This window comes from Rhamphochromis sp. 'chilingali', assembly GCF_963969265.1.
Source record: "Rhamphochromis sp. 'chilingali' genome assembly, chromosome: 5".
In the NCBI taxonomy this organism is placed as follows: Eukaryota; Metazoa; Chordata; class Actinopteri; order Cichliformes; family Cichlidae; genus Rhamphochromis; species Rhamphochromis sp. 'chilingali'.
The window spans coordinates 22410303-22554481 of NC_137932.1; the positions used below are offsets into that span (position 1 = coordinate 22410303).

At 39.6% G+C, this 144179-nt stretch overlaps 5 protein-coding genes across 9 annotated transcripts; 1 reads left to right on the forward strand and 4 right to left on the reverse strand.

The window, feature by feature from the left end:
- Positions 1-2319: 2319 nt before the first annotated feature.
- Positions 2320-4242, reverse strand: uts1 (urotensin 1). The gene is made up of 2 exons (XM_080883303.1): positions 4179-4242; positions 2320-3762 (listed from the first exon to the last, which is right to left on the reverse strand). The coding sequence occupies exon 2, from the start codon at positions 3757-3759 to the stop codon at positions 3313-3315; it is 447 nt and encodes a 148-aa protein (XP_080739429.1). The 5' UTR covers positions 3760-3762; positions 4179-4242; the 3' UTR covers positions 2320-3312.
- Positions 4243-7836: 3594 nt separating this feature from the next.
- mpv17 (mitochondrial inner membrane protein MPV17) lies at positions 7837-21772 on the reverse strand. 3 transcript variants are annotated; one of them, XM_080883302.1, is made up of 8 exons: positions 21643-21772; positions 20840-20920; positions 18415-18518; positions 15907-15999; positions 13900-13995; positions 10038-10070; positions 9904-9956; positions 7837-9524 (listed from the first exon to the last, which is right to left on the reverse strand). In XM_080883302.1, exons 2-8 carry the CDS (start codon positions 20910-20912, stop codon positions 9455-9457), a joined length of 522 nt encoding a protein of 173 aa, XP_080739428.1. In that variant the 5' UTR covers positions 20913-20920; positions 21643-21772; the 3' UTR covers positions 7837-9454. The 3 variants fall into 3 exon arrangements, with proteins under 3 accessions (XP_080739428.1, XP_080739427.1, XP_080739426.1); XM_080883301.1 differs by having other exon boundaries at positions 18415-18521; XM_080883300.1 differs by having other exon boundaries at positions 18415-18530.
- A 666-nt stretch (positions 21773-22438) lies between these two features.
- On the reverse strand, positions 22439-53500 carry LOC308396489 (uridine-cytidine kinase-like 1). Of its 2 annotated transcripts, none has more exons than XM_080881833.1 (15): positions 53359-53500; positions 50814-51022; positions 44766-44872; positions 44234-44404; positions 38888-38959; positions 34328-34517; positions 34175-34236; positions 32215-32231; positions 28621-28719; positions 28115-28208; positions 27352-27414; positions 27034-27156; positions 26679-26786; positions 26017-26173; positions 22439-25099 (listed from the first exon to the last, which is right to left on the reverse strand). In XM_080881833.1, the coding sequence occupies exons 1-15, from the start codon at positions 53445-53447 to the stop codon at positions 25023-25025; spliced, it is 1638 nt and encodes a 545-aa protein (XP_080737959.1). In that variant the 5' UTR covers positions 53448-53500; the 3' UTR covers positions 22439-25022. The 2 variants fall into 2 exon arrangements, with proteins under 2 accessions (XP_080737959.1, XP_080737960.1); XM_080881834.1 differs by having other exon boundaries at positions 53368-53491.
- A 2535-nt stretch (positions 53501-56035) lies between these two features.
- Positions 56036-78672, forward strand: slc30a2 (solute carrier family 30 member 2). Its single transcript, XM_080881855.1, has 8 exons — positions 56036-56477; positions 66431-66642; positions 67491-67637; positions 69123-69276; positions 69679-69898; positions 70201-70306; positions 73001-73135; positions 73372-78672. Exons 1-8 carry the CDS (start codon positions 56395-56397, stop codon positions 73515-73517), a joined length of 1203 nt encoding a protein of 400 aa, XP_080737981.1. The 5' UTR covers positions 56036-56394; the 3' UTR covers positions 73518-78672.
- Positions 78673-78745: 73 nt separating this feature from the next.
- gtf3c2 (general transcription factor IIIC, polypeptide 2, beta) lies at positions 78746-104353 on the reverse strand. 2 transcript variants are annotated; one of them, XM_080881854.1, is made up of 20 exons: positions 104061-104353; positions 103342-103451; positions 102424-102991; positions 101923-102029; positions 100542-100738; positions 100058-100143; positions 99636-99713; positions 98201-98302; positions 97697-97924; positions 97335-97446; positions 97118-97235; positions 88745-88776; positions 88482-88611; positions 88153-88297; positions 84708-84869; positions 83245-83323; positions 82256-82312; positions 81708-81965; positions 81410-81517; positions 78746-80596 (listed from the first exon to the last, which is right to left on the reverse strand). In XM_080881854.1, the coding sequence occupies exons 2-20, from the start codon at positions 103364-103366 to the stop codon at positions 80414-80416; spliced, it is 2775 nt and encodes a 924-aa protein (XP_080737980.1). In that variant the 5' UTR covers positions 103367-103451; positions 104061-104353; the 3' UTR covers positions 78746-80413. The 2 variants fall into 2 exon arrangements, with proteins under 2 accessions (XP_080737980.1, XP_080737979.1); XM_080881853.1 differs by having other exon boundaries at positions 82184-82312.
- Between the last annotated feature and the right edge of the window lie 39826 nt (positions 104354-144179).

The window sequence follows — 144179 nt, forward strand, 5'->3', positions numbered from 1 at the left end:
GGGGACAAAGCACTGTCACAAGAAGCTTCTACGTATAATAATGTTAATAATATTAACCTCAAGGATGCTTTACAGAAGAGTAAAAATTAACAAACATATATTAATAAATAAAACATCTTAGGTTTGCAAAGTAGCATCTAAACAAAACACAAAACGTCTGGAATGTCCTTTAGACAGGCCCGAGCAAAGTAGAAATATGCACAACAGCACAAATACAGCTGTCAGGCTGTCAGGAGGGGTGATGGTTTGGGCTTGTTTTGCAGCCATAAGGCTTCGGTACCTTGCAGTCATTTAACTAAAGATGGACTCCAAAGATCCAAAGCGTTTTAGGGTGAAATGTGAGCATGGTTGAAAATATGTTACACAACCATCCCAATGATCCCAATCTAATAGAACGGCTGAAAAAAAGAAAGAAAAAAATTGTTACGACGGCCCAGTCAAAGCCCAGACCTCATCCCAGTAGAAATGCTGTGATGTGTAAGTGAATCCTCACAAACCTCAATGAACTGAAGTGTAAACGAGAAAATTCCTCCAGAACAATGTGAGAGACAAATAATACAATGATACTGAATCATCAAATTATTCATTAGTGAATTCAGATGATGTCATTCTTGGAGAGAGATGAGTTGCCAAATATGCATAAGGGGTGGTTTTAACGTACGTGGGTACACCACCAAAGTAATGTCTATATGTGAGAAACACTGGCCATGTAGAACAGTGCCATCTGCATAAACATGTACATTACAATTTTTCTTGGCTGAGGTAATGGCTTTTTGTGTGTGGAGTTCAAAAGAGGTCCAAGAATGGATCCTTGTTGAACACCTGTTTGTCTGATTCCAGATAATCAATCAGTAACCATTTAATGGATTGTTCATCTAGTTTTTCCAGTATTATCTATTATCTGATGTATGCAAATGTATTTTTTTTAGAAAGGTCTTTGAAAAATTAGCCACATTTTTAACTATTGTCCAAGGCTTCAGTGATGTTAAGTACTGTTATACAGCTGCTTTTTTATACACACATAATCTACATCCTGACTACTCTGATTTCAGTTTATATGACCCCAGACACATGAGAATTTAAAAACTTTATGCATGTATAATTAAAAAAGACAGGAATTTTTCACCAGGCCCAATCCAAAAATATCTACTATATCATAAATAAAATAATACATGACTTAGCATTACCTCATAATTAAAATAAGTATAAGTAAAAAATAAGTAAAAATGCTTGTTGGCCTTATTTACTACTTGAACACATTAACAGAGTTTAAAGAAATACGATACGTTTGTCTTTCCTTTGATGCACAAAGTGAAGTGCGATGGCATTTGTGAGGCACAATGTACACACTCACGCAGACAGCTGGTGAAGAATCAGCCACACACCCACAATATGGACTGAGTCATAGAAACACAGGACCCAGAGGCCATTTTCACTTCTGCGTTTGTTTCTTCTCTGTCTTATCATGTTCAATAACTTGGACACAACTCCACTAACTGTCACTTCTATCAAGCCTGAGCCTAATCAGCTGCTGCTCCTATGATGAGATAACAAACTACTTAAAAATGATGACACATTCTTCGCGGATTTTCTTGATATATTTTACTGGTGTCCTTCAACAGCTGTTCTAATTCAGTACTTGAAACTTCACTTAATTTGCTTATTAGAATTTCTGCCTTGAACACAGTCCCAGGTTAAGACCTAATGAAAACAAGCTTCCCAAACAGAGCCTCCTTGTATTGGACCTAAACCAGAAAGTAAAAGCTGAATGCAAATGTAAGGCTTTTAGATTGGAGTGGCATCAGAGAAAAATCAATGGAGGTCATTTGAATTCAAACTAAGGCACCTTCATGACTGAAAAGTTTAGGGTGGGCCTATGCAATCTTTGGCGAAATGTTCCATTAAAAAAAAAAAAAAAAAAAAAAAAAAAAAAAGACTATGAAGAGATGCAAATCCATCAAAAATAATCATAAAGTCCTGCACAGTAATCACAAGGAGATGAAATATCAAGATAGGGAGGAGAATTGACTGCCACTTGTTTCATAATCATTCTATGGACCAATAAACCTGCCCATTTCTGCCCTTCGGCCAATGAAGACAGGAAATAACCCTAAACTACTGTAATGTAGACAGTGAATATGCTGAGGAAAATTCCAAAAATTGCTGTAATAAACACTTGATGACACTTCATCAGAGTATGAGGTTGTATTTTATGATCAATACACACACATAGATGGCAACAATAACAACATCAAAGGCATCCACTTTTACTTCAAACTTTTTTATTACAAAATATAAATGGCAAAAAGCTTTGTTTTTTTTTCATTTGCTAAAACAGAGAGACTGGTGTCAGACATGAATGTTACAGTAAAATTAAGCATTTTTTTTCCTTTTTCTTTTTCTTTTTTGTAGGTTACCATGCTACAGTAGATACAGTACAGGTGATAGTGCTCCCGCTCAAAGAAAAATGACAGAAAGGGGGGAAATTAATGTAAAAGGTAATAGCCATCTGTCTATTGAGCTTGATCAAGAGACAAAGTGATGATATACAAGCGAGTTGGGCCGACAGAAAAAAGTTTGAAAATTTGTCCTCTGGTTCTCAACAGTGACAGAAATTTAACTTTGGGCAAGCAGATACAATTTCTACAACTCTGTACAAACATGTAGTTTGCTTAAACTAATCTAAATGAATCTGAATGTGCATTTGTATTACTTTATACTTAACTAAATATTAATAAATACATATTTTTAACATTTGTGGCTGCTGGCAAACATAAACTCTTTCTTTTAATCTGTCACATCTACAGCATTCAAAGGTCAAACTAAAGCACTTCTCAGTGGGTTCATAGATTTCCAGGTCAGCTTAGTCTTTCTGAAAACATTAAGCTTACAACACATACACACAAACTGCTTAAACAACTTATTTTAGACATAAATTCATAAAGAAGTGTTGATTTCCAAGTCAAACCACATCCATTACTTCAAAGAGTGAAAACGACTTGATATCCAAGGGTTTTCCCTTTTTGCCACGAGTCCACCACAAGTCCAGAGATTAAGAGGATTGTGTGTGTTTGAGATGAGCGGGGTTCTGAGAGGTCCTTTTCCATATCTTCCAACAATGTCTTTAAATAACATTTAAAACATTTTACATTTTAATGACAGCTGCTGTGATGCGTAAAATGGCACCAAATGTGCGTAAAATGATGTGGAGAGGAAGGCAGGCGCACGAACAGAAACTAATGTCAGAGGTCTGGAATATTGATACAGCTTCTGGGCTCTGTTAAGGAGGCATTTTCAAAAAGAAGCAGAGATTTACTTCCCCACCTCGTCGAGCACTTTGCGGTTGAGCTGAGCCTGCTCTCTCTGGCTCTCCATCTTGGCCATTTGGATCATATTCCTCAGCAGGTGGAAGGTCAGGTCGATGGAGAGCGGCGGCTCTTCGCTGCGTTTCAGCAGCTGCGCCGCGGTCCTCATAGCCGCTTCCTCCGCCTCCTCGCTGTCTTCTTCTGGCGGGAGCAGGTGGAGACGATCCGGGTTCCTCCTCTGGAGAATCCTCATGATGTTTTCGCCCAGTAGATCGGAGGCGGCGTTGTCCCCGGCGGCAGCCGCTCTGAGGAGCACCTCGTCCAGTTGCTGCGTTTGAAGGCGACCGCTGCCATTCATCCAGCCAGGGAAGGTGCGCGGTCTGCCGGCGGCTGGACGGAGGTGTGATGACAGGAGGACCGAGGAGAGCAGCAGGAGAAGGGAGACTGGCTTCATGTCCTGCAAGAAAATGAAACATTTAAGATGACATTCAGGTTTAAAAGTACGTTTCATAGTGTATCTTGGAAATGTTGTGTTTTATTTACATTCTCTCTGAGCTAAGCGTGACATTCATACACTTTTAAAACTTTAAAGTTTGGTTTGGGTCGTGATTCGGCAGATGTAAAGTCTCATGTTCGCTCCAAAGGCAAAATAAATGTTATCTGTCAATCTGATGGAAAACCTAAATCTTCTAGAACATTTACTTGAACTGGAATTAAAATTACAAAAGAATATTTAATGGCAACATTTTCTTTTGTAGCAAAAGATTGTTCAAGCTAAAGCGCATAAGATGACGAGCACCTCACTGCGCGGTTATTAAAAAGTTTAAATGATGAACAAAACTTTAGACTGAATGAAAGAACTACTGTTCTTACTTTACTGTCTCCAGATGCTGCAGCTGGACTTTGCGGTCGGCCGGTGAGATTCAGCAGAGTCTGAAAAGTCCCTGTGAGCGGAGACTAGAGGGGACCGGAGGGTTTTATACGTCCTGCCCGCTCCTTTGACGTCAATGTGAGCACAGATAGCGCATTGGAAACCGGACAACTATCGAGACGCAAAGCACAGAAGTCCCGAGGGACAGCTGGGGAAGCTGTGATGGACGGCGAATAAAGGACGTGATATTTTTTTTTTACAGCTTCGTTTCTTTTTCATCCTTGGTGGGTCATCAAGTTTGATGAGGTAAACTCACAGGGGTACAGGAGGAAGGTGCCAATAGGTGTGGGATTTCTGGGGCGATTCAGGAACCTGCCCAACTTTTTATTCTTATATTATCAGAATTATTTTGTTGTGCGTGATTATGTTTTTTCTTTGCAACCCGCACTGCCTTAAATTCTCTCTTAAATATGAATAATCTGAATAATAATAATATGAATCAAAATCTGTGAAGAGCCTGTCTCCCTGCACTGCATTGCTAAAGGGCTATTTCACTTTCAGAAGTTCAAATGAAAGAATTAGAGGTGAATTAGAGGCAGAAACTAAGCGCTGAAGTGATGCAAGAAGATGTAAAAGACAATAAATCAGCATTAATTCAGCTCACATTCACCTGCCTGAAGTTAAAACTTTATTTTTCACCAGGCTGTGCTCTAAAGCAAAGTATTGCTTTGGCCAAATGAGACAAAGAAATGACTTTTAAAGATTAAATAGAAGCTGTGAACATGAAAAACGTCTTTAAACTGCAGGCATGTCATGTGCCTGCCTGCTTCAAGTCCTCCACCATAATCCCTGTCCCCAAGAAACCTAGGATCACTGGACTAAATGACTACAGACCCGTGGCTCTGACATCTGTGGTCATGAAGTCTTTTGAGCGCCTAGTTCTCTCCCATCTCAGGACCCTCACGGCCCCCCTCCTGGACCCCCTGCAGTTTGCATATAGAGCCAACAGGTCTGTAGACGACGCCATCAACATGGCCCTACACTTCATCCTGCAGCATCTGGACTCCCCAGGAACCTACGCCAGGATCCCGTTTGTGGACTTCAGCTCTGCCTTCAACACCATCCTTCCAGACCATCTCCGAGACAAGCTTTCCCAGATGAATGTGCCTGATCCCATCTGCCGGTGGATCACTGACTTCCTGACGGACAGGAAGCAGCATGTGAGGCTGGGAAAGAATGTCTCGGACTCCCGGACCATCAGCACCGGCTCCCCTCAGGGCTGTGTTCTTTCTCCTCTGCTCTTCTCCCTGTACACCAACTGCTGCACCTCCACCCACCAGTCTGTCAAGCTAATCAAGTTTGCAGATGACACCACTGTTATTGGACTCATCTCGGACGGGGACGAGTCTGCCTACAGGAGAGAGGTTGAACGTCTGGTGTCCTGGTGCAGCCACAACAACCTGGTGCTGAATGCCCAGAAGACAGTGGAGATTATTGTGGACTTCAGGAAGCACACAGCTCCACTCCCCCCCATCATCCTGACTGACACCCCCATCACCTCTGTGGACTCATTCCGCTTCCTGGGTACCACCATCACCCAGGACCTGAAGTGGGAGCCCACCATCACCTCCGTCATCAAGAAAGCCCAGCAGAGGATGTACTTCCTGAGGCAGCTGAAGAAATTCAACCTGCCAACACGGACGATGATGCAGTTCTACACTGCAATCATCGAGTCCATCCTCACCTCCTCCATCACCGTGTGGTACGCTGGAGCCACTATCAGGGACAAACAGAGACTGCAGCGTGTTGTGCGCTCTGCTGAGAAGGTGATTGGCTGCAGACTCCCATCTCTGCAGGACCTGTACACCTCCAGGACATTGCGGCGTGCAGCTCGGATCTCAGCTGACCCTTCTCACCCTGGACACAGTCTGTTTGACCTGCTCCCCTCAGGCAGGAGGCTCCGGTCCATTCGCACCAGAACCTCTCGCCATAAGAACAGTTTCTTCCCCTCTGCTGTTGGACACATGAACAATAACCATATGACTGTTCCCACCACTAACACATGACCCTACGCTGTGTTCACTGCATCATTTCATGTTTGGCACTGATCACCACCTGCACTCATGTATATATCTTTCAACGTAGCACTCTTAATTCTTATCCCTACTTTTATTTTTTCATGTCTATTTAAGTGCTATTTATGACACTATGTTTGCACTGAAGCACCGCAGCAATTTCCTAATGTTGTAAACCTGCTCAACATTTGGCAATAAAACCCATTCTGATTCTGATTCTGATTCTAAAGTCGGACTGAATGGGTGAGGGAGCTGTCTATGGTGCTGAACCTTCACGGGATTATTAGTAAAAGCTCACTTTTTATACCAGTCAAACCAGAATATAAAGAAATCCATAGTACATGTTATTTACTCTGAGTGAGTCACAGAGCTGCATAGTTAAATATTATGAATCACGTAAATAGGGGACAAAAGTAAATAAGGCCAAACACAAGTTTACATCCTCAAGTTCAACTTTTCCTTTTACAGACCTGAAACATTTCCCAGACTCACACTTAGCTATTCTTAATACACTGCACATTACATAAAGGTGGTCTGGCATAATCACAACAAAGTTTTCTTCTTTTAAAACACTTCAAATACTTGGGGTTGTTAGCTCTGTGTGCACTTGCTGTTCCCTTCTTTTTTAAAGAGGGAGATTATTTTTAAAGGAGCAGCAATTGTATTTCCTGTATTTGCATTTCCTCTGATTCATTAAACAACTCAGTTGTTTGACTCAATTCACTGTGAGCTAAACAAACCGACTTCTATGGTGTTAAATCATGATAGTAGATGAAATTAAAGAAGAAACTTAAAGAAGTCTAGTTTCTTTTCTTTCTAATCTCCTTAGATTACCTATAACATACACAGACAGAGATGAAATGTACTCCCTAAATGTTATCTTTGGGTTCTACAAATTTAGACAATAAGTTATAATATGGGAATCAAAAGAGCATTTTTGTGCTTTGACACACAACAATGCCTGCTAGCAACAGCCTGTAGAACAGTTTGATAAAGAAAATTTGTAAATATCATCTTTCATATGAAACTGTTGCTGTTTTCACTTTTTCTTCAGGACAAACATGAAAATGAGGAGAAAACGACTTCTTTCAAACACTTTGAGGTCACAAATTATGTAAATCCACACAAATTATGAGCCAACATCAGTAACTTCAAATTACAGATCAGAGCTCATTTTGATCACAGATGTCAGCCCCATCACACACTGTTTTCAGGTTGCGCTGCTAAAAAGCCTACACACTTCGTTTAATTACTGGGCCTTAATTCTCAAACACAGCGAGCCTGGGAGATGAATTAAAAAAATGAAATCCAGCTTTCTGGGGAGAGGCTCATTTCCCTCAGGCAGGCGGTGGGGATATTTGGCAGATTTTCAATCGATTCGTCAGACGTTTTCCGCTTGTTTTTCCCTGATATGGACCATGAGTGTGTGCGTTTGTGTGTGTGGGGGGGGGAACAAAAAAAAAGAAAATTTGTGCAGTTAATTTGGTTGGCAGCCCAGCTCAGCAGCCTCCACATCTCCCTCCAAACAAACAACCCCCACCCCATCCAAAGCAAAGTTAGCGAGGTCAAACACACCACAGACTCATAAACTCAACTCGTGTAAAACTTTATTAGCTCTTACACCAGACGTGACCTTTAATTATCAAAAATGTGCCCATTATGGATAAAGCGATTCTTCATATCCTGAAAAAGGGGAACGCAGCACTGACATGATCCTGGGTTATGTTGCGGATTAGTGGTGACTCTTCAGCAGCTACAGAACAAATGTGACGCTGACTGTTAAAGGAACAGTTTGACGTCTGAGTAAATATGACTGTCCTCGCACAGAGAAGACTGATCTCACTCGTGCTTTTATGACACGTTATGTTAGTGTTGCATTAATGTATTTGCACTTGCATAGCAGTTTTCTCTCCTTACTGAACACTCAGAATGCTTTAGACTAGAGGAAACAAACTCCCGTTTATACAATGGTTTATTCTGTTCACTTTATTTTAAATGCTTTCTTGGGGTGAGGCAGCAGCAGTGTGAACCACTGGACCACAGTGATAACCAACCCAATAAAAGACTGGAAACAGGAGTAAACAGCTGCCTTGCTAACAACCACGATTTTAAAGCAAGTATGTAAATCTGAGTATAAATGTCTGACAACAACTGTCCAGTTGACCGTTTTCTGTTTCCAGCCTTTAAAATAGGATAAGCTTGGTGGTTGCAGACACCAGAGACGTATTGAGCTTGTATCATTCAACTCTCTGCAAACTATTCCTTTACCATTATGTTAAATAAGATAAGGAACAAGGCTCTTTCTTTACATAGCCATGATGTTAGATTAGGTACTTTAACCACAGGAACCTCGACCAACAAAATAAACTCAAAGCAGATAAGAGTTGGTGTAATCTGAGTGAAGACAAACTGTGGCATCTTGTCCATTTATATCAGCTTTTTCCTGAGATCTGTCAAATGTAGAAGAAAAGTAGAGACAGCTGACACAACCTCACCTGCTTGCAAACTTCACAGAGGAAAGGAGACAGTCTGAAGATGTCAAATCTGCTGCAACACTTCTCGAATGTAGAAAAACGTCACTACTCTGATTTTTTTTTAAAAGAAAGAAAAAGGCCCCAAGCCAAATGAATTTAATCCAGTAATGCAGCTTTGTAAATGCTGCAGGAGGTTTGACCTCTTCGTCTGTCAAATTAGGGGGAAATGAAGTAAAAGATGAGGCAGGTTTAGACAAAGCAAAAAAACACAACTATGTAAACTAAAATCACATTATTAGAAACTCTGGAATGCACTTAAAATATCTGACTAGAAGTCCATTATAGAAAAAAACCAACACATTACAAAAACAATGATGTCAATACACTAAAGAGATTAGAAAAGTTTCCTTTGTGAGCAATAGGTGTTAATGTATGAGTGTGTATGTGTGGATACACTGCAGCACCACCGCCAAATCCCATTTCCATAAATAAGAAACTTTCACAGACATTTCTGCAAATGCAAGTTTGACTTTCAAGTGTGAATTTGTCACTCGGAGTAGACGAGCCGTTTCTCCCGACCTTTACGCGTGACTCAGTCACAGCTTTACACATTGGAAATACCAGCAGACTAAGTAGCCTAAAGTAAGTTACGCCCATGTCACACACACTACGAATGAGTGCAAAGTAATCATCAGCGAGAACGACACAGGCTGGACTTGTGAGCGTCCTTCACATCTTATTGGCCTTCCAGGTCAGGTAGGAGTTCCAAGCAACAGCAACGACCTGGACGACAGCCAGCCTGCAAGGAGGACGAAATCTGATGTGTCTGGTTTGGATGCAAGTCGGAGAGTTTCATAAAGACGGAAATAAAGGCTTTCTGAGACAATTAAAGTTGGTTTCATGTGACATTTTCACAAGTGAAACAAATGATGTCTTATTTAGACGCAGAAGTAGTAAAACTACAACTTCAAAACATGTTTTCAGGTTTAAAATAATCCACTAAGATCAGACAGAGTATGTATCCTAAAAGTGCAGAAATGACTGTGTTAAAGCAGTCGAAATGTAAAAATAAAACCCTTAAGATTTGACTCTGTACACAAGCTTCTTCTGCTCTCACTAACCTTCAAATATGATCAGAGCTCACTGCCTGCATGCTAATGAAGCCATCAAACTCTCACCTGTGGTGCAGAGGGATGAAGTAGAAGTTGGCAATCTGGACTGGAGGCCAAAACTGAAACAACCAGGAAACATTCAACTGATCAGCGAAACATATTCTGAAGAGATAAAAAGAGAGATTACACTGAACACTTACATAGTAATTAGAGATCAGGGCATCTGTGTAGTCCTGTGAACACAGAAAGAGAAATATTATCATGTCGGTACCATCTGAAATTACTTTAATGAAAAACATTCATGCTAAACTCAATTTATTACGAAAACAATAGAAAGGAAATGGTTATTTTGCTGCTTTCTTTTTCAGGTTCTCGTATCGTCTTCTGTTATAATCAGAGCATCACGCTCCTCTCCACTCCTCTAAAACCCCAAATAAACAAACATGGTCCTGACAAAAGTTCAACATGAGGTTTCAAATGTGAAGTTATTGTGTTAAATTAAGCAACTCTAAAACATAATTTACTATCCAAGAAAGAAGAACTATTTCTTTATTAGCTAGCTCTTCATGTGGAAATCAGAGGACGTCCAGAAGAAATGTGACACTGTCCCGTGAGCCTGTAAGAGAAACTCTGTTACAGATTCTAAACATACTTTCTTTTAATAAAAAGTAAACTGACTCAACATCAAAACAATCCCATTAAAGATGTGATTTGGTCCACAGTTAGCAGCACAGATTGTTTTACATAATTGAACAAAGATCTGTTTGTTTCTTTGTTCCTTCATCAAGCTCCTGTTCATGGATGAATATTTTATTTCACATTCACTGCCACAGATCCAAGCTTCTGGCCCCTGAGATCATCAGTTAGATCGTGGATGAACGAGTGTCAGAAGACTTCCTGTCCACCTACCACTGCAGACACAGAGTACATTAATTCATGAAAGCTGCACTCCTCTCCCTCAGCCTACTAAAAAAAAAAAGACAAAAATCTTAAGAGGAAACTTTTAGTTGTATTTAAAAGACAGAAGTAAAGTGTTTCTCCACTCAAACATGACGGACAAACTCGTGACCTCCTGCTTAGGTACGAGGTTCAGCCCTGCAGCGTTTTCCATCAGAACAGTTGAAGCTGCCGGTGGGGGAGGAAGTGAGGAATGCTGATGTGCTCAAACTACAGCTGGTGAGTAGTTTCTGTCCAAACGGAAGGTAAACTGTATGCATGAACACCTTCATCAGCCACACATAAACACACTTTATTTCACTCATTTTGTTAAAACAAGAAAAATGTATTTACATTGTTACAATAAGTAAATAAATATGACGTGTTAATATATTGCTATATTGAAACTTCAGAGTAAAGGTTATTTAACATAGTTTCCTTCTGCAGTGAAACAAAGAGCTTCACTTATTTATTTGACACAACATTTATCCACCTGTGTCCGCAAGTCGATTACAGGCTGTGCTGTCAGCACGCTGTCTGATCTATGAAATAAAGCATGCTGCCCTCCTCCACCATCGCCATTCATTGAAGTTAATCTGAAATTTATACAAGTTAAAGTTGGATTCTTAAAAGCTGCGTGCAAGCGTTCATGTAGCCACTGCAGCATATTTACAGGTAGGCCCACATTTTTTTGGACACTGACACAATTGGCTGTAACTCCTCTATATTTAATCAAATGTCTGCTTTTAAAGCCCTCATTCATCAGATAACCCTAAATTCAATATACTCTAAAACCCTGACAATACTTTTACAGACCTAACTGGATATTACAGACGATTTGTGTCTGAAGTCTGCGTGTATTGTCTTAAAGCCCTTTGAATCATTGCTCTGACGTTAATGTGACAAAAATGATGCTGACAATATACCTAAACTTGCACATACCATTTAAAGAAAAAAGAAAAGGCTTCTTTTATTTGTTCCCTTATTTGACGTGGTAGAGCTCAGCAAAAAGATTATGAATTATACTTAAAGAAATGTTTTGGCGTGAGTGCGTCGTGTAGTTTAATCATGTTGTTATGCTGGCGATGCAACCTGAAGGTAGAAATCAGGTGTTTGTTCTTAATAAGCAACTTTCTCTCTCAAACACACGATATTACAAAACACACACACCGAGAAAAAAACCCAACCTGTCTACTTAAAGGTCACCCTGACATCTCCTGGCATATAAAACCAACAAGCCAATGTTCCAGCTATAATATTTTTCTGCCTTTTTTCCAGGGTGAAAACAGTGTTTTAATTACGGTCAAACAAGCTAGTTTGCCACCTGGGGTGAAATTACGTCAATGTCTTTACCCATACATGACGGGACCTTTCTTACCTCTTCTAGGAGCTTTGTAGGATGCAATAAATATGAAGTTTTGTTGTAAAACTTTAGTGAAATACTAAACCCCAAATTCAGCTAAATTATTCATTAAAAATGATCTAATAAGATTGTCTAAACATTCAAGTTTTAGGATCCAGGTCTTCTCAGGGCAGCACGTGGAAGCTAGATTTGTGTTTGCACTTTGCACACTGTACTGTATATGCAACATCTAACACAGGTCACACTTTTCTGCTCTTCCTGTCTTTACACTGTGCAGAACATTATGAATGTTCAGACTCTGATCAGTTACACAGCACAGCATGTGGTCTGACCCTGACATCGTGGAGTTGATCTTGGAAGAGAATGACGGCAAACGGAACAACATGCTTCAAAACCCCAACCTGCCAAGTGCCTCGAAAAACTGTGCAGTGATAAAGTTGTGATGTTTGAAAAACAGAGCCTCACACTTCTCACCTGTTTTTCTCACTTTTTCTCCAGCGTACTGTGTTTTATTTTTGAGTAATGACCAAGACTCTGACCAAACAGTTGCAGGTAAAAAGCAGAACAGGTAAACAAGAGAGGCAAAGCTGCGACTGGAACTCTGTCCAGATTTATCAATCACAGCGGCTGTTTGGTCAGAGGCTCCATTCATTTTCATCTCACATTTCCTCAGTGCCAGACCCCGTTGTAACGAGCGCATTTGTCATTTATTTTCTGTCCTTTGTGACATTTACCGGGTTGGCCTTTCAGGTCTGCGCCTCTCCTTTTGTAAATAATTGATGGTGATCAGCAGCATGTTGGGAAAGCAAGGCGGCGACGGGCGTTTGAGCAGCTGGCACAAGATGACAGTTAGCTCTGACCTGGCATACAAACACACACTCGCACACGTATATATGAAGGTATGAGTCACACTGGTTATTTCCACACTCCCTCCCTCCCTCTCTCTCTCGCCTCTTCCTCCATCACAGGAAATAGTTTCCAATAATAATGAGAGGTGAGTGTTGGAGGTCAGATGAAAACCAAACTTCCTGTCTGTGTACTGTCGTTTACCTGAGCTGTGTGCGTGCAGGAAGCTTACTGCTCTCTGACCAGTTTGTTCGTCTCAGGTTTAGTTTTAGTGCTTAAAAAGGTCAAATTCATGCCACACAATGACGACTGTAAAACTCTACACACGAAGAACAAAGAAAGGAGGGTTTGACGAAGACTTTGCATCTGAAATCTGAATCATAGATTCTTTTTTCTATGTATTTAAATGCAATTTTAGGGTAACACAAAGTAATTTATCTGTGCAATTCAAACTGATACCTTTCAGGCTTTGGATAAACCTGTTTTTACGTGACGATGTAACATTTATAAATAAAAAATGAGCTGAAGACACATCAGGTCAAACTCTAACCTTTTACCTCAAGTGGAGTTTTTCAAATTGATCAACGTCACCTGGAAGATTTTCCACATCACTACAATACTGATGGACTCATTCAACACAGGGTTAAAGGTGACCATTAAAAATGGTCAGAAAAATGTCAAGCAACTGTACCAACCCCCAGTTTATTGCCCTAACTGCTACCAAGCTTCTTTTTGAGGCTCATTAACGCCCTTTTTCAGACTTACACTTCACAAGGGTCAAAGGGTGAGAGACACATGACACAGAGTTATTTCTAGTGTTTTGCATGTTATTTCCCATTTTACACTGGATTGTTTTTCCGCTGGGTAATGATGTTGGGAATGAATCACGACAAGGTACTGAAATAAAACTCACTCACCCTCCTGAGCTTGGTGACGTTCTCCTCGACTGTCAGTCCATTCAGCGCGCCAGAGATGCAGAGGAAGGCTCCCAGAAAGCACGGCGCAAAACACAGCTGTAAGGAAACAAACCAAAAAAACAAGAAGAAGAATCATAAGTTAATCATAAGTGTAACTGCTGTGGCCTAAATCAGCAGATTTCAGGTCAGTTTTATTTAAAAAGCTCCCCTCTGGCAGTGTGACATCAACCTAAACTGAGCAGTAAACGTGCAACCTAAAAACAGAACATGACTTTTGATTATGAGAAATTGGGTGATAAATATCTAATTAATCTACTTGTGACAAAACATTTTCCTGCAGCACATCCGGAAAAGGAAGTCTTTAAAGAAACATCATGGAGGATGAAATCTTTCCTTCGCTGTCATTCTTCTTTTTGTCTTACTTTCTTGATGTTTCATTTCCTTCGATTGGATTTTTTTTCCGAGGATCTTGGGATGCTTAGCTGCTACTCCATAGAAGCTGATGGAGTCCAGAAACAAAGTAACAAACTGAGTCTATAACTAAGTAATAAAATACATACCAGTGATAATCTAAGAAATCTGAAAGACTGAGGTTAAACTGTTCCTAGTATGAATCTTACATGAACAGTCACTCGACGCTACAGCTGCATCACCTTAAATCTTTCAAGTGCTGCTGTTTGTTATGCACACTGAGGTGAAGCGAGCAGCGCTGACAGTGCGACTGGATCACTATTCAAGCGTGCAAGTGAACCCTTTGCTCCAGTAAATATTTTATTCAGTAACAAGCAGATACTGCTTTTTTTTTTTTTTTTTTTTAACATTGTGCTCTGCTGCAGTTTCACTGAAACACAGCAGGGGGCAGCATGAAGCTACCAAAAATGACTCGTTTTTAGACATTTACAGAAAAGTTGCATTCCAAGTTTATGCTATATAATTTTATTGATATGTTTGTGTTCCTTAATCTAAAGTTAATGATTCATTCAGAAAGCATGAGGTACAGATTATAGTTATGTGCAACTAGTCGACTGAACATTTAAACGTTGCAGCTTTTGCTACTCAATGCCAAAAATGATAGTCAGTTATATTCAGCAATATTCTTATTTTATTAAATTACGACAGGAATTCCTGGTTCAAAGTTGTTCTACCACCATCGGCCACTCCCTGGGGCTGAACCCTGTTTCCTCTCTTTCTATGAATGAAGCAGTAAATAAACAGAGGCTTAAACTAAAAAGATGACAGCTGTTCTGCAGCACTTATAAATCAATCAATGCAAACTAACTGTATATCAAGCTTTGTCAGAATAAACTGGAATATAACTAAGCAACCGAAGTCAGATGTAGTCAAACTGCACCTGCAACTCTTAACTAATCTGACATCACATGTGTTTGAAACATTATACAAAGTAAACAACATTTCAAGTATGTTCTGCTTTAGATAGTTTCTTAGGTTTTTCTATCAATTAGGCTATTAAATCTTTTTTTTGGCTGTCTCATTTAAACAACTAAATGAGCAACTACAAAATACCAGTGCTACCACTCAGCACCCTAGTAGATACACCTAAGGTATTAATTTGAAAATCCTCTGTGACTTCCTTCTTGAGTTATCGCATTCACAAACGTGGGTGTCCGCACCGCCCGCTCACCCTGTAGATGACAATGATACCCCACCAACCTACAGCTGAGGGGCAAAAACTGGAGCTCTGTTGCATAACTCAGCCTCTCCACTCAAAAGCTTCACAAAAAGGGAAAACAGTCTGCTAACAAGAGTTTCCTCCCATCAGGACAACAAAGACTCATCTGTCAGTCAAAACGATCTCAGCAGTCAGGCTTCATCCACTCTGTTTGCCACAACTAACAAGCTCAGTGCGAGTGGCAAATACACACTTACACACAGAGAGCTGTTTTTATTACTGAGCTGGTGTTCGGTTTGCTTTGCTGAGAAGAAGAAGAGGAAGAAGAGGAAGAAGAAGAAGACGACCATTAAGGGTCCTTAAGATGCTCATCTCACCTGGTCGACCAGCATTTTCTTCATGGCAGCGCTTTTGGTTCCTCCAACAACCAGTCGGTCCAAAACCTTGTACCAGCTGCCGATGACAGGGCCCTTTATTGCAACAGAAATAAAATTACTCTTGAAATCCCCCACTTAATTCTCTTCTAATATCTTTAACTGCAATGGAAGCAGAAGACCGATGATGGATTTCATGAAAAATAAAAACATCAAATCTTTGCTTTTTGGTTTGTGCATTAAATACTCAGCCATTTATTCACAATGAACTCACAAAATGAACCAAAGTTAACAACTTGCTATGTGAACTATACAAACCTTTGTGTCTAATTGCAATTTTCTGTAAATGTGTGTCCTTCACAAATCAACACAGGTCCACAAGAGAGAAACTGACACTGACATGGAGTTTGTTCAAAATCAGTCAAAATTTAACAATATTTCTACAAGGTGCAATCACAAAGTTCTAAATTGCTGCTGATAAAATTAAAAAACATGACCTGGCTTAGATTTGGGTTCTCTCCTCAGACTGCTGACAGCTCAGCTGCTGTTTTCAGATCACTCCTCCTCAAAGTCACATTGTTGTGTCCATAAAACTACAGAGTACTTCTTGAAATCAAATTCTCCAGCTTTTATAACACCACTGTGGGCTGTGATCCTCGTTGGCCAGATCAAGGAAAGTATTTATTAACAAACCCATCATACTTGCTAGTTTTGGCCCACTGCAACTCCTTCCTGTTCCCAAAATAAAAGTTACAAAGATGGACTGACATAGTGGGGAACCAAGGAAAGTATAAGACTCCAGCTGAACACCAAACAAAAAACAGATGTCCAGAGGTGCAAAAAAAGATGATGTTGAAGATGAGACTGGCTAAAAATCAAGTATTTTTTGTTTGTTTGGGGGTTTTTTTATGTGCCGAGTCCTGTAACTCTGTGTTTGCATCTTGCAGAAGATGCACAAGTAACAACAGAACAGGGAATTCTTCTCCACTACCAAAAAATACAAAACTTAGGCCATAAAGGTACAAAAATAGTGTTTTATCAAATTTTTACATTAAAAGTTTTACATTTTAAATTAATGTCCAATTTTAAAAACATTTTCCAAAAGAACTCAGCAGCTTTCTGTCAACAGCTTCCCTCCTTAAATGGAAGCACGAGCAGGCTGGCTGAAGATAAACCGAATTCAACCAACAAATGGATGCATTATTTATGTGAAGGAGAACGATACATGATGCATGAATATAGGTGCCAATAAACATGTGTCTCAAGTCCTGTGTGTGCTGAATAGCCACCCTCCAGACAAGACTAAATATCTATACATCTTGCGTGTATATTTTTGTACGATGGAGGAGCTTCAGATAATTACGGAAACATAAATAAACTTTGCCTTCGTCACAGCGACGTCAGAAAGAAATGAGCTACTTGGAGGGCGAATTGTGCAGCTGTCACAGTTAGTGAAATACTGATGAATTAAACATACAAAGACATGAATGAGTGGTATACAACAAGTAACACAGATCAGACAAGTACATCATGAACACACACACTTAAAGTCATTAATTACAGATGCACAAACAAGCAGGAATCTTTTTTTTTTCCATGAACACAATAATTTTCCTTTATATTAACTTCCTCAATTTAAACAATTAACCAGACAGTAAAAACCTGTGGCAACATTTCTTCTTCCAGGGAGCCACACTGACATGGATCGAATCAACGAAAACACATCACGCAGTTTAAGTTAAACTCTAAATTTGCACAGCACAGTGTTGTACAGTGTGTTATCTGCACAGTAGAAGGCCTGCCTCTGTATGTTTAAAACTTTGTTTTAAAATGTTGACTTTGTTTTACAAAGGTGCTCATTTGGTGTCCTCTGAGGTGGCAAAATAAATCTTACAGAAAACCTTCCATATTATAAATCCCCTACTGCATTATATCATATATAACTAGTTAGCACTATGTAGCATAACACACAATTTCGGGACACAGCATTTGGGAATGACTGCTGTGAGTAACTGTGGTTGTCTATAATAAAGAAGCATGATTCAGTGGTTGAGTTTGGGAACGTTTCTGTATGAAATGACTTGGAAGTGTCAGCATAGCGACCACAATAACAAATGTATGAATTTTCCAAATCCTTTGTTTCCCTTTAGCAGAGGACACACTGAACCATCATTTATAAAAGAAAAGGAGATAATGCCTCCCATGATAACAAATTTTAAACACATTTGATTCTATGATGCCGTTTTTATGTCTTGGTGAGCACTAATTACTGTTTTAAATGCTTAACATAATGACCCTGGTATGCACCGACAGACATCACAAAAATGGCTGCTGAGAGGCTAGACTTGCTTTCATATGAACTAAAATATTATTCTATTTCACCATGATTCACACAGTTTCTCTAGATCTAAAAAAAAAATCAAGCATGTAACACCTTTTTAACAAAATAAAATCAAAGGTATTTAGAAAATTTTAAAAAGTAAATGAACTGAGAGTCAGAAGGATACTTACCACAAAGAAGAAACCAATACTCATCATCTTAGCCGTCCTCTGCACGTTGTGGTTAGCCAATCCTCTCCTCTCGATCAGCTGCTGGGAGATGACATCACCGACACCTACTAAAGACCCTGGAGGTCAAACAGAGTTGATACTGCATCTCAGTCCCCTGAGCACAATCTTCTACAGATATGATCCGTGCAGACATGTTACTGTTCCTGCAGTGAGAATCTGATTAGGCAGCACTCTTGTAATTACTACATAATAACCACAAATATGCCAAAAAATGTATTCAAAGAATCAACTTTACTGTTAATATTGAAAATAATGTGTTAAAATACTTTATAAGCCTTCCAAAATTAACAAAAGCTCCCAACCAAATGTGAACTACTAAAAAAATCTGCATTGTCTTAAAGAGAGATCAGCTGAAGTCAAACTCGACCTGGAAAAAAGGAAAAGTTTCTTGAGATCAAATTTTAACACAACTTGTGATAAAATGCTGCCACCCAGTGGTGAAAGTTTAAGTGACATTTTGCAGGGGGCGTTTACAAAAAGTATCTTTAAATGCAACAAAACAGTCCAAAAGTACAAACTCCCATCCGAGTTCAACTTGGCGATGGTCACGCAATGTGTCCCTCAAACAGACTCAGTTGTTTTTCTTCTCTGTAATTTATCTTATTTATACGAACAAATGAGATTTCATCACCGAGCTCTTGTCTTCATTTGTTTCACACTGTTTATTAGCAGGCATTAAAGGGTTGTCACCAACAAGCCACCATTAACTCATCATCATTGTGTTTTTACTTTGAACTTGGCACCATCCATGAATTTCCTGAGTCACTGCTAATTTTTTATTTATAAACCAATTTTAGACAAACAATCCTGCTTAACACTGCAGAGATTTCACAGAGGTCCTCTTCAAGTCTTCTGTTTGTTTCTAACAAAAATCCTTTAAAAAAAATAATAAATTGGTCCAGCAACTCATTTAAAGGCCTTAATATCTCCAGCTTGAGTCAGGACCTCAGTAAGCTCTGTGGTAAATTACTCCACTTATTAGCTTTTCACTTTATTATAGTGGGCAGCTAAAACTTCTTGGGTTTGGTACAGACGTGTCACCTCTCATCCATGAAGCTTCTTCAGTTCTAAAGAAAAATGGTGGAGAATCCTAAACATTTAAGTCCTAGTGAAAGTTGTGCCCCTTGGAGGCAGCCCCGACGGTCGTTGACCAACTACTGATTTATGCTTCAGCAGGAAATCTACACCACAGTTATGTAATCACAGTAAACCCCTCTGAACCCCTGTGCTGTAACCTGACGTGCACCTACCTGCAGATGTAACTACATGTTAGGTCGATGCTGGCTGTTCAGCTCCATTGATTAGGAATAATAATCATAGTATCAGTATAAATACAATTGTCAGCTGATTAGACGTCAGCTGGACATAATGGAATAATAATAAGATAAACTAAATTCATGTGTCATAACATGTAGTTATAATAAGAAATTCATGATGTGTCAACACTAACCTCAAATCTTTCAATAAATTTGGGTTGGTTTTTTTTCCCCTTTCTTTTTTTGTAGGAAACTGAATGCAAACTGAAATTAAAAACTTTGAAAATGCATGAAGACTGTCAATAGGGAAACTGATTTTTCTTTTTTTAAATTCCTCAGAGAGGCTCCTTTTAGCTGCTCTAGCTGCAAGGTCAAACCTCTGCCTCTATCTAGTGGCGACTAAATAGTACTGCAAACAGTACTTTAAAACTACAGCCTTCTGAAAAAAGTAAAGGGTTAATGCAACACTAACTGCTTAGGTTAGATCATTTACATCTGAAACTTGCTCCAATGTGTGAATCCACCAGAGCTCTAAAAGCCATTTTCAACGCTATGAAATCCAAAAGTGCTACACAACAGTTACAGAAATATTTTTGGTCTAATACCTGCATCATATTAAACTCATCAGCATGCTTTAGCTCTCTGTATCACGTTTTAGACATTTTGGGCAAACAGAGTTCAATTCAAATGTTTTTGTGTGTGTGTTAAATCAATATATTTATGGTTTCGTCTGGATGTTCTGATCACTTATCCTGTAAAAATATATGCAAACTTGATGTTCTCATGAGTATGTACGACTCTACAACCTTCTTGAATAGATGTACATATCATACACATATTATTGATTCTTTTTTCATTTGCTTTTATTCCTGATCACAGTACAATGACCTTTAGCCTGTGTCTATTTGTACACTAAACTGGAGCAAAGGTTTGTAAAGTCAACCAGAAGCTGAAACGGGACCCTTCATTTTATTTTAATCAACAAAGGTCAGTGTATGGTGTACCCAACTGCACCTTCTCATGTGACATCTGTCTGCAGCTTTTCTACATTTACGTTTGCGCATTCAGCGTGTAACTTATTTTTATGTGCAGTGACAAGGTTGTCCTACCCGCTGTCACTATCTGGACTGTCCAGGGGTATTTAGTCATCAAGACCTGGTAGCCTCTCCAAAGGCCTGCCATTCCTCGTCCTAGGAAGAAAGAAAAATAAAAGCTTGTTGCAAATGCAGACTTTTCTGCTCAATCACCCCGCCCGCCGGTTGTAACGTGATTCAAATCAAGTGATACCACTAACAAGTTCCGTTAAACTGTCCATTAGTGATTGCCCATTAGTGTAAACTTCGGGCTTTTTTAAAAATTATTTCAGGGTTTTAAAACACTTAAATGTATCCAAGACCTATATCGAAGAGGTTAGCTCACTCTTTCAAATTCAGTCAAACGGCTAGCTAATCCTCTCCATTCAGTTACATCACACTTATGGTCAACTGCTGACTCAAAGTTAACATGTTATTAAAGTATTCGTGTTTCGGTAAATTTTGTCAATGCCGAATTCTAACACTGGGTCTAACATTTTCTCTCAAGCTACCGAAGTTGTTAATAGATGTCTAGTTTTACGACAGCTTAGATTAACTGTAAAATCTATTTTTTTTTATGACGTTTGGCTTGAGGCTCGGTCTCGTGCTGGCTGGCGAAGCTAACGTTGCACGGAACCTACGACTTGCACAGTGCGTCATTAGCGTCTCTAAATCACAGCACTAACTTTTAATCACTCGTTTAGCTTACGAAACCAAACTAAACTGCACTCCTAACACACTGTAGCAACTCAGTTTAAATCAAGAATAACGAACTGCTGAGTCTTTCATCGTTTCTGTAACTTTCCGTTTAACATTATTGCAGCTGCTGTTTAACTCACCTTTACAGCTCACCGTAGTTAACTTAAAGGTCCGTAAACTAGCAAGCTGTGGATAATGTAAATAAAACTGTACACATGCCCGGCTTCCCTGAGGAAACAGGCGGAGATGCTTTCACGGCACGGAATCAGCTCCGACTTTGCAGTACTCCAACTGTACAGCACAGAAAAATATGAATACAAATTTATGTGGTATACTGTTGTTTCTATTTTAAATACACTTACTTCTTTAGGCTTAGCTCACATCAGTTATATTTTTATAGTTTAAAGAAGTTGTCAACCAAGTTGGGTCTTATTAGTCTCAAGTTTTGTATTTATTATATTGGTAATTCTTCCAGTGCAACAATTTAAAAAAAACCTGGTACACAATTAAAGGTCTTCTAAAAATTCCAATACAATAAAAAGGGGATCCAGGTAACACAGACATGTAGGCTTCCCAGTCTCAAAGATATTTCCTGAATTATTTTAGTATTTTAAGTACATGATGTTTTTATTAGTTTATATTAACTCTATATTATTGTCATTTCAGTTTAAGTGATTTTTACAGATTACTTTAGAGTTTACTTAACTTTGACTAACACAGTATTCATTACATCTGCGTAAATTGATTAGTAATCAACAATTTATTTAGCTTTGTTGCAACCGATAAGGGCAGAAGAAACCGTGATCTACTATGACCAGTGAAGACAGCATAGGAACTGTAGTCTGCGTCAGTTCCGCTGTACACAATAACATAGGCACACCCCTGCCCTCTAGAGGACAACTCCAGAATAACAACATGACAGGAAGCAAATTGCAATGATTTTTATTCTGTTCAAGTGAAGTGGCACTTACGATAAATGAAACAAAAAAGAAAGAAAAGTTATTACAATGGGACTTCTGGTTTACAAACAGGTGTAACTGGCATAAATATGACAATGGAATGGCTTACCAGGAAACCAAAATGTAAATCACTCAAGGAGAGGTCAATACTGTCCCCAGAACACATTTTTCAAGTAACGTGTTGTAATTTGCTCTAACGTGACCTTTTTTATTGACTCAGTTTGCATAAAGTCAGAAGAAATAGAGTTATTTGAGAGCACGGGGTGTCAAACATGCAGCCCGGGGGGACCAGAACCAGGTCCATTTTGGCTCATTTGATGACTTCACAAAGTGTAAAAACTGGGAGAGATCTCAGCTTCACTAGCAAGGAGTGACAACATCTGAAAAGTTAATAGTTTTAAATCTAGACAAGTTAACACTTTCGTCATTGGTAACTGAAATGACAACAGACTCTGTGAATGTGGAAAAGCTGAGGCATACTGTTGAGATTGCACTTTTGTAGGATGCAGAAAATGTAGTTTCAAAATGGATGACCAATTAGACAAGAAAATGTAAATAAATAACAAGTAACAAGGGAGTGGGGTAACTGGTGTGGTGTGCTAGGGACAGGGTGAGATAGGGGCCGATGTGGTGACCCTGAATTGGAGCAGCTGGAAGAAGAAGACAAAGACGACACATACATAATCTTACGGGCGTGGCTCACTTAAGATTATTTGTGGCCATTCGTGGGCTGTGAACTGATGTTTGACATCCCGGCTTTAGAGTTTTGCTCACAGTGGACATTTGGCACATGTGTAACAATATCCACACAGCTGCTGCTCCTGCTCCCCAAAGCCTCATCATCAACTTTACTCGCTTTTTGGTACCAGCTTCCCACTTCACCTCAACGTCGAGAAGAGCAGCCATCACAGCAAGGTGCAACATTACACGAAGCAAAACACATGAAGAGCAACGATGGCACGTATGTGGCTTTGGAAATGCAGAACTTCAGCATTTTCTTAGCTTGCTTAAAACACCAAAAATGGTGGTACCAAGAATCAGTCGCACTGTGTGGTGGAAATGAGGCCTTGTAAGGAGCAGGTACGCAGGTGAGGCTTTTAAGCATTGAAGCACCTGAAAGAGCTCAATTTAAACTGCTTTTAAATCTGTGTTTCTCAAATCAAACTGTCATTAAATAAAATGATACGGCACTGGATAAGAGCACAGAACTGAAAACATATAACATGCAAACAACATTTTCATGATGCAGTTTGAATAAACATCTGTTATGTGTTGAATGTGTGAAGAACCCTCATACAATACAATAAATAAATAAGAAAACATTTTTTAAAAATGTGTGTGGCATTTACACGTGAAATGCTACTAAGACTTAAAGCCAATCAAAATCTGGGAAATCTGAATGCAGCTCTGTTTTAAATCAAAACGTTATAGCAGCAAAGACCCCTGCTGTCATTTGGTTTAAGACGTTTTCTGTTGATGAGAATCAATAAAATCTCACAGTAACAGGGGCTTCAGGTCAAGAGCTGACAAGAAATACAGTACAAAGCATTCCCTAGTTGTGTGTTGATTCAATTAGCAGCTGAAGCTTGGCAGAAATGTTTAAAATCTCAAAATTTAAATTGCTTCAATAAAAAATAACTAACTGGGATATCCTGGCTCTCTTATTGCTGTACAAGAACCATAAAGTCAAAGACACTGAGAAAAAAAAACAATTTAACAGGAGAGTAACCGAATAAAAAGGAAGCTAAAACCTTTCACCTTTTCACTCGGTCAGTCTTCTTCAAGTATGAGTCGTTGCTGTCCCTTTCAGTGGAAGTCGCCTGAGATAAAAGTGTTTTACAGTACAGACAGCTGCAGCTTCAGCAGCAGAGCAAAGCTGGAATACACTGATTCTTACGAGAGCTTTAAGCTAGGAGAGAAAAACACCAAGCTACACCGCTAACTAGGCCAGACGCATCACCTCCACGCTCGCCTTTATGTATATGTGCAAAGCAAATGATAACATTATTATTGACTGACCCAGCACCAGGAAGTGACCATTTTCATAAACTGCTTATACATCATTATAACTGAGCGTCGCTGGAGCTGGATCTTCCAGTTAACTTAGCGGCTGGGTTTTAAAATCTGTCAATTAGTCATTTTATTTACATTATGCAGGTTATGAAGGTCAGCTTTTCCAGTAAACTGATGCAAATCTAAACATCACCCCTGAAGGCTCACGGGCTGCAGCTTCAGCAACAAAAACACATCACTGGCAAAATTATTAACACCAGAATTAGTTCTCTTTTTCAATAGGTAGCTTTAGGTTTCCCCTTTTTAAATTATAACTTAATGGTATATCATCTTTTTAGAAGCATCCCGCATCCTGCAGGACAGCTAACGCTTTCAACTTTGGCTCCTGACTTTTTTAATAACCAAATTGACCTTAAAGTATATCATTGTGAATGGGAAGCAGTTTGTAGAGCAACAGCTGACTGTTCAGGAGGACATCAATGGCACCAATCAGCTGTCTTCTTCTTCCAGTGACTAAGTGCTTTTGTAACAACCCTGCACCTCTCTCCTCAGAACTCCATCCCCTCGTCACTTTCACACCAGTCCGACGGAGCATCGGTGCCGAAGTAACGATCTCCGAAATTCCCTGAGAGGAGCAGGTGAAAGAAGACGGGACAGAAAAAGTTGGACTTTTCTTTATTGTGTTCTCTGTAGTGGGTGACATCCGTTGCGAATATGGAAGATTTTAAAGAACATAACTGCCTTTTTTTTTTACCTTTTTCCTAACTTAATAAGATTATAAGCTACACTGTGTACAGAGAGGCTCATTTATAATCACAGTGGGAAATTTCTAAGATCATTTTTGCACCTTTGCTGCCACTGATTTGGATGTGAGACTACAGTGTGTATAAAGAACAGAGCTCTTTCGAGCAAATGTTTACATTGTAAACCTTCCCAATAACTCCCTTTACCTTGCTATTCAAATATTTATAATCCTGGCTAATAATCTACTTTAAATAAACCTAAAACACACCACTGACTTTTCTGTGGCTTTCCCTAACTCGCAAACACCCTGCAGCCGCTCTGCTGGTGCTAGATTTTGTCTGCAAACGGTAGAGCTTTCATCCATGCAGCAGTGGTTTTGTACTTTGTGTAATTCACAGACGATTTACCTTTTAATGCCTCTTATTGATTTATAGGTGACCTTTTCTTATAGCCTTCCACTGTTTGTCAATAAAGGCTAAAAAATACATTTCAAGGCCAGAGTGCAAAAAACAAACTTGGTTGTTGATCTCTTCCAGCTCTGCAAAGTCCATTAATTTCTTCCATTAAGGCCTCTGACACAGTCCTTGTTTCTTATCAGGACACTTTACCCTAGATATGCTGTCAGTAAAGTTTCTTAACACACTGTTTTGTTTTGTTTTGTTTTGGGCAAAACCAGAAGATTTATGGGGCTAATTATGCTTAAAACTCTATAAATCATGTTAATCGTCTATTAAAAGTACAATGTTTTTCAAACAGATGATAAATGAACTTTGATAAAGCCAGAGTGCATGTACTCACCGATGCCTGGTATGATGTGGAACTGGTCGTTGACCTCCTTGTCTACGGCGGTGGTGATGATCCGAACTTTAGGGAAGGCGTAGGCCACCGAATGGACCCCCATCTCAGCCATAAGCAGGGACAACAGGAAGATCTTATCCTCAGCTACATCGTGGTCCTTCATGTGGAGAAACACAGAACTTATTTCTAGATGATGTCGGTGAAAGAACACATCCAAGCAGAATGAATAATTTCATATATTTACATAATAACTTCAGCTTCATTAACAGCATCACAGGGTAATAAATACTAATGACCTGAGCCTGCACAATGTTTGATAATGGATAAAATAAATCACCTGCAGCACTTTTATTAAACTGATGGTATCTTTTAAAAACAAGCATTTCATTGTTTGCCTACCCTGAAACAGACACTTCAGCCCTGAAGGGTTGGAGCTGGCCAAACAGCCTAATCCCTGCAGTAATCACACTAAGGTAGCTTAGAGAGAATTTAAAAACATCAGCACTTTTTAGGACACCAGTTTTCACCTTTATTTAACCAGGAAGTGAAAGTCTGTTAGCATAACAATGTCTTTTTGCTCTTGGGTCAAGAAATGCAATATTAACCTAGCACGTATTTTGAGGTACGAACAACTGAGCTGTGAAGACGTGGGGCCAACCTACCAGCAGAACTCTGACCGCCATGAGCGCAGCAGCTCCAGTGGACACGGTGCTGTCCATGAGGATGACGTAGTCTTCACTGATGTCTTTGGGCAGACGAAGGTAATGAAGCTGGAGGATGGAGAGAAAAAACAGTGAGAAAGCTTATTAAATCTATACAACATAAAAATCTAACTTGTACAATAATTAGCACTGTGGAAAAAAATAAATCAAACAAGCAACTTATTAAAGAGACAACCCTGTTTGAACAACAGAGTCGAACACGAAGAACCAGCTAGATCTGACATGTAAAATTGTGTTTTTAATGTTGCCACACTGATAAAACTTTTATAGTATTGCCTAAAACACACACACACACCTCTGGTTCTCCTGTGTCATGATTGGTCTGAATGAGGATCTTTCCAAGTCTGATGTCTTTACACACAGCCATCAGAGCCTGCTCCATGGTCTCTCCCGCCCTCAGGATAGAAACACCCGTTATCTGGAAAAACAGACATTTTTGTGAGGTTTATTAGAGCGATGCAGCTTATCTGGACCAGAAAACACTAAAAGGTTTAAAATTTATGTGCACTTAAACCTTCGGCTCCTCCAGATCTTTACATATGTGCAAAATTATCATCTTAAGTTAAATGTCCTCTTATTATAGTAACTGTTAATGTCATCTTAAAGGACTTACTCTGTTACCGCACAGCCTCTTCCCCTCATAGATGCTACCCTGTGGCGTTTCCACAGACACTGACTGCAGAGGAGGAGAAAGAGCCAAGAGGAACAAAAGGAAATTAAAGGCTGAAGTAAAACAATCTTAGCAAAATCCCAAAACGTTGAATCTGTTCATCTGGACGTAGCATTTTCAGTGGGAGAAACATTTCGTCAATCAGTCTGAAAACGCGACGTCCAGATGAATGGATTCAACCTAGCTGGATGACTGAGCAAGCATCAAGACAAATCTTGGCAAGAGTTGATGCTGCTACTATTGAAAATGTTATTAGTAGACTTCCTGTTCAGAACAGAAACGCCAACCTGCTACGGAGCATAAGCAACAGTAGAAAAAATGTGCTCTACAGCAGCGGTCCCCAACCTTTTTTGCGCCACGGACCGGTTTATGCCCGACAATATTTTCATGGACCGGCCTTTAAGGTGTCGCGGATAAATACAACAAAATAAAACCAGTACCGGTACTGAAAAAAAAGAAAATTTATTCATAACACACGTGAAAAGACCCAGGAAAACCGAGTAAACGATAAAAACGATAACAAAATAACGCTGAAAACCGATAAAAACCCTGAAAACCATACATTTCACACCTGAGCCTCAACTCTCGCGGCCTGGTACCAAACGACTCACGGACCGGTACCGGTCCGAGGCCCGGGGGTTGGGGACCGCTGCTCTACAGGAGTAAGAGCAGGAGTTCAGTTAAAAATCTTCATGCAAAAACTCACCTTGAGAGGCAGGAAGGAGAGGGCATGCTCTATCAGGAGCCTCATTAATCTCTTGGAGTAGAAGATAAACTCATCTCGGTTAGTTTCCCTGTTCCTACACAAACACAGACGGCAGATGCAAACAGGATGACCCTCTGCTTTTTTATATTTTTTAAAAAGAAAAGATTTTTTTATGGCCTAATAAAAAGTCAGCACCATTACACTAGCAAGCTCCTGTTTGATTATAATTTTTAAAGAAATAACTTTTAAATATTTTCTTCTCGTGATCCACATCCCAACTGCAGCGGCTCTATAGCTCAGAAAACTGTCACTATAGAAAGGTCCTGTCTCTTATTTTATTTTGAAGTGGTGCCCACAGTAGGCCTGTAAAAACGTGTAAAGTACAAGAGGTGGTTTGGTTGCAAATCTGCAGCTTCACAGGTAGGTGTCTCTAAATCCTACTCACTGGCCAATTTTAACAAGACTTTGCTTGTGAAATGAGCGTATGAAAGAGTGTTCGTTCTGACCTGATTATGGTGTGCATGCCACGGACTTGTGGCGTGCTCTCCATCACGCTGAGGGTTTTGGGTAATGGCTGACCCTGGTGAGCTGAGGCCAGAGCCGATCTGCGGCAAACAAAACACATTCATGCATCCAAAGTAAGAGACGTGTCTACATTCATTCAACTAAATACTTTTACTGGATTTGCAGGTTAACTAATCAGAACCAATCAGTTCATTTTTCATCTCTTTTTTTATTATTCTGAAAGAAAATATTGAAAACAAACTAGTATTGTAGGTTCTGTAACAAATATTTCAAAATGCCAGGTATTGTACAGCTGCTCAAATATGTACTAATACAAATGTAACCTAAAATCATTTCATTAATTCAGGAATTGATTTAATTTGTACTTATTTGTTTTTTTTATATTTAAGTGACATCTAATAATCATCCAGCATAGTGATGTAATCAGTCAGCTGACCGATGAGCCAGAGCTACCCTGATGTAAACAGAAAGGCTTCAATAGATGCACATCAGTTCTCATATCTGCTGTTTAAAAAAGGTTCAAGTGTCATTTTCATTAACTGCCTTGAAATATCAAATCTGTAATCAATGAGCAACTTTTTACACCAATAATCACAAAATCACACGACACAGAACGATGCTCAAAGAGGTTATATTAAGAAGCTGCAAACATCTTAAGTCCTACCACTACAGAGAGTGCACTGCTTACAAACACCAACGACCAAACGCTCTGCAAAGCAGACATTTTAAGGTTAACTGATGAGGGGCCGGTTTCACAAAGATAAGCAGAGTTTCCTTTTTTAAATAAATTAGCCAAGGCGTCCATCCATCTCACCAGTCTGTGTAGATATTAACTGCTATAATCAGGACTAATGTCAGTGGCACTGCTTCCTACACGAACGATAAACATGTAGAGCGGGCGGCTCTACGGGATTACAGCGTTTGGCCACCCCAGCATAAGCATGAGGCATCTTTGTGTAACTCGCCCCACATTACACGGTTTAACAAGCCTTTTTGATTTTAAAGCAAAAGTCGAGAAAGAAGCTGATTCTGTGTGTCAGCTGCCAGACTTTTAGAAACACAGCATTAAAAGCCTTGCTTTATTTAAATCAGTGTTCCCCCTCAGACACTTCAGGAATCGACAGCATCGCTCTGAGGGGCAAATTCAGAGTGCAAAAGTACATGTCAATAAATGAAGGACTTGATCCTGCCCTGGCTTTTCACCTGATGTAGAGTCTTTAGATTTAGAAACTGTGGACTCTTCAACTCTATTGCTCCATTGTTCGTGGCACTGGAAGCTTTCTTAAATCTAGCAAGGCTTTTGTTCTCAGAACGTTTTGATCATAATGCCAGATAAAAGTTTGCACTTAAATAAATCAATGCGTGCCATGACCTTGAGGCCACAAACAGAAAAACAATAAAAGCAATCATGAAAAAATTAAAAATTTGGCATATGTGGCGCATACCGTTTCAAACACATGCTACTTAGAATACTAAAGAGCAATGAAACTATTCTGCTTCATGCACACTCTGCTGTTGATAAATACAGCATGCTTTGTTTTAATTGTGCACAGCTTAGATTAATGGAACTGTGACATTTGTGGAATCAAACCCAGCAAACGTGTCGGTTTAACTACAGTCAGAATATGTAGTGCATAGTTTAACAAGTTAAAAAGGCTTGAGTGCATTAAATCTAAGACTACAAATCTGTATCTTTAAAGACTACAACAGTGAAAAAAGGTGCACGAGGTGAGGCTCACATATCCCAGCGCATCTTCCTCTGAAGAAGGTGACAGATATTTGTTTGGTGAGATTAAGTGTTTAAAGGTGAAGGCAGGAGGAAACACAGGGAGGAAAAAAAAAACAAAAAAAAACAAAAAAAAAAAACACACACACACAAAGGGACAAGAGGAGGAAAAAAACAAAACAGAGAAAGGAAGAGAGAGAAGAGTATTAGCAGTGAAACAGCTTCACCACATTGCTGCTGTACAACACCGAAAAAACACATTCCAGCTCTGCACTGAGGAGCACGCTCACTTCAATTTATCTCATGAGTGGGGTTCGCTTAAGGTGACTCAACTTCAGAAACTGGGATTAGTTTCAGTAAAAGCTGTGAGGGCAGCCGGAATTTCTCCACATTCAACAAATCCATCTAAGAGCTGACCTTAGATTTGCTGAACCATTTAACCCACTGAAACTTCAGCTGAAGTAGGCTTGCAAATTCATCTTCGTTCAAGGGTGAACTGAAGCTAAGAACTTCTACTTCTCAGCAGGTTTCATCTCACACATACAGGAGCACATGACCATCTGTGATCACACATAATTTAGGTCTCCACTCCAGCTTTTCTGCAAGTTTACAGCATCCTGTGGACATCAAAAACTGATCTTTCTCCTCTATCCTGCACCATAAAGTCTATTCTGTGCCTCTGGACCAAAACATGTCCCATTTCTTTTTTTTAAATGATGTGAACTGGCACAGGCTTCGCCGAGCTGGCTGCATGTTGTTGTGGTTAGGTGTGAACATGACCTGAGGAACTTCAGCAAACTAGCCAATCTATGTCTGAGAGAACCAAATCAGAATTTGCCTAAGTTCATAACCATGAAAAACAGGTTGTTGGTCCAGAATAGAAGACAGGACATAACGACTTGTCTTCTTCTGACCAATCACATTTGTGCTGGATGTGTTTGCATACAATTCATGTGGAGAGTAGAGACACATTTCTCAGTGATTTTGCTTTTCTCCTTTCTTTCTATTTTAAAATCTAAATATTTAAGCAGCTTAAATAAACAGTTCACAGAACAGGAAGTCTTGGCTCAGATAGATCCTGTTTCAATATTGTTTTATTTTCCAGACAGTATTACATAGTGGATAGCACCTGGCTCTACAAAAACACTCAAATATTGCCTGTTGTCCTGCATTAGCAGACTAGATGATAGTTTTCCAGATTGCTTCTGATCCTATTCACTACCAGGACAAAATGAAGGGAATTTCATTTTCTTTTTCAATTCTGGGATCTCTATGAGACTTTTACCTGAATAAATAAAAGATAACAAGTGTGAATAACTCATTCATTAACTTGTTATCACAATTTCTAAACTCAAACTATGATCAATGGTTTCCAGTGACTTACAGGAAACTATTAAACTCACTATTCAGGTCATATACCGTAGTTATATGACAGTACAAGAAATATTACACACAAAATGTGCCACTGGTCATGACGCTTTAAATGATGTTTAATGACATGTTTTTATTTTAATCCATGACTTGAAAAGTATAGGCTGATTAGGTGTTTTCACAATGAATACATTCAAATATTTCTGCTGAGTAAAACAAATAAAAGATTAAACAGAGACAGAGATGATAAAATCATTATAACCCTCTGACCATTATGAAAGGAAATCGGGATAAAACAGAATTAAGTGAAAAGGCAGGTGAAGCACTGACATGTGTATGAGTTTGTAGTAAAAACAAAACAGTTTAGTCTTTGCAAATAAAAGAGTGAGGCATTCTTGAAAATGTAGTGGCATAAAAGAGCAGAAAAAAGATGACTCTGAGGATGTGGTAATAAAAAAAAAAGCACCAACAATCGTACCTCACAGTGATCTCACGCTGGAATGGTTACACAGCATTCAGCCAGGAGAGGAGGGGTCGTGCACGTACAAGGAGACACACACACACAGACACGTGTGTGCAAACAGCGAGAAACATAAGAAAAAAACAAAAAATGAGACAAGCGGCTTGTCAGAAAAAAAGGATCATTCACAACATAAACCTCTTCCCAAAAGAGAAACAAAAAATTCACAATATGCCTGTGGAGAGTCGTACATTTGAACAGACAAACACTTCAAGTGTGAACTTTAATTTCATGTTTGGCTGGACAAGAGTTTAACTGTCATATATCAGCTTTTTATGACCACTTCATTTTACTGTAGAAACAACAAGTGAAAACAAGCGAATTATTTCATGAGCTGTCAATTTTATATGACCAAGTGCGAAATAATGTAGTTTAAAACCACAGTCGTGTCAGAAGTACTGATTTAAAAATCTGCAACTTTCTGGATACACAGCACTATGCAAAGGTCTTGAGCCACCCCGTCCTTTATATATCAGTGATTTAAAACACAAGCAAAGAATAGTGGTAATACAGTTCAGAAGGCAAAGAAGAGTTGGTATTCTTTCCTTGGCCAACAAAGGAAAGCGCATAATGCCAACGTTTGTACTTTCCATATAAATATAACCATGAATGTGTTTTTTAATTTAAAAAAGGCATATTTTAGTCATTTTAGTAAAGGCAAAGAGAAAAATATACATGCTGACCTGTGTGTGCCCGTCTATTTCTCATTATTACATACTGCACACACGCCTGTGAATGTGACAGATGCTGTGGGTGTTCCGGCAGCGACCATGACTGAATGTGCTGAATGTGGAGCAGATCATTATTAGCGGTAGATCAAAAGGTGAGTGGATGACAGAACAATGAGGTGAGCTAAGATGAAGGACACGATCTTTCCTTAAAGGGTCATTAATTTAAGGTACCTACTTAAGACCTCTAACCACGAGGTGTAAAAGGAAAAAAAAGCATAAAAAGACGTCACAAATCTTCCTCCATCACTTCAAATGGCAAAAGGGAAAAGTGTCCAGGAATTTTACTTTCCTGATTTTTAGTACCCTTAATTACTTTTAGTACTATTTTATCATAAAGGCCACTGTCGCTTAACTTCATCCAAACTACTAAAGCAGAGGAGAAAAATATGACATCAGCTAATGTGCTCTACCATCAGACGGGAAAAATAGCAGCATGTGACATCGTGTTATTGTCCACAGCCCATCCTGTTCACCAGGTTTAAATTCCTGCAACTTCTTCCAATTTTTCAAAAGTTCAAGTCAAAAGTCTGCTGTGTTCGCACAACAGAGGCAATCCAGCACAGGACAAATGCACACCTGCAAGTGGTCAAGTGGTGTGTGTCACTACCATGAAGGTGCCAGCGTTCAAATTAAATTGAAGTGTGTTTTTCATTTTCTTTTTTATAATAGGTGCAGTCTCTGACTTAAAAAAAATAAATAAAAAATCAAACTTCACCTTATTGTTTGTCCCAACTATGGACCTGACATGTCTGATGAATCTTAGATGTTGGGATGTTTTGGTAAATTTGCCTCCGTCTTTTATTTCTGTATCATTTCCCCCAAAATAAAAATAAATAAAGAAGAATCTTTTGCAGTCAACGCCCCATAGGCCATGTTCACACTATTCCACACCAGCCAGCACCACACTTACTTTGAAAGGTTAAAAAAAGATTGTGCTGAAGTAATCATAAAGGCATTCCCACCTTAGAGTTTTTAGAAGAATATGTACCTACAGTGAAAGCCGGTCAGCAAAATATAAGAAGCTCTATCTAAACATGTAGGAATAGTTAATGCCAGCTTTAATACATTCCACCTGTCTGCAGAAACTACAGATCATAGTATCCTTTATAAGCCCATGCAATTAAAGCTGCAATTTTCCAAAGTAATCCCTCACATCCTCAAATGACAAAATCATAAACATTCCTTACCTTCTCCAGCTGACTGTGTACGTGCTGAACAATCAAATCCAAAGCTACAAAGTTCTCTCCACCTGCACATAAAAAACAAGCAACGTGTAAAGTGCTGATAGAGAAGAGCGCTCCTGTGCTTTTCTATGGTGAACTAAAAATACTGCCACTGACCTCTGGGAACCACGATGTCAGCAACCTGCACAGTGGGCTCAATGTACTGCTCAAAGGCTGGCTTTACAAATTTATTGTACTGTTTGATGATGCCGCTGATGTCCCGTCCACGTTGTGATATGTCCCTCTTCAGCCTCCGTATGAGGCGGATGTCTGAATCTGTATCTACGAACACCTTCATGTCCAGAAGCTGGCAGACAAAAGCCAAAAGGAGGAATCACTCATCGACCTGTAACATTTTTATATGCGCAGTTTTTTGCTTTTGCTGCATTTATTTGATCATTTTATAGTGATTTCATGTTTCTGTATATGTATATACATATTACACACAATGACTATCATTATTGATATTAGGATATTTTTGTAACTCTTTATGGGGTCAATACATTTAAGGTGCTGGCCCCATAAAGGCACCACCAGTTCAGGTTTTATATCAATACTAGTAGCAGGCTTTTCCTGCAAAGTTTTTGGGTATCCTTAAAGTTTAAGCACCTGTGCCCCATTTACTACAGTAAGCTGCAAGTTCTCCTTGATTTGCAAAAGTATCGATAACAGCATCACACACCCACATACATTAACAAGACGCTCCATCAATGGTCCAGTACTTTTTTTTTTAAATTGCTGGCAGCGGACATATTTATATCCTCTAATAGCATCTGTTAACATATGTCCGCCCCTAGGATTCTGTTATTGTGGCCATTTCCCTGTAAATAATGGTTAGTCAGGCTGAGTACATAAAACTTTGGAGTTTATGTGAACAGGCTGAATCCCATTCAAAGGCATCTCTTTTTGCGTTACACATACTTTACTTATGCAGAGTACTGTTGGATCCACTGAGGTCACTTCTCTAAGGTGAAATATGTTGCAACTTGACTCTATATCTGTATATCTTGACTGTATGTCAAGAAACTTTGACATATAGACTGAAGGAGCTAAGAATCATACCACAAACCTTCCTCATCATCAATGACCTCCTGATCCACAGTTGCCCCTGAAATGTAGCTCTGGTGTGTGTATGTGCTTTTAATTAGAAACTCTGGTGATAAACTAGTGGCTGTAGTGCAGGACACTGCAGTCATTTATGTTTGAAGAGTTCTCTGTAGGCCAAAACAAAGTTTCCGTTCATAGAATTTCTGAAGACGATGAATGAAAGATGTTTTATTCATTATTTTACTGATAGCCTTAGATTACTGTCTGAGCATTAGTAAAAATGACAGAAACAACTCCTGAGAGCTGCATATTTATTTTTTTAAAAGCCTGAACGCTTCTAACAAATGTCACTACCCATCAGTTAGGGAGTGTTTTATATTCCCAGCTCTCTGCAGTAAACACTTGATCTTGATATAGTCAGAATTTAAAGTGGGACATTAAATGTCCCATTTCCATTTTTTATCCTTATATGCGACTAAAATAACATAACACGACTCTCAGTGAAAAATATTATTAATAGTATTTTTTATCTTGCACAAGAAGGATAAATGTATTAAAGAAGAAGAGGAAGTAAAGAGCACAAATTGCACAGACTTCATTTTTCAGTCTCAATAAAGTCAGTGTCCGTGAAAAGGCACTTTGAGCTGCTTCAATGATTTGACATTTTTACATCGGAAGCTTGACGCTGGGGTCGGGACATGCTGAAGAATCTGAGGAAACACCAGTTATCATTGCAGCTTCAAAGAGAAAGTCAGCCCCGATGCACCAACTAAGCTCCACTAAACTGAACCTCAATTCAGCAAAGCCAGAAGACAGAAGACAAAAATCAATGGGGCAGCATCACAACAAAGGTGGGACAACAAGGAGGCAACACAAAGAACTATAGATGACTTGTGTGTGATTTAGAGGAGGACGGCAGTGGGAGCGCAGTTATAACTCAGTTGCACAAAAAGCCACTGGCTGGCAGTTCAGGCTGCTGTAAATCTGACAGACTGACCAACCAAAAAGGTGGCAGGTTGCTGGATAAGCAGTGCTGTCAGCTTGGAGCAGGTGAATGAAGAGTGGCCTGGTCCCAAAGGTTAGACAGCAAGGCTGTGGCTCTAGATCATTTCCTAACCTAGGAAAGCTCCCAGTTTTCTTTTGCCAAAGTGATGAGGCTGGAAAATTGGAAAGTTTTCCTTTGATGCAGCTACAAGCCTTGAATGTGCAATGAGCAATGAACACCAGGGAAATTTGTGGATTCGTTGATGACATTTATGATATAGTAAAGAAAAGGTGGAAATTTGTTGATTTTTTTGGTTTAAGTACAAGTGCAGGATTACACAACATATCATACAAACAATATTGCTGGTGGGTTCAGGACTGGGCATGAATACAACTGAAAAATGAAAAGCTATATCTGTATCAGGAACAATACACAAAATCTTTTGCTCTACACTTACTATTGTTCAATCCAAACAAAAAAATAATCTCAAACAATTTTTTTTTAATTAAATCTGCACATTTTTCTACTGGAAATATGCCTAAAAATGAAAAACCAAAGAAAAAACACCACTGGCTCGGTGTCCAACGCTGTCTATGCAGATGGTTTGTGCCAGCACTGCTTTGACTTCAGGAACTACTTCTTTTGTTTTTAGCACGGGCAGGTCAGATGTCATTTTAAAGACCATTTGATGTCCATTCTCACATAAGATGGTCTTAATGGTACCACGTGCACCTACTTTGTGTATTATGTATTGTAAGACGAAACCTTGAGCCAAAAACCAAAACAAGAACAGCTACAGAGCAGAATTTGGCACAACTGAAGTTTTATTTTGATTGGCTTCTAATTGTTTGAAAATAAAATTCTTTAAGATTTATTTTGTCTCATGTGACAAATGCATTACTGCAGCCACTGTTTGTGTTTGACAGGATAGAAAGATAAGGACTCCAAGTTAATTCAACTTGATTTTAAATAAAATATAAAATAATATGGAAGGCACGTGTGTATTATCCAAGAAAATCATTTGAATGAACCCTTCACTGATGTAGTGAATCAAATAATATTTTTCTGTGCTAGTAGTGTTTTATTAAGCCTAAATAAATGAACGGGGGAAGCGAGATGGAAAAGATCTATTATAAAACATATGCAAATTTAATCTGCAAAAACAGCAATTGACATTTAGAAAATACATATATCAATCATGATTCAAATTCAGATCAACAACATACAGACAAAAACATGACATCTTTAGAAAATCCAATGAATAAATTATCTGAAAAACAAGCTGCTTCATCACAATAACTGAAAATTCCTCCTACTATGAAGCAGTCTTCCATAATGATCTGCAACACTGACCACAATGGTTTGATAGCGTGAGAGAAGCACCAAATCCTATTATTAACCATGTCCTTTTGCAACCTCTTGGTTTCTTAAAGGAAACCTCTTTATTAGCATATCGGATCTGCAGCTGTAATTGAATTCAATTACAAGAATGGACAAAAAACACCATTGATCACATGAGACGCTGACTGTTATTAACTTAATCAGATGGTAATCAGCTACACAGCCGGGTCTCAGGAGAGGCTGCCTGTCTTATCATCACAGTCCAGCTCTCCTGCTCTCTCACACTCACTCATACACAATAGAAGAGGCTGGAGAGAGCGACTGCAGGACTGATTAGCAATGAAGAATGCCTCTTTTTATAAGTGTTTATTCCCTCTGACCCTCAAGAGCATTGCAATGATGGCAGTGTCTCCTTAGCCTCCTAGCACTAGTCTTCTCTACACATCCATAAAAATGGATGTAAATATCAGCTTTAGGAGCCTAAAAAGCAAACTTTTAAAATAAAGCTTAATTTGAGTCAATTTCTGCATCACATCTTATTTTTATAGTCCAGATAAATATACACACACCCTCCTACCAGCACATCACCCCTGTTCTTCAGGAACTTCACTGGCTCCCTGTGAAATTCTGGATAATATAAAAACTTCTTCTGCTCACCTTCAAGGCCATTCATAACCTCGCACCTCCTTAACCTTTCTGACTTGTTAAGCACCACCTTTTCTGCCCGCTCACTTCAATATTCTTCTATCCAGCTTGCTGTGCCTTCCTTCTGCCTCACCACCATGGGAAGCAGAGCTTTTAGCTGCTCTGCTCCCAGGCTGTGGAACGCTCGACCCCCAGATATAAGGAACACTGGCCCTTTCCCATAGTTTAAATCTCAACTCAAAACCCATCTGTTCAAATCTGCATATTCACTGTGAACCCACTGTTTGTTAATTTTATCTTGTGCTTTTGTTTTATTGTTCTTCATTTTGTCATTTTTCCATTATGTGTTTTATCCTATTGTAAAGTGTCCTTGGGTGTCTTGAAAGGTGCTTTATAAATAAAATTTATAACCATTATTATTATTATGACATAAATATGAATATACACTCAACTTCTTGTTAACACTAACCAGCCAATCACATCTCAACAACTCATTTTAGCATCAACAACGAGCTGAAGTTCAATCCAAGCATCACAGGTGATTTAAGTGATGTGGTATGTGGCTGTTGGTGCCTCAGACACGCACATTCGAAATATTCTAAGGAAGAAAAATGTAAAAGAAAAGTAAAACAGAGTGGAGGGGATACTGATATTCTTACCTTGAGCAGCTCCTTGTTGGCGAAGGCTAGGATTCCCTCAAAGATGACAACATTAGCACCATACACAGTTTTCTGTAAGAGGACAAATTTAAGGACAGGTTCACATTTTTCCCCCCACTTGAAGCTGCACTTGCAGTGTGTTCATGTTGATTGTACTGGTGAACACAATGTTTCTTAGGTTATTAGTTACAAAGGGATAGGGGTCAAAATCCTCCAACCCCGCACTGTGTGGACACCTTGAACTAAGTGGTTCAAGGTGTAAAATAATTTCAGTGTCATAAGTGTCATAAGTGAGGATATGAAAATTATTCACAATTAATGAGCTACAACGAGTGTGAAATTAAACATTTATGATACAATACGGATGCGTTTTAATTAAGAAAAAATACACTTGAAGGTCAGAAAAAAGTTGTTTCCTTTTTTTTTTACCCAAATATATTTTTAAAGTATTCATTCTTCATGCTGGTCATTTAATGTCCTTTTACTTTGAAACACAAAAATAAATCGAATGTTTTGTTTATACAGTTAAATTTAAGCTGTTAACTATGGATCGAATAGAATTAGAGATGTCTGTAAAATAGTCTTCTTCCACACAAATTGAAATAATCCACCTTTACTTTTTGTTTTGGTTATCCAATTCAGAGTCAGAGGGTGAGAGTCAGGGTACAAACAATAAAATAAAAAGAAATATATGAAGAATCTATGCGATATTTTACATTTCAAGGCACATGAGTTCTGGTTTAATCCAAGTTCAAAAACACAAACAGCACCACTGTAAGTTGCAAAATTGTCCTCCAAACTATTTGTGATATCACAAAAACCCAAACATCTGGCCACATCTTGGACTGTGACTTAAAAAAAACTAAAAAAAAAAAAAAAGCCTGCATCTACTTGATTCTGTCAAATTGTCCTGGTCACATACAGAACTGGGAACAATAAGTTTAAACTTGTGGGTTGTCTGTGTTTTCTTTGTGAAACTAGGACTTGCCAGATGCACAAGCCTGGACAGCACACTGCTGAAATCTGTGACATATGCAAATCTGGTCTCCTGCTCTCAGACATGAAACCCTCTGCTTTCAGATAAACATGATTCCTGCATTAACTCAACGTAAACCAAAGAAAACTATGAGACTTAAGCAGTTATTTTTTCTTTTTAAATTAAAGGAAACACAATATCCTTGGTAAGGTGCAATAAATGAGATAAAAGACACTGCCCAAGATAACACAAATCTACTGTATATAAGATGAAAGCATAAAACACATTTACAGATGATTTTTATTTGCCTTCAGACTTTTACAGATGTCAGTTAAACACTGTCACTTGCATGTGTGTGCATGACATACAGCCACTGACGCACAAACACAACCTCAACTAGAGCAGGGCGATATGGCCAAAAATATTTATCACGATATATATTTGAAAATTTGCGATAACGATATAACCGACGATATAATTGATGCGAGACAAAATACAACTCCACAACATTACTAGCGCAAAAAGACAACCTTCCATTTATTTTCACTTAAACAAGAAGCTGGTTTTTATGTACATTAAAGCTTTATAAAAATGTAACAGTGCAAATGCAAATTCCTTGCTGAAAGTTTAACCAAAAGGCATTTCCAGTAGAAATGGGCTGACATATCCTGAGCATAACCATGTATAATATCCACTGAAGTTAAAAAGAGGTGCTTTGCAACATTAAACTGCAGTGTGCAGTACGCATTTTTCGGACCATAAGGTGCACGGGATTATAAGGCACATTAAGCGAAACAAAGCAGTCAGATAAATCAAACTTTATTAAACTCATTCTTCTTGCTTCCTCCACTTCTGTACCATTGATTCATTAATGTTGAATTCTCTGGCAGCTGCTCTATTCCCATGTTGTTGCAGTATATTAATGACTAACCTCGTATTGTGGATGGATTATCTCAGTTGTTCTCCTGACTGAAGTTTGGTCCGTTTACAGTATCCTGCCATGCGATTGCATTTGTCTCTAACCATGAAGAACCTTCACGTTAACTTTTATAAGTGGAAAAGTGTTAGTGTTCGTCCTCCAGCTTCACTGTTTATGTTATGCTAACATAACTGTGTCGCTAGCGATTACGTAGCACATCATTATATACCAGCTAGCCCAACTTCAGTAACCCTACAAACGTCACTGCTGTTTAGTTTCCTGTCTTCATTTATGTTGGAAGTGATAGCAGAGCTGTACGTTTGATTTTTTTCAGAAATCTCTCCGTCAGAACATGCAATATCATGCTTAGGTAACTAGCGAAACTAGCGAGCTAACTTCCGCTAGCTTCCTGCTAACTTCTAACTCCGTTAAATGTAATAACTTTTGTTTTCATGGATGCCTGGAAGTTAAACTTTATAGTTACACCTGGTAAAGCAGCAATGCTGATCGTTTTATTAAAGATGAAAGAATTTAGACAGTTTTTAACTCTAAGTGATGCTGCAGTGTTGTTTGACCTGAAGCATACGGAGTTTAGGACCCAGATTACTCCCAGATTTAAGAGCATCTTAGTCCGACAAATATGACAATAACAACGGCCGCTTGCATGTTCTGCAAAAAAAATGTGCTTTGTTGTGTATCTGACGGACAAACACCAAACCAGTTCCACATCACTGAAGTTGCACCATTTTTACAAACCAATTCTGGTTCATCTGTTTCACTCAACAATCGGCCATGTGCGTATGAAAACAAAGGCACTGCGCATGCGCGTTTTACTCCCATTCTATCGCGATATTTCATTTTCCTATCGTTGCCTAACATTATACCGGTATTACCGTGAACGGTATAATATGGCCCAGCCCTAACCTCAACCCATGTTTGCTTTACTAACTTATCTGATGAAACTCACCCAGAACCAGTTTTACTACCAGGCGTTTGAGAAAGAGGTTAATAACCGATTCAATCGCAGACAAAATGGTGCAGAGTATGTCACAATCCTATTACCTTTCCACGACCAGCTTCATGCTGAAGTCAATAGGCTGAACACTTTGCTATTGATTTTGAGAAAGAGCGGCGAGAGAGGCAGAGGCAGTGTGCACAGTTTGAGAGAAAGTGAACTTTAAACAAACAGATGAGTGTTTATTGATTTATTCATTTCCTCCTTCTTTACTAAGAGATGATTTAGTGGCTCTTTAAAATACTTAAGTGCCAGTGCTTGAAAGAAAGAAAGAGAGAGAGAGAGAGAGAGAGAGAGAGTGAGAGAGAGAGAGAGAGAGAGAGAGAGAGGGAATGTGACCTAAAGTTTTACCAAAGAAGAAAAACTAAGTTGCTCGCTCTTGTCCATCTGTATTACTGCTTTATAAACACAGCCTGCAGCTTGATGGCCCTCGGCACCCTTGAGGCCTGAGTCTTAATTACATCCTCCCCGTTACAAAAGGCCCATAAAATGATCTCAGATCTGAGGCGATTTCCCATGTGGTGTTGTGGCTTTCAGCCATGAAATTACATCGCAGAAAAATAGACAGTGAGCTATGCCGCCTGATTGATTCCTCACAATGCCTCTGGGAGGAGATGCTGGGCTTAATGTACTGTACCCTAAAATCCTTAATAATTAGCAAATTAGCAAGCATCTGAATTTTCACCAGCTTAAATAACTGAAGCATCCCCGGAGGTGTTAGGTGATTTGTAGCTGTAATGTTCATTTTTCTCCTCTCAAGTGTTCAGTGCTTTTATTTCAATGAAGACAGACTACACTAAACTAACCGAACTCAAGTGAGTGGAAAACTGCTTCTCTTCTCACGACTTTGACACATTTGGGAATATTCTAATAATACACATTTTTATCAAGTCATCAGCTTCAGTAGCTGAAATAGCTCACAAGTTAGTTTAAAGCAACAACGCCACTGAAAACTACTCCTCTATGTGGAGTAAGGCAGGGACTAGTAGGTGGTTTATGGGAGCAGACCAAGTGTTTCTATGTCTTCCCACTGTAGAAACCTCGCTGGTGTCTCATGCTTAGGCATAACTGATGACTCTGTTCTGGTCAGAGTTTGCACCAATCACATGAAAGTCACAAATGAAGTTTTTTTTTTCTTCCTGTCAACATCGTGTTTTCACATTAAAGGAAGCATAGGAGGGTTCTTTTATGGAAAAACAACAGAAAGGTTCAGAATTCAATAGAAGTTCACTTGCATCTGAGACCTCTGGAAAAATAGTCACTGTCGAATATATTTAGGAGCACATTTGCAAATATCAAATATAACATATTCAGCCTAAACTGTTTTTTAAAAGGCTGAGTGAGGATGTCTATGACACACACAGGCTGCAAATACACGATGTCCCCACCCAGACAGTAAACCCACACTGGGAGGAAGAGAAGCTGAAAACAGCAGCGCCTTTTATTGTGATTGCCATGAAAACCTTTGCACCTAAAAAGCCAATAAGAGACAGTGGGGGGAAAAACATTAAACTGGACATTGCCTGCTGGCAGTGGGCATCCTAAAAACTGAGAGGGAACAACAACATTAAGAACCACTTTAAAAAAAAAAAAAAGCACAGCAGAAACAAGACCAAGAACAGCAGCGCAAAAATGAAAAGAGCTCAAAACTAAGTCAGAAATTGATCTATATGGTGGGCGGGCTTTTGGACTTTGAAGATTAAGTTCAAGGAGATTTTTTTTATTTGATTTTATTGATTAGCATTCAAATATCTCAGAGATCTAATGTCAAAGACTGTGAGTGAAGAGAGGAAGTGGTGCTGAGAACAAAGCAGTGAATGTGAATACTCTCTGTCTGTCTCACAGGTAGCTGAGATATCAGGTTTAACATTTATACAGTCCTGCATGTCAAAACAGCTGATCCTTCATCAGTAGACCAGCATCCCTAATCTTTGTGTAAACAAACAAACAGCAGCCTGAAGGACCTTTTAGTTCCTGGGAAAAATGTTCCTGAGACAAGCACTCCTGGGGGCTTTGGATAGGAGACGTCTGCAGATGACTAGCCAAGACCAACCAAGCAAAGTTATGGGAAAAACATCTTCTGTTATGCTTTACGAGTGTAATCATCAATTACACTTAATCTGTTTCATGAGGACTTTGTGGATGGGATTTGATCACATGACTGACTGAAATTTGCAAAGTGTTCACAACAAAAAGCAGATTATTCTCAACTGAACCCTCCCCACTTTAAACCAGAGTACAGAGCACAATGTGACGAATTAAAACACAGAGGTAAACCAACCAAAGCTGTAAAACCTCTGGAGGAAAGTTTGTGTTAAAAATGCAAATGACAGTAAAAATGGTGCTCCGATTGGGGGAAGGTTTCAGTTTCAATCACGAAACTGAAATTTTCAATCACGACCCAACACAGTGTTAAAGTTAATCAGAGGGTCTCACCCATTCTTTGCGTCTGGAGTGAGTGGTGAAGTCATAAACTGGCACTTTGATGCTTTTTCCCTTCTTCAGCTTTCTCAGGATGTTGACCAGCAGCTCAAAGTCGAAGGCATCGGGGTGATCGAAGTTGTACTCATTTTTAGCTGCCAGCTCCTGCTCTTCTTTATTCAACACCTGAATGACAAAGAGATATAAAGAAGAAAGGAAATTCACACACTGCAAACCAACTGAGCCCTTTGGTTTCAGGTATTTCAGGTGCCTGAGATGGATTTTACCGGCCAGTTTGCATTATCTGTTTTCTTGGGAAAAAAAATCTGAGAGATGACAGATATCCAGTCACAGAGGGCTAAGCAGTACAATTTATATTTTCAGCAAGACTCTTTTCAAATCAAAAAGCTCATTACTTATTGTGGCTTAAATACAGTATGTGAAATAATAGTGTGTCTTGACTGCAGCACTAAAGCTGCTAATGAGCTAAAATGCTATTAATCACAGTACTTATTTACACTTCAGTGCTTTCAGCTGCTTTTTGTACCTTGTAGAAAGAGTCCATTGAAAGCAGAACCACCCAGGGGACATCCAGCGCCTCAATTATCTTATTGGCTACTGTAGTTTTCCCAGAGGCACTTCCTCCACACAGACCTGAAAACGATGGAGAGAGAGAATCACAACACTATTACTGATGGATAATGACAATCTGCTCGACTAGTGCAGAAACGTTAGTCTGTTATATTAGAAGCAGACAGCAAAGCTTTCACTGGATACTTTTCTTTAAGTCAAAAGTCCAACACAATTCTTTTGATAATAATTTTACTTCTCATAATTTCTTCCACCACTTCTCTGAGGTGCATGAAAAGGAATAAATGAAATACTTGGGATTAACAATGACTGCAGCATGAAAGGCACCCAGGAAAACTCATGCAGAAACATTTTATTCAACATCTTGATATCAAGGACAGCAGGAGTAAAAACGCAGGACATCCCTCTAATAAATTAGCACCTCAGTCTATTATATGAATGTCAGTCACAGTTATGCAGTTTTATCTAAAAGGCAAAAAAGTCATGTCATTCATAATTAGGGAGACTTATCTCAGACACTACTGGGTCAGTTTGACTAATGGAAAGATGTGTTTTAAAATATCCTTCAATCCTTGAAGGCCACTGACAGTAACGCTGTGCAGAATAATTAGGAAGTCAGAATTTCACAGTTAAAATTACTTGCTTGATTTCCCACTTGGAAAGCCTCAGCAACCCCGTGTGCCCCACAATCCAAGTTGGCGGCACTGAACACAAACAGTAATACAACTGTAACACTTTTAATCTGCAGTGCCACTGTTATGTATTTGTGACTCACTAAATAAGCCACATCCTCCTGAGAACCGAGGAAAAACATTTTTCTGTTTAACTTTCTTGGTCCACTACAGACATAATGATTGGCTGGGACTCCGAGCACTGACCGAGCTCTATCCATGAATGCGCTGTGGTGGTGTTTTTAAGAACAAAACGAGTATAAAAACATTTATGTATATTGTTAGTGATACCTGAATGGATCTACCTTGCTAAGAACCAACACAAATCCTGTTTTCTGTGCTTTTTCTGGAAAACGGTAACACACTGGAGTGACATCACTCCTGTGTTCCAACATCCAAGTTTGGAGATAAATGTTACGACGTCAGCTAAAGATAATCCTAATCCAGTACTTTTTTTTAATTGTTATGGGACAACAGACTGCAATGTTCCTGACCTTACTGGTACACTGCTTCTGTTTCCGATTCATTTTCTGTTTTCCTGGCACATAAACAGAGCGTTCTCTTTACAACTTTGGACACACCGTGCAGATTATGACCCAGGTGATCATGTCTGACAATCATCCCAATCATCTATTTATCACTGCTTTCAAGTTAAAAATCGCCAGACCGATAGATTTTTGTTGCATTTAAAAAAAAGCAGAAAATACTATTTTGTTCATTAAACAGCTGAAAACCACAGGAAAATGCACAGATTTCTATTAAGCGACTATATGAAGACTAATCATTCTTATATGTAGTCACCACAGCATTCTGACCCAGAAAAAAACCACGAGACAACAAGTGTTTATGCAATAAGTTTAACTGTACGGTTGGTATTCTCAAGCTCTTTTCAAGCCTAACATATGTTGAATGAACTGATGAGTTTGTTTGACACAGATGTCCACATGCTCCATTATTAAAACTGTTACACTTCTGTTACACATGTTATCTTTTCTCTGACTGCTCTGATTGCTATCAGCAAATGTCCCCTGACCACATTATACAGTTCTATTCAAATTATCTGTGAAACGACACCAAAACATAAATGCAAAATCAAAATGTATTCAATATCAAGAATTAACCTGACTGCAGCTGCCTTAATAACTGCTGTCACTATTTATTTAATAGCTGATTGGTTTTTTCATTAATCACTGACACATTCAGCTGTCAGATGCCGACAGGTGGTGAGATAAAAGCATAAAATCAATTATCAAAATTAGAGCTCTTACTGACCCATTACAGTGGCGTAATAATGGCTTTACGTATTTGGGTATACAAATTGGTTAATCCGAGGATCAAATGTTCAAACTAAATTATATCAAACTGTTGGAGCAAACCAAACTTAACATTCAGAGATGGATAGATTTTCCATTATCTCTCATAGGGAGAATTAATGTTATTAAAATGAACACTTTGCCTAAGTTCATTTACTTATTTCAATGTCTCCCTACAAATGTTCCTAGAAGTTTCTTCAAAGAGCTTAATAAACTTATAACTTCTTTCATATGGCAAAAGAAAAATCCAAGAGTCAAACTCTCCTCCCTACAGGCCCCATAATCAAGGGGAGGACTTAGTTTACCAAACTTTAGGAACTATTATCTTGCCTCCCAGTATCGATCAATTTGGATCTGGCTACATGCAGAGAGGAGTGAGGTTCGATGGGTTCCAATAGAACAACATGAGGTGAACCCCATACTATTAAAAGATGTTCTATTTTTAGGTACAAAAAAATGTCTATCCAAGCTCACAAACAATTTGATAATATTAACCGCCTTCTGCGCCTGGCAGGAATCCCACTCACTTCTGAAAATAAATATCTCTTTTCTTAGAAGGACACCCCTATGTGGCAACCCTGATCTCTCTCATCATATTGCTGACCCAATATTGCAGGGATGGAAGGACAGAAATATTTGAACTGTTGCCGACTTATACAATAATGATACATTTATTGACTTTCAACAACTAAAGGAAAAATTCAAACTCCCAGGACAAAGTTTCTTCAAATTCCTACAAATAAGAGATTGGGTCAAAGAGAAATCCAAAGGGTTATTCCCCGAGATACCAAAAGAAACTCTTCTTGAAACGCATCTTTGCACCAAACCATGGAAGTCAATAAAAGGAATAGCATCTTCTATATATGCTATTATCAATGAAAAGTTACCTGACCATAACAAAGCGTCTATAAAAAGAAAATGGGAGACAGACCTGGGCCATGTCTATGAAGAGGTAGAATGGCACCATTTATTGGAACAGGCACAGACCATGTTAATTTCTACAAATCACAGGCAAATGCAATTTAATATATTTCATAGGATATATTACACCCCTTATAGGTTACATAAAATTGATAATAATTATTCCCCCAAATGTTTGAGATGTAAGGTAACAGATGGTGATCTCCTGCACATGCTGTGGAATTGCCCAGTGAAGAGGTCTGGAGACAGGCCATTGAAATAATCTCAAGGGTAATGGGGATCCAAATTGAACTGGACCCAAAACTATGGATTCTAGGTGACACAGGTTCTATCAATGTGAATTACCATAACAAATATTTTATTTTACTTGCGAGTACTGCAGTGAAAAAATGTATTCTGCTACATTGGAAATCTGAAAATTCTTCAACATTGAGACACTAGATTAATGAGCTAGCGTCCTACTGCACAGCTGAGAAGATATTGCATGGTGTAAAAGGGAAATATGGAACCTTTGAAAAAATTTGGGGGCCCTTCCTGGCAGTACTACCGTCTTTGGACCTAATAGATCATAGAGATGACGCAAATCCCCCTGGGTCTGCCTTGATTTGATCAAGGCCTTCCTGACTCGATTTCCTGAATGCTGCAGTTTTATCGTGGGGGATGTTGATTCCTGTGCATGAGAGTTTCTATAGATAGGTGTAAATATGGGCTGTCTGGATACACGAATGTGATGAGGTTGAGAGCCATACAGGGGTAAAGGGGTGGGGGGATGGTGGGAGGGGTTCACATGATGTGTTTTCTGTTTTCTGTTTTGCTCCCTTTTTCTCCTGAGTTCTTTTTTGTTTGTTTGTTTGTTTTTAAAATTATGTAATTATCAATGTTGTTATGTTATTATTATTATTATTATTATTATTATGCTTGTATTTTCTGTGTTTGGTTTTCAGATGTCTGAGGTTATCCTTGAAAGGCATAGATACAAGAGTGTGCACCTGGGAGTGCTTCTGTGGTCACAATGGCCTGCCATGTTGTGGTTATTTGTTGATACTTGCTCTGTCCCATAGTTGTGAGTTTTCTGTTTGTTTGTTTTTTGCTTTGTTTGTTTGTTTTTGTTTGTTTTCCAATTTAAAAATGAAAATAAAGCTTAGGGGGGAAAAAAACGTGTCCTTTCTGCTTCACATTTAGCCATCATCTGGATGTGAGGTTAAAAAATACTGAACGTGATGGCGATGAACAAAAATCATGCAACACGCTTTATGCTTAAGAGTGCAGAAAAATCTGTGAACGCAAACATATTTTGAGCTGAGAGACAAAAAAGAAAACATGAAACCAATGGGACAGATGTCTAAAATAAAAGTCAATCCCTGCCTCACCTCCCTCAACCTCCTGGGTTAAAGACCAAAACAGCAATCTTTCAGGAAAACAATCCTGGGAACGGGGCCAGAACACCCTGCTGGCTGGCAGGAGCGGGTGAAAAGCAGGATGAATTTGCTGTTGTGTCTTTGTTGGTGCATGTGTGTGTGTGTGTGCACACAGGAACAGAAATAGCCTACAGAGCTGCTTCAACGACATAAACAGCTCTTGGTGACGTGTTGAAATGGGTTTTTTTTTTTTTGCCCTGATAAGACTCATCGGGGTCGAAACTGCTGACTAGGAAACCGGTCAAAGAACACTGTGGGGCTGCTTATTTCCCGATTACAGCTCTGAAGATGTTCTAGAAATACTAGCTAATCCAAAGTATCACAAGCTCCTGCATAGACAAGAAATTCTCAGCACGTCACCCAGCAGCAAAGCCTAGCCACTGGAAAATCCTGTTAAAACAGATAAAACTGCTTTTTCTATAAGCAATAAACCCAGACTGTAGAGACAGCAGCCACCTTTGATACCTATGAGGCTTTACAATGTTTTTCTGCCATTCACTTTTGCTTCCATCCCTAAATCCATCTGTTCCTGCAACCCCAGTACTTTATATTCTCCATTGTTTCTTGGGACCAGATCAGCACAGTCCCCCTTATGTTACACAGACTGCTCCTTTAAATTGGGGGCCACGGTACAGTCGAGTGTGAAATTGTAACCAGTCATTGCGCGCCATTGACGGTAACAGATTGCCAACTAAAGATAATGTCCACCTCTCCCTCCACCTATCACCAGTCATGCCAGTCTGATGCGTTTAACCACGGTACGCTGGCTCTGCGGCTGTTAAACGTGCACAGGCACACACAGGTTTAGTGTCTCTGTCACGCTCATTTTACTGCTGCTGGGACTTGTCCCGATGCAGATATTTTACTGAGCTGATCAGCAAGATGGCAGCCTGCTGTAAATGCACACACAATGCACCCAGAGCCTCATGAAAATGTTAGATTTCAGTCTGAGAAAATGCAAAGCTGCTGCCCAAGATAACTGAAATGTCAGTTCATTTTGGTAAATAATTATTTGTTTTATCAAGTAACAAGACTAAGAACCAGCAGCCATGCAAACATCGCACTAGGGATGTATTTTGGCACAGCAGTGTTTAGACTTAAATGCCAACAAGATCTCACATATGCCTCGTTTCCACCAGCAGCGAGTGCTGAGCCAACTTTCCCTCAGTGGCTGTACAAAAAGAAAAGACGCCACATTATCGCGGGTCTGATAACCAAATACTTACACAGCATTACCTAGCATGAGTTAGGCAAATATTTCTGGGAATAAAACAAAGACTGACCAGAATCTGCTGACTGCATCTGTACAACACAGTTGCAAAAGCTTCTCCCAAATTCCAGTGACATCACTGGTTTTATTGATAGTGCGCCTGTTACAATTTTTTTTGGCAACTAAAACCAGTTTTTTCTTTTGTGTGTGTGGGTGGGGGGGGGGGCTCTACATTCAACAACAGCACCATGGTGGTCAAAAATAATAATATGATTCTGTCCCCAGGTATAATGTTCATTTTAATGCACTAGCTACAGGAAGCGGACGAAAGCACCTGAGATTTTTAATCTGGAAAAACTCAGATAGCTATATTATTGATAGACTCTGGCATTCACTTCCTCCTCATCAGAATGCCAGGAGAATGCTTGGCATAATTTTAAACAATTTAAATGAAATAAGATGTTCTCTCACCTATAACGAAGGCTTCTTTGAAGGTTGTCCCAGTGACATTATACCAAGGTGGTCTGCCAGCAGTGTAGATCGTCCTTTTACTAGTCCTCAGCAGAGGAGGCTCTGTCTTGGACTGGCTTGTAGTCCGTTTTCGTGGCGATAGCGAAGGGGTCAAAGGACAGCGGGGGACATGGTTTGAGAGGCCATCCAAGGAATCGTCACCACTTCCACTGGGGTAAAAGAAAGGAAGGTAAGCGAGCAACATTTAACCCTTTTAACAGGTTTTTAATTAACAGGTGACATTAATGGGAAACTAGGATTCACATGTAAATAAGTATATATCACGCAATGTGTCCCTTGAAGGCTACACTGGACCGGTCCCCAGGCTGTGATGGGGCAGGACTTATAAAGAGACATGACAACCATTCATATTCACACCTACATCCAATTTAGAGTCACTAATGAATCTAAATATGATCTGATATGGGTGAGATTTACGCCATGGAAAAAACTGGACAGGGGTGGGTCTGTCACATCATATCACAGCAGCAATGCAGTTATGCAGCTTCAAATAACACCAACAGAAGACACATGTTTGGGCACCGCAGGGCATCATATTTTGAACACTCCTCTACATTTCAGGTGTGCGGCTTGACTTTCACCAAAAAACAGATTGTTTGCGTATTTTTAGGCAAGCAAAGAAACACTTGTGGGATGTTTCCAAAGTGCCGTGAGATCATTTAAAGTAATTTTTAGACTCATACTAAGGCTAAGTCCTCATGTTTGCCTGCTTTTTGAACAGTTTGTGTTTGCAGTATGCCATCAGAGATGCCTTGTTCGCTCATAGTGGACCCCCGCTGCTGCTCCAATACAGGCATTTTCATTTTTACAACATATCTGCAGGTTTATGACCACCATTGTGTCAAAAGTAGCCTTTTTCTAACCAAAAGAAGCTCAAAGATGTGAAGCTATAAATGGGTATAAAAAGGGAAAACATTTAGCTAAATATATTCAAAATATTAACTCTTGGGAACCTGCAGATACACTGTTGTCCTGCAGAGAGAGAAGAGGGTCTCTGCTCACTCCGGAGACCCTCTATGAACTCTCCTCTTCACAGGGAAGCATCTACTGTCGGTGTGGTTGAGGGGGAGGAAGGGGGAACTTGCCGGCCCTCCCCAGGAAATCACACCGCTGCCCTGGACACAGCATGACACTGGGTGGGGAGCCACCATTCACATGAGTAAGGCTGTCATCATTTGGCTGGACTTTATGGTTTACAAGTCACTACAGTTTGAACATGCAGTCAGTTTCTCAGATCGTATTTAGAACACTAAGAAAGCAAGTGTGAAAGCTTCACCACAAGGTTTCACTTCACTAACCAGTGGATGACCACTTACTGGCTATGTCCGTTTTTTATTTATAGTCTAATGCTGTAGCTCAATGGCAGAGAAGGTAGGCCATTAAATATTAACTTGTAAGCCTAAAGAAATAGGCAATAGGTTGCTTTTTGCAGAAGCAAAATATTATGCAAATGTAACACTTTTTAGGCTGATTTATGATTTTATGGATTTCCTTTTGGGGTTTTTTCCCGCTTCTGTGCTTCATGCACATCTTTGTCCCTGTAAAGATAGACACCTAACGTAGATAACTCGCTGACCTAATGTAAATACAAACTAAATGCAACTTTGTATTTTATTTACAATCAGTGCAGCCAAGTTAAAAGAACACCTTCACAGTAACCATCAATTTTTTGAGTGGTTGATATGCATCAAAGTATGCAAGGATCCAAGGTTTTTCATTGGTGCAGTGACATTTCAATGATTCAAAAACTCATGCATTTGTGCATAGATTTAACACCCAGCTGCACTACAGCTACACAGCCAGGTCACCAAGCTGCCAGACAGACACCTGATCCCCAGCACATCCTCAGTGCTACGTGTTATGAATAAGGGGGCGTTAGCAACAAAGCAACACTAGCTTCCGTTGTGATACCATATGGTCAGTGAACATCTAGAAACTGGTGGTAATTAACAAAAACCGACCCTGGTTAACAGTAGCCATTCCTAAAAATAAACATTTGAAATACACAATTTGAAAGTGAATATTTTTTTTGAGATGTGATGGTTAATACGGCCGAATTTAATAGGCCGCACTGAAAAGCTGCCGAATACTTTTAAATGATGAATAAACGCTTTGTAAGTTGAAAACGTTCATAAAATCGTCATTTGTCGCATTAGTCTTGCATACAGAATGAGAGGATCTGTACAGATGCTTATGGAAAGAGACGAGGGAAGAAAGTGTTGATGTAACCACAGATAAAACCTCCATAGAATATTTTACGACCGGGCCCAGGTCTCTCTGTCCTCACTTAGGTGTTTTTTCGCTAATTCTCCCATGTTCTTTATTAAGCTTTTGTTCTCTGCACCCACGACAAAACACAATGCGTGGGTTACACCGAGTGTGGCAGCTAGCTGGACTAGCTAGCTGCCAAGAGCAGTTTCCACCGCGGGGCTCGACAACACCCCCGCGTGCCACAACAGCCATATTTTATTCCTTCCTTTTTTACCTGTCTGACCTCGACATGGATCTATCCCCTTCCGTCCCTCCATCTGTCTGCGGCTCATCCGGTTTGCTGTCGCTGCTGGTTGCTGCCATGTCTGCTCAGTCAGCTCAGCGCAGCGCGGCGCGGCGCGGAAACCAAACACTGGGAGCGTCGTGACGTCAGCGGGCGTAAACTAAGATTGTGTTCAAGGTAATAGAAAAAAAACCGAAACTTTTTTCCAAAATTATTTCGAGGATAGTATAAAAGAAATACTATCTCCTGGTTTAAATTTAACAACAACAAAAAACACTAATAATGTATTTAAAGACTTCTATTTATTTTAGCTACTTCTATTAAGGGTTGCCACAGTGGATCATCTCCATCGCACCCTATTCTTAGCATCCTCCTCTCATGCCAACTCGCACCCGTTAATCTCCTCTGAGGTTTTCTGTCCGGTGTATTCATTATACATCCACTGCACATGCCCAAACCATCTGACCCTTTCCTTAACCTTGTCTCCAAACTGCTCATCCTGAACTGTCCCTCTTTCTAATCTTGTCCATTGTGGTTGCCCCCAATGAAAATGTTAGTACCTTCAATCTGCTCTCTCTCTTTTTGTCAGGATCCCCATCTCCAAGCCATACATCATAGTAGGTTTCACTGCCATCTTGTAAACGTTCCCTTTCTCTCTTGCTACTATCATTCTGTCACAAATAGCCCCTGACACTTGTTTCCACCTGTCCTACCCTACCTGCACTTTCTTCTTAACCTCTCTTGTGCACTGTCCATTTCTTTACATGGTTGACCCCAGGTGCTTAAATTCATCTACCTCCCCTACTCCTGCTTCTTGAAGCTTTGCTGTTATAGCTGTCTCCATGTCATTTGGAGATGCATTCTATCTTTGTTCTACTCACTTTTCATTCCTCTTCTCTCCAGACCATACCTCTGCCTGCCTGGTCCCTGATCTCACTACAGATCACAATGTTGTCTGCAAACAGTCCACAAAGACTCCTGCCTGACCTCAACTGCCACTTATCGCACACCTCTATACTGTCTTGCTGTCTTCATAGTTTCATAAACTTTTTCCTCTGTAGTTACAACAGCTCCGCACATCATTCCTGTTCTTAATATAATTAATTTTAAAATAACTTTTAAAATAATTTTTTGGTTACCTTGTTCTTTTGTCTTAGTTCTAATGGTCAATTTTGTGATTAATTTAATTCGCTGGTTTGCCACTATGACAAAATAATGAATTGATTTGTGCTATTATTACAGTAAATTAAACATTAACTATTTTGTTTAGCTAACAGATTCTATCGTTAATGCTTACATAGTAAATAATCTTTTACGTGGTAAAAATACAGGTTTAGAACAAGAAATAATTGCTTATACAAAGATTTAAATAAATTGTTAAGTTCAAATAAAGTCTTGTCATTGTTTTGCCAAGGACTGTCATTGTAAACTGGCAGTTTAAGGCACGCTTGGAAGTCTTTGTTTTACGCTTGGAAAAAGATGCACACATGCCACTGACTGATTACAGGTAGTTTAAATTTACTTTAAAAGCATTTTGGGTGAATTTCTGTGTTTAAAACAGTTTGAAATCGTCCACATATTCCACATATTACATTAGAGTAATACTAGTTTGCACCACAAGATGCTGTGGTGAGTCAGAGTAATCTAAAATAGGCCATGAATAACTTAAAATTATTTTCAATTGGATTCAGATATGTGGAAAAGTTCTTGGGAAAACAAGGGTAAGGCTAGATATAAATATTCTAATAATTAGTGAAAGTTAAAATATGAAAAAGAAAATCCCACTTGCACTGCCAAATAGTAGTAAAAATTAGTTTTTGTTCCAGGTGGTGATTACAAAAAGACAGGTTTCTGCAAATCCAGAAAATTTACGTTTGTCCCATTGGAGCCTGAACGCAGCACTGGAGCGCTGTAGTGCTGAATTTGAGACGAATTACAAGAAAAGTCTCACAACTTAAAATAATTAGCGTATCATGCTGTGTAATGAATAAAACGCATTTCAAAAATAGAGGATTTTGCATGCTCATTAATTCAAATTCTTCTTTAGTTAGAGCCGCATTAACCTGCAGGTACAGAGAAGTATTATTTTAGAATTTTAGAAGCAAACAAATATTTTGCGAAAATGTTAATATGAAATCCTCCTGAGAACAGAGGGGGAAAGGATCTTTCAGTTTAACTTTTTAGGATTTGCGAGTTCACTACAGAGGACATGAATGAAAAGACTGGCGCCAAGACTAACTGAGATTTTATGTACAGGATATTAGTATATATGACTGTGTCCTTGTATTACTTTAGTCGTATGTTTTACTTATTTGTTTATCTATTTATTTATTTGTTCATCCATAGCTACATAATGATAATTTAGGTATAAGAGCTATTTTATTAATTGTTACCCATCTGTTTAGAGTTACGCCTAAAATGTCCTGTTTCCCTTTGTCTAACAACAAACACAGAAATTGCACAGAAATGTCCTTTGGCTTTCATATGTATAAATAAAGCTGTAATGAATGTAAAATGTGACGGTGGATCTGAAATATATATATATATACATATATTTGCGTGGGGTTTTTTTTAAGCTGACGTTTTCTGCTAATTGACTTTCTTTCACGCTCGTCCCATTAGCATTCACCAATGATGTGCACCGGGTGATCAGTCAGGCTCTGCGCTGCAGGTATCTCTGCTGTCCAGTCACAGCAGCTGCAGTGATCAGCGCGCTGTGTGCCTCGTTACTGCCGCTGCAGCTCCACGTTCGAACCTGCAACTCAGACCAAATTAAAACCTCCCTCAGAAAAAGCCGCATGTGGTTTCCTCCTCCTGCCTCTCAGCACTGCAATGAAGGAATTTCCTCGTTTGTACTGAAGTCTCTGCGCTCACAGAAATGAGGTCTCGGCCTGAGTTTTCCCCGCGCTAACTACACAACAGGAAGACCGGAGCGGTCGATTCTCACCTGCATCATCTTCACCTTAGAAAAAAAAGTCGTACTTTTTTGCCTCTCGGACAGGACACCAACTGACTGCTGGCTGCAAAATGGATAATAATGCTGGAAATTCGGAAAAATCTCACCTCATAGACGAGAAGAATGCCAAGACATATTCACTAAAACTGCAAAGGTGGGGAAATGCTTTGCTTCGTATCACTGCAGCCGCATGAAGAATAATACCACATGTAGGACGAAGTTATGTGAACACATTTAGTCATTTTGGGGCATAAACTGTGTATAAAATGTGTGTGTGTGTGGGGGGGGGGGCGCGACAACAATTCTTTGTTTGCTGACACTTAAAGAAAAATGCAAGTAAGCAGATTTTGTTAAGGACATCAACATTTTTAATAGAAAACTCAAAATATTATTTTTTAAATTATAATTTTAAGATAGATGCAGGAAGAATCCACTATTGTTGCACATTATCTTATAAACGTGCGTAATGAAGGCGCACCGAGAGTGGTTGTTATAGTGCACGTTGAGCAGGCTTTGGCTCTCACGGGTTGTTTTATGTGAATGAACAAATTCATTTCCATGCTTGGCTTGTTTCTGGACAGCCTGTGACAAATGGCCCCGGGGCCAGTTCACTGAGCAATGCTAAAAACTCATCATCTGTCATTAGCAGAGGCTCCAGCCTGCAATCACAGAGGGCACACACACACACACACACACACACACACACACACACACACACACACACACACACACACACACACACACACACACACACACACACACACACAATCCATAGGTGCTTAAACCTGCTGATACAAAAAATACACAGCAGAGAATATTACTAAAAAGCATACACAAAGCTGGTTCGAATTTTTAATTGTAGGATAGGATAATAAAAATATTAAAACATAGTTGGAATGCGCTCCTTTTCTGGCGTATTTAACAAATAGCTCCCACATTATAGAAATAAGTTGTATAGGATTTTAAAGAGGCCCACGTGTAAAAACACCACTTTTAATAATTTAATTTAAAAAACCACCGAGTTTAAAATATAGATGGCGGAGCAAATGAAAGAAAAAAAAGACGATTTTATGCGCACAGTCAAAGCTGATGCAAACATGTGCATCAGCTTTGTTTGCTCAACATCCAGCCGGCTGCTGCAGAAACACACCTGGTGATTTTTCAACGCGCTGCAGAAAAAAACAGGTGGAGACGCTCTCTCGCTTTAATATGAAATACGTGAGGAAAATCAAATGCAATCGCCCACTCAGCCATTAATCATAATCCTGCAGAATTATCTGTTATTTTCAGCCTTCAGAGGCCCTCATGATGCACGTTTCCACCTCTTTGATCAACTGTTTTTAAGTCAGTGAAGCTGGTGGAAGTGAATCGATGCCTTTGATTTCACGCTTTAAAACTGGCTGTTTTATTTATTTATTTTTTAAAAGATAATTTCCAGATACAACACGATTAAAAAGAGATAAGGTGGCAGAAACTTTACGCGTTATAAAGCAGGAGAAGAAAAAGGGAAGCTCCACCGGGTGGGAAACACGTGTTTTACAGGGTTAGTTACTTGCAAATATTAGTGCGAACTTGCAGGGCCTTTGTATTGTATTTATTTATGTATTTTGAATCAATCAAATAAAAAAGCACATTGCTCTAACATGATTTTGTAGAAATAAGTGAAATAGGCCTACTGATCATTTGGGATTAAAAGAAGTGTTCAGAAACACAGACAGATGTGCATATGGCGCTACATTTGGGATTTCATGCACCATTTGCGCCGTTCTTGTGCAAGTGCACGCATGTGTTTACAGTGTCACCTTTAGCATTTTCCTCCCCAGCTGGCAGTAAAGTGACCTTTATTGTTCACTAATGTTTCTACAGTATTTTTTGATGTATTTTAGAATCAGCAGAACTCGTAATCAAAAACACAGGAATAGATGTAAACATTAGCATTAAAGTTAATAAAATAAATACGAGCATCCAAGGATTCCAAAGTCAGACTTACTCAGTCTATCACTTAGAATTCATTTAATTTCCACCGCCAAATATCACCGGAGGGCTCAACCCGAAGTTCTGTTTTATCAGCTTGAATCTGCTGTTTTGTTTTTCAAGTATAGTAAAAACGAAAATGATAAGAAAAGAGCTTGCATAAGTTTGGAACAATGATTGCTAATCCATTTATAAAATGTCAGAAAATAGAGTAAAAGATCATTACAAATCAATTTAACATGGATGAGTAACAAATACAAAAGTGATTGGATGATTAATTAGTAAGTTGAGATAAAAAAAAAACTCAAAGTATTTGTTTGTAAGTGCCTGACTGTTTGAGGAGGAAAGAAGGGATGCGCCAACTGATCCTTACCCAGGTACCTCTAATGAGGTTAATCCGTCCATGTAATTCACTTTTAAAGTGTTTGCAACATCTAACTGATAGCTATGCTGATGATGTTTAAACTTTGCTTTGTGGACCACTTACAAGCTTTAGCCATGAGTCTGAGGTTACCAGGGTTAAAAAGAAATACAAAAAATCTTTCACTCCGTTTAGTGATCAGTAACTACTCTGATGACCAATTGATGGTGCTGTGGATTCAGTAAGGCTGTTTCCATCTTCCTGCAGATTTGTTAAATGTTTGTCATTAATCAGAGTAAATGTGCAAAATAAATTCTGACCATTAAAATACATTTTTAGTCAAAGCCAAAATCAGGAGATTAAAACCTTTGATATTAAAGGCACAGCAGTTCTTGTTCTTGTTCTTGTTTTTCAGTCAAATGTCAGTAAGTCATTCAGCACCAAGCAGGAGTAGTTATAGCTAAAAGGCATCTACAGTACTGCTTTAAATGTGCTGTATTCATTGGAGGCAGGCCTGTGATTCTTTGGTTTCCACGCACGAAACATAAGCAATAGGTGTATGTGTATTCTTTTTTAAATTAGGCATCTCTGGATACACCGAGTTCAGCTATTATGTCAAAATATGAGGTTGATTATCTCAAAGTTTGAACTAATTCAAATTTCTGAGAAAATCACTCAAAACTTAAAATTAAGTAAGTATTTATTTATTTATTTATTTATGTGGCAGGAACAAGCTGTCATACATATCTCAACAATTTTTCAATCTCCCAGAACTCAAAAGTCCCATTTTTGAAGAGTGAACCATTGACCACCAGAGGGAGATGCATTGAAACTGGGGTATTTAAGTATTTAATGTACACTAGTGGTTACTTAATGTTTTCTGGCATGCCCAGAAAACAAAAAAGAAGGCAAAAGGTCCACACCCCAGAAAACTTGAATTTGAAAAAAATAAATAATAGTCAGCACATTTAATTTCAGAAAAACCAGATCTATTTAACTTTAGTCCACTGCATATTTTCCTTGATTGGTCAGACTCCACCTGTATCAGCTCCCACAGTTTAAAAACCACTGATGTAAGCAAATAATTCCTATTCCTGGTATTTCAGTGGGAGGTCCCAAGGCTGAGGCACATCAAGTGGTTGTCATTTTAATGGATGCGACCATATTGGATTTTATTGAGAGTTTGAAAACAAATTCTGTTAATATACATTTTAATATACAACATAATAGGCGTGTCACTAGGGATTTAATCTAATCCATGAGAATAAATATTACAGATTGAAGACCAGTGATGAAAAGGAAATGTGACTTCGGTCTGCAATGTGATGTGAAATCATCGTAAACTGTAAACATGACTTATGGTGCACTGATGTGGACCTTTCTTCTCTCTGGGGAAAAACAAAGGCAAATCTCATGGGTCATTCACAAACATTTAAAAATAAATGTTTTTGTTTACATAAAAAAGCCGGATCATCTGGATAAAACCAGGGCCTTTTATTAAGGTTAAAAACATGGACTGTTGACCAAGATCTCACCAAGTGTAAAGCTTTCAAAACCTCTAATTAAAATATTAGAAACAAATGTAGCATCTGTATAAAACACAAATTTACAACACTGTAATGTGTGTGTTTGTGTGTGTGTATATATATACACACACACACACAAACATATATATAGACACTGCCTATTTACTAAAGCCTGCACATCACAAGTGATAAAACAAAAAGATGAGGATATAATAAGATGATAATCACTTTCATTCTGTACTCCACTGATTTGTCTGCTGAAATATTAATATGCATATCTGTAAAAATAAAACACTGCTCAGTAGTTTTTCGCTGCAGAGATTCTTCTGTCTGTTAACAAAAGTGCTGCGGGATGTTCTGATACAGCAGATTGCAGTTGTAATTAAATGCTTATGATTTTGTTTTTTTCCCCCGCTGGACTTCCAAGATCTCATTTCATTTCACAGATCACTGACTTTTCCCCGAGGAGTCTCTCTCTCTGTTTGTGCTGCCGGTGCTGGGCAACAATAAACGCTGCTTACCTGCCCTGTGGGGTATTGACAAAGACATGAAATCTACTTTGAAAAGAAAATCTAATGTTAATAATCTTAAGGAGACTCCTTGGGTCTGCCATATCGTCAATTTGTAAGGGTGGCAGTGAAAAAAGTACTTGAGGATGACTGCCAGAGGAATATGAGCCATGTATCATTAATAATTACTAGTTTTTTTTTTTTATTATATTTGGAGTGCAGAAGCAGGTTTTTTGGCAGTTTATAGTACCATCTCATTCTTGTGCTTATGTTAGTTGTATTTAAATGAAAAATAATCATTGATGCCAGACACCAAAAGTGAGGCGGGGTCAGCAGAGGGCTGTAAATCCCTAAATACAGACCACTGAGTGAATTATCCCACTCAGGGAACGTCTCAGTGACGACACTTTTGATTGTTTCGATGAATATTTTGGTCATTGTGTTATTTTCCCCCCCCTGCAGAGTCAACACGAGGAGCAATCTCTCCTACTGAAAACGCTCAGACACAGTTATGTTTGACCTGCGATCGTCTGACTTAAACCAAAGGACTTAAAAACATTAAGACTATTAGCACTAAACGCTGAAAGCAAAAACTAAAATGCACCAATAAATTTTTTTGTTGTTTGTACAACTTTTGTTCTTTTTAAGGTCTGTAGTGTTACACATAAAATGCATGAACAGGAAAATACACATTACAAACAAACATAAAAGCTTTTTCTTCAAATTTGTTTTTATTTCTTAAAAGAATTGAAGCCCAGTCACCACCAGGGTCAAAACATCGTCACCACTTTGAAATAAATAGACTGCAAAAAACACATAATTGTAAACTTGTATTTGCATTTCAAATATCATTTTAAACACACTTTTTTCAATTCTCTGGGGATGTTTTTTGCAGGTAATATTACAGTCACAATATGTCCACCTAATTAATGGATTTGACTATTTGACTTGACAAATTAGTGCTGAATGCTACTGAGCCAGTTTAAGGCACAGCTGCGGTATTACTGCGGTTGGCTGGGAGTGTTTTCAGTGTTTAAAGCCAAGGAGCCACTTGATTAAGGAGTGCTGACCAACAACCATATAGTTTCCAAAAGAACAGTGCAATTTACTACCAAGATCAAATAAAATAAGCAGTAACTTCATGAGGTATTCATTTGCACCAGGATTTTTGGATGAGAAAGTAAGAAAGTGCAAACAAAAACATTTCACCCGTAATAAATGTAAAACCACCATTAAGTCCACCTTTAGTCAAATCAGCTTTATTTGTATAGCATGTTTAAAAGACATCAGGTGTTGAACAAGTGCTGAACATAAGGATAATGTAGGCAAAATAAACAGAACAGATTAAAATAAATGGAGTAATAAGATGACAAGAAATCCATATACAGTGGGGCAAAAAAGTATTTAGTCAGCCACCGATTGTGCAAGTTCCCCCACCTAAAATGATGACAGAGGTCAGTAATTTGCACCAGAGGTACACTTCAACTGTGAGAGACAGAATGTGAAAAAAAAAATCCATGAATCCACATGGTAGGATTTGTAAAGAATTTATTCGTAAATCAGGGTGGAAAATAAGTATTTGGTCAATAACAAAAATACAACTCAATACTTTGTAACATAACCTTTGTTGGCAATAACAGAGGTCAAACGTTTACTATAGGTCTTTACCAGGTTTGCACACACAGTAGCTGGTATTTTGGCCCATTCCTCCATGCAGATCTTCTCGAGAGCAGTGATGTTTTGGGGCTGTCGCCGAGCAACACGGACTTTCAACTCCCGCCACAGATTTTCTATGGGGTTGAGGTCTGGAGACTGGCTAGGCCACTCCAGGACTTTCAAATGCTTCTTACGGAGCCACTCCTTTGTTGCCCGGGCGGTGTGTTTTGGATCATTGTCATGTTGGAAGACCCAGCCTCGTTTCATCTTCAAAGTTCTCACTGATGGAAGGAGGTTTTGGCTCAAAATCTCACGATACATGGCCCCATTCATTCTGTCCTTAACACGGATCAGTCGTCCTGTCCCCTTGGCAGAAAAACAGCCCCATAGCATGATGTTTCCACCCCCATGCTTCACAGTAGGTATGGTGTTCTTGGGATGCAACTCAGTATTCTTCATCCTCCAAACACGACGAGTTGAGTTTATACCAAAAAGTTCTACTTTGGTTTCATCTGACCACATGACATTCTCCCAATCCTCTGCTGTATCATCCATGTGCTCTCTGGCAAACTTCAGACGGGCCTGGACATGCACTGGCACTGCGGGATTTGATTCCCTGCCGTTGTAGTGTGTTACTGATGGTGACCTTTGTTACTTTGGTCCCAGCTCTCTGCAGGTCATTCACCAGGTCCCCCCGTGTGGTTCTGGGATCTTTGCTCACCGTTCTCATGATCATTTTGACCCCACGGGATGAGATCTTGCGTGGAGCCCCAGATCGAGGGAGATTATCAGTGGTCTTGTATGTCTTCCATTTTCTGATGATTGCTCCCACAGTTGATTTTTTCACACCAAGCTGCTTGCCTATTGTAGATTCACTCTTCCCAGTCTGGTGCAGGTCTACAATACTTTTCCTGGTGTCCTTCGAAAGCTCTTTGGTCTTGGCCATGGCGGAGTTTGGAGTCTGACTGTTTGAGGCTGTGGACAGGTGTCTTTTATACAGATGATGAGTTCAAACAGGTGCCATTCATACAGGTAACGAGTGGGGGACAGAAAAGCTTCTTACAGAAGACGTTACAGGTCTGTGAGAGCCAGAGATTTTCCATGTTTGAGGTGACCAAATACTTATTTTCCACCCTAATTTACGAATAAATTCTTTACAAATCCTACCATGTGAATTCATGGATTTTTTTTTCACATTCTGTCTCTCACAGTTGAAGTGTACCTCTGGTGCAAATTACTGACCTCTGTCATCATTTTAAGTGGGGGAACTTGCACAATCGGTGGCTGACTAAATACTTTTTTGCCCCACTGTATATGTACACACACCTATATACAAATGCATATACTAGCATATATGTACACATGTATACACCAACATTCACTGTTGTTCAGTTTACCTTCAGAAAGAGATTAAAAAAAATCTTGTTATGTTTGAATTTGGCAGAAGGGTTACAGATGTTAATGGCACAGATGTTTGCTTAACAGGCACCCCCCCCCCCCCCCCCCCCCCCCCCGACAATGTTGCGCTGCAGGCCACACAGTGTGTTTAATGTCTGAGGATATTTTGCATGAATCTTTTGAACAGGATATTTTTTTTCTGCACACTCTGGAATTTATCATCACCCCAAGGTTTCATTGTGTGTGTGTGTGTGTGTGTGTGTGTGTGTGTGTGTGTGTGTGTGTGTGGTTGGTTTTCTCTCGTGTCCCGGTGGTATAATTGAACAGAATCTGTTTTCCGCCTGGCTGCTTCTTTTGAGGTTGGACATCTTCGAAGACGAGTGTGTGTGTGATAATCGTACAGCGCTCGCAATCTCCTGTGTGAAGAGTGTGACATTAAAGTGTGTGTCTGGTTATCTCAAGTGAGGCCAAATTAGCTTTTTTCCACCTCATTAGTCACATCATCGAATCCTCCCCCACGCATGATAAGAACAGCAACCTGTGTGTGTGTGTGTGTGTAAGAGAGAGAGACAAAGATAGAAAATAAATGGAAAGGTCAGCATTTTCTTTTATTCTCAGCAGTAATCCAGTCGGGTCTGCATCTTGCTAGGGTTCAAGTATACATAGATCTGTAATGTCCCGATTGAACACTGAAAAATTGACTTTCAAATGAAAAGCATCTTATTGTAGATGGGCAAGATGGTGTTAAATGAAAAGATTCTGTATTTATGTGCAAAATGAACAGAATGGCAACTATTAAATGATTACAGTATTATTTATTTTACCACTGCTACTGTTTTAATTTACTAAATTACCAAATAAACAGGCCAGATTATTAGGTATTAGGTCAACTCAGCAACCTTTAGACCCAGAACCTTGTTCCATCTGTGCTATAAGAATTAAGGCAGTTCTGAAGACAAAAGATTGTCCAGTGTACACATGTTTTTGTATTCTAATCAACTTCCTTCAGATTCCTTTGGAATTACCTGGTACTGGGTTTGAATGGTTGTCTGTTGTCTCTGTGAATCTCTGTGGTTGATGGGTGACCAGTACTGGGTACATCCTTCTTCTTGCCAAACAACAGGTATAGTCTCCAAACCTTGGCAGTCCTAATAGGATTAATGGTAAATAAAATAGATGGATGGAGTATTAAAAAAAACATTTATCTATTTGTTGTTATATGTTTGATGTTTGGGCAGTGTCTGGCTTCAAGTTTACAGTCTGATTTATTATACACAAGAAGCACTAATTTTATAATTTGCTTGTCAAAGGATTGTTACACTTTCTTAAGGTTTTTGTTGTTGTTTGCTGTTTGTTTATTCGTTGTTGTTGTTGTTGTTTGCTGTTTGTTTATTCGTTGTTGTTGTTGTTGTTTGCTTGTTTTACAACATTTTGGATAGATATGACTTTCATTCACAAATTTGTTGTCAATTAAAACACTGCTGTAACCTGGATGAATAGAAAACAACACAACGCACAAGACCTAAGATGGAGCGCTTATGAGTTATTAAAACTCAGGAGCAGTCGTGACGTGAAGTTCTGGACTGTAAAACAGGGCAGTCTGTTCACCCTCCTTCACTGTCAACATGAATCGATTTTAATGGGTTCTTCATCGAACGAAACGGCACACCATTCTTTCACTTAAGTGAACACTGACTGCGATGCACTCTGTCAGGTTTCCACTTTGTAAACCATTGGGACTCTATCAAAAGATGATCTGCTGCGCTGTAACATCAGCTAAAAAACCCCACCTCAGCTGTGCTGCTGTTACAAGGATGGACAAAAAGCCGGCCTCCATGAGATCAGACAGGGGGTTTTACTAAGGCTGAAATTACATTGTTTTAACAGACATGTCGGTCAGAAGATACAAAAATAATTTTTTTTCTTAATAAGTAGATTTATCTTTAAATGCACCCATCACACTGCAGACTAGCTCACATCTTCAGATATAATGTTTTCTGTCTGAACAGCCCAGTATGATTTATAATATTTATACTGTATATAGTGCTTTTCTATTTGCACTGACCTCATTTAACAATGCATTAAAACTGAGCTTTGGAGCACATGTTATCTACCTCTCATTTATGATCAGTGTAGAATTACCAGTTAACCCAGCATGCTTGTCAGTTAGGGTTTGAACTGGGAACTGTCTCTGTGACAACACTCATATTTATTATTTTATATTTATTATTTATTTAATAGTCCAAGTAACTCACATCATTATGCAGAAAAAGGTGAGATGTAAACATGCCAAAATTGCTAATTTCCTTCTTTCCCAGGGAAGGTCACATAAAAGCTTTACAATAAACAAATGCGTAAAAATATATAACAAATGAAACATCAAAAACCACAGCGAACAACTCTGTTCATTCATTACCTGAAAAAAATCAAACATTACAGCTGATACAGGTGATGTAACCAAGTATGTTTAAATGTGGTACTGAAAGCTAGAGCAACAGCACAATACTGCAGGTGTAAGATTATAATGGCAGCCCTGTGCATCATAGGTAGGTTCTTCAGGAGGAACAGCTTGAGGGTCACATTGTTTGATCAGCAGCAGCTAAGTGATAATAGCATCCTTCATGGCAAGCTCACTCATTCAAGCTGTGAAAATATACTACTGTTTATTTTCTGCCCCCTGCAGCTCCTTTCCAGACTCCAAAGAACATTATTCAGACTTCCCTTTAAAGAATGGAGGCATGTCGGGCGCCATCGAGCTGAAACGACCCGTCGGCACTCACTGCCACGGCCCCAAAGCGTCGGCATGCGAGGAGAGCGTGGACAAGCTGCTGGCCAAGAAGAAACTCTACATCACTTCAGCAGTCTGCCTCGTCTTCATGATTGGCGAGGTCATAGGTGAGAAGCACCAAGAAAAGAAATGAATGAGAAAAGAAAGCAGCTTGAATGGTGACCTAATTTGTTATGTGCCTTCTCAACCATTTGGACATAAATAAACTTCCCTATATTCACACACCAGAAAGTGTGGAGATTTGTGTGGGACACAATACTTATGACAAGAAGATGGTTATAAGCACTTATTAAGCATAGGAAGCTATTACATTTGACCAAATGATCACTTTTGACAGGAGCAAAAAAATCATGCAGACAAGTGTTCATGCAGACGTTAGTATCATTATAAGCATCATAGCAAGAAATGCTTCAGTGGTGAACTATTGAGGAACTCCTTTATTTCCCTGTAAAAGTGTAGGTTCATTTTTCTTTTTATAGTGTAACTTTTTTACTGTTAAGAGAATAAAATGGTGGCTGACATTCACTGGCTGGTTGCACGGATATTTAAAATGATCTAAAAGAATAAAATCCCTCTTTTACCTGAGGCAACTGAGGCTTTAAATCACATGTTTAATATACCTCTGAGTGTCTAAGATGGGTGTATTTAAAAGCTATTAAAAGAGATGTTATTACCCAGCAGGTACTTTCACAGTTGGCGAGCTACGACACACTTTTTAATAAAAATCTTTTTTATTAGCTAAATGTGAATGAAAATAAACACAGCTTCACACTTTCTGTTTGCTCTGTTCTGTTTGGATATCGTATTCAACATGTATGTACATACCACAAAAAAAAGTGACATGAGTTGGATTATGTGTCTTTCCTTATCTTTAAGCAGACTATTATAAACGCAGTCTCCTGGCTCATATACATTATCATTTGTGCCCAGTGTCATTTTTCCTCCTGATTTACAGGAGGCTACCTGGCCCACAGCCTGGCCATCATGACTGATGCGGCCCACCTTCTGACAGACTTTGGCAGCATGATGGTGAGCCTGTTCTCCCTGTGGATCTCCTCCAGACCGCCCACCAAAACCATGAACTTTGGTTGGCACAGATCAGGTGAGAATAATAAGAATTCAGCTTCAGCTTCATGTCGACTGGATGCTGGAGACAAACATTTCGTATATGCATTATATTGCTGGTCATTTGTAGGAGTTCCTGGGCCTGAGTTATTTTGTGTAGATTTTCCTTTATTTTGTCCATGTAAACTGCACATGGGCAAAATAAACTCTACATGGCCTCAACTTGCTTGAGTCACTAGATGTATTGTGGCTATTCTGATTGCACACCCTGGTGTATCCCTGTGTAAAGGTTGGGGCAGGTAATGTCAGCCTGGATTGATGATCTCACTTTTTAAGAAAAGGAACTAGAGGCTGTTTTCTATCTTCAAGTGATCGCTCTCATCAGCCTGCCTGAAAACATCTACACCAAGATACAGGAGAGAATAATCTAAACAGTATAAACTTTGGATTCAGGAGAAATGATGTGGCCTTCCTTCAGTTTTGATGTGTTTTGTGAAGAAGGCATTTAAACATGTCCTTCTGGTTCTCCAAGAGTCCAGTGGTGCTGCAGTTTGGTAAAGGGTTGCTCTTTGTTACCAACTTTGTTCATAATTCTTATCAACGGGATTTCTAGTTGCAGTCAGTCTGCTGCTTCTCCTCCTTGAAAGGAGACAATTAAGGTGGTTTGGCTATCTGAGTAACACACCTACCACCTCCTAGCTGAAATGTTTCTGGCATAGTATGGGATGAGGACCTGGAGTAGACCCAGGATACGCTGCAGAAATCATGTCTCTCGGCTGGCTTGGGAACACTTTAGTGTCACAAGAGCTGGAAGCTGTGGTTGTAGAGAGGGAGGCTTGATCATTTCTGTAAAGACTGCTAGTATCATGACACAGTCCTATGCAGGTGGCAGAAAATGGATAGATCGATTTTCTGCTAACCTTCTCCTGGGAGCATTTTTATACTAAGAAAAAATACTGTCTTCATCCTTTTTTTAATTTAAATGATTTGTCCTATATATCAGGTGCATGATGTTCACGTGGTGGCTTACACAAGGAGAAATTATATAGACAGATTCCAGATACAGATTATAGTGAGCGCAGTGTTTAGCCTCAACCCTTGGAAAAGCAAACACCTATTAAGACAGACTTGGCATCTATGAAATCATCCATTAGTTATGAATTCCTGTTTTAAAGCCTTGATCTGAACTCTTTTTGCTATTTTGAGACCACTTGTTTTGAGCAAGTAATGACTCTGACTGAAGTACAGCGGGAGGCTCATATGGTGTAGAGTTTAAGCGTAGCCTGCTATATTGACCATCATTTACAAGATGAACATTAACTTGCATTTACTAAGACAGGGAACTGGTGATTGAGGCCATCAACGTATTAGTAAAGTCAGTTTAGTTTAAGCTCAGAAGAAGCAGTTTAATTTTAAAAGTATATGGTCAGCAGCATACAGTAGATGTGCCTCCTTATTATCTGTGATGAACTGCATGACTACAATAAAGTAATAAAGGTTCATGATTTTCTTCTTCTTCCAGAGATCCTCGGGGCATTCATCTCCGTCATGTCCATCTGGATCGTCACTGGAGCTCTGGTCTACTTGGCCATTGAGAGGATCATACGTAACGACTATGAGATTGATGGACACGTCATGCTGGTCACCTCTGGCTGTGCTGTCATCGTCAATATTGTGTGAGTGCTTCACACCTTTAAAAGTATATTAACGCTTGTAAAAACTTTGCTCTCAATGTATGCTGCTGCTATTGACACCATTACATAATATTACCATTACTTTTACTAATAATAAAAAAAATTACAAATATTTTACTAACAAAAACCATAGACAGTATTTAAAAGATGGCTGTAACCATGGCGACCTCACTCACATTTCCTCTACTGACATCTCGGTCTAATGAGACCAGATGCAAGAAGCAAAAGGGAGGATCTGATTGAGAAAAATGATGGACAGATGTGCTCTTCTAAGATATGACGGAATACCGTCATATCTTAGAAGAGCACATCTGTTTCCTGAGTGCCATGAAGCAAGGCATGCGAATACAACTGATGACCCTTTGTCTCGTTTCCTTTCTCTAGCATGGCGTACATCCTCCACCATTCGACCACCTTCCACGCTCACGGCAGCGGTTACCACCAGATCGACGAGGATGGTCAGAGCCCCGTGGTTCATGGCCACTCGCACGCCCTCCTCGGCAGTCATGGTAACACAAGCGTCCGTGCTGCCTTCATCCACGTGGTGGGAGACCTGCTGCAGAGTGTCGGCGTCATGGTGGCGGCGACCATCATCTACTTCCGGGTCAGATAAACAGATATATTACATGATATAAAACAGAGTCATGTTAAAAGCACAAAGATGTGCTTACAGGTACAAGCATATTTGTATTCTGAGCATTAGAGAATTATATTTGAATGTGTACAAAGAAACCATGTATGGTTTCTTATGTATTATGGATGAAAGATTCAAGCATTTCTGTTGTGTTGCAAGATGTTCTTGTTTTTGTGCCTGGAGCACTTTAGTGCCTCATGACTGTGGAAATCACCATCTGACGCCCTTTTCTTGCTCTTTAAAGTGTCCTTAACCTCTTTTCTCTCTTTCAGCCCGAGTATAAAGTCGCGGACCCCATCTGCACGTTCCTATTTTCTGTCTTTGTTCTCTGCACCACTGTCACCATCCTCAGAGACGTCTTTAGGATACTCATGGAAGGTATTAAACAATCAACAGCTTCTTATGTTCGAAATACTTTTTCATATTTTAATAGTGGAATCATATACTGTACCTGATAGTTCCCATGAAGTATAAAGTATTTTTGTTATTATGCAAAAGGGGTACTTCACACCAGATTTACATATGTGTTTTTCCTCTTGCTTGTTGCGCCACTGATCTATCTACATACTGGGTTCTCCAGATAGAAATGCCTGTCTTTGAGTGCAGGAGGGAACTGACTTTGTGGGCTCAAAATGGAAAAACATGTATTTGAAAAACTCACAAACTCTTGTCAGAAATTATAATGCAGTTACTCAAAAAAACAAAACAAAAACCCATGTAATGATAACAAACCCTGTTGTAAGTCAATAAATTTGATATTTATTTATTTATTATAATTTAATTAAACACATTGAAGTTCAAAAATTTGATTCAAAGCATAAAATGTACAATTGCAACATAATATCTCCAGAAGTTCTTAAAATGGAATTATAACAAATCCAATCCAATAAGTCCAGTATGAAGTCAGGCCAGTTTTTGTGTCCTAAGGTTGTTGTCCTGAAAGAAAAACCTGCATCACACTGAAACTTCTTAAAAAGATCGTCCAGAAAAATACATTTTTCAATACTGTGATAAATGTTTAATGTGAAGATGCTTTCGATACAACGGGTTCATCTGTAGCTGGATTTGACATGAATGATTATTATTTCTTTTTCTTCTTTTATTGTGTTAAATCTGAGGTTTAAAATCTAGTTCACAATTTTCCTTACATGATTGTGGCATCAAGGGCAGATGTTATATAAGCTGTAGCTTCTGTCACACCCTTTCAGTTTGAAATCTAAATAAAGATAAAATAAGATGAAATAAAAATATAACTGTTATAGCGTCTCCTCCTCTAGGCTTGGCTTAGAGTGACTTAAATTTCTTCTTCATGTCTGTGCAGATGTTTGCATGCCTGCTTCATTTTTCTGCGAGTGAAGACTCAGCTGCAGAGACTTTGCATTACAATGCACCAAACATGGATGCCGTGGTTTCTCCAGCTGTTTGTGTTTGAAGCAGAGTATAATCGAGGCCTTACTGTGCAGAAGAAACTGTGCAACTGCCCGTAACAAGAAGCTCAGGCTAACAGCAGAATGTAATGATTAATGGCAGCTCCCTTGCTGTAATTTCAATTACATGCTTCTTTTGGTTAGCAATAGTTTAGTATGAAAAAAACAACAACACAGTTCCCGGTGAAACTGCTTAAAACTAAATTGGTGGATTTGATTTCATTTGTACATTTTTTTTTGGTAAATCTATCACAGTTGGTGGAAAAATACATTGTGCAGTTTTTCTAATTATATTTTTGTTGCCTTAAACACCACAAACTACCTTTGCTATATTCATGGGTGCCCGATATCGCGAAAAGTAGATAAACAGGAATACGAGCCAAAGAAAAAAACACAAAAAAATCCAACAAACATAAATCTGATTTTTATTTCCTGACTCTTCAAGCTATAAATTCAGTGTCTCAGCTTGATATGAGATTGGAAAAGGGAGAAACCGCCAGCCTACCAATACCTATAAAGTTCAGTAACACTGCTGTTAAAGCCAGCAGCTTGTTTTAGGTCAACGCTCAGAAACAAGCATGCAGCTACCCTGCATCAGTTTATGCTGTTTATTAGAAAAAACTCTTTTGAGAAAGGTTGAATATTGCTTTAAATTAAGCTTATGTGATATTTCTGACCATGATGCCTGCAGCTAGGATCCAGCTGTCAGGCTTTGACCTGGTATGAAAAAGGTTAACATCATATGTTGCAAAGTCACGTAGAAGTGCAAAAAACAACATATTTGGAGCCTAACTGAAGTATTCATGGCTTCAGATATGTATGTCTCCAAGCTCCACATGGCATGTTTGTGTAAAACAGCAGAGAAACGCGTCTGTGGTTTTCCTAGCACAGAACAAAGAGGACAGATGGTCACATCCTGGGGATGCCCTGAGATATTAGATCACCCAAGTCTCTGCACGTCACTGAACTTTCACACGATGACCCAAAGTAGCTTTTGGGCATCTTTGAAACAGTTTGGTGTCAATGAGCAAAATGATAACGTGCATGAGAGCCATGTATCTGATGTAATACTGTATACATACATCAGAGTTTTAATACTTGTATTTATGATTAGTTTGCATTTATATTTCTTTTTGGGTTGAATTTACTTTTTTGTTTCCCTTTTAGGTTTGTCTGTTTATATAGTTTGAAATGTCCAATTTTAGCCTATTTTTATTACTTTCACTGTTAGTTTTAGTGTTTTTATAATCTTAACGTAGAAATATTTCCCAGATTTAAGATCTTCAGAATAGATATTGTAGTACACAAAACAAATTTTGAAGGCAGTCATGCAACTACCTTAGTCTCATGTGCAGGAATGCCTCCTACACATTGTCTCTATAGTTGTAGTGACTAGTTTTAATTAACTACTGTATAACTAGTCATGATTTTAGTCAAATTTGACTTCTTTTCAACCTGTAGATCAGTAAAATAAAATATATCACTGTGTGCTTATCAAGGAATAATATTGTTCTGTATACCAGGCCAAAATCAGCTCTACAAAGTCTCTGTGTATCTGAAGCAGACTGTTTGCATGTGAGCCACACATTCACAGACGTACTGTTAACTTGGTGTGTCTTAATTTTGATGGCCCGTTGTTTTTCAGGGTCCCCTAAAGGAATCGAGTTTAACTCGGTGAAGGAGGTGCTGCTGTCTGTGAAAGCTGTGAAGTCCATGCACTGCCTGCACCTCTGGGCTCTGACTCTGGGCCAGGCGCTGGTTTCTGTTCACCTGGCTGTAGGTAAAGTAACACACTGATCTACAGTGCATAGTACAGTGAGAGGCACAGGGAATTAAGGCTACTTTAACCCGACATTAAAAGCTCCACATGGCTGATGAGCATTAGCCGGCATATTCCGATATGGGAAGAGAAAACTGTGATACAAAATGTGGATTTCTGAGTTACACCCCTCACAGACCACAGTAGAGTAAACCACACTCACTCTGTTCATTTTTACCTTCTTGTTTCACCACCAGAGGAGGGCACTGACCAGCAGTCTGTGCTGCAGGAGGCCACTGACCTACTCCACACCAAGTTTGGTTTCTACAGCATCACCATCCAGGTAGAGCTCTACTCTGAAGACATGAGCTACTGCTCCCACTGCCAGGACCCCAGTGACTGATAAACAACCAGAGTGGACTGGACCCAGCAGGACATGGATGACTAAGACAGATTGTCATTCTCTCCTGGTGGTCTGGAGTCGTGAGGGATGTATTCACAGAGCAGCTTCCCTTCAAGGAAAGAATTTTTGGGTTGTTTTTGCCATTAAGTTTTAAAAGATTTGACAGTGAAATCATCCTTGTGCTGATAGTAGAGTCCTGATACCAAAGCTCCATGCTAACATGGAATATGCCAGTTCATTCAAAGTCCTTCAAAAAGGGGTGGCATGCTTTATTTCCATCACAAACTGAGACAATTTCACAAGAATCATCAGGGTGAAGCTGTCCTTGGGGTTGCTGGTGCTAGCTTGTAAGGAAGTTTTCAAGAATAAAGGAAAGTAGGGCCCTGAAAAAAAAAACACATTTTACCAAAAATCTGACCTCTTCTAATTAATTTCCTCAACAAAACAAAGATCACATCACAATACTATTTATTTAAGGACCACTAATATCTTATTTTCAGTAATATGGTGCCAGTTCTGCTCTGTTCTACCTTGGTGCCTTTTAAGAATCAGCCCACTGGTTATCTGTAAAGTTACTGGCAGAAACTCGAGTACTTATCATGGAAATAACTTTATGTGGTAGTTCCTTCATAATGACAGATGTCCATCTTTGGGATAAGACATTTTGTGGTGTAGAGATGGTGCCCACTTTTGGTCACAAGTACCACTTTTTTGGTGGAAATGCCTGTGCACAAGCTCAAGGTTGAAAATAGATATAAGTGATGCATAGAAATGATCAATAATAGTAATTGTTCTCCATCAGACACCCTATTTTAAATTAAGAACAGTCATACCAGCTAAAATTCAGAAGTTATGAGTTATACTTTACCATAAATTCTGTATTAAAACACCCTAAAGACACAGTGACATTATTTATTGATGTCACTGTGTATTAAGTTTTTATTTGTTTCTTTTTAAAAAAATAACAGTTCTGTTTTACTTGCGCCTCAGCATGTTTCATTTCAGGCTTAATGTAAGTAAACAGAAAACACTGCCAAATAAATGAGCACATACAGTGATTAGGCTTATAGCTATTCCTACAGTAAGGTAAATCCTTCCTTTGTGAATCTAATAATTAGCACAGTTTACAAAGTTAATATTATGTTGCATTACATAAGAAGTGTTACTCGATAATGAGACAATAGACGTTCAAAGAAAGTGTTTATTGGGGTCCTGACTTAAGAGAGGTGACGCTTCTTTGTTCCACTGAGTTCTGTACAACCAGAAGCCTCATTGAAACTCAAGGAGTCGCCCTCTGCTGGTCAGAAGGAAGGATGCCCATGTCAGACATTTGAACAACAAAGAAATAAATAAATCTGAGGAATTTTCTGAAAATATTTTTTTCAGCCACTTCTTGATTAATTCAATCAACTGTGAAATTAGTGTAAGTTAAGTTCCACAAAACAGGAACAGTCTCCTCAAAGTCTTCTTCAAATTGCTAAAAAAAAAATAATTAAAAACACTTTTAAAGCACCACAGGAGATTGATTTTGCTGACGTGATTAAAGGCATCTGTGCAGATGTTTGTCCAAAGTAATTTTCAGTTTATCTTCTGGGCTGTTAATTAAATGTTTCCAATTAATTTATGAACATCAGCTTTACTCTGTAACAAGAACATAAGGTAATAAATAAGAGGCATAAGCTATATCATCTGCTGCAGATGTTAATATGGAGCACCTGATGAAACTCTACTACAGACACATTTGTTGTATCAGCTCTACCAGACCCACTATAGTGTAGTCATCTCTATGCAAGGCTTGCAAGCATAACATATTTTTAGTGCTAAAGTGTTAAAAAGCTCACTGATGATTGATTTCTGACATTTCTTTGTGCATGTTTCAAGTACCTGTAACATGCTGTCTTATGAGTAAGAATAAGAATGACTCTTTAAAAATCTTTTAATTTTGTCTGTACTCTTGGTCACCAAAGACCACATTGTGCTGTTACTAAAGACCACAGGGACGTCATGAGACACAAACAGGAAAGGACATGACAATTAAATTGTTAAAGAACAATGTTCATCCTTAAAAGGAAATGTTGGAGGCATGTGGCACTAAATGTGTCACATGCAAAATGTGTGCAGCTCTTCAGTAATAAACTCACATATAAGTTCACACTTTTGTTTTCACTTTAGAAAATACATAAAGACGTATTCATGTTTCTACCAAACAAAGGGAAACGTGTTCCTTCTCATGATTGATAAGCACTTTGACAACAAAGAGTTTCAGAATCACGATTAGCTTTCCAAAGCGACCTTTAAAAACAGACACGATCAAATCTGTGTTGCATGTGTAGCTCAGAGCTGTTTATATAATGGTGGGCAGAGTATCGATATGGATTGAGCAGAAGGAAAATGAACGGAAAGTGTCAGACTGAAAAAGCATTCACCTACCTCCACTGTCAGATCTGAGTAGACATTTGGGTCTGAGGGCAAAAATGATTTAGTTCTGGAGCCGGACGATTAGTTTCAGCTGCTGTCATCTATCTCTCTCTCATTCTTCCTGCAGACATCCATCTACTGTATGTTTCTCCATTTCCTGGGCTTTCATCAATCCATCTGCTCTCCATCCATTCATGTTTTGCAAGTCATGAAGCATCAGCTTCCTCTTACCTTTTTATAGACTGGGGCTGGGCTATGACTTTATGCATATCTGACACAAATCTGTTATATTTTTGTTTTGCTTTGTTTTTGACCACAGAAGAAGGCAATGCTTATTTTTTGTACTGGGATCCAACCAATCCCAAAGAGCTAGGAGAAATTCAAAAGGCATTCCAAATAAGAGACTGGGCCTAGAGACCTAAACATTTTGTTAACTTTCCCCAGAATTGTAGACAGATTACTGAACATAGACCAAGAAGCCCAAGAGATTAGTCCAGGGTCCAGTTTGTTTAAAGTGACTGTCAGTCAGTCTACTACAGAGAAACACATAAATATGAAGACAAGAAAAACTATATGAACACAAGTAATGGGACACCTACACACCACACCTACAGGAGCTGCGCCACTTGCAGCTGATCATATAATTTCTAGGAGGGAGAAATTTCATGAAATACCTTGTTGCTGTGGATCCTATCACTGTACTGTGTTCAGATTCATTGGGCTCTTTAAAGTGACCCATTCTTTCACAAATGTTTACAAAGGCAGGTCGCATGGCTAGATGCTTAATGTGATAAGCTTATGGCAATAGGACTGAAAACACCTCTATTTAAAGATTAAGAGGTGTGGTCCAGTACATTTACTCATATAGTGTAGTGTTCATATACTGTACTTTAACTAAAAACAATCACAGAATGAATGCAGAGGACCCCCCCTCCACCCCACCCCCACTAAATTTACATCAATCTGGCCAACAGTTTGTTTTGTTTGTGTTCAAAATCATGATGTAGCTGTTGGGGTGCTTAGAGGACAAGAACAAGCTAGCAAGCAGAAAGTTTGGGCTGATGATAGTTTTAAGAATGGGCTGTAATCACATTGTCCACTGGGGACCATGAATATCCACAGGAAGTTTCACACCAATCTTTTCAAAAGTTATAATTTGGCCTAAAGGGTCACAAAAAGACAAACTGGATAATTTATAAAGAAAAATGTAAAGATACCTCCTCTGGGGAGCAGGAATGGGGACATTTTCATAGCAAGCTCTCCATTAAATTGGTTTGTACTAGTTCATTTTGCACAGTGCAGAAAATCTGAGCTGGTGATGGCACTGGGAGAAGGGGTAATGCAATCATCACAATCAAAGTTTAACTGAGACATCCTCTGGGGACCATGAATATCCACAGCACGCTTCACAGAGAGGTCATTAGTTACACTGAAGATGGCACTTAGAACCGAGCACTTAGACTTACAATTACATATATTTACATAAAAAATACACAGCATTTTAATGGAAAATGTCCACTATTTTAATGTATCCATTGCTTTTGGTGTGATTTACGTGTAAATTCACGATAATTTTTCTTTTTTTCTATTAGATCTAATCCTCTGGGGACAATGAATATGTAAATTAAGTCTTAGAGCAACATGATTATGGTGATTATCTATTAAGTGCCTCCCTCCTTTGGCATGAGAGGTTAAGCTATTTTATGACCAAACCGGAAATTTTAGAGGGCATCACCTTGGGACTTGCTCTCTGGTTGTTTCATTCTAAAACATTTTGAGGTGATGGTGGAGCTGGGTATCTTCAACATTATAAAAATTCACTGTCTTAGATCCGCAAACACCCACAGCATGTTTTATGGAGATTTCAGATTTAGTTTGTATTTTCTTTCAGGTTGAGAAAATATAATAATAAAAAAAAAGCTATTTTACACCCATAAAAAAGCCAATGAGTCCGCCAACATGCCTGTAATGCTTCCCAGCTGCTATCAAGTGTTACTGTTGACTGTTGCTTTAAATTAAAGGACAATTATGCATTGAAATTGCCGAATTCACGTCCATTCTGATCCAAGAGCTTGCATGGTTGTTAGCTGTTATTCAATATCATGTACTGTAAGTAGCTTCTTGTTCAACTGCCAGTCAGAATATGTAGACGCACCATGTGGAGGTTCAATCAAAGAATAAAATCTTCTTTAAAATTCTATATTTTCACCAATTTTTAGAGATCCTATATATTTTTTTCCTTTTAGAAATTATAAAATGAGAATATATAAAGGACCCAACACCTACAGATTTTAGGTTAAAACCAAGTAAATATAATAAAGACCAATGCATTTTACTGCACTGGTTTTGATATACATGCAGTTCTCCTATACGGGCTCTACTGTTACAATTGAAGCTTTATAAAGTTTATTTCATTCCAAGAAAAAATAAAATAAAGGAAAAACATTTCCTGTTTGTTCACTCTGAACATCTAATGTCTGAGAATGCTCTGTTATTGTGCCGTTGCCATTTGTGACAATTAGAATTTGTGTAACTGTTGTAAATATGTCAAATAATGTGATTTTGTGTGTACATGTGTAAATACATCTATCTTCCATGTACAAAAAGTGGTTCCCAAAAAGTCCTATTTGTCTGTGTTGTGATGTCACATACGATCCACTTGTCACATGTGTGATGTTTGATATTTCATTTTTATGTGTGGCAACAGTTTTTGTAAAGTGAAATAAAAGACTGCTGATGATGGAAAGAAGCTGGATTATTTTAGTTTAAAAGTTTAACAGGAAATAAAGACTGGAGCCACGGTCTTGCTTTATTATAAAATTTATTATATGTAACATTTCAAAAAAAGCAAAAGCGAGCAGGGAGAAGAACATTTCGATGCTTTTATGAATAAGTTAAAGATAATGTTGTCAGTAATGAAATATGGCCACGGCTGACAACACTATAATGAAATATTATTGTGAAACTGTCACTAAAATTTATAATTAATCAAAAAATGAAGCACACTTTAAAACCCCTAATTTAACTCAGAGGGAAATGTGTCTTTAAAAAAAAGTGATGCCAGTAATTAATTACACCTCACTATTATTTTCTTGTAGACAGTTAAAAATAAATAAAGTTGGAGAAAAACAACAACGGGAAAATGTACACCAGGTAAGAAAAAGATTTAACATTTCTAAGTGTTATATCCTGTAGATACAAAAAATTCAAGTATTTTCCCTAATTAGAGCCTGAGTTGTTTGAACAAGCAAACGCAGCCAAAATTAGCTCCCAGCCTGCTACCGATAACGTGAGAGGCTGATAACAAAATGAGGGAATGCACAAAAAAAACCCCTCTCTAAAAACAAAGTCACAAATTAAACAACGCGTGAGAAAGTCTGGAAATATTACAAACACCAGTGGGTTTAACTAATGAAATTACTTATGACGTTCCAGAACACTCTTGCTAGCAAGCCTAAGAAATATTGGCATGACGCACCAATTCTTTGGAAAACAACGCCATCCTCACTTTAAAAAAAATAACGTTTTAAACGTCTTTCAGCTCTCCGTCGCACTGAGAACATGTGCCTTCAAAGAAAAGGTTGCGCTTTCCTGCTGTAACTAACAGGTCCAACTTTTACTTTGAAGGTGAGCATTCTCCACGTGTCGCGCTTTTCAGTTTCAATGTTGCTTGGAGAACATTTTGAAAGTGTTTGCAGACAATCTGGCGTCTTCCATGTAAACTATGGGCAACTGTTGTAATGTAATCAAAACGACCAAATCAATCACCAGAAGGTTTTTGTTGCAGCACCGTGTTCCTCTTTGCAACCAAATTCATGTGCAAACAACCACTCTCCAACCAGGTGGCGGACACACATTTCATCACTGAAATGGTCTCTAGGCCTGTGTGAGTGAGGGTTATGAAAGGCACTTAACTGTCAACTGCTGCAGTTTTTCTGATGTAGAGAACAGAACTGTCATTATTAGGACTTTTATTATAATTTGATAAGAAGAAAATGGAAAACATGGAAACATTTAATTGCCAGGAAAAATTAAATGGCTTTGAATTCAACAGATTCTGGTTGGGTTTGGTTTACAGAGAGAAAGTCTTGCTTCAGTTTCTCAGGGTCAACGATGACCAAAGATCAAAAGAAAAGCCCCTAAACTGGTCATGAGAGAGTTTTACTTTTGTTAGCTTGCATACTGTAATTATGTCAATTTAAAGTTGAACTTCATTATATACGGAGTGACATTCAGACAATTTGGATATATCTAGCCATGTCTAGATGCTTCAAAACCTGGACCAATTAAACCTGTAGTACCTTCATGGCTTGATGTCATTAGTTTTCGTTGACTGATTTTCAACATATACAAATGTATAAGAATAAAAACGTAATATTCATACATATTTTCATTATTCACAGCTGCGTGTTTCAGAGGTCACTTTTTTGACTGTCTCTTGAGGGAGTACAACCCACCGTAGCAAAGTTAAACTCCTGCTATAGCTGCTCTGTCACCGCTTGGCCCGGCGAGTACAGAGCGTTGAACTGGGCCTGACTCTCACCAATCATCTTCTTCAGATGAGAGTTCATCAGAGCCCTTACACAGTTAAATCTAACCAGTCCAGTCTGACCCCCGGATGCAACCCAGTCGTGGCAGCTCATGTTTGGGTTGAAACGAACCTGAAGAAATGAGAAAAGACAGCTGAGAATATTTCTCGTCTGTGCTCTTCAACCAACAACTGAACATCAGAGGTCAATTTACAGAAGAGCAGATACTGGCATTATTTACAGGCAGAAAAGCAGAGGACCAAGTGTGGATCCCTGAGGGACTCCACATTTAATACAAACAGCTTTCTTTGTGTTCTACTAAGGCGACAGTGGTTTTTATTTATAGGCTAATTTCTTGTTTTCTCTGTCCACAGTGAATGACGCAGCTGTAGCTCTGAGTCAATATCATCACTTCCCCCTGATTTCTTTACAGACGCTTATCCACCCCACTCACCACTATAAATCCTCCTGGTGCACGCCTCCCTATATTTTTTCACTTCTCCTTCCCAAGTTGCCATCCTCCTCTTTCTAATCCATTTATCCCTCTCAGACAAAGAGCCAGTCAAAAACCTTTCCCGTTTTGTTTTGGAGCCTGTCCCAAGAAGTCTCCGTCCATCATTTCATCCCAGAGGGCACAGCGACACCCTCCACTCTGCCTCTCTTAAAATTAAACACATCAAATCCTCAAATGGCTGCTTTCCATCTCCCCCTCCCTCCTTCCACTGAGGGTGACATTTTTCTCATTTAACACATCATTACATTCAGCCCCTTTATAGCTGCCCATCAGAGGAGGAGGCAGAAGAGGGAGGAGGAAGAGGCTATTCTTACAGATCTCACCTCCATTTCCTCTCATTGCACTGTTTATCTTTTCCTGCTTTTTCTCTTTGTGTTGCACTACAGCTGGAGTCTGATGATACCCGCCCTGTGTGTGTGTGTTTCAGATACCTTATATAGAGCAGACAAAGGCATGTCATCCAGGATGATCTTTGCCTTCACTTCTGTGTCTTTCATGCGTTTCCACACAGCTCGCCTCTCGCTTCCTGCAGTGGTCCGCTGAAAGTCAGAGTGTATGATTATTACAGTGTCAGTGTGGTCTTCCTCTTATTTCGTTCTCTATTCTACTATAGCCTTTTTCTCCAGTTTGTCTTTGGCCTACGTATATTACTTGAACATTCCTTACTTTTTAATAAATATCTGTTTAATAAAAAACAATGAAACCAAATGAAGATAAAAATTAACCCACAAAATCAAAATCTGTATAATGGAGGCAGTATTTCTTTGTAGCCTCTTTGTAGGTCTGGAATTTCAGCGGAGGACATTTTCGTCCAACTCTTCCTCCTTCACTGTCGTTCTCATTTCCTGCTTCCTGTGTAGCATCTGGTTCTTCTGTCTCTTCTCCCTGCTGCTCTTCAACTGCGTTTACTTCCTCTTCCTCTCCTCCCATTTCTTGTTTTTCTCTCTCCGTTGCATCATAAGGCACCATAGATGTGAAGTAGATGGGCTGAAGGGAACAGGTTAATAAAATGGACCGTTAGCTTGTCTCTAAATCTGAACAATTCTTTCACTGCAACTGGCCACATGTTCAATTCATGTTCTTTGTCTTATTTTCTATGAACACTACCAAGTTTATATGACATCTGATATAATGTAAAATGATATTTTTGAAGTAAACATAGGGAAAAATAAAGAGCGATAAAAGTAAAGGAAAAGTAAACTTACAAATCGTCTCTCTATTGTGCGTTTGATGTAAGGAGCAACGTAGCTGATCTGAGGTAACAGAGAGAAAATCACCTCTCCGAAGCTGTCTGCGGTCACCAGACTGTTAATCCACTCGGTGTATGACAGAGACTGCAGGGACGCATAGAAAATGAAATATTAAATCACACAGCACTGCTAAGGAAAAAAAGTTTCTCTCAGTAACTTAGAGCAAATTTCAGACACTCAGGGATAGTTTGAGTAATGAGACTAATTACAGAAGCACAACTAGCCTCGAATGTATCAGTTCCAGTAGTTTTTTTCAACTCACACACAATTAAACCCAAAACACTGCAGCAAAAGGAGGTTTTCAATGATTACAAAGGGTAAAAGAAGGTAGCAGTCTTTATTTTCCTCATCATCAACAAAACGATAAAATACTGTTTTGAATCCATAACTGACACATCCTATACCTTTCCTATTGCTCAATGCCACCTCGCTCTACGCCTGGCCTAAACTATTTAACACCACACTGTTGTGATGGGGGACGTGTTCATTAATCACAATAAAACACGGACTGTAGTTTATTTTAAATCAATTTAATACTAGAGGGCAGCTTTTCTCCCATAAATACTCACTTAAGAAAAAAACGTGGACTAATCCACTGCTGGAGACGGTTCCAAACGAAGGCAAAATGTCCTGACGCTTGGAAAAAAAAAAACTCTGAAACCTACCAGAAAAACTTCTAAAGATTCACATCCTCAGGAGGAAAAAACTGGCTGCAGTGTCAGCAAAGACGAGTGAAATGCAAGACTTGGATTTGACCTTTGAGAGGAATTTCTGACAGTAACAAAACTATGGAATACCTTTATACTCCAGAAGTCTGTGTTGGCCTTAACTACCTTTTATCCATATATATTGAGTAATATTAACATCCTCAAACTTTCTTCATCGTCTCGAAAATGACCGTCGTGCCCCTGATTTAAAGGTTTCCTGAAGTTCAAAGCTATTTTATTTTGTGCTCTGTGACTGAATTATGGGCTGCTGATGACTGAAGAATGGAAGATTACAACAGCTACACTCACCCACACAGTGCCGGACCGGGGAAGTGCAAAGAGCGAGCGCATGTGATGGTCGATGTAATGGACTCCTTGTGAACCTTTCCTAAATTAAAAAAAAGAGAGAAAGAACGAGTCATAATGACTTTTTTTATTCTTACTTCAAGACTGCATATGTTGACAGATCGCAGAGGAGAAGTGGGGATGTGGAGCTTGTTAGGAGGCAGGAAGGTCACACTATGGCTAGTGTAAGCTCCACTACCTTTGGAGTTTGAATCACTCTGTAAGCATGAACTACGATATTATCTTTGATGCTGAATTTTTGTTTTCAATGCTAAATGCAGCCACTCTGTTCATCTTCCAGACTGTTTCTACTACAGAATTTACAAAGCTGTAACCTGAAGTTCATAATCTTTGGAAGGTGCTGGCCGTTTTCCACACTTTAACTTTTTGGGACACAAAAATCACAAGTGAGTATGCCAAATGAAACTCAGTTAGGACACTGATACAGTGGAAAGACTTCTGTAAATAGGAGTTTCATGTGGTGACTTTTAGGTTAGGGCTGACACAGTTAGTCCCATGAGCTAAAAGAGCGTACATGAACCCAGCACCAAACCAGCTCCCACACTCTCACCTCTGTCAGTGCGCCACAGGGCAGCTGTGGCTACAATGTAGCTTGCCATCACCAGTGTGTGAATGTGTGTGTGAATGGGTGGATGACTGAATGTAGTGTAAAGCGCTTTGGGGTCCTTAGGGACTAAGTAAAGCGCTATACAAATACAGGCCATTTACCATTTGCTGACCAGGTGAAAATCTCAGGAGAGGCTGAGTACCTGAGGGATGTGCCAGCAGCTGTGGATCCTACTCTTCAGATTCCTTCTGAATTTGAAGAAGCGATTGTGAAGAAGCTCAAGGGAAAAAATGAACTCTGATATTTTCATTCAAGAGAAAGAATTGCTATTAATTTCATTATCAGTGATTGTTTTGGTTCTTATTGTGACAATTTTCGTTTCCATTAGCTGTCAAAGAATTCCTTTCCCAGTACTTTTGTAGTCTTTTTATTTTAAAGTGCACCTTAGGAATCTAGAATCCAAGTGAACAGTGACTGAGACAAATTTTGATTTGATTTCTCAAATCCTTTCCCAAAAAGCTCTGGGGTCTGATCGTGGATGTTCTCTAGTGTAAATGCTAATGTGTCCCTAACAAAGACAGAGGTCAGGGATTTGGCTTTGGTTCACCCTGGAGTCCACTGCTTCAACATACTGTCTCTTTTCTGAGCATGATTAAATACATATAGCACTGTATTGATAGACTTGTGGCTAGACTGCCTCCATGCTTTAATGTTGGACTCACTAACTCTCTAGTATTTGTTCATTTTGGTTTACAACTGTCCAACATATCTTTCAAACCTTAGAGGCAAATACCAGAGATACAATGTAAGTGAGTCAGATGTAAAGTTGTAACAAAGAAACAGAGACAAGCTTTCTTACACCACGGTGCCATTGTCCTGGGCCATCAAAACCCCCGGTGCATTCAGTGGCCAGTTGATTTCATTGGCCAGACAGCGTTTCTGAACCGTGATGGGATCGTAGAGCCTCCTCAGATCCCATGTCTTCACGAAGCGGTCGTCACCTGTCGTCACCAACAGGTATCTAGAAGACAAAAAACAAATGAAAAGTTAAAGACATGTTGACGATGGGAAAACAGACCAGGATGTTCTGTTGGTGGAAAATATAAATAGGCTGAACACAGGGATTTAAATGTGATGCAGTGCTTGAAGTGAAAGTCATTATTCTCTTTACATTGATCAAATCTGACAGCGGCGTCTGCCATAAAACAAATGAAGGCAGAACAATCGATATAGTCGGATTTCTTTTGTAAGACAAAAAATGCTTTATGAATGCGATGACAAAGGAGAAAAAAGACTTTGCAGTGAGAGAAAAAGAAAATACAAAGGTGTTAAAAACCAGAGCAAAGACAAAGAGAGGGGAGATTTGATCTTTTTCAGCATGACTGTGTAATTAAAAAGCAGTGATCCAGACAAGATACGCGTCCTCAGAGTCTCTCTGCTGCCAGCCAGGAGCTTTTTCTCTCTCTGTGGGATTAATCTTGATCATTTATCCACCTTTAATCCAACTTTAGTTTTATCTTTAGAGAAAACTAAAGTCTGTGGTTCAGAAATGAAGAAAATAGTTTAAAAAGTGGAGGAAAACTGGCTGCTATCAAATTAGGTTCACATCTGCTCAAATGAAGGCTGCAGTTGTAGTTTTAATGGAAATACTAATTACCTCAATCATTACATCTGACTACTTGTATTTGCCAGCTGTTTTAAAGCAGTGTTGACTAAAATGGGTCATTAGTTTGTTTTAAGAGGTCACAGCCCCACAAAATGGGCTTTAGCAGGACCATGTGTTTGAAACTATTGTTACCATTATCTCAAATTCTGATCTGAGGTTAAATACACATTTACAAAATGTTATTTGGCAGTTCTTCAAAAAAGCAAAATTCATGACAAGGCAGAAAATCTTCTGTGAAAGCTTTTACATCACGCCACAATATAAGCCATATTAATCATGCTTTAGGTGAGTCGGCAGGGCTGGATGGGTTTAGAAGGAGATGACGCTGATGACCTCACACTGACCTGTTAGTGGGAAAAATGACATTCTGGACAGTTTTTAATGAAAAACCAATTCTGCTTCATCCCCGATACTGACTTGCAGTGTATATCTGTGAATACTCGTATTAGACACAGGTGATTTCAATAACCTCTCCAGCTCACTCCTATCTGTACATACATCAGCTGACTAACAGAGCACAGAAAAATGATTTCAGGAGACACAGTCCGTAATGGGGCTAAAGTCAAATCCTTAGCTATGACATTTTATTATTTTTTAAATTGGCCATCCCGTTTTCACTTCTGTATCGAGCATTTAAAAAGTTTACTCACATCAAGAAAGTTGCGAGCAGTTCATCTGAATTATTTCCACCTGTGCTTTAGTTAATTTGGTTAAGTGATTATGTTGGTATACATACTATAAGAAGATCCAGCTTACACAGTGCAGTCCCTCAGATATCACGGGATAAAGATAAATAAAAGTCAGAAACTAAGAAACCAAACAAAACTAATTCTTAAAATCCACATGAACGATTCTCACATAAGCCCATTATCATCTAGAACCTGTAAACATTCAAGCGTCAGGTTTATGTAACTTTACATACCTTTCAGAGAGCCAGTTGCATACCTGCAGCTTGCCTATTTCTGGGTGTTTATTTGTTATAAGATATGAAGAATAAATATTGGTGACATGAAAAAACAGCACAAAATGTCCTCCATAAACACTTGAAGTTTTTGAGTCAGTTAACTATTCCAAGCGGGGAGAGTGAACTTTAGATATGAATGGAAAATCACACCAGGCAGTGAGACCTCAGCAAGGCTGCAGCCTGAAGGTCAGCGCATGTTGACTTGCATAGAGCTAATTCAGGTTGCCTTGTCTGAGTGGTGATAAGGACGTGGCTGCTTGCCCGGCCTTGTACCCTACATTCTGAATTAGTGCCTGAATACAATAGAGGGAGGGCTCTACTGCAACTCTGTGCGTTCAAAATTTATCGTCTCGCCTTTAGCTCCGAGTACCAGAGGCGCCAACAAATCGCCTGCGAATAACAACTACCAGAGTAAAGTAGATGAAGGAAAAACTGATGAAATAAAGACACAAAGATGGGATCACTGGGTGACTGCAGTATTTTCTTTAAGTTTTACTGAGCTTTGAAATTCTATTGTACTGTTACACAAGCAGTGACCTTTAAAGCTGAAAATAAGGCCAATGTGAAGGTGCTAAAACACTGCAGTCCCTTGTGACGCTGCCTCAAAAAGTGAGTCAGTTCCCACAGACTCCCGTTAACAGCATTCAAATTTACAGCCCAGTCTAAAATAATGTATTTATTTCCTTCAGATATAATTTCTCCTTTTACAGTAAAAGTACAGCTTTTCTGAATAACTTGTCTAACTGGATACAGGCAAGACTTAAAGTTAGACGTGTGTTTACTTTGACTGACAGCTGTAGCTGGCATCTTGACATCTACTGGATTTGTCTGCCATGTTTGTGCTGCTGGAGCCTTTGCATTATGCAATATGTATATTTGGTGTGGAAGCTGGTCACCTCATAGCATGAAGGTCCTAGGTTCAAATCCAGTGGCCAGCTGGACCCTTTCTGTGTGGAGTCTGCATGTGTGCACACCTGTGTGGATCAGCACACTTGTATTCAAAAGGTTTCTCCATGTAACGATCTGCTAGGGAGTGTGGAGAGTCATAGCTCCGCCCCCCAGGGCATGAAGCAGGTATGGCGGAGTTACAGGCCCCAGACATTCAGAGGCCCCAGAATACGAGGACCCAAGGAGGACCACCACAGGGGCAACCGTGCCACCCTCCTGGGAAGAGCTGAGGAGAGCCCCAAACGAGAGGTCACCCAGCAGCCATGGAGCAGAGGCCAGAGGGGGTTGCAGTGACGTGCCCGCGGGTCTGCCGGCAGCCAGCTGTGCCAGAGAGGCCTGAGGGCACCACACCCCCTGGAAGGGGCCCAGCTGGGCGCCAGGCCCCACCAATCAGCCACCAGGAGTGAGTCGGTACATACATGATGATTGTAAATTTACTGTAGGTGTGAACAGCTGTCTGTCTCTATGAACTAACTCTGTGATAGACTGGTAGCCTGTCCAGGGTCTAGCTTGTAACCTCAACAGTTTATTCTTGGATATAGTTTTTAAGCAAGCATGTCACCTGACAACTTAGTACTCCACCCTCTCGTCCTCATAAGCATGAACTGTTCAGCTATCAAAATTCAATAAAATGCATACGGCATAGAGGCATGACAGATTAAAATCTTGATTTTGAAGTCACAGTGTTTTATTTTGATCCAGAGAGAGTTTTGATATTACGCTCACCTGGAGGCAGGACAGAAGGCCAGGGACCGGACTCCATTGTTGTGAGCAAGGATGCATCTGTAGGGCAGCAGACTCAGCGACCTGTCTGACTCTCGCACACGCAACAGCGCAGACTTCGCTGTCAGATCCCAAAGACCTACTACACCTGGAGAGAGAGTTGAGGAGAGAACAAGAACAAGCGGAAAAGTGAAACTACTGGCATAAAACAGTTCTTTAATCCATAATCTTGACTCATAGTTGAATCAGATCAGCTCAGGACTGCTCCTTTGTTTATTCTCTCAAACAGACAACTAGTTAATCAAGAACATCTGCAAGAAATCAATTCATACCATCATAGAATCCAATAGCCATTATATTGTGTGGTTTGTCAGGAAGCCAATCCATAGACAGGACGAGCCCGCTCATTTCATGGTGAGGGGCTTTGAAGGCGCCCAGCTTCAATGTCACCACTCCTTTAACCTGCAGAAAACAAAGGTCATTTTCATTTATGTCCTGTCTCAACCTAATGGTAGATACACAACATCAACAGGGCTGTGACATTATGAGCATCAATGAAAAAAGACAGTGTAAATGTATTTTAACAGGTTCCTACCTTGTATACTTGAGGTGTTTCAATGCCTTTACCTGTGAAAACACATAAAAATCAATTTCTTTAATACCCAGAGATTTTTTGCTAACTGTTTTTAAAAAGTTTCATTTTTTTAAACAAATGATTCACTTTGATGCACAGGTAGCATGTACCTTTACTGTACATGGACCCATCATATTTCTGTCATGTAACCCAACTCAAAGTTCCACTCTGCTATCTGAAATGAACCCTGACAGCTACAGTAATGGTTTACTGATGACAATAACATGAAAACTACAGAAATTCACACAGTGAGCATGAATGTAGTGCTGGATGTCCCTTGAAGATTTTTCTGTAAGCAGTGAGAATAACAGGCTCAGCTAAACATCGACGGCCCTGACTCGGCTGTCTTCAATCTGAGACGCGTTCACTTAGTGTCAGATGTAATTAAAGCTCAGCTGCAGAGCTGTGATGTTACATGTCAAGAAGCCCATTTCTAACGTGTTAATATTCTGACATTTTGGGACAGATTTTCTAACAAGCTATGCCAGAATAAAACCCTCTTTAGGTATTAAAAACGTCTCTGTCAGGATTTACCAAAGAGTCGTAGTATTAACTGTGCGACTGAAAGGTGTAGGCGTGGTTACTGCCGTTTGGCTCTCATTATTGCACTGTGCATTTGCAGGACTTTCCCTTTCAGAGGGTTAAAAATATTTAAATTAATTGTAAGCTTTTTCTTTCCTTTTTTTTATTTTGTGCACAATGCTGCTGTTACAGTTGCTGCTAGGAGCTTTAATTTATTTGGACTGACTGAGAGAGATGTTAACAGACTGAGTGCATTACTAGTGGAAGCCCACTCTTGGCAGATTGTGTTGGCCATTATTGAAATGATGCGTTTCAGTTTATAAATTAGCACATTGACGGTACATCACCTGCAGAACTTTCCCATCACTGCATGTTGCAATTTTTTCCCACATAGTAAATATGGCCCTTTGAATGCAAATCTCACCATTATCATAGAGCAATGCCAAATGATATTTTACATGCATAAAAGGCTACAGGCTATATACAGTATGAGCAAAAGGAATTGACTCTGTTATAAAGAGTTCACTGAGAGGTGTAGCAGGAGTACAAAAGCAGCACATTTTTACCCTCACCATGTTTTTGCTATACTACGTGCCAGCATATTTAGTGTTGGTAATGTACCTTTAGCTTGTTAGCTAGCTTTTCATACAGATTAACAGGAATCCTGACATAACTAGAAGTACAGACAGAAGGTCTTGTATTCAATTCAAGGATGTAAGAGGGCTGATGAAGCCTTTCACTGCTATCATAGGGCGAGAGGCAAGGTAGGCTCAGTCACAGGACTAATGCAGAAAGATGCTACGGCCATCACCTATTAACACCACATAGGTGTTTTTTTTAACTATGGTAGAACATACAAACTTCAGCCACAGACTCAACTCGAACCCAGGACCTTGTTACTGTGAGACTATACTGCTAACCATCACACCACCCTTAAATAACCTTAAAGGTGGAAAAAATATATCTTAGAGTCAAGAGGATTTGCACATTTATAAGACCCAAACAGATAACGGATAAACTTTACGAAATGACTGGATATTTAGTTTGGCAGAAACTCTCCTATCTGTGTTTAGGCAGTCGCTGTGTTTAAAAGCGAAAAACAGAAACACGGTGTCAGACTTTTCCAGATCATTAATTTTCTCTCCTCCTCCAGTTTAGATTACTGAGAGTTTAGATTAATAGTGTCTTCTTCGCTGTTCCACTCCCTCCATCACCTCACCTCTGCCTCAGAAAAATACACAATAATATTTTATATAAACCTTGTTGTAAATCAACTCTTGTTCTTTTGGCCCTCCAGATCATCAGTGAGTGATTATTCAATATGATGTCATATGTCTGACTAGGGTGTAGCAGAAGTTTGAGAAGGCTGGTCTGACAGCGTGAGGGTGATAAGTTTTAACCTTCAGGGACATAATTGGCTCTCTATAATTGTGAAAATCACATCAGTCACATTAAAACAACCTCACATTGTGCAGCCTTCTACCAGCTCGGCATGCAGCAGTGTTTACTCACTTTTCTTGTGAACAGTTTTAATGTTGTGAATAATTCATTCCTTCATTTTCTGCAATTTAAAGTCTGGATCGCAGGAGTAGCTATACCACCAGAAATGTCCTGACCTCCCTCTAACTAACTAACTATAGATTTTCCTTCTATAATTCCAAGGCTACCGTGACCTGGGGGTACCTCCGGGGTGTCCTTTTTGTTAAACATGCCCAAAACACCAAAGCAGGTATCCTAGTCAGCTGCTCAGACTGACCAGCAGCCCCTTACTTTATCTCTAAGGCTCAGATCTTTTGAATCCCAGTCAGTTCTACACAGTTAAATAGCTGCCGTCATTTGTTTTAACACAAACTTCAGAGTTACTAATGTTGCAAAAAGAGAAAGTATTATAATGAGCTGTGATGACAGATATTCCCATATGGTGAATGATTAGACTGTATCAGTTTTTTCCCTTTTCTTAATCAACATTTTCACATACTTAGCTTTATAATTATCACATAATTTCCTCCTCAAGATCCACTGCACAAAGCACTTAAGAGTTTGACTAACTCTGGTTTTGACTATGGTGCAATTAATAATGATTATCTTAAAAATTTTCACCTGATAAACAAAGAGATAAAGGCTGACTGAGTGACTGTGTCTAACCGGTCAGCTGTGTTAGCTGAGCAGAAACAGGAGCAGCCACAGACAGAGCTTAAAGACAGTAAAATATGCCGCTGAGGATAAATGGTGGTTAGTCTGTTGTAAGGAGATAAACAGTGTCGATGCTGACGAGAGTCAACTGAAAGGGGAAAAAGAAATGTGTGGTGGTGTCCATGTTTTCTGACATTGCCAACTCAGTGAATCTTATTTATATGAAATGTTCCAACTTGCTTTATATTAATTAAAGAACAATATTAAGACTGGACTCTTTAAAAATTTCTAACCTAGTTTTAGAAGCATTCATCTTTAATTTAAAAAAATTACAGTATTTTGCAATTTTGCACACTTTAACTTGGCCTCTGTGTGACCTCCTCCATCTTCTTCCCTGTCCAGTCTCAAGTAAGTCCTTGATGACTGACAGAGTAAGGATACAAGAAGTGTCATCTAGTAGGCCTAAAATTCATAGCTTCCAACACTAACAACTGGCTCGGTGATGCATCTTCTTTGTCATTTCAATTATAGATCCTTGTCTGATGGAGAATGGTGCTATAAATTATGTGCGTACACTACCCCCTCCTTCAAAACCTCCAGCCACCCCCCGCCCTCCAATTCTGGAGCTTTAACAGCCTCCTCCTCTCATTCACGCGCTCATTCATTCTGGTGACTGGATACACAAAAGCCATTTATAATTATCTGTTGCAAACAGCACTAAGGGGTCAGGATGAACACACACACACACACACACACACACACACACACACACACACACACACACACACACACACACACACACACACACACACACACACACACACACACACACACACACACACACACAGTTTTAACCCTGTCCAAAGATTATATTATATTATATCCACTTTTGGTCCCGTAAGCTAGGATAACTAATCTGCATTCAGTCGGTGCTCGACATGTCAGCCTCAAAGAAGCTATTAAGAAATTCTCTGGTATTTTTTCACTTGGTTAAATGTACCTCTCCATGTCGTTCCCGCCTCACTGCAGGCACAGCAGCATAAAAGTGACACTTTGCCTTTGAAAAACAGTCGCGCTGATGTTAGCCATTTTTCTACTTAAAATAAATTTAATGTCAGGGAAAAAAACGACCACATGTGACAGCAAAATTATTAGTGAAAAACCTGCAAGAAATGTTAGACTGCTGCTTACAATCACACGATTAAATGAATAATTGTCAATGCTTCAGGACTGTGGTGCTGCAGTTGCTGTTAGCAAAGGTGATGGTCACTGAGAAAAAACTGAACAGAGATAATATGACCAAATTATGCTTTTTATCTTTATGAAGGAAGTGCAGTATCAGAGAAAAACAGTATGTGCTTTTACGGCTTGAACAGGAGTTTACTTGTGAGACATATGGTGTGTGATTTTAATATTGACTCATCTTAGTCTGTTTAGCATTTAAGTTGGGGCAGATTTCGCAGCTTACAAAATAGCACTATTATAACCTTGTGAGTGCTGTTAAGAAAAGAAAAATGAAGGTACTGTCCCACTTGAATGTCTATTCTTTTTATTCTCAAGACCGAGGTAACATCACTTTCATATAAACATTCAGTTTGTTCTTTTGAAAATGTTGGCGCCAAGTGACAGGAACAAACAGTCTTTAAGCTGTCATATTCTACATGCACATCTCTGAACCTCACTTATGTCCAGTTCCACAAATCTATGACACTATGAGCATAGTGCATGTAACAGTCCAGAGTATTCACAGCATGCCACCCAATGGCTCCACTTATGGAGCACTTTTCCCAAAACTAAACATAAAATCAAATCTGAGATGAGATCTCCTCTTGTGTGCTTTATGTGAGAAAAATCAAATAAATGACAGTTACCTGATTCTGCTGACAACCTTTCAAACCAGGTTTACCTTCAGAAGGAACCTTTCTGGAGACCTACACTATAACACATGTGTACATTTATTAAAGATATATTTGATATTAATTGACAGGTATACAACTGCAGGTATGGCCATGCAGCTGTAAGGCCCAACTTTCCACAGAAATTAGTTCCAATTCCCTCTTCTGCATTTATGCTACTGCTTCTTCCAGATAAGAAAACACACTGAGGTTCTGTTATATCGCTCAAATAAGATATGCAGCCAGGCTGTGCTAGAGGCCTCCACAGATGCCACACAAAGTTCAATATTACATTGGCTTTACTAAACCAAATAGGTCACATGTCTATAGTTATCAGCTCCATGAACTCAGATTTTTCCAATCTAAGTATGCTAGAATAAAAAGGTTGATTTTGGCACTAGGTAGCCAATTGCAAACAAGTACAGATTACGTGTAGCATATTTCTCCTCAGGTCATCAAACTTCAGCAAAGCTATACAGGATTATAAAGATTCTGATCATCTCCTAGTCTTCCTTAATAGGGTTTGTGGCAACATTAAGACATTCATTACATTAAAAAATATTGAAGGAAAACAAATGTTACGATTGCTGTATTTATGAAAATTTCTCAGTGTAAGCTAAACAAGCTTTTGCAGTAGTAGTTTGTGTGTGCAGCCATCTTCAAATGTGGGTATTCAGTAACCTTTCAATCCAATAACTATAACCTCTGGTTGCAAGCAGGGGGCTGATGGAGTAGCCCTCTGGAAACTGAGCCCAATGATCCATGGCTACAAAACAGAATGGAAACTCGAGTCCACGAGGGAATGAGAAAAGATTAAGACCAGAAATGTCGGGTCTCATTTATCTTTTTATGTCCAAACTGAGGCATTTGAAATACTTCTTAATTTCAAAACCAAACCATGTGTAATACAGTGCACATAATGTTATAATGATCAGAGTACAGGCAGTTGTACGGTCACCTATGCAAGCCATTACTGGTGAGATGGAAAACTGAATTATAAAAAGGCCCAACTCCAGGAACCCTTTTGAAGAATTCTCAAGCTGTGGCCATGATGTAGGCTTCATACTTTTACCCAGTCATGGCTTCCAAGTCCAAAAATATGATGCAAAATTATTTTATTTAGTCCTTTTAATTAATGTTAATGTAGAAGAATTTAATGTGCATGTCTTTCAGTGGAGAGATCAGGTGATTTAAAGGGGACCTAATGTGCTTTATTTCATATATGGTGTTAATGTGGTGGATATTCATATCAAACATGGCAACATTTTCAGATAACGAAGTGAAAGTATCAAAGTAGCTGTCCCTATGAGCCCAAAGCTTCTGTTACACTGTGGAACTGGGAAGACATGCCCTACAAGATAAGCTTTAATGGGATCTAAAAAGGTTGCGTCCACTGAGATATAACACAAAAATGTGCGTATTTATATGTAAGGTGTATGCTATACTCATGATCTCACAATGGTGGTTTGTTCAATCAGATTAGCCTGAACCGCTTTGAGGATACTGACTGATAAACACACTCACATGCAGACATAACTGGGTTTCTCTCTATGATGGATGTGGCAGATAAGTTCGTCATTAATCTCGTTTGTATTGTCTTCTATCAGCAGAGCCCCAGAGGCGACTGACAGCGCAGTGATCTGAATAGACTGGACCACAGGCTCCTCCATCCATAATGTCATCATGTACTTACACTGTTGGACAGTGTTCTGTGTGTGTTCTGTGGCCATTGTGAAAGCTGCATGAGGCTGGTTTCTTGTGGATACTGTTGCTTTGTCAAACACAAGCTCTACCACGTTTAATGAGGGTTACGTCTGATATGATGGATAAGGTGCTATTTGATTGATTACATACTCGTGCTTGAGTTCATCAGGCTGTGTTTAAATGTGTGTAACGGACTACAGCTGCAAGTTCTCATTAGCTATTTGTTCAATAGAAAATTAATTGGCACCTACTTTGATCCTTTTTTGGCAAGCTGTCAAATATTCAGTGGCTTGTGGTTCCTTGTTGTGAGGTTTGCATTATTTTTACTGACAAATCTGAGCTTGACAAAGATGGCAATGCCATTTTTTTTCTTTTCTTTTTACACACAGGGCAGGACACCTTTGTCTTGCAAATAGAAAACCTGTATGGGGCTCATGTAGACAAGCCCATGTGGGACCCACAGCAGTTTTGCCTTTTTGAGTCTCTATGAGGATTTTCTGTTGGCAACCCAACCATAGTGGGGTGAGTGAAAACTCATATCGGGGCTCCAAAGAGCAAGACTGCTGTGGGCCCTGTGCCTTTGCCCTGCCCTGCATGTTTACTGGCACATTGCTTATAGTAGGGAAACAACATATAGGGAAATTTGACTGTTGTGGAGATGATGAACCCACAGAACACGTGTTATTACACTGTCAGAAATATGAGACTGATTTAGTCAATATTCTGGATCTTAGTGATACACTGCAAAAGAACTCAAGAAGTGACGATAAAGATAATTAATTACTAAGATAAATAATATATTTTCACAAATTCTTTGACTTTGCTTGGTGAGAAAATGTTTACTTTCTTTTACCACAATGCTACTAAAACAGATCTGCAATACAAAGCAAGTTCAAAATAACCAGGATAGATTTTTATTATCTGGCATCACTAAGCCTAGCAGCTGCAATCATGTAGGTCACGTGACATTTTCCTGTGAGCATATTATTGAATGAAAGAGCTGAGATTGGTACTAGGTCATAAACACAAACCGGGCATGACGGGAATATTACCCAACACAAACAACATACTATGACTGTACATTTGATTAAACTCATCCAAAGCCAGGAGGGTGGAGGAAAAAAAACTTTCAGTAATTAAGGATCAGGTTGATGGGATTAATGTGTTACTCCAAAGCCTTTTTTTTATAATTTTAAGGTCTAACATTTTAAGCGACAACACTGGTGGCATTTAACGGTCTAAGGAGCAAGTACAGGAAAAAGTGTAAACACAAAACTTAAACCTGTAGGGTTACTTGGAAATCTTATATTAGATCTAGAATGAGCTACAAGAATTTGGTTCTTTAATGACTGTTTTTATATGACTATTTGAGTTTATAAAGACAAACAGAAAAATTAGATGCTTTGAAACTGCTTTCAGCCAAAAGGCACAAGTTTCTCAGGAAAAGGGTCCAGACTCACTCGAAAATCCTGTGATATCATGAAACAATTGTGCCAATATTATCCAAATAAACTAGCCAGCAGGTGGTGGGTTTATATGTTCACCTGTTATCAGGAGCAGGTCAGGTCTACAGGACAAGATACCACGGGGAGTCACCTTTATCAAACTGAAAACTCACAGAGGAAGCTTCAACTTCAGGTTTAATCCTGAGCCCTGAATTCTGTTTCACAGTACAGGCCTTAGAGCTTTACTGTGATCACAAACAATCCAAGGGCTGCATGGTGCATCCAAAGACAGCGTTTACATGCCAAACCTTCTGATTTGGCGTGCGAAGAAAGAAAATGAGCTAAGCTAATTCATAAATAAACAGGTATAAAGACATCCAGTGTTTTTATAGTGATGCGCTGATCTATAAACCACCAGTAACGCACTGCTTCAGTGCATCCCTATGTCCTCATAGGATACAGGAGAAAATAGACACCCAACATGCTGACTTCAGACTTTAGAAAGCCAACAGTGCCCTCTGCTGAACACAGGACACGCTTCATTTTTACAAGTAAAATACTTTAGATGGAGCAGTTATAAATGCTGCAAAAAAAAATGTGTAGGGGAAATCACAGCGAGTTATGATCAGTCTTACCAGAGTTTGGCTGAGTGATGTTGGAGTGCAGAGCATCAGGGTGGGGTATGCTATAAATGGTAACCACCCCGGTGGAGGTGGCCACTGCCAGAAGACCCAGTCTGGGTAAGAATGGAGCCTTCAGTGTGAGGGATTGATACCACGTTAGGATGTTATAAGATTTCATCATTTCAATATCAGCTAAAAGCTAAGACACTTCATAGGAAAAACACCTTACCTTTCTGGCACAGGTGGGAAGCTCCCAGCCGCCAGCAGGACACCACTTCAGATGCCAGACGAAGCCCTTATCCTGGGCCAAACTATAGACCACAACTGGCTTGGAGTCTGGTCTGTTTGGACAGAGGTGAAAGAAAAGAGAACATAATATAAAAAGGCTGAAGTTTCAAAGACAAATTTCTTATAAGTTCTGGGAACATCTCACTGCCATCTATGATGTAGACAGTTTGTTTACAGAGGACTATTGGACTTTTTCTGGAAGTAGTTCAAACAAGTCAATCAGTCAAGAGACTGACAGACAATAAGCTTTTATAATATAATATTTTTATCAGTGATTTCCCACTCTGCACATTTCATTTGTACCTGTTGCCATACTTCAGTTTGCCCACATCCCACAGCTGAATGAGTCCAGTTCCTGTGGATGTTTTGTTGACGTAGTGAAAATCATCCATGCGTTGATGACAGGACAGAGCGATGTACTGGGTAGCAGGAGCACCATCAGGTGTTGGACACCACTCCAGAGCCCACACTGGTCCACCTGCATACAGCATCATGTCCCAGCGTTCTGGGTGAGGGGGAATAGATTCGAACCTGCCAGTTAACAGAAAAAAATGAAAACAAAAAAGACACCAAATGCTTTATTCCCCCTCGCCTACAAAAGCCACCAAAAAATCTGCACCATGTAGAACAAACTGCAAATGATCACAATTACATATTTTTATAGGTATGAGTTTTACTAACAAACAAATACAAAAAAGAGGTTTTCTTTGGAAATGTATTAGCAGCAGTTATGTCTCAATCGAACTGTTCTTGACATATCTGAGGGAAATCATCAACCGGGGGTAACTACACCGCGATCACTGTCACCTTTTGAGTCTTTGCAGAGGTGCTTCCTCCTTGTTGAGTCCTTCCCTGGACACTTTGAAAGCAGCTGAGCGAGGCGTCTGAGGCAGATATTTCTCCAAATCACTAAATGAAAGCAGAACACACAGACTTTTAATAACTTTTGTGCATATCAGCCAGAATAACACGTCCCTTGTCCAGCTCCCTTTATGAAGCCACCAGACCAGCGCAGGTACATAGTCCTGCGATGGCTCTTCTTTATTCACTAGACTGGCTTCTTCTTGGAGCCACACTTTTCAGACATCATCTCAGCAACCCCTCCTGGCAGTTCCTTTGTTTTTTTATTGTTTAACCCTTTATTTATCAAGTGCTTTTTAAATGACCAGAATTCTCTTAGCGATATTGTTTGAGACAAAATTCAAATTGTTTCAGAAAGAAACGATGACAAGCTTTTGGGGGGAAATCAGTGTATAAAAAAAATCAGCTCCGCCTAAATGTTACCACTTTTACTCACATGACCTTACTTTTCACTCATTATAGGCTAGTGAGAAAATAAAAATTGTTCCTGAAAGATGAGAATTATTTTGTCATTTTACAGCCAAAATGACAAAATAAGTCCATTAGGCCTGTTTGAATCCCAGTCGATTAAGGGTTAATTAGGATAAAGTATCAGATTTGGATGACTCCTTACTATTGTTCCTATGTAGTTTAAAAGCCTTATTTGAACTAATGAATGGATATAATGCAACTATGAGGGCAGGATGGTGGTGTGGTAGTTAGCACTGTTGCCTCACAGCTGGAAGGTCCTGGGTTCAAATCCACAGTTTGGGGCCTTTTTTGTTCACACCAGTCTCAGCCCACAATTCAAAGATATGGGAAATTTTAAATGTGACTTTGAGTCTCTCTGTGTTGTTCCTGCCAAGAGTATAAAATAGTCTGAACCTCATTGGGTTACTTGAAAGCATATACAGCATATCTCATTGCATGACCATGTGACAACTGATTGATTCAGTAATGTGACTAAAGGCAGGTGACACTCTGGTTAACAGGTCATCTTAAATTGATCCTAGGTGTGCATGGCTGTCTGTGTCTGTCTGGCCCTGTGATTGAGTGGTGACCTGTCCAAGGTGCAGCCTGTCTTTGCCACTGTCAGATGGCAGAGGCTCCTGCCCACCTTCAGTCAAAAAAAGTGGACAGATGTCCCAACACAAACTAAATAACTAAGCATCTAATGAAACAGTCAGATAAACACAATTGCAGCTAAGACTTTCTGGTATGACTTTTGTGTTAGAATTTCAGTGAATAAAATAAAAAAAACATTCAAAGTTACTTGGTAAAGAGTGTTGGGTACGGTCGTTGTAACACAGAAAATAAAAAGGTATATCCAAATAAAACTTAATGAGTTATTCAATTAAAACTGGATTCGACTGTATTAAACGAACAAAGCAACAGAAACTACCTTTGTGGGACAGGAACCCAATCCCTGGTGGAGGGCACCCACTCTGGAAACACCCAGCTGCTGTAGTGCTCTTCCCGACTGCAAGCACAAACATCAACAAACACATTGTTAAATAAACAAACAAACAAGCAAGTAGTTAGTCAGTCTGAGACTTACTTATTCAAAATGCTGAAAAAACCTCAACAAAATCAACCAAAAAAGGTGAAGTTTTGTAAGCTGAAATTTTGAGATAACCCAAAATTTGACTTTAAGAAGCTTTCAAAATAAAGGGTTTGAATGTTCAAATATTCCAGTGTCGTTTGCACTTCAAGACTCATTGTGTATGTCGTCACAAAAACTGATGTATGAACTAACAGCAAAAGGACAATGTTCACTGGTACTTCACGAAAACAAATCATTACTGTTAACTGACTGCGACTTACAATTTCTTGGTGGTCTTTGCACTCTCCAAAGCAGTTTTCATGATAGGGGTGTTAAGTCCATTTTGGGCTTTGACGAACGAGCATGTCTGCAGGACAGAAGGAGACAGGATGAACTCATTATGCACATGTTCTTCCTTCTTTTCTATGCAGCTGCATTAAACTTAGAAATTAAAATGTTCTGGTCATTTTAATCAATAATAGTTTGCACTTTGGTTTAGTCTCAGAAAAACACAGAATCTGATGAATCAGAATCTGATGATTTATGTTTGATATAAAGTGCTCATTATAATGACTCATATTTATAAGCCCAGGTTGGTATTGACAAATCACAACAGTTTAACTTTTAATTACCATCATCAAGCAGATTCATCTTTCTGTATTAGACTGATATGGAGATACCGTACTGAAGTAATGTACCCTAGTGCACTGCATGAGGTCATAACCAGTAACTGTGCCATCAAGTTAAAATGAGAAAACCACTGACGTTGTTATTGTTGACGTAATAAACTGGAGGATTTTTTCCACGTTTGTCACAATTGGAGTCGAGGTCTGAGTCATATGCAGCTTCTTCGTCATCATCCTCCAGCTCCTCTGCATCCTCCTCTTCATCATTATCTGGCACAAAGTCTTCGTCTTCTGCTGCATCACTGTCAGGATGTTTCCTCTTTTTGCCTTTACCCACTGCAGGAATAGAACGAGGGATTTAAGTTACGGTGCACAGAGATCTTTACTGATATTGGCAGAAGAAGGAATTTTTCTGCACTGCTATATGAAATTTTACACTGCATGTAACTTGTGAGATTGCAAAACACAACTAACAACTGACATGAAATGCAATGTTGACACAACACTCTAAACAAGTTCAGACAAGTTCATTAATATAACTACATCTATGCCAGTTAGTCAACTCCTGCCGTTTGAAGTGCGGCCCATTTTCAGACGGGAGACACGTCTACAGGTCTTAGGTCTTAGGCTACGTTCACACTGCAGGTCTTAATGCTCAATTCCGATTTTTTGATCAAATCTGATTTTTTTGTCTGCTTGTTCACACTACAAATAAAATGTGATAGCAAACGCGCTCTAGTGTGAACCCACAAAGCGGCGCAAAAGAAGATGTCACACACAACATGCTCTGTTTAGACCCAGACCAAACAGTACTGCTTGACTGATGGCCCTTAATATAAAGACTTGTTTCGGACTTTACGTTCCCCAATTTTGCTTTAAGTTATTTTGTTATTTACATATGGCCTAATAGTTATCCTTATTGCTGTTTCAGAGAGGAGCGGTGCTTCAAAGGATAGCTGCAGATTTCTGTCAGAATCTGCAGATTATTCAGTATAAATAAAATGTTTACGTTGTCTTTCCAACAGTTTCACTGACATCTACACTGGATGGCCAGGAAGCGTTCACGATGTCTTCTCCGGCGCAGATAATTGGCGTCTGTCTTCTGTCAGTGACGTAAGAGACGGATTTAATGCGACATGACCGTTCAGAGAGCAGTTGCTTTCTAAAACATCAGATATGTATCGGATTCAATACCACATACAAAAGTGACCCAGGTCGGATTTGAAAATATCGGATTTGTGTCGTTCACACTGTCATACCATGATCGGATATGGGTCACATAGGGTCAAAAAAATCGGATTTGATGCGCTTTCGCCTGCAGTGTGAACGTAGAATTAGAGTGGTAGCAACCTCACTTAACTCTGTAAGAAATAGGTAAAAAGATGAATAGAATAGAATTCAACTTTATTGTCATTGCACATGTCACAAGTACAAGGCAACGAAATGCAGAAACTGTCTGAGGTAATGTTTAGCTGTGATTGGTGCCCTGGGGAAGAGAGACGGCGAGACTTTCACTGTACCTTTGCTTGCTTTGGGAGTTTTCTGTTCTGATCCAGTATCTTCGCTTCCTGGCTCATCAGTTTGCCCAAATAAGTCTTTTGCCAAATTGTGGAGGTACTTCAACGCCCTGGAAGATTGAGGTTACATTATTTTTGAATGCCTATATTACCATTTATATGAAAAAAATGGCTTTAAAAATGTTTTAAAGACAGAAAATTTATTATTTTACAATTAGCAATGTATGCTTTTATATAGCTACATAGATGCATGTAATTAATGTGGGGATAAGTGTACATGTAACCAAAAAATGAAAGTCTGATTGTTAGGGTGTAATTATCACAAAACTAATAGTGAAAGTAACTATCACCAAAGTCTGGAGTCACAGTTCAGACTTCCTGTGTTTCAACTGATGATGTCTGATGTAAAAATGATTTAACAAAAAAAAGAAGAAAAAAAAAAAGGTGACGGTGTTTAGCGTCATTTAACCTATGCGACAGCTCAGTACTGTAGGCGTATCTTACGCTTTGGCAGCTCCTCTCCGCCGCCGGCCACCTTGTCCAGTCTCCTCCTCAGGTTCCTCTGCATCCTTTTCTTTAATAACTGGCTTCACTTGTTGTACATACTGCTTCTTTACATACTTCCTCTTTGGCTTTGGCGTCCCATTCTCCTGCTGCACCGTATCTTTAACAACACCCTCTCCATCTATAAGGTCTACATTGGCATTGCTACATTTTTTTGCAGGGGTTTTCTTAGCAGGAGTCCTTTTTGACTGAGTTTTCTTGCCTCTCAGTGGTTCATCAGCCACTTCTGCTGTAGTTTGTCCATCACACTCTGTAGGTGTTTTATCTTTTTTTTCATTTTCTCCATCTGGAGTGTCCTGTGCGGCAGCCTTGGATTTTCTACTCTTTGTCGGAGTCTTCTGAGAAGCTGCTCTTCTCCTTCCTGAGCTCTTTCTAGGTGTTTTGGGTGAAAGGTGTTCATTCGTTTTGTCATCAGTTTCATAATCCAGATATTTGGGATTTTTCTTTCGTTGTCGTCCTTTTGAGCTGAATATTAAATCTGCACCCTCCTCCAATGGCTTCTCTTGCCCTGCAAGAAATGTGACATTATCATTCCACTGAATGATGTAAAATTGGGTTAATGTGACTGGAAAGTCATTGCCTGGTCAACATTTCCGGTTTGGTAGTGCTGGATTCCATCTGTTAGCTGAACATGCATAATATGAAATCAAGTTCCAGCAGTGCTGCTGTGCTAGACAGGAATGAAAACTAATAATAGAAGAACAAGGTGTGAATAGCTCTTAAAAATAAAGTTTGAAAAAATCCTGAAATATTATTTTCTCATCCTCTGTAATCTTAAAATAGATGACACCCCTGGATTAGACCATTTAGAACATGTTCCTAATTTGAAGTACCTCTTAAATCTCAAGTTTGACAAACCTTGTGCAGATTCAGTGGGCTCCATATGCTCTGGGTTTCTGATTCTGTGGTTCTTCTTTTAGGTGCCTCCTCATGTGTAGAGCCAGTTCCTTCTCAGTGTAGCTTTGCAGCTGCACAGACAGAAAAAGAAATAATGTATTACTTAATGTATAAAATAACTGTCCACTACTGCAATATTTAATCAAAATAGCTGTTTCTTCCTGCAGTTTGGAGTTGTACAATGGACGAATGAAAGTCAAAACAGATATGGCTTTTCAGTGTTTTAAACAACCTTATAGACTTCTAACGACACTAAAATAATTACAGTGCAAAAATTGAGTCAGGGAGCCGGTGTTTTCTACCGATATCAAGTCGATAAGCCGCTGTCTACAACCTACACACCAAACCTCATTCAATAATGTGACAGTTTGACTCTCTCTTCCCTACTCACAGTGAAGACGTAAAATATACACACCGATACTTAAGGCATTTAATGGTTAAGGCCACACGTCAATTCGGCATATGTTTTCAATGTAAAAATATAAAACATCAAGTTATTTAAGAGATACACATATGTCACTAGTTTTTAAAACGAGTCACATTGTCTTAGTTAGCCATGCTATTGAGCTAACACATTGCTAATGCTAACTGGATATAGTAGCAGTCAAGTGTATCATAATATATTATAATATACTTAAAAATCGGCCTCTAACCGGATAGTAGCACGTTTAAAAACTCACCATGTGTAGTGTTACGGTTTCCTCCTCGGTGGCGGAGGCTGAAACACCTCGTTCAGAACACGGGAAGCTAGAGTCCAGCCACCCGGGATCGAATCCCAACCTCAACCACCAGAAACCACGACATGTAAAGTCACCGGAGCTTACCGGGACACAGCCGTCATAAAAATCATGCCGTTAATTTTTTCAAGGAGGGCAAACTACAAACATTTTCACAGTTGTTTACACCGAGTCAGGGAGCTTTCCGCTTTCCTTACGTCAGACCGCCATGTCACTGTGCAAGCACGGAGGGTCACACCGCCCCCTATCAGCAGAGAGGGAAATTACACTGATTTGATTGTACAGTGGCGGAGTTCCACGCTGCCTTAGGAGGTGGAGGTCATTGAAGCCCAGAGGCGTATGGCGAGGAAGTCGGGACACCGCCCTGGTGCTCAGAAGGTCCCATTACACTGGATGTTTATCTTGATGGTCTTTCAATGAAACGGACATGTTATACAACATCCATCATATATTTAACTCATGGTTCGATCTTGTGAATCAAAACGTTTTATCCAGTAGTCATCTTCCTTATGAAGTTAATTTTAGTTCTCCCAGTGTGATTAAAATAGGCAGAGGGGTATGCTAGGGAATATATTACTTTTACTTTGCTTACTGTCATTTGTGCCAAACAGACCGACCCCTCAAACAGTAACAGACACTTAACCATTAATTCAATATTCAAAGTGTTTATTGTCATGTGTCACAAGAGAAAAAGGCATTTCTCTGTGCAATGAAATTCTTTCTTTGCTGTCCACCCACAGATGCTGATTAATGTGTACAACAGAAATAGAACATAAATACAAATAGTACAAATAAATAAACAAAGACAGAAAGGGAGACAAAATATGGAGATTTGAAACAGAGATGTGTGCAAAAGAGCTACAGCTTTATATGCTGGCTTAATATGTAGGATGACCTGATGTGCAAAAAAAATTATCATCATTGTTCTGAAGGCAACAGTGATGTTGCCTTCAGAACATCACTGTTGAAGAAGGAGTTGTTGAGTCTGGATGTTCTGGATTTCACACTTCTGAACCTCCGCTCCGAGGGCAGAAGTGTGAACAGTCCGTGTTGGGGGTGTGTGGGGTCTTAGAGGATGGAGGCAACTCTCCTCTGTACTCTGCGATGGTAGATGCTCTGCAGAGAGGGCAATGGAGTCATGATGATCTTCTCCACAGTTGTTATCACTCTCTGCAGGCGTTTGCGGTCCATAGCAGTAGTGCTGCCGTACCATGCAGTGATGCAGCTGGTCACTGTGCTCTTCAAGAGCCTGCTGTCAACCAAGAACCTGCTGAGGATTTTGGCCAACATACCGAATTTCCTCCGCTGCTGAGCCTTCTTGAACAGCTGTGTGGTCTTCAGTGACCAGGTGAAACCAAAGGCAGTTCAATCTCAGACTCATTGATGTGTTACGTATTTATCTGTCAGAGGCTCATCTGGTCCTCATTAAACGTCTAGAGCTCTGCTGCATTCTCACTTCCCCTTCACTTCTAAGAAGAAACGAAGAGCCACATTGTATCAGGGCACTAATGCATTTCACCTGGGTTCTTTTTTTTTTTTTTTTTTTTTTTTTTTTTTTTTTTTTTTCTTCTTAAATGACATCAGAAACAGCAGTATGCGACATTACGTGATGGCAGAGCTTCAGTTCATCCTTTGTCATTTTTTTTTTTTTTTTTTTTTTTTTTTTTTTTTTTAATAAATAGGACAGGGGGAATGAATGAGAGAGAGAGGGGGAGAGAAAGAAAGAAAACCAAAGGGGAGAAGAGACGGTGAGAAGGGGGGGGAAGAGAGACAAAAAAAAAAAAAACTCTTGGGTCACCTGTATGGAGAAAAAAAAAACAAACAAACAAACAAACAAACAAACAGAGGAGACAGCAAACAACAAAGAGCAACATAATAATAGAGAAAACAAAGCACCATCACAATAAACTAGCTAGTCATAGATATCAGTATTTACTAAGTAATAAACAATATTGTGCAGCACGCAAGATAGACAGCGCACAGTGTGCTTTGAGGCAGCAGCCAAGAAAGCTTTAGTCCGCGTCTGTGAATACCCATGTGTGCATACCTGTGTGGATCAGCATGCTTGCATTCCAAAGGTTTCTCCATGTAATGATCTGCTAGGGAGTGTGGGGGGGCCTCAGCCCCGTCCTCCAGGGTGTGAAGCGGGTATGGAGGAGATCAAAACTCCAGACATCCAGAGGCCCCCAGAACACAAAAGACCATGGAAGACCAACAGAGGGGCAGCCGCGCCACTGTTCCAGTAAGAGCCGAGGAGAGTCCCAGATGAGGGCTCACTCAGCAGCCGCGGAGCAGAAGCCAGGGGGGGTTGCAGTGACGCGCCCGTGAGCTCCGCCGGCCCCCAGCTGCGCCTGAGTGACCGAGCCCTAGGCCGAGAGGCCGGGGGCACCCCACCTCCAAAGGGGCCCGAGCGAGCCCCAGGCCCCAGGCCCCGACAAGCGGCCGCCAAGGAGTGAGCCGGTGTGTACCCGGACGCCCACCCCCAGACACAAAGAACCACCAACACACCGACACCTGAGGGAGTCCGCCACCGGCAGGGGAAGTGGTGGTGGGTGGAGATAGGCCTCCAAACCTTGGAGGGCCTGAGGTGTCCCCAGAGAGGTGGCGTCTGATACCCAACCTGACATATAGACACAGACATACAGGCACACACAGACACAAACATCCATTCCCACCCTCATGCTCTCATATGCACTCACTCCACACTCAACCAACGTGGAGACAGACATAAAGAGACGCTGTACACACAATCACACTCCCCAAGCGTACTCTACAATCCGGGTCTAGGTACCCTTGCCCCTGGAGGGGGGAATTGCACCCAGACCCAGGTGGTGTTACCCTTTTCCCTGCGGTGGGGAGAGGCAGACCACCCCGACTCCGCAGCAGCAGGGAGGCCCCACACCCCAGACCGCAGTCGGACGGCCAACTCCTCCTACTAGCCCTCCCGCTCCAGCAGGCCGCAGAGAATGGGGGTGGGAGAAGACTCCAAACCTCCCTCCACCCGCTCATTGTAGTGTTGATGCATATGTGTTCTAAGGTGCAATTAAAACCCAGGAGGGCATGGAGCTACCTGCCAAGGAGCAGCAGGTAAGCGCATAGTCCCTCCTGCTAACCCTCAATGACTAAGTGTATTTAAAATTGAGAGGTGGGCAACGACGTCAGGGGTGAGGTATACACCCTGATGGTGATTTGGACTCCGTGATTGTGCCCACCCCCAAGATCCTATATGTATGTGTAATGAGAGTGTGAATAATGTGAATGTCTAAGATGTGGGATAAAATTGAGGCAGAGGCAGCCAGAAGGGGACAGGGGGGGGGGTAGCCTCCTCTGCACCCTGGTGACATACCCCCACTCCAAGGCCCTGCATGTGTGGGTGGTTGTGGAGGAGCGGGAAGAGGGAGGCAGCTGGAGATGGGGAGGGAAGGAAGGGAGGGGCAGGTAACCCCTCCCTGGGGCCAGCTCCCCCGCTGACCCCAGTAGGCACTCCCACCCTCCGCGACCCGCCAGGGAAGGGGGGCCCAGGCCCATCAGACCGGGGCCCAGTGCAGTAGCGCCCCCCGGCTCCACAGAGCCCTGGACAGTCCACCCAACCCCACCACAGAGAAAACTGCACCCACCCCACCAACCACACATCTTCCAGACTACATAAGACGGTAAACGCCCAGGCTGAGATCTTCCTCCACCTCTCCTGTATCTCCCCCTCCTGCAGAGAGTTCCTGAGAGAAGAAAGCTCCTGCCAGATGTGACCATCCCCCCCACCAGTTGAAGAGCCCCCCAGGCGGCTCGATGCACCGGCGGCACCCTGCTCCAGGGCCGGGCCCCCATGCATTTCACCTGGGTTCTAGCTGCTAATGCTAATGGTCACTGCAGTAGTATCGCCATGTTTTATTGTTGACATCAAGGTTTTCTTGTGTAGAAAGAGTTTTTTGAATTTTGACCTCTTTACATGTGTGTCTACAAACATCATCATGAACACTGTTTTCTAATAATAAACCATATGCACAGAAGAGCTAAAGTACTGCAAACACTTATCTCTACTAACAGTCTTCACACCTTTAACTTCCTCTCTCCTGTTTTTGATCAAGATATCTTCAACTTCTGTACAGTCCTTAAAAACTACAAGTGAGAAGAGAACAAGTGAGTCTGCAATTCACATGAAATCTAGAAGTAAAAATAATATAAGAGAGAGAGGGAGGTTATCGAGCCGCATTAAATAAATTAATTCAGCTGGACACAGGGGAGACAAGTGTTACTTCTTTATTCTCCCTTTAACTGAGACAGTCATGAATAACTCTTTGACTTTATCTGACTCTTGGAAACTAAAGTTGCATTTTAAACTTGTGTTGTATGTAAAATAAACTTCACATTATAAACATAACACTCATATTCATAACATATTTGATGTTTCACATTTCTCTCTCTCTTTTTCTCAACAGGAACAACTGAGCAACATCAAACTGTTCAACCTGTCACAGCTGGACGTGGACATGATGTTACTCTGCCTTGTAAAAATGTGATACAAGGTCAGCATAACTGTATCAGTACTACCTGGATCTTCAGTGATTCACGCAGTTCAGTAGAACTCTTTGAGTTTGGGCAGATTAAAGAAGTCAAACCTGAATCAGACAGACTGAGTCTTTCTGCAAACTGTTCTCTGGTTATAAAGAAGGTCACAGATCAGGATGTTGGTCGTTACACCTGCAGACAGTTCAAAACAGCAACAGGACATTCAGACTTTATGATTGATCTGTCTGTTATTAACAGTGAGTATTTACATCTTAATGTTTTCAGCTCAAACTGTCCTGTTAGAACAACAAACTGAAACACCACAATAATTATGATCACGGTGATGAAGTTCATTTTTCTATTGTTGCTTTTCTCTTACAATATCTCCATCTTCACTCATCTGAACCATCTGAACAGCTCTGTGTTGACATATGAACACTGTAGACTCCCAGTTGACTCCCCACACACCTGAACCATAATAGACTACAAACTAGTCTAGATTATTCTCTCCAGTTTGACTTCCTGTTCTTTCATCTTCAGTATTAAACCTTAAACTAGTTTGAGCAGATCTGTTAGTACTGATCGCTTTGCTCTCTTTTTGCTGAATTTAAAAAGATAGAAGCAGATGTTACGTGAGCTCTGCTGTTCATTTTCAACCCATTGTCACTGTTTTGGTGTGTGCTGGGAGGCGGAATTTCAAGGCTGAGTCCTGGTTGTAATTTTCATGTAATCTGCATCCTGCAGAATGCTTGAACAGCTAATAAGTATATCATAAGGGGCGATCGTGGCTCAAGAGTTGGGAGGTCGCCTAATCGGAAGGTTGCCGGTTCGAGCCCCGGCTCGGACAGTCTCGGTCGTTGTGTCCTTGGGCAAGACACTTCACCCGTTGCCTACTGGTGGTGGTCAGAGGGCCCGGTGGTCAGAGGGTCAGAGGGCCCGGTGGCGCCAGTGTCCGGCAGCCTCGCCTCTGTCAGTGCGCCCCAGGGTGGCTGTGGCTACAATGTAGCTTGCCATCACCAGTGTGTGAATGTGTGTGTGAATGGGTGGATGACTGGATGTGTAAAGTGCTTTGGGGTCCTTAGGGACTAAGTAAAACGCTATACAAATACAGGCCATTTACCATAAGTGTTGCTAGCTTAAGCACATTAATATATCTAAAAATTCATCTTTTCTTTGATGTCTTCAAAAAAAACTTTGAGTGAACTACTTCGCCTCAGTTAATACATCATGTAACTCCGTAGTTACTGAAGAAATCTTTAAAACATATAACTGACTGTATATTTATCAGTCAGTTATATCGTTATGCTGCAGGAATGGCCTGGAAATGAAGAAGACTTCATTGTTATTGTAATCTAGTGACATTTACCTTTATATTAAGTGACACACTGCACGGTATATTGTTATTAAACTTTTTTTTGTTTAAATCTGGTCCATTACATTTTTAACAATACAAAAAAGGAGCGGAGTATATCACTGTATCTATGATGATATCAAACTTCCTGTTAGTGATATTCAAAAAACATCTTTGACAGCAAAAACACTCAATTTCAGCCTTCAGACACTTTAAAAACATAAAAAGAAAAGAATACGAGTAACGATAACATGTCTGACTGTGCACGCTTAGTTTTAAAGATTAGTGTGAACCAAAATGCTCAAGTTGTAGATGCTGTTCAAGGGCTCTGATGCTAACAGGCTAACTTTCTTATTGTGCCGAGCTGACTGGCTTTCCAGCTTCTTGGTAAGTACAGTTTGAACTTTTTCAGTGAATGCTAAACACTTCCTCTTCACTTATCAGAAAAAAACGACTTCAGAGGTGTAAAGAGGAACAATCAGGTCTCAGACCACTAACACATCTCATCTAGCTGCTAACAGTGGTCACTGCTGCAATTCAATTCAATTCAATTCAATTCAATTTTATTTATATAGCGCCAAATCACAACAAAAGTCGCCTCAAGGCGCTTCATAGATACAGAGAAAAACCCAACAATCATATGACCCCCTATGAGCAAGCACTTTGGCGACAGTGGGAAGGAAAAACTCCCTTTTAACAGGAAGAAACCTCCGGCAGAACCAGGCTCAGGGAGGGGCGGCCATCTGCTGCGACCGGTTGGGGTGAGAGAAGGAAGACAGGATAAAGACATGCTGTGGAAGAGAGACAGAGGTTAATAACAGATATGATTCAATGCAGAGAGGTCTATTAATACATAGTGAGTGAGAAAGGTGACTGGAAAGGAAAAACTCAATGCATCATGGGAATCCCCCGGCAGCCTACATCTATTGCAGCATAACAAAGGGAGGATTCAGGGTCACCTGGTCCAGCCCTAACTATATGCTTTAGCAAAAAGGAAAGTTTTAAGCCTAATCTTGAAAGTAGAGATAGTGTCTGTCTCCCGAATCCAAACTGGAAGCTGGTTCCACAGAAGAGGGGCCTGAAAACTGAAGGCTCTCCCTCCCATTCTACTTTTAAATACTCTAGGAACAACAAGTAGGCCTGCAGAGCGAGAGCGGAGCGCTCTAATAGGGTGCAGTGTTGCAGTGTCATCATTGCGAACATCACAACTCAAATTCTGATGTGTAATAAGTTTAAATCTTGACCTCTTTTCGTGTGTGCAGACAAACATCACCATGGACACTGTTTTCTAATAATGAACCAAATGTACAGAAGAGCTGCATTAAAGTCAACACTTACCTCATCTAACAGTCTTCACACATTTAACTTCTCTTTTCTGTTGTTGATCAAACATTTTACACTGTTCTGCAGTCCTTTAAAATAGACAGGAAAGTCTGCAAAATAAATTAATTACAGAAGATATTAAATGTAAATGTTTTAAAAAGTTTTTAGTCATTTAATATCTACATTAAGAGAGAGAGGGAGATATGGCTGCTTAAACACTATGAACCTATGAGGAAGTGAGCAGGAAGTTGATGCTGTGTTCATCTCGGAGACTCATTTGTGGACGTGAGAGCAAGAACAGAGACTGAGACAGTCATGATTAACTTTTTGACTTTAGCTGACTCTTGGAAACTCAAGGTGAAAATTAAACTTGTGTTGTATTTAAAATAAACTTCACATTATAAACATAACACTCATATTCATATATTTCTTTATAACGTGATAGAAGGTCAGCATAACTGTAACCTGATCTTTAGTGAATCAAACAGCTCAGTATCAACCCTTCAACTTGGACAGACTAAAGAAGCCAAACCTAAATCAGACTGAGTCTTTCTGCAGGCTGTTCTCTGGTTATAAAGAAGGTCACAGATCAGGATGTTGGTCGTTACAGCTGTGTGGTTCTTCCCCTCAAAAACCTTTTCACATGATGAACACAGAAGACGCAACCAATGTATATACAGTGGCACATTTTTATCCATGTAGTATACAGTACAACACACACCAAGAACATTATTCCACCTCAGCATCTTGTGTGTGTTCTGGGTCAGGCCAGAGAATCTCATCCACATTACAGGCTATATTGGTGCTAGCCAGGCAGCGGGGTTAAAATACTCTAGTTATAGAAAACATTAAAGCTGTAATTTGGTTAATAACATTGGTTACTGTTGTCGGTGTTCCTCGGTCGTTGATCCAGTGTTTTCAGTTTGTTTTTTGTTCTCTGATTCTTTTCCACATGTTCGCATTTGCTGTTTTATCATGTTATCCATCAGTTTGTGTGCATTATGTTCTGTTCCACTTCCTACGTATTATTAGTTAGATTAAGTTCAGCTGTGTACTCACAGGTCTCTAGTCATCATCATTAGCCAGTGCATTTACAGTTTTTCTCGTTTGCTATAACACTATAACCAATCTTGTGACCCCAAATTTCAAAACCATAATGCCACTTTCCAAAAAGCACACCCATTTCCCTGAACTATAAACACTGTGCACCTGCTTTAACACATGAGTCAGATGTGGTGAACTGTTACTGCAAAACTCTAGACACAAATCCCTACATTTGTCAGTGCTTACATGATGTGGTCACTTAGAAATTACTAGCAGTCAATAATGTCACATCAAACTCACATCAGCACAGCTTTGGCTCAACTAGCACAATTACAGTTTTTTCTGATTTCTTAAGCACATTTTTTGTAACTATTGGCTAATTTTCCAAAACTCTTCACACAAATAAGAAAACCTGTCACCCAATAATCAAAACATTGTAGTTCTCTTGCAAAAGCAAACACAGCTAGATTAACTCTACACACCTTCGTAAAAATGGTGTTTCCGTATCAAACAGTACACACAAGCCATCATCTACTAAGCACACAATGCGCCAACTGCACACTGATGGTATGAATACAAAACACATCTGGCTTTTGCTTTCTCTGTGCACAAGGTAGGCTATGTCAGTTTGAGCTCATACTTCTGTCATAGATCCATAAGCATAGAGGAATCCAAACTTCAAGTACTGGTGTTTATTCAAACACATCAAAACAAACACAAGTGTTTATTTCCAAGTATAGGATTATTTGCAATCGCCATAATGACTATATGGGTTACTTGGTCTGCAGTGAACATGCTTCCTCTGCCCCCAGCATCTGGTCATCTAGCAATTCTGTAAAGTAACAATTTCAGTATTTTTACATCAATGGTATTGGTGTGTTTCTCATTGGCATATGGCAGTGTTACAAATCTTTGTGCGAAGTGACTGTACTAACCGATTCTCATTTCAAGATGTCCCTATGGTACTTGCTACAGTGTAGCGGCTCGAGTTAGGCTGGACCCGTTGGCCAGCTACCCTCAGGGTCATTCCACGGTTGATTACATGGTCCACTATTGTAGCTCTGATGTCATCAGCAATTCTATTTCTTACTCTTCCTACCCTTCCTCTCCCCCCTCCTCATCTTCCTCTCCCCCCTCCTCATCTTCCTCTTGCTCCCCCTTGTCCTTGTCGTCCTCTTCATCCTACTTCTTCACCTCCACGTCCTCTTCCTCGGCCTCCTCTACTTCTCACTCTTTCTGCTCCCTCCATTGTACTCCGCACACACAGCTTACCTGTATTATAGTGCTTAGGCTGATTGCAAAGTGAACTAATTATCTAAAAAAGTTTTCCCATGTGAAAGTGTGCCAGACAGTTGGCAAGTTAGTGTTAATGATAGCCATACATGTGTATACTTTTGCTAGGAGTGTGTTGGAAATTTGGTAATTGAGTGTTGTGCAGTGAATTGTGCCTACAGTTTTGCAAAGTGTGTGTTACAAAATTGCAAACTGAGTGCAAAGCAGTTTTTGTGCTTTTAGTTTTGCAAACTCAGTGAGTGGTTTTGCTATAAGTCTGAATAGTTTTAGAGATTGTGCTACAGGAATCACAGTTAGGGTTTAAGCATTCAGAAAAAACTGTAAACCCTAACTGTGATTCCTGTAGCACAATCTCTAAAACTATTCAGACTTATAGCAAAACCACTCACTGAGTTTGCAAAACTAAAAGCACAAAAACTGCTTTGCACTCAGTTTGCAATTTTGTAACACACACTTTGCAAAACTGTAGGCACAACTCACTGCACAACACTCAATTACCAAATTTCCAACACACTCCTAGCAAAAGTATACACATGTATGGCTATCATTAACACTAATTTGCCAACTGTCTGGCACACTTTCATATGTGAAAACTGATAGGTTTGTAGCTTGAACCCATCCGCTGGAACGTTGAAGACAATATAATTACACTGCTAAGCAAGACACAAATAGGCAAAGTTCTTCATGTTACTCGTGCACGGGAGAGACCGGACAGAGCGCCGTCCCTTCGCTTGACCCCAGTCGCTCTCGTCCGTCCTCCCGTAACACTGTCCTTTTATTGAGGTTACATGAATATGCATAGGTTCATTAACATACGACGTCTACATACAAACAAAGAGTACCTTGCCTGTGTGTGTGTGTGTGTGTGTGTGTGTGTGTGTGTGTTGCTGATCAAAGGGTCAAACATCCTTGGTCAGGAAGAGGGTAGACTAGACCCCCCCCCGGTGAGGAAGTCCAGCAGTTCATCTAAACAGAAAAGCACTTAGACTAGAACAGACGTAGCTACGTTACAGTTTTTGCCCGTTGCCTGAACACATTTTGCAAAACTTTGCTCATTGTGCCAAAACCCTAAACACAAGTAAACATGACACAACACTGGGAAATATACCATTCACATCTGCACCAAATTGAAACTCTACTCTCAAAACCTAAACTCTGCTATCAAAACCTGACATTCCTTTGTCAAAATGTAACTCTGTTGACAAAATGACACATACTTGCATCATATGCAAACACTTACAGAGCAGGAGGAACACACTAGTCTACTTTATATAAAGCACTGCAGTCTTTGATTTCCATTGTTCATTCAGAAGGCATATTTTCAGGAGACACATTTGCAAACAACCAAAAAAGCAAATAGGCCTACTCAATATTGTACATTGCAGTACCATGAATTCAGATAAAGCTAAAAAACAAAACAAAAACAAAAAACCCATAATACAGTAATAGAAAAAACACTATACTGTAAACAAAAAATCATGACAATTGTGCATACTTGGGCTCATGGATCCCGCCGTCTGTTGGGGTCTGGCCACAGGACCTCATCAACATCGCAAGCAATGTCTTCTCCCGCTAGGCACCGGGGAAAATATCCTCTTCCATGTCAAAACCATCCATGGATTGCTGTCACCTGAATGTCGCCGCAGGCCTGTTCCATTGCCTGCAGAAGAGGCATGCAGGCATGTAGTTGGCGGTCATATACACGCCATCTCCAAGCCTAAAAAAATTCCTCTATAGGGTTTAAAAATGGTGAGTAAGGGGCAAGTATACCACTTCAAGTTGACTGTGGTTGGAGAACCAGGCCTGGACCAGAGCAGCCCGATGGAAACTGACATTATCCCATATCACCACAAACCTGGGCTGATCTGGTCTGTTCTGTACAACTATATCATGGAGAGCATCTAGAAATGTGAGTATGTGTTGGCTATTGTATGGACCTAGTTTTGCATGATGATGCAGAAGCCCTCGAAGGCTTATGGCGGCACACAATGTGATATTTCCCCCGCGCTGCCCTGGAACGTGCACAATTGCCCTTTGGCCAATTACATTACGACCCCGTCGTCTTGTTTTGCTCAGGTCGAATCCAGCTTCATCAATGAAAATGAATTCATGAGGCTGTGCAACTCCATCCATGGCCAAGATTCTCTGTAAAAAAAAAAAGAAAAAAGAGAACATATTACTGTACTACAGTGCTACACATACAGAACCCTCACCCATCACACAGGTACCTGTGTAGCTCTCAGAATGTATTCATGTGGTACTGATATGGTACATATTCAGCTCGAAGTCCTTTGACCCTGTCACTGTTCCTCTCAAATGGGACTCTGTAGAGCTGCTTCATGGTGATGCTGTGTTTTCCCAAGATGCGTCTGATGGTGGTGATGCTCACATGGTTTATGTTGTTGAACACTTGCCTGTCTGCAAGTATTTGCTTTCGTAGCTGGTGGAGACGCATAGCATTGTCTGCCCTCACTAGGTCCACAACGGCAAGTTCCTGCCGTTGTGTGAACAGGCGTTGGCGTCCTCCCCCAGAAGGTCTTCGAGTCATTCTAGAGAAATACAACCACATATTGTCATCGGTTTGCTTATTTTTCTTACAGTACTTTACTGTATATACTGTATCATCCACTGTACAACACTGTACTTCAATATAAGTAATCATGGTATGTTTCACAGAAACTACCACTTTGGCTGCAAAAGGAGCATTAGCACCCTGCAGTACCCTGCACACTTGATATGGTAACTGTAGAACAGTGCTATAAAAACCATCTGAGTGGAGTAGAAGGCAGTGAGGTGAAGACAGACCTGTTTTCTAGTCGGAATTTTCTTATTACAGATGCCACTGTGAAGCGGCTTAGATGTGGGTGGACTCTCTGCCCAGCTTCCCTCATAGTCAGGCCGTGGTTGATGACATGGTCCACCAAAGTTGCTCTTACAGTTTTTACCGAATGCCTAAACACTAACTGTGATTCCTGTAGCACAATTTCTAAAACTATTCAGACTTATAGCAAAACCACTCACTGAGTTTGCAAAACTAAAAGCACAAAAACTGCTTTGCACTCAGTTTGCAATTTTGTAACACACACTTTGCAAGACTGTAGGCACAATTCACTGCACAACACTCAATTTCCAAATTTCCAACACACTCCTAGCAAAAGTATACACATGTATGGCTATCATTAACACTAATTTGCCAACTGTCTGGCACACTTTCACATGTGAAAACTTTCTTAGATAATTAGTTCACTTTGCAATCAGCCTAAGCACTATAATACAGGTAAGCTGTGTGTGCGGAGTACAATGGTGGGAGCAGAAAGAGTGAGAAGTAGAGGAGGCCGAGGAAGAGGACGTGGAGGTGAAGAAGTAGGATGAAGAGAACGACAAGGACAAGGAGGAGCAAGAGGAAGACGAGGAGGGGGCAGAGGAAGCATGTTCACTGCAGACCACGTAACCCATATAGTCATTATGGCGATTGCAAATAATCCTATACTTGGAAATAAACACTTGTGTTTGTTTTGATGTGTTTGAATAAACACCAGTACTTGAAGTTTGGATCCCTCTATGCTTATGGATCTATGACAGAAGTATGAGCTCAAACTGACATAGCCTACCTTGTGCACAGGGAAGGCAAACGCCAGATGTGTTTTGTATTCATACCATCGGTGTGCAGTTGGCGCATTGTGTGCTTAGTAGATGATGGCTTGTGTGTACTGTTTGATACGGAAACACCATTTTTACGAAGGTGTGAAGAGTTAATCTAGCTGTGTTTGCTTTTGCAAGAGAACTACAATGTTTGGATAATTGGGTGACAGGTTGTTTTATTTGTGTGTAGAGTTTTGCTAAATTAGCCAATAGTTACATAACATGTGCTTAAGCAATCAGAAAAAACTGTATATCATCAGAAATATAGGTCCGTGCATGGCCTCTTTGACCTCCTCCTCCTCCTCCTCTTGCTCTCCCTCCATCCATGCTTGCAAAGTTCTTGAATTGGCTAAACTGAGGGCTTTTTGTAGTTGGCTAATTGGTGTTCAGTTTTGCAAGTAAGTGCCTTCAGGTGTATATTTGAGTGGTTGCAATTACCCGATGTGTTTTGTATTTTGGATACATGTGTTTTCCAAATGGCACCCTGAAATTTCATTTTTGAACGAAGTGTCTTATGTATGAAATAGAGTGTAGTATGCAGGACCATGTGTGTTGCATAAAGGAGTAAGTGTGTTGCATAATTGCAACCAGAGTGCAAAGCAGCACTTTTGTTTAAGGTATGGGTACATGTGTTTGGGGTATGGTAACAAAAGCTTCAAGTTGTGTTACTTTAGTCTAAGCATGGGTTTATAGTGTTCAAGCAACGAGCAAAAACTGTAATCCTACCATAAAACAATTAAAACAAGATGCGACCTCTTCCCGTGCTCCCAGGATGTAGGTGTGCATTCTAGTGTGGAATGCACACCAAGCCTCTGTAGCCTGTTAAAGATCACACAACTTATCACTACACAATTGATTATACACCTCTAAGCATCTATGGTTAAACATTTCTAAGCATAAATAACAATCAACAATACAAACTCTAACAAAAACTTTTTTAGATAATTAGTTCACTTTGCAATCAGCCTAAGCACTATAATACAGGTAAGCTGTGTGTGCGGAGTACAATGGAGGGAGCAGAAAGAGTGAGAAGTAGAGGAGGCCGAGGAAGAGGACGTGGAGGTGAAGAAGTAGGATGAAGAGGACGACAAGGACAAGGAGGAGCAAGAGGAAGACGAGGAGGGGGGAGAGGAAGACGAGGAGGGGGGAGAGGCAGATGAGGAGGGGGGAGAGGAAGATGAGGAGGGGGGAGAGGAAGGGTAGGAAGAGTAAGAAATAGAATTGCTGATGACATCAGAGCTACAATAGTGGACCATGTAATCAACCGTGGAATGACCCTGAGGGTAGCTGGCCAACGGGTCCAGCCTAACTCGAGCCGCTACACTGTAGCAAGTACCATAAGGACATCTTGAAATGAGAATCGGTTAGTACAGTCACTTCGCACAAAGATTTGTAGCACTGCCATATGCCAATGAGAAACACACCAATACCATTGATGTAAAAATACTGAAATTGTTACTTTACAGAATTGCTAGATGACCAGATGCTGGGGCAGAGGAAGCATGTTCACTGCAGACCAAGTAACCCATATAGTCATTATGGCGATTGCAAATAATCCTATACTTGGAAATAAACACTTGTGTTTGTTTTGATGTGTTTGAATAAACACCAGTACTTGAAGTTTGGATCCCTCTATGCTTATGGATCTATGACAGAAGTATGAGCTCAAACTGACATAGCCTACCTTGTGCACAGAGAAAGCAAAAGCCAGATGTGTTTTGTATTCATACCATCAGTGTGCAGTTGGCGCATTGTGTGCTTAGTAGATGATGGCTTGTGTGTACTGTTTGATACGGAAACACCATTTTTACGAAGGTGTGAAGAGTTAATCTAGCTGTGTTTGCTTTTGCAAGAGAACTACAATGTTTTGATGATTGGGTGACAGGTTTTCTTATTTGTGTGAAGAGTTTTGCAAAATTAGCCAATAGTTACAAAAAATGTGCTTAAGCAATCAGAAAAAACTGTAAGTGGTAGGAAACCTAAAGGCGGTTCAGTCTCAGACTCATTGATGTGTTAACCATTTATCTGTCAGAAGCTCATCTGGTCATCATTAAACGTCTAGAGCTGTGCTGCTGTTGTAACCACATTCTCACTTCTAAGAAGAAAGAACGAGTCACATTGTATCAGGGCACTAATGCATTTCACCTTTGTTCTAGCTGCTAATGCTAATGGTCACTGTAGCAGTATCACCATGTTTTATTGTTGACAGCAACAGAGTTTCTGTTGCAGAAAGAGTTTTTTGAATTTTGACCTCTTTCCGTGTGTCTACAAACATCATCATGAACACTGTTTTTTAATAATAAACCATATGCACAGAAGAGCTAAAGTACTGCAAACACTTATCTCTACTAACAGTCTTCACACCTTTAACTTGCTCTCTCCTATTTTTGATCAAGATATCTTCAACTTCTGTCCTTCAGTCCTTCAAAAGGTTGACAAGTTTTCATGTAAATCACATGAAATCTAAAAGTAAGAATGTTTAAAAGTCATTTACAGTTTTTGCCCATTGCTTGAACACATTTTGCAAAACTTCGCTCATTGTGCCAAAACTCCAAACACAAGTAAACATGACACAACACTGGGAAATATACCATTCACATCTGTGCCAAGTTGAAACTCTCAAAACCTAAACTCTGCTGTCAAAACCTGACATTCCTTTGTCAAAATGTAACTCTGTTGACAAAATGACACATACTTGCATCATATGCAAACACTTACAGATCAGGGGGAGCACACTAGTCTACTTTATATAAAACACTGCAGTCTTTGATGTTCATTGTTTATTCAGAAGGCATATTTTCAGGAGACACATTTTCAAACAACCAAAAAAGCCAATAGGCCTACTCAGTATTGTACATTGCAGTACCATGAATTCAGATAAAGCAAAAAAAAAAAAAAACACAATACAGTAATAGAAAAAACACCATACTGTAAACACAAAAAATCATGACAATTGTGCATACGTGGGCTCATGGATCCCGCCGTCTTTTGGGGTCTGGCCACAGGACCTCATCGACATTGCAAGCAATGTCTTCTCCTGCTAGGCACCGGGGAAAATATCCTCTTCCATGTCGAAACCATCCATGGATTGCTGTCACCTGAATGTCGCCGCAGGCCTGTTCCATTGCCTGCAGAAGAGGCATGCGGGCATGTGGTTGGCGGTCATATACACGCCATCTCCAAGCCAAAAAAAATTCCTCTATAGGGTTTAAAAATGGTGAGTAAGGGGGCAAGTATACCACTTCAAATTGATTGTGGTTGGAGAACCAGGCCTGGACCAGAGCAGCCCGATGGAAACTGACATTATCCCATATCACTACAAACCTGGGCTGATCTGGTCTGTTCTGTACAACTATATCATGGAGAGCATTTAGAAATGTGAGTATATGTTGGCTATTGTATGGACCTAGTTTTGCATGATGGTGCAGAAGCCCTCGAAGGCTTATGGCGGCACACAATGTGATATTTCCCCCGAGCTGCCCTGGGACGTGCACAATTGCCCTCTGGCCAATTACATTACGACCCCGTCGTCTTGTTTTGCTCAGGTCGAATCCAGCTTCATCAATGAAAATGAATTCATGAGGCTGTGCAGCTCCATCCATGGCCAAGAGAACATATTACTGTACTACAGTGCTACACATACAGAACCCCATCACACAGGTACCTGTGTAGCTCTCAGAATGGATCCATGTGGTACTGATATGGTACATATTCAGCTGCTACTGGATTTCACCAATACTGTATTGTACATGTAAAGGACAGTTACACTTACCCGTACATATTCAGCTCGAAGTCCTTTGACCCTGTCACTGTTCCTCTCAAATGGGACTCTGTAGAGCTGCTTCATGGTGATGCTGTGTTTACCCAAGATGCGTCTGATGGTGGTGATGCTCACATGGTTTATGCTGTTGAACACTTGCCTGTCTGCAAGTATTTGCTTTCGTAGCTGGTGGAGACGGATGGCATTGTCTGCCCTCACTAGGTCCACAACGGCAAGTTCCTGCTGTTGTGTGAACAGCCGTTGGCGTCCTGCCTCAGAAGGTCTTCGAGTCATTCTGGAGAAATACAACCACATATTGTCATCGGTTTGCTTATTTTTCTTACAGTACTTTACTGTATGTACTGTGTCATCCACTGTACTTCAATATAAGGAATCATGCTATGTTTCACAGAAACTACCACTTTGGCTGCAAAAGGAGCATTAGCACCCTGCAATACCCTGTACACTTGATATGGTAACTGTAGAACAGTACTATAAAAACCATCTGAGTGGAGTAGAAGGCAGTGAGATGAAGACAGACCTGTTTTCTAGTCGGAATTTTCTTATTACAGATGCCACTGTGAAGCAGCTTAGATGTGGGTGGACTCTCTGCCCAGCTTCCCTCATAGTCAGGCCATGGTTGATGACACCAAAGTTGCTCTTATCTTATCAGAAATATGGGTCTGTGCATGGCCTCTTCGACCTCCTCCTCCTCCTCTTCCTCTTGCTCTCCCTCCATCCATGCTTGCAAAGTTCTTGAATTGGCTAAACTGAGGGCTTTTTGTAGTTGGCTAATTGGTGTTCAGTTTTGCAAGTAAGGTCCTTCAGGCGTGTATTTGAGTGGTTGCAATTACCCGATGTGTTTTGTATTTTGGATACATGTGTTTTCCAAATGGCACCCTGAAATTTCATTTTGTGAACAAAGTGTCTTATGTATGAAATAGAGTGTAGCATGCAGGACCATGTGTGTTGCATAAAGGAGTAAGTGTGTTGCATAATTGCAACTAGGGTGCAAAGCAGCGCTTTTGTTTAAGGTATGGGTACATGTGTTTGAGGTATGGTAACAAAAGCTTCAAGTTGTGTTACTTTAGTCTAAGCATGGGTTTATAGTGTTCCAAGCAACGGGCAAAAACTGTAATATCTACAATAAGAGAGAGAGGGAGGTTATCGAGCAGAATTAAATAAATTAATTCCTCTGGACACAGGGGAGACAAACAGACTGATGTCACTATGAGGAAGTGAGCAGGAAGTTGATGCTGTGTTCGTCTCTGAGAGCAAGAACAGAGACTGAGAGAGACAGAGAAGCACGATGGCTGCATTCACATGGATTCAAATGTCTTCATTACTGATTCTGATGCTTCAGTTTAAAGGTAAGTGTACATAGAAACACATTCAATTAACAAACTGCATTATTATCACGTGTTATTTATTCTTCCTTTAACTGAGACAGTCATGATTAACTTTTTGACTTTAGCTGACTCTTGGAAATGAAAGTTGAATTTTAAACTTGTGTTGTATTTAAAATAAACGTCACATTATAAACATAACACTCATATTCATAACATATTTGATGTTTCACATCTCTCTCTCTCTCTTTTTCTCAACAGGAACAACTGAGCAACATCAAACTGTTCAAACTGTCACAGCTGGACGTGGACATGATGTTACTCTGCCTTGTAAAAATGTGATACAAGGTCAGCATAACTGTAACAGTACTACCTGGATCTTCAGTGATTCAAGTAAAACACCAGCAGTAACAGTCTTTGAACTTGGGCAGATTAAAGAATCCAAACCTGAATCAGACAGACTGAGTCTTTCTGCAGACTGTTCTCTGGTTATAAAGAAGGTCACAGATCAGGATGTTGGTCGTTTTACCTGCAGACAGTTCAAAACAGCAACAGGACCACAAGAAGGTTCAGACTTTATGATTGATCTGTCTGTTATTAACAGTGAGTATTTACATCTTAATGTTTTCAGCTCAAACTGTCCTGTTAGAACAACAAACTGAAACACCACAATAATTATGATCACAGTGATGAAGTTCATTTTTCTATTGCTGCTTTTCTCTTACAATATCTCCATCTTCACCAGTGTGTGTACATGAGAACAATGATAAAGCATCTTGAACAGCTCTGTGTTGACATATGAACACTGTAGACTCACAGTTGAGTGTCTGTATGAAGATAAAGAGAACATATCCTCAGACATGAGACATCATCAAAAATGAGACTTGTTAGACTGTTAAACATCTCACCACTGTTTCCTCTCTGTTGTTGTTCACTTACTTTCAAGTCTTTTCTTACTGTCAGTGTCTTTAATGATGTTATTGTTTTTCTTTAGGTGAAGATGTGAAAACGACAAAATCAACAACAGTGAAGTTCACCACAAAAACATCATCGACAACAAAATCCACAACATCAACACCGTTAGAAGAGACATCAAATGATCCAGCAGCAGGTAGTGACTGAATTTCTCTCTGAATGTCAGACTGACAGTTGAATCTTTGTGGGAAAATTCAGTATCACCTTTAACACTTATTAATAATGTTTTCAGTTCAGTCATGGTTTATCATCGTTCCTGTGGGTTTAGCAGCACTGTTAGCTGTGGTCATCATCATATGGAAGAAAAGTAAAGGTGAGAGGACTCACAGACTAAAGCTGATCATAAATGGAAATAAGGAAATTTAAATATTAATTAAAATAATTATATGGTTGAATGCAGTTTTGTTTTACATTTCTGTAGCTTGTGATTAGTAAAAACAGAAAAAAAACTGCGATTTTTTAATGGGGAAGTTAATGAATTATTTTCTCTTCTTCAGGAAACAAAACACAACAGAGCGACAACACTGTGAGTTCAAATCTTCAAATACTCAGATGCCGTTTATTCTCCATACCAGAATCATTTTACACCTTTAGTGTTGACTTCAGTTCATAAAGTGAAAAGGATAAAGGGAAAAACCAATGGCAATAACTTCAGCTGACAAATAACTTAAATCACTTCCTCCTGTAGTCATTTAAGTTTTCTTCAGGTTAAATTTATATTACTGAGCAGTCATTATGTTGTCTTCACTGTGCAGGCTGAAGCCGATGATGAAGTTTCCTACGCCACCATCAGCTTCACAAAGAAAACCAAGAATAAAGCCCGGGTAAGATTTCGATATTTATAGAAATTATGTCAGTAGTAAGTTCAGACTTTTCAAAGGTCTTGTCTTTAAGAAAATTTTGTGATGTTTTCTTACAGCCCTGTGTCGATGATGATGGTGACACTATAACCTACAGCACTGTGAAAGCCTTCTCTCCACCTGCTGGAGTTTCCACTGATTCCAGCGACGTCTATTCCACCATCAACAAATAACCACCATGCAGCAAGCACTTTTTTGAAAGTTTAACTCAAGTCAGTACAGAGAAGGTAGTTTATTTAGCTGCTGAATTAAGTCATGTGAGATATTTTTAAATAAATAACTTACCTGTTGTTTTCTTAAGCACATTAGTAGATATAAATGTTCCCATCCCTGAATTTTTAAAATTTTATATACCTTAAACATATTCTCATGATTATCTATGACAGTATTACATTACACACCGAGCACGATAGGTTGTTGTGAAAAAGTCATCTTAAAAAAAGCAATGTGAAAAAAAATGAAGTGATGATGAGCTAGTTTGCATGTTTCAACAAAAGGAAGAAATGGAGAGTCTGAGTTCATCCAGTTCTCACACGCAGGCAGCAGCAGGGAGAATTTCGTGGTTTGATCCACGACTCGAAGCTGCATCATGTTCACACATTCCAGGATGTCAGTGAGGCAGTTTGAGTGCTTGTTAGCAGAGCTGGGGCTTCATCTGAGAAGGCATAGAAATCATTTTTGAGTAGCCTGAGTCAGAGCAGCCTGTAACTGTGTGTCTGAGGTAAAACAGAAATTTTACTATTTCCATTACTCTGCATAATCAGTATATTTGCATTTTGAGCTTTGACCGCACTTGTTTTCAAATGCAGTCGTCTGATTGGTCACATCCGTTTATCCGGTCCCAAAAATCAGGAAAAAAAAATCGGGCTTGGTTCTAAAAATTGAATGCTGCGAAATGAAATGATTATAAAAGCTGTAGTTTCTGATTTTTAATTTTACAGTTAAATGCAACACACACAGATCAAAATGACTCGTTGTTTTAACCTTCCTGTCGTGTTCGGGTCAAATCTGACCATTTACAGATTTAAAAACTCATAAATTGTGTTTTACATCCGATTGCCTCAAGTCCTTATGACATCCTCCACACTTTGCACTTGAACATATAAAAGTGATGAGCACCTCTTGAATTTTGAGTGTTTTAATCAACTTTGTTACATCTGTGGTGTAGCAAATGAATGGGAATCCACCCCCACCCGTCCCTTTGGCCTCTGACCTCCTGAATGGGCCACTGAATGACAAAATGAAAGACCCACTTTTACGACTTACTGAACAACCCACTGACCTACCCACTGAACTGAATTTGGTGGTGAACAATGTTTCTTATGTTAATTTAAGAGCTATTAAAACTGTCCGGTCAATTTTGGCTGGGAACATTAAAGTAAGGGGGTTGGGTGAACACAACCGGAGGGTTAATTTTGTCATTTATATATTTAATTTTTATCTCTCCTCCTTTGTACTTGAGCTTTGAGCTCAGTTCAAAAGATAATTACAGACTGATGTTATGCTCCATATTACAACTTCAGTATTTTCTGCAACTGCTTCTCTTTCTGTTGCCTGTATTATAATAAGAATGAACTAAAAATAAACAGAAAAATCTAAGTAGGGCGAGAGGCAGGGTACACCATGGACAGCTCACCAGTCTATCACAGGGTGTTCCTACTATATGATTTCAAATTTTATTAAAAATGAACAAATAAAACAAAATGATCTGCAATGGTGTAAAGAGTTTTGATCTCTTTCACATGTGGACAAGCATCACCACGGACACTGTTTTCAAAAATAAACCGTCAAGAATAGTTGCAACTAATTGTCTTCACACATTTAACTTCCTCTGTTCTATTATTGATCATTTTCCACTGTTGCACAGTCCTTTAAAAGAACAACAAGGCAATCTGCAAAATATATTAAATATCAACTTAAAGCATGTTGGTGTGTTTTTATCACTCATTTAATATCTATGTTAAGAGTGAGAAGGAGTTAATGATGCTTAAAAGCAATGAACTGAATTCATTCACCATGAGGAGAGAAAAGAAGTTATGTGTTGCTATGAGGAAGTGAGCAGAAAGTTGATGCTGTATTCATCTCTGAGACTGTCTCATTTGTGAGATTACACTGAAAGCACGATGGCTGCATTTACATGGATACAAATGTCTTCATTACTGATACTGATGCTTCAGTTTAAAGGTAAGTGTACATAGAAAAAACATTCAATTAATAAACTGCATTATTATCATAATTATTACATCTTTATTTTTCATTTGCAGCTGATGTTTTTTTCCTGTGAGATGAGTCTGATGACTATTTTGGTCACAAACGTTTTGCAATGACTGAGTTTAAACCCTGCAGACACTGAGTCTGGTCCAGGAACCAGTCAGGAGATGGTAAGATGACACCCTACTACCAGTTCAAAGTGTTATGTTTAGGTCAACAGAGAAGAGGAAGAACCGTGATGTGATGAGGATGAGCTGAAAATGAATTTACTTAAATAAATGTGAAACTCACCTGTTATAAATCCACATATTACTGAGCAATCATTATGCTGTCTTCACTGTGAAGGCTGAAGATGATGATGGTGTTTCCTACGTCTCCATTAGCTTCACAAAGAAAACCAAGAACAAAGACCAGGTAAGATTTTAATATTTACAGACATGATGTTAGCAGGAAGTTTGTGGTTTTTAAAGCTCCTGCCAGGTATATGTATTTAATAACACATACTGTTTACTTATAGTCATGTGGTGGTGATGATGACGATGAAGTGTGACTTACATCACTGTGAAAGCTTCCTCCTTTCCCACTGGAGTTTCCGCTCATCCCAGCGACCTCTATTCCACCATGGACAAACCAAAGAAACAGTATGTTGCTAATGAAAGGTTGTGTGCTGTTTTTCCTTGATGCTGATGAATGTTTGTTTGATAGAGTAACTTCCTTTTTCTTCCCTTTGAAAAATATATTTGGAATAAAGGTATACACATCACTTGTCATGTTTTTAAAAAGAAAATTACTGTTGTTTAGCTTAAGCACATTATTAGAGCTAAATATTCATCTTTAATTTGATCCCTTCACAGAGCGCTTTGATTACTAATCTTTCTATTATAGATATACCTGTATGTGCACTGTAAATATGATCTGTGTTACTGAATAACATAGTTTACAGTAGCTTATTATGTGTCTTGTTTGCTGCCTTTATTCATTATTGTAAACATAATGTTGAGTATTTTGGACTTTAGTTCTTGTTATAGTTTAGTCTCAGTTTTACTGTTGAATTTGTTCCCTTAGAGTTTCCTGTCATAAATTCTTGTGCCAATTTTCTTATGTGAAGTTCATTCGTGTGTCTTTTTCCACATTTAGTTATGGTTCTCACTTCCTGTTTTATTGTCTTTGTGTTTAGTTTTACTAATTAAATTGTCTTTGATTATTTTCACTTACATTTCATCAACCACCTGTGTTCACTTCCTGTAATTATGATACCCTCGTTTATAAGTAGTGTTGTCTTTCTTTCAGTCTTTGCCTTAATGTTTCTTTTCCTCCCGGTGATTTCCCAGTTGGTTTTGAAATCTGTTTATTCGATCAGTGGACTTTGTATTTTGGACATTTCATCAGTAGAAATAAATTCTTTTTAATCAGTCAGTCAGTCTTTTGTGTGCATTTTGGTCTGGAAATATAAACATAATTACTTTTTTCTTCAGGTAAATGCAACTATCCAGTAACTTCTAAAAGTATTAAAGAGGGTGTAAATTTGAAACCATAAACAAAATGTTTTGAGTAAACCTGAAACAACCACAGTCGGGCAGAAACTTCGCAGAGAGAAACTTTAGTGCAGTAAGTGTCATCTACAGATTTCTGTCCAGCGATATGAGGTCTAGTACATATTTGCTCATTAAATCTATTTAAAAAGGTTTTTAAACTCTTTTAAAAGAAACAGGAAATGACAGCATTGTTGTCAGCTGACATATTAAATGTACAGACCCACATATGACACACCAATGGAAATATTTTACTTGCTGAAGTAAATAAATTAACACTTCACTACCGTAGGATTAATACAAACGCATTAACCATGACAGTTTTGATCTTCCCACAGTGATGGTTTAATTGTGGAGAGATTACTACTAAATGTGTTTAAAAGTGACAGTAACTGATGTTATACTGCATATTACAATTTTTTTAATTTTATCTTTAATTATGTCTCTTTGTATTGGCTGTATGATAATAAGACTGAACCAAAGATAAACAGAAAATATATGTAATAATATTATTGATTGTTTTGCAGCAGAATTAGTGCCTGTTATTCAAATTACATCAAAAAACAAGATAAAATAATCTGCTATTTGTTGAAAATGATGGGAAACCTAAAGACGCTTCAGTCTAATGCTCATCGATGTGTTAACCATTTATCTGTCAGAGGTTCATCTGGTCATCATGAAACCTCCAGAGCTCTGCTGCTGTTGTACCCACATTCTCACCAAACACTTCCCCTTCACTTCTCAGAAATAAATGACTTCAGAGGTGCAATGAGGAAGCAGCAGGTCTCTGACCACTAACACATCTCATCTGTGTTCTTGTCAAAGCTGCTGCTAGAAGTCTACAAATTGAACTTGGTAACTATAAGATATAAATAAACTATATATAATTAAAGCTTAAATGTAAAAGTTACTAAAATATAAAAAAAGTATATAATTACAGATTAGATATAAAAGTAATTGAATATTTAAAACATTGTTAATCATTTGATATCAACATTAAGAGAGGGGAGATACAGATGCTTAAACATTATAAACTGGATTAATTCAGCAAGAGAAGAAAAAAGAAATACAAATATTTAAATATTTAAAAGGTTTTTACTTTTTTCATATTGAGAGAGAGGTGAGGATGCTTAAAATCTATGAACTGAAATAATTCAGTAAGAGGAGAGTAAAGGAGTGATGTCACTATGAGGAAGTGAGCAGGAAGTTGATGCTGTGTTCATCTCTGAGAGCAAGAACAGAGACTGAGAGAGACAGAGAAGCACGATGGCTGCATTCACATGGATTCAAATGTCTTCATTACTGATACTGATGCTTCAGTTTAAAGGTAAGTGTACATAGAAACACATTCAATTAATAAACTGCATTATTATCACAAGTGTTATTTATTCTTCCTTTAACTGAGACAGTCATGATTAACTTTTTGACTTTAGCTGACTCTTGGAATCTAAAGTTGAAACTTAAACTTGTGTTGTATTTAAAATAAACTTCACATTATAAACATAACACTCATATTCATAACATATTTGATGTTTCACATTTCTCTCTCTCTTTTTCTCAACAGGAACAACTGAGCAACATCAAACTGTTCAAACTGTCACAGCTGGACGTGGACATGATGTTACTCTGCCTTGTAAAAATGTGATACAAGGTCAGCATAACTGTAACAGTACTGACTGGATCTTCAGTCATTCAAGTAAAACGTCAGCAGTATCACTCTTTGAACTTGGGCAGATTAAAGAAGCCAAACCTGAATCAGACAGACTGAGTCTTTCTGCAAACTGTTCTCTGGTTATAAAGAAGGTCACAGATCAGGATGTTGGTCTTTACACCTGCAGACAGTTCAAAACAGCAACAGGATCACAAGAAGGTCCAGACTTTATGATTGATCTGTCTGTTATTAACAGTGAGTATTTACATCTTAATGTTTTCAGCTCAAACTGTCCTGTTAGAACAACAAACTGAAACACCACAATAATTATGATCACAGTGATGAAGTTCATTTTTCTATTGTTGCTTTTCTCTTACAATATCTCCATCTTCACCAGTGTGTGTACATGAGAACAATGATAAAGCATCTTGAACAGCTCTGTGTTGACATATGAACACTGTAGACTCACAGTTGAGTGTCTGTATGAAGATAAAGAGAACATATCCTCAGACATGAGGCATCATCAAAAATGAGACTTGTTAGACTGTTAAACATCTCACCACTGTTTCCTCTCTGTTGTTGTTCACTTACTTTCAAGTCTTTTCTTACTGTCAGTGTCTTTAATGATGTTATTGTTTTTCTTTAGGTGAAGATGTGAAAACTACAAAATCAACAACAGTGAAGTTCACCACAAAAACATCATCGACAACAAAATCCACAACATCAACACCGTTAGAAGAGACATCAAATGATCCAGCAGCAGGTAGTGACTGAATTTCTCTCTGAATGTCAGACTGACAGTTGAATCTTTCTGGGAGAATTCAGTATCACGTTCAACTTATAAGAATAAATACTTTAGAAACTCCACAGTCTAAAAAAAACCACTCAAACATCATCACTACATGTTAGAAAACTGACTGTTTTTATCACATTTGAAATCTTTTGAGTTGAACAAAAATTTGACACCAACATTTTTGTATTATTTTCAGATTGTCTGTATTTGCTGAGATGCATCATCGTGTCTGTGGGTTTAGCAGCACTCTTAACATCTGCTGTTACAGTCAACATGTGGACAAAAACTAAAGGTGAGAACATTCACAGATGAAACTTTACACATAAAAAGCTTTGAGTTTTACTGTTTGGTGTATGCATTTTTTTTTTTTTTTTTTTGTAATTTCAGGAAACAAAACACAGACTGAAGAAAACTGTGAGTCTGAACACTCAATATAGTCTAATTTCTGTTACTGTTACTGTGCCTGACCCAGGGGAAATCTGGACCAACAGGAAGCGATACACAGACTAAGGGGCACTGCAAAGCCATTCATATAGAAACTGTGGATTAACAGAGAGGACACCGAAGCTAGTGTCTTGCTTGAGCCAGAGCTCTTTTATTTCTGAGCTACAATTCCCTCATTCACTCATGTAAACAGTACAAATCAAATTAATCCCAATTACTCTAAAAAAACAATAAAATAATACATTTCGCTAACAACAGTAAATAAAGTTATTTAAAGCATTCTTACCAAACCCCCCAAAATTTAAATGAATTCAGATAATTAAACCTATATTCACATTTATTTCTGAGCTGAAGGGCTTAAACAGCACCATCTACTGACATAATGAGGTATATAACAGGTCACAATAATAAAAAAGGGGGAATGATTGATTTTCCAAACATAAACATGTACCATTCTTGAACCTACTGCATTATCTTTAGAAATCTCAAAAATGTAACAAAAATATTAACAGAAAATGGAAAATATCAGAAAAAAAGTATCATAATGTATGAATATGAGAGATAATCTACGGTGTGATGCGCTGTTTTCCACAGGTGTCTAATGATGAAGATGAAGGTACAGTGAACTATGAAAACACTGGAGACTCTTCTGCTTCTGTCGGACTCCACTGATCAACAACTTCCACATCAACTGATCACAGAAATGAATCCACTGATGTTTAAAATATTTACATTTTGATTTTATCTCATATTTAGAATCCAAAACCTTTGTGTGTCTCAAACAGTTTATCCAGTTAGTTTGTTACATAAAGAAAAGACTCTCAGACTGAGAACGTTGCATTCAGATGGTTGACTGAGAAGTCGAGTTATGACAAAGGAAACTGCTTCAGCCATGAAAAGGCAAGGCCAGTATAATCAGAATAACAGCTTCTTTTTTGGTGTTTACATTTATTTTTTAATGTATTTGATTGTTACACTTTATCTTTATTTGTGACACCAACGTTATATTCAATGTTATAACTTTTATGTTATCGATAACTTTTGTCACAACCGGCTCAAAGGATATGACAAGTAGGTGGGAGGCCACAAAGGCTGTAAGATATTTTAATGAGATAAAGTAAAGAAATCCAAACACAGATTGAATGGTACAACAGCCATAACCAAACATAACCAGGGGAGCATAATGAGCCACAGACGAAGGAGGCCGGAGGTTCATTCAAAGTGTCTTTATAATGCACTGGGACTGGCCTTCTCAGGTTTGCTGCATCTATAATTGGGTCAGCTCCACCTACCAGATATCTGAAAGAGACAGGCAACAAGAAAACAAGGCCAGCCCACTGAGTGTCACACTTTGTTTTGGCTGTATGACAATACGAATGATTTTTATTTTATTTTTAAAGCATTTGTAACTGATTTTATTTGTTAGCAAGCTCTCTCTTTCTGACACTTCACACATCTGAATAATAATAGACTACAAGCTAGTCTCAATTATTCTCTCCAGTTTGACCTGCTGTTCTTTCATCTTCAGTATTAAACCTTTACTCTTAAGCAGCTCTGTTTGTACTGAACTCTTTTTATCTTTTTCATGAATTCAGAAAGATAGAAGCAGATTTAACATGAGCTCTGCTTTCCAGTTTTAAACCCTTTGTAAATGTTTAGACGTGTGCTGGGAAGAGGAGCTTCATGGCTGAGTCCTGGTTGTAATTTTCATGTAATCTGCATCCTGCAGAATGCACGAATGCTAATAAGCTAGTTAAAAGTGAACTTCTTTGAACCAGTCCAGGTTGAGTGATAACAAGAAAGAGCAAATAAAAATCTGTTCATGCTGTTAGGAGATCCACTTGAAACATCCATTAGAAAGTTGTTCAGTTAAGATGGGCAGGTAGTAACATCTGGGCAAATTATAAGCAAATTACAACCAGGACTCAGCTGCAAAGCTCCTCCTCCCACTCCCAGCCTCAGTCCCTCCCACACACTCCAAAACATTATTGAAGCTGAAAACCAGAGAGAAAAAGAGAAATTGTAAGAAAACTGTAATGTAAAAAAAAAAGAGTTTAAAAATGTAACAAAAACCAAGAACCAATTCAGTGTTAATGGTTCGCTTTAGTTTCATTTTATATCTTTCAATGGAAGTTTTATACTTAAGCGTTATTAAGCACAATTACACGTAACACACAGAGATCCTGTCATGGCCTCTCCCTGTCATCTCTCAACAAATAAATTCAGTGCAACACTGCCACCTTCTGGTGCAGGAGAGAGAAAAAGGTTGGAAAGACATAAGACGAGAGAGCGCAGCATGGTGCTTATGATGTGTGGTGAAAGAAGGCTGATGGGGTATTTTTCTGGGATGTTAATGCCAAACAACTTGATGAGAGACTTGATGAACTCTCCTCAGGTCAACTTACTTTCAAGTCTTTTCTTACTGTTAGTAACTTTAATATTGTTTGACAACAAGAACATCATCAACAGAATCCACAAAATCAACTATTAGACCAACATTAAACTTAACAAACAAATTGACAACAAAATAGGAAAAAAACATCAAAAGGGACACTGACAGCACTAAATAATCTACTAGAACAGTCTGAATTTTTCTTATTTTCAAGTCTAGAATGTCAGACTGACGCTTGACTGTGTGTGTGCAGAAACTCAGTGTTATGTTTTAATAATTTTTTCAGTTCAGTTGTGGTTTACTGATGTCTAAAGCCATAAGATTAACGTTGAGCTCTGGGTGGAGAGTTTTTTAGATTTAGATAGAGATACTCACTACCCTAACAACACCCTGCTCCAGGCCTGGAAGAACTGTGATCATGGAAAATGTTATAAATCCATCTTCGGTCACACGAGGAGGATGTAGAAGAGCCATTTTCCAACTGCTATCAGGCAGATTTATGACTCTTTGGATTTTTCTGTTGTGTCAGGCTATTAAGCATATCTGAATGATATTGTTATTTAAAGAAGTGTTTAAATAAGTACAAATTTTGGCAGGCAAAATGGGTGCTCTAAGGAACAATAGTGAGCACTGGATGGATAAAGATAAGATGAGAGCAGATAAGATGGGCTTTTCAACCCTCGTTCTAACATCAACCACACACACACACACACACACACACACACGGTAGGATTTTGATACCTCATGTAAAGTTACAAGTTGTTTTTCTGGATGCTGCATGAATGTTGGGATGACAGAGTAACTTCTTTGTTCTTTTTTAAAGGAACATGTATGGTGTAATATTGGGTGTAATATAAACATATGTATGCGATAGAGCATTTGTAGCCGCTAAGACTGGTGGACCTAAATCTTCACCACCACGTCTGGTATACATACAAGCGAAAAAGGGGAGTGGGTGGGTCAGCGCTCAGGGCACAGAAATTTAGCTGGCTTCAAACACACCATTTATTTTCAGGGTAAAACACAGTCAGAACCCCAAATACAAACTAAAATCCCCGTATACAATAAAAGTGGTGTTGCAACCCGCTAAAAACCCTGCCGGCAGAAATAACTATACACTATTAAAACAAGGCTAAAACATGTTTTCCATATACTAAAATTACCCTCCCATAGTCCTATAATCCCACAGTCCAGCCACACATGGGCGAGTGGTCCTTATATAAAAGAGACAGGAGAGGAACTTCTCTTCCAGTATGGTAAAACTCGTCAGCAGCAGACCATGGAGGGGGCTCCTATTGCAGACCTGTCTCCTCCTGACAGCGCGTCGCCGCACAGTCCCGCCCCACTCCACACCTGAACACGGCCTCCCTCGTCTCACCGTCAGATGCAGGCAGAAGGGCATCCCTGCCCTGTTGTACATTGCAGCCATCGCCACCCACTGTTGCCGTTCCTGCGTTGGGACTGGATAGCCGAACAACTCGCGGCGCCCCACAGTCAGGCAGCAGTTCGTTCCACACACGTGCGGGGTTGCACGCGTTCCTTTTTCTCCTCCTCACCTTTCGTGCGTCACTCCTCTCTGTCTCTGCGCTCGCTATCCACTTTAACAGGTCAACTTGGCGGCTGATAGGCCACCTTGGGGAACGCCCCCACCTCACAGGTGCCTACAATTGACTGTTTAGTCCACAGTGGGTTAAAGGAACATGGTACAACATTAACACACATAATATAAATATGAGGATAAAACCATGCCGTATAAATACAAATAAACAAACATGCAATATAAATATCACAATAAAATCATGCAAATAAAATCAACACTATGTACCAATACACAGATTGACAAAACATAAAAACACAAATTTCCGCTGTGTGACACATTCAGTAAGTTGCATGAGTTTGAACTGAGTCAGAATTAATTATTGCATCACCTCACATGTTTTTACATAAATAACATCAGTGTTGCTTAGCTTAAGCACATTAGTAGATTCGTCTTCCGTCATTGTCGTTTGGTTTAATTCTTTTGATTAGGTAAGTTTGATTTATCCCTGAGATAGGCTCTGTCACGGCCAGGGGATCAGCAGGCCGCTGACTAGTAGTGTTCTCTCTCTCTCTCTCTCTCTCTCTCTCTCTCTCGCCAGGGCGGAACTCATGGTGGGTTCACTCCCTCGGCCCACGCCCCCTCTGAAAAGGAAACACCTGGGCCTCGTCAGCGCAGCCAGCATTTAAGCCAGGGAGTGGCTTCTACTCATCGCTGGATCGTTGTGTGTGACTCGCGTCAGTGCAGCCCGGCTCTGAGCAAGTTCTCTTTTGCTTCCCTGTGCAAAACGTCTAACGTGTGTTTCCCTCTGTACATAGATCCCCTGGACCCGACCCTGCATTCCCCGAGTGGATTCCCTTTTGTGTGAGTGTTTGGAGAGAGAGCCAGAAGAGGAGCAAGTGTCTTTTCCCTACCTGGATTTCCCCGGAGCCCTTTCCCTGTCACCGCTTTGTATATAGCACTATCCCCTGCACTGTTTGTATATACACCTGGTGGAACTGTAATAAATGCTGACTGTGCCTCTGAGTCCTGCATGTGAGTCCTCAAGCGAACCGTGACAGGCTCCCTTTTGTTTGTTATTTTGGCCTTGGGTTCACCCCAAAGTTGTAATTCGCTCCCTTCCTTTGTTTCTAAATTTACTCATTGTAAATAAATCACTGTCAAAAAGTATTAATTGCGTGATGTGCTACTTGGGATCGGAAGGGGATGGATCACCCCTTATGTTATGGTCTGGCCAGGCCTAGATGTTGGGTGTGGCTGTGTGCAGGCAGGAATAGGACCCAAGGTGCAGACTCCGGAGACAGACGTGAACTCAAAAAGGCTTTAATTTGGTACTCAAAAATATAACATAACTGAAAAAACTCAAAACAAACTTAAACCAGAGGAATGACAGAACACACAGCTAAGAAACCGGTAGATCGCGACACAGACACTAAGAAACACAGGGCTTAAATACACAGAGGGAGCAATCAGGGAATGAGTAACAGGAGGGAAACACAGCTGGGGCAAATCAGAACTGACGAGACCAAAGAAGCGTAAACTGAACACACTGAGAAAAGACAGAGACCTTCAAAGTAAAACAGGAAACACATAACACAGACTGAACAAAGACACAGACTCACATGCAGGCACTACAAAGGGAACAGAGACGTGGGAACAGGGCAGACAAACACTGACTGAACACGGGGATATAGGAACTTAAGATACACATAGACGCGAACTAGACAAGGGGATGCAGGTGATAGGGGAGACAGAGCAACTAAAGACGACAGAGACATAAGCCATAAGACGGAACTCAAAGAAACCAAAAACTAGACAGTATAAATAATATCATAAACTCAAAAACCCTGGGTCGACGACCCAGGCATCCTAACACTAGATGGGTCAACTTTTATGACTGATATATTATTAGGGACCCTAAAGCTCCCCCAAAATAGGGAGAAATATTTTTTTCCCCAAAAATTAAAAAGTCATGCTTGTGAAGCAGACTCATTGTAAATCCACATATTACTGAGCAGTCATTGTGTTGTATTCACTGTGCAGGCGGATGCTGATGATGGTGTTCCCTATGCCTCCATGAGCTTCACCAAGAAGACCAAGAACAAATCCAGTGTAAGATTTTCATATTTTTAAAGATTGTGTATGATGATAATGTATGTATATATATATATATATATATATATATATATATATATATATATATATATATATATATATATATATATATATATATATATATATATATATGTATGCATACAGCTGCATACGCTATCCAGCTGTATGCAGGCACTAAGATGAACAGGCACATGGGTCAATACATGAGCGGGGCTAAGAAAGGGATGGACAAGAATACCAGAGGCGCAAAACACCAGCTACTGGCAGACCAAGCAGTCAGCCGAGACTACAGGACCAGACTGACCAACCTGTGCACTGCCTGGATTGATTACAAGAAGGCCTATGACTCAATGCCCCACAGCTGGATACTGGAATGCCTAGAATTGTACAAGATCAATGGGACCCTGAGAGCCTTCATCAGGAACTCAATGGGGATGTGGCGGACAACACTGGAGGCCAACCTCAAGCCCATAGCACAAGTCACCATCAAGTGCAGGATCTACCAAGGAGATGCTCTGTCCCCACTGCTGTTCTGCATAGGCCTGAACCCCCTCAGTGAGATCATTAACAAGACTGGCTACGGATACCGACTACGGAATAGAGCAGTTATCAGCCACCTCCTGTACATGGATGACATCAAGCTGTATGCCAAGAGTGAATGAGACATCGATTCACTGATCCACACCACCAGGCTATACAGCAATGACATTGGAATGTCATTCGGGCTGGAGAAGTGTAGTCGGATGGTAACAAAGAGAGGGAAGCTAGTCAGAACTGAGGGGATTGAACTACCAGAAGGCAACATTGCAGACATAGAGGACAGTTACAAGTAATAATAATAATAATGGATACTTTATTGATCCCCATGGGGAAATTACTTGTTTTTCTCTGCATTTGACCCATTCACTCAGTGAAGCAGTGGGCAGCCCACTAAGCAGGCGCCCGGGGAGCAGTGTGTAGGGACGGTACCTTGCTCAGGGGTACCTCAGGGTAGCCGTTAAGTGGATTCGAACCGCCGACCTTCCGATCATGTGGCGACCACTTTACCTACTGAGCTATCCCTGCCCTTGGATACTTGGTGATCCTGCAGGCGAATGGGAACCATGAAGAGGCCGCTAGAAAGGCTGCAACCACCAAGTACCTGCAGAGGGTCAGGCAAGTCCTGAGGAGTCAGCTGAACAGTAAGAACAAGATCTGGGCTATCAACACCTACGCCCTGCCCGTGATCAGGTACCCTGATGGGGTAATAGGCTGGCCAAAGGAGGAGATAGAAGCCACTGACATCAAGACAAGAAAGCTCCTTACCATGCATGGAGGGTTTCACCCCAAGTCCAACACCCTGAGGCTGTACGCTAAGCGGAAGGAAGGGGGCCAGGGACTGGTGAGTGTCAGCACCACAGTCCAGGATGAGACAAGGAACATCCACGAATACATCACGAAGATGGCCCCAACTGACCGAGTGCTCAGTGAATACCTCAGGCAGCAGAAACCCAAGAAAGAGGAGGGAGACGAGGAACCATCATGGAAGGACAGGGCCCTGCACGGTATGTACCACCGGCAGATAGAGGAGGTGGCTGATATCCAGAAATCCTACCAGTGACTGGACAAAGCTGGACTGAAAGACAGCACGGAGGCACTAATCATGGCAGCACAAGAACAAGCTCTGAGTACAAGATCCATAGAGGCTGGGGTCTATCACACCAGGCAAGACCCCAGGTACAGGCTGTGTAAAGATGCCCCTGAGACAATCCAGCACATAACAGCAGGGTGCAAGATGCTAGCAGGCAAGGCATACATGGAACGCCATAACCAAGTGGCCGGCATAGTGTACAGGAACATCTGTGCCGAGTATAACCTGGAAGTCCCAACGTCAAAATGGGAGATGCCCCGTAGGATGATGGAGAATGACCGAGCTAAGATCCTGTGGGACTTCCAGATACAGACGGACAAAATGGTGGTGGCTAACCAACCGGACATAGTGGTGGTAGACAAACAGAAGAAGACGGCCGTAGTGATCGATGTAGCGGTTCCAAATGACAGCAACATCAGGAAGAAGGAACACGAGAAGCTGGAGAAATACCAAGGGCTCAGAGAAGAGCTCGAGAGGATGTGGAGGGTGAAGGTGTCGGTGGTCCCCGTGGCAATCGGAGCACTAGGTGCGGTGACTCCCAAGCTAGGCGAGTGGCTCCAGCAGATCCCGGGAACAATATCGGAGATCTCTGTCCAGAAGAGTGCAGTCCTGGGAACAGCTAAGATACTGCGCAGGACCCTCAAGCTCCCAGGCCTCTGGTAGAGGACCCGAGCTTGAAGGATTGACCGCCTACAAGGGCGAGTGGGGAATTTTTATATATATATATATGTATATATATATTTGCACATGCCTCGTTTTTTTGGGATTAACTTCAGTGTTATCCAGAATCCTTAAATAGTAGTTACTGTTTCAGGGCTCTGATGAGGATTTCTTACTATGCTGTCCTGACCTGTTTTCCACCTTCATGGTACAGTAAGCAGAATCTGAGCCTTTGAATGCATGCTAAACTTTTTGTTATATGCCAACACTGAATCAGTGCTTCAGTGATATCCTGCGATTAATGGAGTCAATACCATGACATAAGTGTATGGGTAAGAGTACTTGTTGGTCTATGCACAGAGTATGTGATAGAAATAACAGCATGGTTACAGGGGAAACAGCAATTGTTCAGACTCACATATAATAATAATGGATTGCATTTATATAGCGCTTTTCAAGACCCTCAAAGCGCTGTACAATTCCACTATTCATTCACTCTCACATTCACACACTGGTGGAGGCTAGCTACAGTTGTAGCCACAGCTGCCCTGGGGCAGACTGATAGAAGCGAGGCTGCCATATCGAGCCATCGGCCCCTCTGGTCATCACCAGTAGGCGGTAGGTGAAGTGTCTTGCCCAAGGACACAACAACCATGACAGACAGAGCTGGCGATCAAACCAGCAAAGTTCCGGTTACAAGATGAGCTTCCAAACCCCCTGAACCACGGTCGCCCCAGATGTCAGTGTTAGACAAATGAGAAAATCCTGCATATTCATATAAACAAATATAACGAAACACTGCACTACTTTGAGATTGATATAGTTTAATATAATTAAATCTATAGTTTTATAGATTAAGATAGTTTTTAATTAATATTTAAAACTATCACAGTAGCGATAGTTTAACCAAATTTTATGGATCTTTTCTCCCAGCTTCTTAAATTCTTAAGGACAGTGAATTGCACAAAAACAACAGACATTTGTCACCAGCTGTCTTCATGAGACGTTCACAGGAAGAAGAACTGTGTGTATGTATATGTATGTGGTCAGCTTTAGAGGGTTAAACCTCCACAGCTCTGCATATCCTCACCAAACTACTTCCCTTTCACAAATAATTACTTTAAAAAAAAAAAAAAAGGGGGGGGGGGGGGGGGGGGGAGAGAAAGGAAAGAAAAGGTGGAGTGAGACCACCAATAATTGTTAATATGTTTTTTGTTTTTTTTCCCAATTGCTAGCACCGGTGACCTGTGCTGCCCATTCCCTATTTTTTCTTTTATGATGGATTATATGTGCTCTATCAGTTACTGAGCGGAGGGAAGACATCAGTGACAGTAATTAATGTTATACTACATATTATGTTTTTTTTATTGCACTTTTTGCTCTGTCTCCTGACACCTAAGACTAAAGTAGCAGCTAGCATTTATTTTTTTTTTCAGCTTAACTTGGTTCTTTCATCTTCAATTTTAAAGATTTAATTAATGGATTAATGGGTTGATCAGTTCTATTCTTACTGTACCCTTAACACCTTTTTCTAAATAACGCATGAATGGCTCTGCTTACATTTCAGCTGTTATAGGATTTCAAATTATACTCAGACAGCATAAAAAAACAAGATAAAATGATCTACTATAGGTTGAGAATGGTGTGAAACCTCAACACAGTTCAGTCTCACACACCTGGATGTGTTAACCATTTATCTGTCAGAAGTTCATCTGGTCATCATGAAACCTTCAGAGCTCTGTTGCTGTTGTACCCACATTCTCACCAAAGCACTTCCCCTTCACTTCTCAGAAAACAAAAAGAGGTGCAATGAGAACCAACAGGTCTCAAACCACTAACACATCTCATTTAGTTTTCTTTTGTAGCTGCTAATAGTGTTTACTGCTGCAGTATCATCATGTTTAATCGTAAAAACTTGGATCAAATTCAGGTGAGTAGAGGTTGAATCTTAACCTCTTATCATGTGTACAGGAAAACATAGTTATGAACCTGTTTTCTAATAATAAACTATGAGAGAACATTATATACAGTGAGTGAATATATACAAAGAGGACATTGTGTGCAGTAAGCAAGTGAATTATATACATTATATAAAAAAAATAAAATAAAACAATGTGGAAATTTACAGTTCAAAATATGAGAATGTACATTGTGTGTGTGGAGTGTTAAAGTGTCTTGTGCCGTAGTAAAGCCAGAAGAATCAGGCGTGATCTAAGTATGTGTTAGCAATGAGTCCTGTCTCAGTCACTTACTTGTTTGATAATTTACTTCTTTGATATTGAGCTTCGAGCGCACTTGTTGTCAAATGCATTAGTGGTCAGTGGTCACATCTTTTTATCTGGTCCCAAAAATCTTGGAAGAAAATTGAGCTTGGTTCCAAAAATTGAATGCTGTTAACTGAAATTATTATGAAACTACAACTGCATTGAGAATAGGTGAGCACGGATTAAGACTCACACTTTTTTTTCTTCATTTTTCTTAAAGATGCAGTTTCAGATTTTTACTATTACAATTAAATGCAACAGACAGATCAAAATCACTGGTTGTTTTAATTGTGTCATCTGTGTATTTGAATTTTTATCTCTCCTCTTTTGTACTTCTTGAGGTTTGAGCTCAGTTCAAAAGATAATTACAGACAGTAATATGGAGCATGTTATGCTCCTTATTACAATTACAATATTTTCTGTAACTACTTCTCTCTGTGTTCCTTGTACTGTATGTTAATAAATATGTTGCCAGTCTATTGCAGGGTGTTCCTACCATATGATTTCAAATTTTATTAAAATGAAAAAATAATACAAAATTATCTGCAATAGTGTGAAGAGTTTTGATCTCTTTCACATGTGGACAAGAACCACCATAAACACAATTTTAAACAATAAACCGTCAACAAAAGCTGCAAAAACAGACACATCTCAACTAATTATTTTCACACATTTGACTTCTTCTATTCCATTATTGATCATTTTCCATTGTTGCACAGTCCATTAAAGGCACTATAAGTGAGTTTGCAAAATGGATTAAAATACGAATATTTAAATATTTAAAAGGTTTTTACTTCTTTCATATTGAGAGAGAGGTGAGGATGCTTAAAATCTATGAACTGAAATAATTCAGCAAGAGGAGAGAAAAGGAGTGATGTCACTATGAGGAAGTGAGCAGGAAGTTGATGCTGTGTTCATCTCTGAGAGCAAGAACAGAGACTGAGAGAGACAGAGAAGCACGATGGCTGCATTCACATGGATTCAAATGTCTTCATTACTGATGCTGATGCTTCAGTTTAAAGGTAAGTGTACATAGAAACACATTCAATTAATAAACTGCATTATTATCACAAGTGTTATTTATTCTTCCTTTAACTGAGACAGTCATGATTAACTTTTTGACTTGAGCTGACTCTTGGAAACTAAAGTTGAAACTTGTGTTGTATTTAAAATAAACTTCACGTTATAAACATAACACTCATATTCATAACATATTTGATGTTTCACATCTCTCTCTCTCTCTCTTTTTCTCAACACCTGGACAAAATCAAACTGTCACAGCTGGACGTGGACATGATGTTACTCTGCCTTGTAAAAATGTGATACAAGGTCAGCATAACTGTATCACTACTACCTGGATCTTCAGTGATTCAAGCACCACAGTATCACTCTTTGAGTTTGGGCATATTAAAGAAGCTAAACCTGAATCAGACAGACTGAGTCTTTCTGCAAACTGTTCTCTGGTTATAAAGAAGGTCACAGATCAGGATGTTGGTCGTTTTACCTGCAGACAGTACAAAACAGCAACAGGACCACAAGAAGGTCCAGACTTTATGATTGATCTGTCTGTTATTAACAGTGAGTATTTACATCTTAATGTTTTCAGCTCAAACTGTCCTGTTAAAACAACAAACTGAAACACCACAATAATTATGATCACAGTGATGAAGTTCATTTTTCTATTGTTGCTTTTCTCTTACAATATCTCCATCTTCACCAGTGTGTGTACATGAGAACAATGATAATGTCATGATCCTGGGTCCTTTTGACCCAGCGTTTTGTGTTTTCTCTTCGTGATTGTGGTTCTGTTAATTCTCTGGTTAGTGTTTACTCTGTTGGCCGACTAGAGCACACTGTAGGCATCAAGGGCGCTGCCTTGGATTGGTTTAAATCTTACCTCTCCAATCGGCTCTCTTCGGTTCACTTGGCCACCTCGTCTTCTTCCGCTGTACCTGTTTGCTGTGGTGTCCCCCAGGGATCTGTGTTAGGCCCTACCCTGTTCTCATTATATATGCTTCCTTTAAGTGCTATCTTTGAGAAATACCACATTGCTTTTCATTATTATGCCGATGACATCCAGATCTATTTTGAGTTAAATGATGATCTAGCTCTGTCCTTGAGTAGCTTTCGAGAGTGCATGTGTGAGGTCAAGCAATGGCTTCTGGCAAATACTCTTATCCTTAATGATAAGAAAACTGAAATTGTGATCTTTGGTAGTGAAGCTCTCCGTGCCAAACTTCGTGATGCCTTTGGTTTTCTCACTAGCTCTTTCTCTGACACTGTTAGGAATCTGGGTGTGCTACTTGATAGCTCATTTAAACTTGATAAACACGTGTCTGCTGTCGTCAGATCCAGTTTTTACCAACTTCGCCTTATTTCTAAGGCCAAACACTATATCCCGCACAATGACCTGGAAAAGCTCATCCATGCCTTTGTAACGTCAAGGCTAGATTATTGTAATTCACTTTATTTTGGTCTCCACTCTACCCTTTTACATAGATTACAGACAGTCCAGAATGCCGCTGCACGCATTCTAACTAAAACTAAGAAGTTTGCTCACATCACTCCCGTCCTTGCTGATCTGCACTGGTTGCCTGTGAAATTTCGTATTCAATTTAAAATTCTGTTGCTTACTTTTAAAATTACTAATAACACAGGACCAAGCTATCTTAAGGAACTCTTAAACTCATATGCTCCTGCGAGGGCTTTAAGATCATCCTCACAGTTATTGTT

Bases quoted from the DNA above. Each gene is read 5' to 3' on its own strand.
- gtf3c2 (XM_080881853.1), bottom strand. From the start codon at position 103,366: ATGGAGCCCACTGAATCTGCACAAG. The intron at 97,447-97,696 runs GTACAAATGAAA...CTGTCCAAACAG, and splicing joins AAACTGAAGTATGGCAACAG to ACCAGACTCCAAGCCAGTTG. The intron at 97,236-97,334 runs GTAAGGTGTTTT...CTCACACTGAAG, and splicing joins TTCCCACCTGTGCCAGAAAG to GCTCCATTCTTACCCAGACT.
- mpv17 (XM_080883300.1), bottom strand. From the start codon at position 20,912: ATGGCAGGCCTTTGGAGAGGCTACCAGGTCTTGATGACTAAATACCCC. The intron at 18,531-20,839 runs GTAGGACAACCT...TTTGACCTCCAG, and splicing joins AGTCCAGATAGTGACAGCGG to GGTCTTTAGTAGGTGTCGGT. The intron at 16,000-18,414 runs GTAAGTATCCTT...GTTGCAATAAAG, and splicing joins GTATTGGTTTCTTCTTTGTG to GGCCCTGTCATCGGCAGCTG.
- LOC308396489 (XM_080881833.1), bottom strand. From the start codon at position 53,447: ATGGCAGCAACCAGCAGCGACAGCAAACCGGATGAGCCGCAGACAGAT. The intron at 38,960-44,233 runs GTGAGACCCTCT...GTCCTCTTACAG, and splicing joins ACTCCAGACGCAAAGAATGG to AAAACTGTGTATGGTGCTAA. The intron at 26,174-26,678 runs GTAGGTTGGCCC...CTCCACATGAAG, and splicing joins TGGCGGTCAGAGTTCTGCTG to GACCACGATGTAGCTGAGGA.
- slc30a2 (XM_080881855.1), top strand. From the start codon at position 56,395: ATGGATAATAATGCTGGAAATTCGGAAAAATCTCACCTCATAGACGAG. The intron at 56,478-66,430 runs GTGGGGAAATGC...TGCCCCCTGCAG, and splicing joins TATTCACTAAAACTGCAAAG to CTCCTTTCCAGACTCCAAAG. The intron at 73,136-73,371 runs GTAAAGTAACAC...TTTCACCACCAG, and splicing joins TTCTGTTCACCTGGCTGTAG to AGGAGGGCACTGACCAGCAG.
- uts1 (XM_080883303.1), bottom strand. From the start codon at position 3,759: ATGAAGCCAGTCTCCCTTCTCCTGCTGCTCTCCTCGGTCCTCCTGTCA.